At 50.3% G+C, this 144,179-nt stretch overlaps 1 protein-coding gene and 1 pseudogene across 1 annotated transcript; one reads left to right on the top strand and one right to left on the bottom strand.

Annotated features, from left to right (window-relative positions):
- Positions 1-30,736: 30,736 nt before the first annotated feature.
- On the bottom strand, positions 30,737-133,594 carry LOC149992462 (polypeptide N-acetylgalactosaminyltransferase 2-like). The gene is made up of 3 exons (XM_090263512.1): positions 133,409-133,594; positions 40,625-40,718; positions 30,737-30,808 (listed from the first exon to the last, which is right to left on the bottom strand). Exons 1-3 carry the CDS (start codon positions 133,532-133,534, stop codon positions 30,768-30,770), a joined length of 261 nt encoding a protein of 86 aa, XP_090119638.1. The 5' UTR covers positions 133,535-133,594; the 3' UTR covers positions 30,737-30,767.
- On the top strand, positions 53,505-69,253 carry LOC149992463 (large ribosomal subunit protein eL36-like; annotated as a pseudogene).
- Positions 133,595-144,179: the final 10,585 nt, after the last annotated feature.

Raw genomic sequence — 144,179 nt, 5'->3', positions numbered from 1 at the left:
CTTCGCCTTGTGGTACTTCACGTAGTCGTGGTGCAGCTCCTTGAAGACGTCTCTCACTCCCAGCGGCAGCGAGGCCCGCAGGAACTGCACGTCCGACTCGGTGCAGAGGTCCAGGAGGAGGTAGATGCCCTCCTGCAGGGGCTCTTTCACAGCCGGGGACAGGGTGACCTGGGGAAGGACACACCGTCCGTCAGAGCAAACAGGCTGAGGCCGGGCCCACAGGAGACCTGACGGAATTCCAACAACCGCCTCCAACTTGAGAAAAGATGCTTCTTTTAAAATATCATGTTGCATACAACTTACATGACTGAATATTCATACCTTAAAAGTTTATATTTTGGGGAAATAGAAGCCAACTCAAGTGAACAGAGACCTGGAATAAAACACCCCAGGGGCAGCTTTGAAAAGACGAACATGATATCTATGTGTTTAACGGGGGCATTTAAAAATTGGACTCTACATTTAAAAATCATAGGAAGAGCCGCCTGCACATGGTGTTAAACTCTTCCACATGGTCAGTCCCATTGGAAGCTCCATTAACCAGAAGCAATGTTTACTACTGTGACTGGCCCCTCCCCCCAGGGCAGGGCAGGCAGGTGAACAGACAGGTGAACAGGCAGCTCTGACCCTCTCCAAGTAGATCACTGACAGGTGATTAGCAACTAGATCACCTTACTCCACCCTGCATCAGAAGTGATTTGATTACCACTTAATGGATAACTTTATTTCCATCAATAATAGCACAATGGGCCCGAAGTTGCTAACTGCCCCAGAATGGTTGGATTGGTCCCTGTGCCTAAAGGGACCAATTTCTTTCCTGAAATTCTGGGTTAACTAAAATCTGGAGCACAGCAGGGGGGGTGGGCAGTCCAGCCCCAATGCAGCCGTATTAGATATCATGCACGAAGTTTCAGATCAGAGATTCAAACTAGTATCTAGACGACAGGCCCAGAGACAGGCCCCACTCAGGTTTCAGCTGAACCTGGCGCTGAGCAGAGTCTGAATGGCCCAGAAGCTGAAAGCAAAAAGCAATCGAGAGGTCCCAGCTGAGAGGCCTGGCTTGTGGCTGATTCTTGACTCATGTCATGATGACCTACAAGAGGTCATCTACAAATCACAGCTTCCAGTGGGGCAGAGCTTATTAACTGGGAGGAGTCTGCGTCACCTAGGCAACCACTGGGCAGCAGATTCCTAAAGAGGCCATTTGTGTTGGCCACTAAAAAGGTACTATTCTTCAAAGTCATGACCATTTTCATCTGACAGTTCAAAAACTGTGTGGCAGACCACCACCTTAAATTGGACTGTTTGATAAGTAAAAACACTCAAGGATGGAAGGTGCACTGCCATATCTGTGACTTCACAGTAAGGCATTGGGGAGGGAAAGAAAAAATAAAACAAAAAGGACAAATGAAAAACAAAAGAAGTCCTTAATCTCACCAGTGGCAGGGTGAGCACATTTTAAGGTGACCATTCATTCGTTCATTCAATCATCACACACTAAACAAATAACTCCACTTCCAAAGGCAAAAAGGCGTGAAACGACTTCCCCAGCGGGAACACTGAGGCCGGGACCCAAGCCCACAACAGTTCCTTTACACGGGTGGGACCTCACTAGTGCAGCGCAGAGCAGAGCGCTCTGGTGGGCGACAGGAGGCCAGTGGCACCAAAACCACACGACCATCACATCTTGAAGTTTCAGACAACTTATTGTAAAGTAAGAGAAAAAAGTCAAGTCCTACAACATGAAGATCACTGGCCAATAAATGAAACATCTCTGAGCAGCTTTTAATACTCACTCTAAGCCATCATACAGGGACAGCTGTAAATCTGATCTATGGGTACAAGAGAAAAGTGACCATAATTCCTTGACTCATCTCCACTGTGACACATTACTGCATGGAGGGGGCAAGATCTGCAGAGTCGCTGCCTCTGCTGAAAGACACGGTCCTATCAGGTCATCTGCTTGAACTGAACGAGCACCCCACTCCACAGAAACACAGGGGACAGGGGCAAAGGGGCTTCCTCAGCTGTACTTGCTCTCCAGCCATAACGAATGTCAGCAATGTCTTTCTGGTTTAGAAAGATGTGTGGCTCTCTCATTAGGAGCCTCTAATGCATACGGAATACTTTGTTTTTTACTAAACTGAAAAACAAATGAAAGATAAAACAGACTCTTGTTCTTGAACCTGGGGACCACTCAAGAAACTAACCAGAACAGGCCCCAAGATTCGCACTAGAGCAAGAAGGAGACCTAACAGTTACTGAGTGTCTTCCATGTACAGCACCACAGCCCCCTGAACGTCACTTTGTCCCATCCCCGACAGCTCTACGCCACACCTGGGGACGGGCAGGACACCCTGCCACAACAGAGGAGCAGCAGGCCCAAAACGGCCCCTGCCATTTCGGTTGAGAAGCCCTGCTACAGGGACCCCACACGGAAGCCCTTGGTGGGAGGCCGTCGGCCCAGCTTACCTTCTGCACCTCCGTCACTACTGGGCCTCCAGGAAGGGGGCGACCACTGTGAAGCCCTCGGCCTGAGCTGCGACGTGGCTGCACATCCTCTCCACCAGGCGGGCACACTCCAGGGCCACCGGCAGGCCATCTGTGCTCCCTACAGAAGCAGTGTTTCCAAACCGTTAGTTCCAGACCATGTGCTTTAATTCTCCCAACGTGATACCCTTCCTGTGGCCCCAAATTACTCAGAGCCTCCACTCTTCCCGCCCTTGAATTAGCTTATGTTGCGCACAGAACGAGGGAGCGAGGACGTGTCCAAATATTTATCTCCGTAACAAAGGGAAGAACACTTACACTAATCAAGAGTACATGGTTTGTATTAAGAGTTTATTGAGACTAATCAAGATTTTTTAGGATGAAATCAAGAATAGCTATTGTATTTAAAGGCAAGATGGATTTCTACAAGGCAGGCTTAAAATGGGAGGAAAAAAATGGAAAATTCTCTCTGAAATGGTTTCTAACATATGATTTTAAATAAAATGGCCTAATTATGTCGCTGCCTCCTTACACTTCAGAAAGTGTAGAATTTTTCTTTTTTACGCAAATACGTATGTAAGACTCAATCATCATTACTATCTTCCCAGAGTTATTTCTGATCCCTACTTCTTTCCACCTTAAGGCACCAGGGCCATCCAGACCCTTAAGAAACCCCACTCAAGAATTTAAACCAAGCAAGGGAGCTAAATCGAGAATTCGGAAATGGCACCCCCGGCCCAGGTTACAGCTGCCCCCCAGGCCTTCACAACAGAGCCTGCGTGGGGAGCCCCTACACAGACCAGAGAACCCGCCCTGGCTTTCACCATTCACCAGAGCGATATGCTCACTTGTATAAAATTCTAGAAAATGCAAACAGACTACAGTGACAGAAAACAGATCAGGGGCCGCCTAGGGCTGGCGCCAGGCTCAGGGAATGGACTGCAAAGGGACTCTTCTGGGGATGATGCACATGTTCTGTATTTTGATTGTGGTGGTGGTTTCCTGCATGTAGTTACCTATGAAATTGCATTAAGTTGTATACTTTAAATGCATGCTCTTTGTTCCTCGTATATTATGCCTTAGTAAATCTGATTTTTAGAACGTACGGTGTCTTTCTTAAGACCTTGATCATGCATACAAACATCTATGTGCAATTGCAATTTTTCTAGTTCAATGAAATTTCATGAAATCCTGTAAACTGTTAACATTCACTTGGCTCTCTCAACAGGCAATGTACTCTAGTGGGGCACTTGAACGTGTAATATACAGCATTCCTGCCTTCTCTCTTTTGAGATTGCTCCACATACGCAGGCAATTCACAATGCGAATGCCAGATTTAATGTGTGGTCAGTAAAGAGGGCATCAGGTGCCAACCAAAAGGGAGTCAGTAATTAAAATTCCACTCGGTGAGGCCACGGATACGGCAGAGAGCAGAGTCCTGGCCGACTGGAGGCGCCTGGGCTCGCACCCACGCGGAGGCCGCAGGGCCACGCAGCACACAGCCGAGCAGGAGCACTGTACGCCTGTGCTCACTGGGAACAAAGGACACACATTCAAGGGCACTCAGGCCACCCCCGTGGCAGTGCGTGACGAGGGCTCCGCTCCACAGCCCGGTGAGGCTGGCCCCAGGACCTCCCCTGCACTGCCATGTCCCACCTCCTGCCCAGACGGCCCTCACGAGCCGCAGAGCTCAGACATGGCCTTAGAGGCCGCGACACGGCCCTGTGGTCAGCTGCCACCAGCTGCCCAAGGCCAGAGTGGGCCCAGGAGCCTGCTTCCCATCCTGCTCCTAAACATGTTCACAATATCACAGTGAGGCTTATTCTGCACCAGGCATGAGAGAGACCCAAATACCTGCCCGTGTAATCCCAGACTGACCCCCCAGGTAGGCAGATTAATTTGGGAATTACAGTGCAGTGTTAACTACATCTTTTCCCTTCCCACAGAAGTTAGCTGGTTTAAGGAGTTACAGCTTAAATCTACACGTCTGACTCTATTAGACTGAGTCCCACTGGCAGGGGGAGGAGCTGAGCGCCACTCCTGGATCCCTAGTCAGTCCCGAACCCCAGCCCACGGTCTTCCCTGACACCCTCCGAGGTGACTTATAAGCCCCTCCTTTGAGGCCAGGGCTCCCCTCACACCCTATCCTCATGCTTAGCACATCGGACAGCGTGAGGCTGGTCCACACTATGCCAATTAGAAATAGTGCCACAGTCTCACTTTGTAAGCAAATGTTTAATTAATGAGACTCTTCCACGAATTAGAAATTTAGCATGAAATCAACAAACTCCAAGGCTGGAAAACAAGCCATGTATGTAATTTATGCTACTGTCAATGGCAGCTTGCATCACTGGTAAACAAACAAGACTTGGCTATGACGGGGCTGGAATGGGGGGAAGGGAGCAGGAGGAACTCACCCCGTTTATAGAGTGAGATGGCTCCACAACTGCCCGTTCCTTTGTAAGGTCCCCATTAAAATATGAAGCCCTGCCCTGGCTGGCGTGGCTCAGTGGATTGAGTGCTGGCCTGTGAACCAAAGGGTTGCCAGTTTGATTTCCAGTCAGGGCACATGCCTGGGTTGTGGGCCAGGTCCCCGGTTGTGGGTGCGCAACCACACATTGATGTTTCTCTCCCTTTCATTCTCCCTCCCTTCCCCTCTAATAGAATAAATAAATATTTAAAAAAAAAATATATATATATATGTATATATATATACATATGAAGTCCTTAAGACCGAGAATGGGATTGTAGTCACTTTTACATCCCCCTTTTATGAGAATAAGTATTTCTTGACTCTAGATCTTTTTTCCCCCAGGAAAAATAACTATTTGAATTAGAAAATATCAAATGCGTTCACTGTTCTAGATACAGTAAAAAATTGTGACAGTTCAAAATTTTTCAAAAAATTGTTTTGAGTATTCATTTGATGATCTGAATATTTCTCTTGCTTAAACTCAACTGGGTGGTTTTACTCTCAGTAATATATGTGGTCAGAGACACTGCAAGACAAACACATCTGAAATCGTGTCGCTGACACCGTGACTCCCATTACCTTTATCTTTCTGCCGTCCTTCACGGATAACTGAAAACACCAACCTATTAAAACAGTTCAAGAAAGAAGGGACGGCTTTCAGCATTACCTGCAACAATAACAGACAAGAGATATAAAAATACGTAGGTAACTGTTTGTTTCAATTTCTCTTTAAAGACGCTCATCTTTATTTCCCTCTTAATCTCATCTATCAGGATGCTCAAAACAGTTGCGGCAACCTCCTTTTCCCTGGACTTTCTGGGGAAATCGCTCACCCACCTTACCTGACTCTTTCACATTTAAGGTCGGAGGTAGGGCTTCCATGCTGTATAACGTTAAGAATGTAACGTGGGAATCCTGCTTTAGAATTTGCTAAATCTGTGTCTTCGACTGTAAGCTATTACTAGTGTATTCTGGAAATGGGTAGAGATAAATAATATAAGAAACAACAGCCAATGTATTTAAATATAACTGGTACTAGAAAAAAAGATTACATAAAGCAAACCCATTTAAAGTAAGGATCAAAACATCTCATGTTTTAGTAATGAAAAGGGCTGGCTGGGGCTTTATCTTGGAAAATGATACAAAAATTATAAAACATGCTTCTTTTATACTCAACCATCCTTAGATCATGATCAAAACAGCATACTGCCCAGTGAAGCAGCCACAAACAAGCCACATACATGTAGCTACTTATGAGTTAAAATTAAAATTCACTTCCTAGTCATCTAGCTCCTAGAGCACATTTCAACTGGTCAAGACACGTGTGGCCAGCGGTTACCAGCTGGACAGTGCAAATCCAGAGCGTTCCTCCCAGCACTGAAACGTCTCCCGGACAGCACTGCTCTAATTCTTAGAACGAACGAACAGTAAAGCCAGTGCCGGAATTCTTCTCTTTCATATACTTTATCCAACCTAATTCTTGGTAACATAACATCACATTCTTTTCGTCAAATGATCGGCTTCTGCAATGTGTTCAGAAAAAGGTCATTTTTGCAAAAGTATTCCAGACATTCATCAGATCTTCCAAGAAATCTGTTAATCCTCTGCTATCATATAATTAAAAGTGCACAAATCCAGGGCCAGACTATCTGAGTTCAAGCCTGGCTTAACATGAGATCTTGGACAGATGACCCAACCCTTCTCTGCCTGCTTCCACATCTGCAAAGTGAGAAAAACCAGTCGTGAGAATGAAATAGTTGTAACGTGTGACATGCTGAGAACCGGCTGCTGATCGTTCAGCTGAGCGCTCCACCCGGGCTCGCTGCCCGGTGCCTGACGCCTTCGGACCCACCTCAGCAGGTCCTGGCCTGGTGCTTTTATCGACTCAGACCCACTATGCGCACTGCCGATCCTGACCATGCACCACATGGGGCCCCTCATCCTGCTCTCTACCTGACGGGCTAGATGCGGGTGAGCAGTTGTGACTGGTCACATCATCCCCTATTGCAATACCACATCAATATCCTCGTCAATTCTCTCATTCAACAGCCCACTTCTGCTCAACGGTCGTTTGTTACTGGTCTTGCAGATTTACACAGTCAACATTACTTTCATCAGTTGCATAAAATCCTGAATCTTCTGCAAGGCCTGCAGTTTCAGTCTGTAATTGATTGCTACTGCATTTTTATTGTGCAGTCACATAGAACTCTAACAGTCTGCAGAGAGATGTAATAACAAAGATGTGGACAAGACAGACAGGGCCAAAAGCAACTGTTACATGAGGAAGGCATTGGAGTGAGGCCCAGTATCGTGAGTGCTTACTTTGCCAGAGAATAAATGTTTTCAAAACTGCTCTGCTGGCAGGTCTCTAATCTCAGAACATTAAAAGACTCAAAACTATGTGAATGTGCCTGTGGATACGGGTCTCTCTTCCATATCCCATGCACCCCACGTACAGAGATGGCGCAGTGAAAAGAACACTGGCCAGAGAAATCCAGTCTTGAATCTTCGCTGATGACATCGGTCAAGTTATTTAGCGACTCTGAGACTCTGTTTCTTTATCAATAAAATGGGATTACCACCTACTTAAATTTGCTATAGTGGTGAAGTGAGACACATAGCAAATATTCAATAAATGTTCACTGGCCCTGGCTGGTGTGGCTCAGTGGATTGAGCACCAGCCTGAGAAACAAAGGGCCACCAGTTCGATTCCCAGTCAGGGCACAAGCCTCGGTTGCGGGCCAGGTCCCCAGCTGGGGGCGCACGAGAGGCAATCACACATTGATGTTTTCTCTCCCTCTCTTTCTCCCTCACTTCCCCTCTCTCTAAAGATAAAAAATAAAATCTTTAAAAAACAAAAACATAAATATTGGCCGAACTAAAATCTGTTCTATAAGGCACTTGTTTCCAGTGTCAGTTTAATTTAAAAGGCAGCATGCTAAACACTGGAACTTAGGATACCTCGCTCTCTAGATCCTTCTGAATTACTCCCCGCTCCCAACAGGTGCATATGGTCTCGCCACATCTTGCACTTCTCCTGCACCTCCCACAGAGACTGGCACAATCTCTTCATAAACACCGGATGGTTTCGGACAAATCCTGATGAATGGTCTGCCAATCAAAAGCACATCCCTAACCGGGAAGAGCTATCTTTTGGTAAGTAGGGTCTGTTTGCATTTCTATCATTAACCATTTAGTGTGAAACCTGAGCAGCTTCCGCCTGCCCACTTCAACAATGTCTCTCAGGAGTCAGTACGTCTACACGGTACAGATGTTGGAAGTTCACAGTGGTGCAGCCAGGGCCTTGGCCCGAATGGTAATCAAGCCATTAGAAATAAATAAAATCTTTAAAAGGCTTCCTTGACAATTAGAAAAAGAAAGAAAAATAAAACATAAAAATATATCAAGAATAAGCAAAATAAAGTAGGAGATTAACATTATGGCAAAAAGGAAAAACATTAGATGCAATTCCAGACTGTAATTTTATGTTAATAAAGGTATAATCTGTAATGGATATATAATTCCTGCTTCCCAAATCACAGTATTCAAACATACCAAGCAGAAACTTAGAAAAAGCAAAAACTCATAAAATTGGAGCAGAAGCTTCAAATTCTCCTATCAAGTGGACGTTAATCAGGATCAGGAGGTTTTGAATGCAATTAATCAGGTTGCTTAACATGTAAATTTTGAGCTTTGAAACAATTATAGACACTACTAGCTTTTCAAAAAGCCCCACCAATTATTTACAGAAATGAGAAGTCAATACTGTGGCCTCAGGGTTGGGCTGCAGCTATTTAACCTCTGCCAATGCCTAGTGATGCACCTCATGGAGTCTCAGTTTCTTCATCTATAAACAACAGAGGCAACAGTAGGGGAACCTACTTTGCCGGGCTGTTGTGGGAATTATGTAAGTAATGCACTTGAAGTACAGCGTCTGGCACAAAAACTTTATTGTAGGTAGCATGCCACAAATAAAACCCTACATATATTCCAAGGAAAATCATCAAGCTGTAAAGTCTGCCTACGTCACACCAAAGTGAAAGAAAAAAAAAATTTAAATAAAAAGGAAAAAAAATCTATCTAGAGTTAAAAATACCTGAATTCCCCAAGAGTTTAAGTGAGGGACAGGGGAAGGGTATGACAGAGACAGTCTCTGTCCCCAAGAAGCTCATTAAATGCCTGGATAGAGTGTGTGCACCCAGGAAGGCTGGAGGAGAGAGGAGAAGATGGTGAATGAAGACAGAGAAACCAAACGCCGCATGTTTGGAGCCTGCCAGCCCCGCCCGATGCACCCCTGTTCAAAGTCAGGAGGGAGATGAGCGAGTGGGTGGAAGAGGCGGGGCCTTCACTGCAGCAGGTGGGTGAGGCGGGGCGGGGCCTTTGCTGCAGCGTGTGGTGCCAGCAGGGAAAACGTGAGTCTGGGGAGATGCACATGACCTTCGGCCTTCTGAGGGGCGATGCCCAGGACAAGCCCCAGAGTGGCAATGAAGACGGTGCTATCTGGGGGATGCCAGAAGGACCGACAGGCAGCCCAGGCCTGCCCTTACTGATGACCAGATCAGACCACAGGGCACTGCTTCCCTCCGGCCCTGGCAACACACCGCTGGCCTGTGTGTGCCAAGAACAACAAGCACCGTGGCCTTTGCGTTTAACGTAAGAGAATTTCTATAAAAGAGTCACCAGCGGGAAGATGATGTTGGTTTTAGGGGTCACAGCATAGCAGCCAAAAGGAAATCAATGGTCATAAATAAGAAAAACTCTACAGATAGCAAACCTATTATCACTGAAGCCTATCCTGGTGTTCAGAAATACCATGTTTAATAAGATGCATTCAGGGAGAGATAAAAAGTGGTTTTAAATATCATTCCTAAGTGTTATACAGTCCCAAATGTGTAGCTTCTACCCAGGCGTGCCCCCTGAAGTCTGGATTTTTATATATCTCCACTGGCCCTCTTGACATTTCCTCTTGGACCACAGGCTCCCTCCTCCTCTTTCCGTTGCCCTAACAACGGCTGATATTCATGGACTGCCTACTATGCGCCAGCTGCATGCTCAGTAACTGACAAGTAGGCCCTGTAACCTGAAAATGCTGCTTTTTTCAAGTTCTTCAGAGAAGTCCCAAATAATCTCAAACTATACTCATTCAGAAAAAGTAAAATACACAGCCTGAGAAGCTGAAGCAAATTTTATACTGTTTGATTATTTCCTAAAACATACAAAACCCTTCCATTCATTAAAAGAGAATTTTTTAAAACGGTTACGTGGCCCCTGGCAGCAAAGAAGCAATGGTTAAGGGCTAAAACAGGATGGTTTGGTCAGCCCAAAGATCAGTCTTGTTTACCAAGTAACCCTCTGATGATCCCGTTTTTCTTGCGCTGATTTCTCTCTGAGATAGATGGGGTCACTGTTTCAAAGTTATTTCCTCAACTGCTTTTGGTCAAGGACAACACCCTTCAGTGCTGTGCAGCAGTGGGCAGACCCACCTAACCCTCAAAGTAACAGAGGCCTTCACAAGGGAGGTGTATGTAAGGCCAGCCCTCAAAGTCACACATGTATCAAGAGCGAGGCTTAATACTGGGTTGGCCAAATAGTTTGTTTGGTTTTTTTCCATATGATGGCTCCAGTAGAGCTTAGTTGTCTTTAACTTCATTCAAAATAACTTTGTTAAGAGTGTATTGTGACAGCTGTCATATAGGTGTTCAGTTAAAAATAAAATTATCAAAATTGGTGAATATTTTTGTGTAGCCATTTTAATACTGAAGATGGAAGAAATAAACATTTTTGGCATATTATGCTTTATTACATATTTCAAAAAAAGGTAAAAACACAACTGAAATGCAAAGAAAAGATCTGTGCAGTTTGGAGAAGGTCTGTGACTGATTAAATGTGTGGAAAGTGGTTTGCAAAGTTTTATGCTGGAGATTTCTCACTGGATGATGCTCCACGGTCAGGTAGACCAGCTGAAATTGATAGCAATCAAATTGAGACAATAATTGAGAACAATCATTATACCATGTGAAAGACAGCTGACATACTCGAAACATCCAACTCAATAAAGTTATTGGTGAAAGTGAAAAATGTGTCATTTATTTTATGGGAAAAACTAAATGGACTTTTTGGCCAACCCAAGAGAATAATAGTTGCTTCTTCAAAGCTGATGTCACATTATACAGCTGCTGGTCACATATGAGGGGGGACTCCAAAAAACCCAGGGATTTATTTATGAAAAGTTGTGCATTTATTCTTACACGTTTAAACTTCAGTCACTTTCAAAGTACTCTCCATTTGATGCAATATACCTATTGAGATGTTTTTTCCACTGCTCAAAACAGTTGTCGATTTTGATGTCTTCTAGTGCTTCTGCCATTTTTTGTTTCACCTTGTTCTCACTGGCAAAATATTTGCCTCCGAGTACTTTTTTTCATCCAGGGAAACAAACAAAAAAAAATTGCTCAGGGCTAGATCAGGTGAGCAGGTAGGTGGGGCATGGGAGTCATGCTCTTTATGGTCAAAAACTGCTGAACACCTTGAAGAGTCTTCAAAAAACACTCACTGAAGCCAAACACAGCCTCTCACAATAACACCAGCTGGCATACTGATACAGATGGGTTCCTGGAACACTCGCCTATTGGAGGAAGCCTATACTCCAAGGGGCCTGCCCTCATACAATACCATTAATAGCATAATAAACTGTATTTGTGTTGTTGGCTGCAGTTTATGAAGTCCTTTCATAGATTATCTGAGCCCAATAACAATGTGTAAGATGGGCAGGGCAGGCATTGTGACTGTTTTGCAGGGTGCAGGGAAATTATTTTGACCTCAGTCTGGGAGTAAGTGGTAGAGTCATTCACAAAAGCTATGCCTCCCAACTTCAAGTGCACTGATACTTCTATTTAATTTCATTTGGGACCAACATCACTGTGCAGAGCAAAATTTATAAACTGTGAACTTCACCCTGGATTTGAATTCCAAATAAAACACTCAGGTTTTTTCTTACTCTCAGTGACAATAAAGTTCCTTGTTGCAGACCAGCTGACCCACTGAGAGTAACTAGAAATTTTGGCTAAAACACACCGAAGAATTTATTTGCAGGAAATGGAGAGTTAAGAAAGCAGCCAGGTGTTGCAGGGCGAGGTTCCAGGAAAGAAGAGAAGGCCCTGGGAGTAAGGCCGACACTCTTGGATCCTCTCCCCACCAGCAGAGCGAGGCAGAAAGGCAGAAGGAGCTGGGCACAAGTCATGGGAAGCCACACGAAGCTTCTTCAGGCGCCCTGCGGCTGGGGGACCAGAACTGGAGTTCAGGGCTTGCCGAGGAAGAAGGGACTCTAACAGACACCTAAGGCTTCCAGGCAGAATCCCAAAGGAATACTTCCTAGTAGCAAAAGAGAATGGGAAACTCATCAGCTCTCTACAAAAGACCAAAACCCAGCTTTATATCAGCTCATTTCTGGACTTGATCAAGGTGACCTGCCCTATTTTAACTGCATGCCAGAGGGCAAAACAAAATCCTCTTTGGAGGATGAAAACATCAGCTAGAGTCTTTAAACATCTCTATATTTGTTCATACACAATGAGATACAATAACTGAAATTATGAACTCAATCGATTCATTTAAATGCAGAACAGATATTCCAAGCAGAGGAACACCAGGGAACAGAAGGAAGGCCAACAGAATTGTATCTGGATTGCAGCACAGGGAATAAAACAATAAGTTAAAAATACAGAAATGAGCACAAGAGGAACAGAGGCCGTGTGGAAATACCTAACAAAGATGTAATTAGGGAGCCAAAAGGAATGAGGAGAGAAAATGGGGTTCAAGCAAAACTGATAAAATACATGAATCTACAGATCCAGAAAACCCTATGACCCTCAAACAGGTTTAATACCAAAAAAAAAAAAAAAAAAAATCTAGGTACATTGTAGTGAGGTTGCTGAAAACCAAAGAGAAAGAGCTGTCTTTAAGGCAGCTGGAGGGAAAAGTCAAAATGCCTTCCCAAAGCAACAATGAGACTCGAGTTAGTATTTAACCAAAAACAATGGAAGGCCAGAAGACAACTGAGTGGCAACAGAAGAGAGTGACAGTAACTGTCAGCTTGGAACTCTATATTCGGTGAAAATACTCTTCAAAAATGAAAGTGAAATAGAGATGTTTTCATAACGACCAAGGGGTCAGTCCGCCAAGAAGACAATGGCAACTCACCAGCAGGCCTAAAACATAAAGGGCAGAGTTCAGAGTCGAACAGCCTGGAGGTGGTCAGTTACCCTTCCTAGGCTATGTAGGTGCCCCTGCACAGCAAGACCCTGAAAGACAAAGATGTTCATGTTCATCACTGTGTTCCCAGAGGACGGTGGGAAGCCAGGACCAAAGAACAGAGAAACACAATTACATTACGCATTTAGAACTATAACCCAGAGTTACAGCCAGCGAAACGGAGCCACACGGGGATTAAGCTCTGAAAATACATTTGCTAACACTTTTCAGAGGAGACCAGGCCCTTCAGAGATGTTAATAGACACAGACTGAATCTTTGCTCTCTAAGGCTATATTCTCTCCCAAGCTAGTACATTCTTTATTTTGAATGCAATTAAAGTCTGAAATGATCCAAAAGGGGAACATATAAAGGGAAAAAAAAATGAGTGGTCTGTTGCTGAGAACCCGGAGTTGGTTTTATAAACGCTAAAAACACGCAAAACAAACAAAACAGAAGAACACACTGATGGAAACTGGATGGCTCTGGCCTACACTGTACACCTGAGGTGTAGTTGGTCCTGGGGGTGAGCTGGTAGGGGCCCTGATAAAGTGAGGAAGAGTCAGCTGCTATAGCAAAGGGCCACCTTCGCCTGTCCAGGTTGCATGCAGATGCCGCACCTGCCAGCATTTCCTGCAGAGCGGGCAGAGGCCACATGGACTGGCACACAAGCGGCTGCCAAGGGAACGGAACCAGAGTGCACTCTTCCAGGACATTTCCTTGGTGCTCATGACACAAGAGAGAGAGAAACCGAACCTTGTCGCTTCTCAGTTTCCCAGGATTCTGCCAGCCTGGGGCCGGCAGGGATGCAATTTCTCTCAGAAGTCTGGCTCCAAGTTAGCAATACCCAGCACCTCTGCTTTTTCGCTGCATCCAGGCCTCATGCCAGACTCATGCTGGACAACCGGGTGTTATGAGACACTTCTGCAGAGTGGATGGTGAGGACGGAACTCTGAGCCATCAAGGTACTTAGCGCTCCAGTTCCTCCACGAACCGCCTTGTCCAACCTCGGGCCAGCATCTGAGCTCAGCTGCCCTGTCTGCCTCCCAGGCACGCGATACAACTTCACGGCTTAGCAACAGTAACATCCCCTGACTCCCCTGGGGTAAGGGCTCTAGATACAAGGTGGGACCTTAAGCATCCTGTGGGAAGAGAGACCAAATGCCTGCCACCCCTCAACATACTCCCAGTGCGATGCAAGAGAGAAGAAAAGCAGCCTTCGCCCAGCAAACCGGGGCCACGTCTCAGAGAGTGCGACTCTGGGGGAAGCTCCCGCACGTGCTGTGAATTCAGGGGCTTCTGGTAACTGGCGCAGAATGTCACCAGGATAATCTCCCTACTTCCTTTGCAGGAGTGCTATGCAGATTAAATAAAAGTCACGCTTGTAAAAGACTCAGCGCACGGCCTGACACTGATAAAGTGTCCTATAGATGTCTTGGTACTATTATCATGGAACGAACTTTTAAGGTTTCCTATTAGGCCCCAGTCAAACCCTCTGCCCCACTGGCCACACACAAGGCCATTTAAAGCTAGAGCAGACACGTGGGCCCCTGCTTCGTGGTCCCTCGTGGATGCCTCGGTGTGGCACCTGTCTCCTACCCCAGGGCCCTGCACAGGGACATACGAGGTCGGTGCTGGGTCTGCTGGGCACGGAGGCCGGGCCTCCACATGCCTGAGCCCCGCTGAGCGGTGGACAGACAAGAAAGGCAGTTGTGTGTGTTTATAACACATCACATTCATAAGAAAAATGGAAAGTGAAAACAAAGCCAAGGGCCCCCGGAAATGAGAACCCCCCTCACTGCACCCACTAACTGTGGAGCAGAGAGACTCCCCTCCGAACAGAGTTTCTGGTTTCCCCAGGTTCTGCTCCCCTAAAAACAAGACTTGGAGTCCCATAATAACCGCCTTCAGCCCAGCTTCACTCCAAGGGGCTGCGTTTATGCTGAAAACTTTGTCTTGGCTTCAACAATGTTTACGCTTCCCCAGGAACAATGAGCAGTTTGGGTTCTGTTTTTCCCTGCAACCCTTAATCCTGACCGGCCGCTCTTCTACAACCACTGACATCAACGCTGACACTCAGCGAGACTAAACAGCACAGCCCATGGCTTCCATGCCCGGCCTCTTGCTGAAATGTTGTAAAAAAATGACAGAATTAAGTAAATAATGGCCCCTCAAGAGCTCTGATCTCTGTTTGGGCTACGTGAGAGCCAGACATTTTTAAAAAGTGGTCCAACAGAGTCCTTCAGTGATTCTTCTGAACGAAACAAAACCTTACAACTATAATTTATAAACGGAGCAAAAACGGCATGTCCTTGATTTAGAGCTCGCCAGATAAACCCATTAGGTGTGTGATTTGAACAAACCTCTCCTAGAGGCTCTCTCGTGGAGACGCGATCGAAGCAGCCCTGTTGTCAGGAGCAATATTTCAGCTTCAGACACAAAAATGTTCCAGAGCCCTTCATTTTTAATTTAGTGATGAAAGGGAAGGTAGCAACGCAGGGAGAAACTTTCTAATAATTTAACTGTTGAAACCTGAATAAAATCTGTTCTTTTACCAGGCAGCTCTCATTTTGAAGGCGATAAATAAATAAATGAAAAGGAATGGTACTTGGCTGATGGGGGAAAGAAGAAAACAAGATCATGTTTTTCCTGCAAAGGTTTATTTGATTTTACTTACACAAACAATTTGAAAGTAAACCATCTCAAGCTCTCCCCAGCTGACAGAATAATATTCCATAAACTTCCCAGGTTCCACTCAATCTTTTTACTTCGCTTTCCTGTCAAAGACACTTCCAGGCAAAACAAAACAAAACAGAACAAAACAAAACCCAACCCACCAAGCCTTCTGAATTGGATTCTGCAGGTGTTTCTCCCCTGGGGTCTGGGACCCACATGAAATCGTGGGTGACCACCGGTGCGAGGATGGGTCCCACACGCTGGCCTTGGCTTTAAAGTCCCGGCTGAAGACCCCAGGGCTGCATCACCCAGAGCTCAGTCCTCGGGCCTCTTGTCATTCTGTCTCCTGCCTTGGGGGCGATGTCCAAACTCATGGGGTTAAATACCACCTGTATACTGGCCATTCCCAAATTTATATCTCTACCAAGGTCTTTCTCCTCAACACCAGACCCATACCAATCACCTATTAAACAGGTGCGCCTACCTTAGGTGCTTAAGGCATCCTGGGCTTAGCGTGTCCGAATTTTAACTCCTGATGTGCCCCCTACACCTGCTCCACTCCCAGCCTGCCCGTCTCACACACAGTGACGCCATCGCCTCCCGTGTTCCAGACACAGACCCCGGAGCCACCAGCATATCCTGCTGGCCCCACCTTCAGAGTGGCTCCAGACCTGCCCACTACCTCCTGCCAGGTCAACAACAACAGCTTCCCAAGGTGGAAGGGAGAAGAAATGGAGTCTGAAAAGCACCTTCAAAATTCCCGTGGGCTTATCTGCTTTCAGCCTTGATAATTTTTTTGAAACTTCAAATAACATTAAAGGAGGTAGAAAAGCATTTCTTTTCCATTGAGAAGCTGTCCTTTCAAGAATGGGACGGGCCACCATCTTTTTCATTTCTAAGGGACTCAAGCATTTTATGCATGTCACACCCACTGTGACATGGCAGGCGTTTCTGTGCTTCCTGCTTCATGTAAATATTTTTTCTTGGCAAAATTTTTTTATACACTTAAAAAGGTAAATAAAACATAGCCCCCAAATGTACTATCTGTTCTGCTTTGCTCTCTCAAGGCTCAGAAGCCCGGCTCCTTGCATGTGTCCCGGACTGACGGCAAGGGTTGACTGTCACTGCATTGCCTTCCAGTCCTGGGAGGACACACACGCCATGTGTGACCTGTGGTTCACCTTGGAGTTCATAGGCTCCCTACTGCTTGAACGTCACCTCTCATTCTCCTTTACTCTTTTATCACTCTCAGTGTTGTTAATGATTGCTGGGCACTGTGCTTTAAAGTGACTCACTCCCTCAGCAAAGGGTTATTGACTGTGCCGAGTGCCACGAGTTACCCTGGATGTCACGACTCACCACTCCAATGAGTAAAGGAGGATGAACATGTAAGTAAGGAAAACACACGGTGTGTAGATGGCGATAAGACTTGTGGAGAAAAACCAATCAAGGAAGAGAGAGAGGGAATGCTGGGAGGGGCCGGGGGCCTGCCCTCCACGCAGTCAAGGGGGGCTTCGCAAGGTGGCTGCTGAACCAGGTCTTGGGGGAGGGACCAGCCCTTGGGAACATCGTGCTCAACCCTCACAGTGACCTGTGGAGTCACGATCACCACCTCACGAACGATAAAGGCCATCGGATTAAGAACTGCAGAGTTTGGGATTCCTTCACAAGTGAAGACTGGGTTCTGCTGGGCAAGTATTTCCACGGGTCTACACGAAGGGGAACACTGCAGAGACCAAAAAACAGGGTATCCACATAGGAAGGTCAATGGCTTTAAAAGCTCTTCAGTAGAGAGCTGGGGGGCAGGGGAAGTTCAAAACAGGCAACCTGATCTCTTGATCTAAAACTTACACCCTGAGGAAAGTACATTGGTTCCGTTCCAGGCATCCAACTGACTCTGGGAACTTTAATTTAGCCCAAATCCTTCAACCGTGGAAGGCATCCCAGCTGCTCCTTTAACACATGCAAATGAATGTGACAGTAGCTGGCACTAAAATTAAACCCACCTAAAACGCATCCCACCATGGGATGAATATTCAAACATCTGTTTGGACAAACTTCTATTTCAAAAACTGGTAAAAATATCTACACAGTTTTGGGAAGTTTTAAGGGACTTGCAACGGAGGCAGAGCCCCAGCCCCCACGCTGATGAGCCACAGATAGGACAGTTTCTCTCAGGTCTCAGGAAAAGTCTGGAGAGGACAAGCCATACAGGGAAACCAGCCCTTTCCACCAACCGAACAGTGAAATGAAACTCATACCATCTCATGAACGTATAACTCCAAGCAGGCGAGTCCCCTCACCGAGGAAGATTTCTGAGCTAGATTCTGCTAGAACTTCCGCCACTCTCCTGAGTTTTGGCCAAGCCCCTCTTCAAAGCCACACTAACCCTTTCTGGTCTTAGAGCAGTTGTTCCTAATCACCGGGCAAGTTACTGGCAACTGCAGGAGCCTCAGCTCCCTCTCTGTGCAGTGAGGACAACCTTGGTGTCCAGCAGCACACGAGGACAGTGTGAGCCGCCCCGAGGAGCACTTGGCATACATCAGGTGCAAAGTGCCCTGGGGAGGAACGGTGGTGGGGATGCCGTGCCTGGGACCCTGTCCCCAGATATGCAGGCATGTACGAACCTGCAATCGCTCACACAGCTAAAGGGCTTTCAGAGAGTCCCAAGGGCCCCGCCTTGGCTCCCTGGGGTCTGTGGATTCCAGGTCAGCAGCCTCCACTTTAGATGAACATTCAACTGTGCTGACTGTAACCAGGAGTGCAAGATGGAGTTAAGCCGCCTTTAAGAAAAATGAATGGGTTACAGGAAACTTTAAACAAACGCAATCTTCTGAACCAGACTTAGAAAAATAATGAGTTCCTAATAGTATGTATGATATATGTTCACATTTCCATCTTATGTTTCTTACATTAAAGATATCACACACACACGCTCACTCACTCTTACTTCCCTGTTCTGAAAGAACTGTAAGTCTACATGCTTGTGAGCTGCTATGGGGAAACGGCTGGCCAGGACCCGAAGGAAGCTGTTACGGAAGGAACCTGGCAGTTAACTGGCACCTACAGTGTTAGGGAAGGGCCATGAAAGTAAGCTATTAACTTATAAACCAAAGCCCATCTTTAACATGTGTTCACAGAGGCAGCTGACCCTTGAAGGACACTGGTTTGAACTGTGCGGATCCACTTCTATGCGGGTTTTTTTTCCTTTTCAATAAATACCTGTGCTGCTTTTGAGTCCGTGGATGCAGAGGGCTGACTGTGTACACTGACCTATGACATTTCCTACAGGGGACTTGAGCATTGGCGGATGCTGGTATCCACGGGGGTTCTGGAACCAATCTCTGTTGGAGACTGGGGGGCGATTTTAAGGTTTGGGGGAATCGAAAAGTTGTATGTAGATTTTTGCCTGGGCATGGTTCAAGGGTCAACTGTAATTTAGTTGGCTTTTTGTCTCTCTTCATCTTATCTACCTGTCAAACCCTGGACCACGCACCCAGAGAAACAGACCCCTGGCTGGTGCTCTGAAGCCTCGGCTGCCGGTCAGGGACGCGTCGCTGTCCTTCTCCCTGGGTGCCTCCAGTGCAGGCCTCCCCACTGCCGGGGGCCTCCCCTGACCCTCTCACTCCTAATTTGGAGCAGACTGCCCAGGACCCAGGGTGCTGTATGCCTTCGCTTTCTGTCACCCCCCACCAGCTGCAGCAGATGATATTTTTGTGACTGAAAATGCAGGACCCAAGCACAGCGTCTGAGTCAGAGCCGATGTGACCCGTGCTCCGTTACGTGATGGATGGGTGTCTCTAACAGTGACCTGTGAGCAGGAAGGCCTGCTGAGCACCCAGGGCCACGACTGCCCTCCACATGTGGCTCCTCGTCTGAAACAAAACTAACCCACTAAGGGCCCCAGGTGAACTGCCTCCCAGTCCAAGATCCTGAGCAGCAAGACTTAAAGGGACCGGGGAGACCCTACCAGGACAGAATGACTGGAGACCCGAGCTGAGCCGGAGAGACCCCGGTGCCCTCCACCCGCAGGTCCCTGGAGAATCCAAAGACGGATGCGGACAAGAGCCTTTGCCCGAGCACACAGGCTGGTGAGCCGTCAGCGTCCCTCCTGCCCCGGCCACCTGCTCAACCCCGCACCTGCCCTGCCGGACTGCTCCTCCTCCTGCTCGTCCCTACGCACTTTTCCGACTTGAGCTGTCCCGATAAGCAAGAATACACATTTTCTCCCTTCCAATAAGGCCGTGAAGAATGGAAAATTAGGCTTTTTTGGTGAGTGGGCTTTAAAAATAACAAGCTATTGATCAGTGAACATGCTGGTTCTCATGCTCCGGCCAGCAACCCAGTCTTTGGCTACGCACGGGCATCTGAAAGACCAGAACCCGGTGCCACGGGGCTCTTTACTCCTGTGTGTGAAGTCCCATCACCATGCTCCTCAGAGATTTCCCTGGTTTTCCCCCCGGAAAGATACGACACATGTTCAGTTCCAGAGTAACAGACCAACGTTAGTGTCACAGTGAACGCTACTTCCTGGGCTGAGGGCGAGCAGCCCCAGGTCGACACCCAGCTGAGCACTTACTGGTCGTGTCTGGTGTCAGGTATGGCTCTGTCCATCCGCAGCTTATCACTTTCCACTTGGTTGAATTTGTTGCGGGCGTAGGGGTCCTGCCCGGAGCGGACCATGGTCCCTCCAACGTAAGCTTCCTGGTTGAAGTCCCGCCATCGCACTTTACCTGCAAGGAGCAGAGCAGAGGGTGTGGGACACAGGAGAGAGACCAGAGTGCCGGACACACACACTCCAGTAACAGTGTCACGTCGTGAGCTGGCACCCAGGGCTGCCGGCTTGGACGAGTTTAACCAACACATTAGCTGAAAATAGCCCGAGCAGGCAGTGTCGTGCCTACAAACTGGAAGATCGAATGCTCAGTTTGTAACATGAAAGATAAAGACGTGGACCACAAGTGTTTGTCCAGTAAACAAAGTCCTCCACCTATCAAAGTACCCAGGAGTCTGGTACCGCTTATACTTTGTATAAAAGGAGATTATTATCTACTTCTGCCACCTTTTCAGGAAACATGGTAATGCCAAAAGCATTTCAGATGTGATGAAAAAGATAATGTACAAATTAAATAGCAGGTATCCTGTCACATAACACCAGGTAGCACAAAATAATGTTTAAGCAAAAAATTACACTCTCAAACAACAGGATATCCAAACGCCCCTTGGTGAGACCTGCCCCGGGGGTACACTTCTTGCAGCTGTTACCATGTCTGTCCCCATGAGGAGGTGAGTGAAGCCATTCCTGGCACACATACATCTGAGCACACACATTCTGGCACATACACATCCTGGCACAGACGTCTGAACACACACACATCCAAGCAGACACACATCCTGGCACATGCATCAGAGGATACACGCATCCTGGCACACACACGTTCTGGCACAGACATCCGAGAACACACACATCTAACCACACACACATCCTGGCACACATACATCCTGGCACATATGCATGCAAGCACATATGCATCTGAGCACACACGGATCAAGCACACACACATCCGAGCACACATGCATCTGAGCACGCTCGTCATGTTCTCTTCCGGAGTCTGGAGTCAAGGGGGCCTGGCCCATTCATGCCTACATTGGTCATGACTCAGTTGATCAGATTAGCTATTGCGGCTCCAGAATGCCACACACAAGGTTCTCTGAGACCCCAACACTGGACGAGGAAGTTTTTGCTAGGATCTGGGGTGGGAGCAGTATTGGCGGTCGGCTGGGACCTACAGGAGAGGGCTGCTGGTGGGGTGAGGCTGGACAAACCCGGTGTTGTAAAGACAGAGCCAGAGAAACGAGGGAAGGCGCCGAGGCCCAAACAGAAGGGAAGAGCGGGAGGGAAGACAGACTAAGCCAAAGGGGAAAGCCAGGGCTTGGTGTCCGCCCAGGGTTTAAATCCTTGTTTACCAGTTGCTGCCTATGTGACCTTGGGCAAGTTACGCAGTCTTTGAAATTACATGTCCTAAAAATAAGTAAATAAGTAAATAAAGCAAGCAAGCAAGCAAAGAAAGGGTTTTTGTGAGGATTTAATGGCCTACTATGTATTGGTTCTATAGCTACAGCAAACTCAAACCAAACTGAAAGAAAGGGCAGTAGGGGGAGGAAAAGCAATAACCACAGCCTTGTCCCCAAGTGGTCTTAGGTGCTGTGAAGACCATAAGGCGTTAAGGGGTATGCAGTCCTGGGGTTGCTGCTTTGTATGGGGTGGTCTGGTAGGGCTTGTCTCATAGGGGGACTTTGAGCAAACACCTGAATAAGGAGAGGGAGCGGCCAGGTAGCCGGCTGGGAAGAGCACACGGCATTACATGGGAACTGCAGTGCAAAGGCCCTGGGGCAGCAGGGAGCTCACTGTTCAGGAACCAGCCCAAAAGCCTTTTAACTCAGAAGAGTGTGTGATGTGCTGGTCAGAGATGCGAAGGCAGGGCCCCCGACAGCGGCTGGGAATAGGCAAATGTGGGGCAGTAGCTCGTGTGCAGCACGTCAAGTGTTGGGTGCACGGCCCTAGCATGTGCACCTACATACGTGCTTCCCCAGAGTGGTCCTTCTGCACACAAGCAAAAGAACATCATGCTCCCTTCTCCAGGGCAGAGGTGAGGAAACAGATTCAGTTACACGTGACCTGCTCAAGACTGCAGCGGAGATTTTCTATCCAGAAGCCCATCTGCTTCTTGTTACAACTGTCCCACCAGGTCACCGCCCCCATCTCATCACAGCTGGTCACCGTGGAAATGACGCTTGGGCCACAGAGGTCTAGCCACTTAAATGAAACAGTGGTTCCAAACCCCACGAGCTCCGTGGCCAGAGGACGAGCCTATGCCCTCGACAAATGTCTGGCTATAGGAGCCAGTGGAGCATCAGCATTTTCTTCCACCTCAAATAAAATGTTTCCAAAAACAGTTTTTGGAAACATGTTTTTCCTGCTAAGGCAACAGTAGAAATACTTCTTGATCCTGCACTCACCCCACCTTTCTGCCTTCACCCCCATACCATGTCAGGGACAGAGAAGGAAAAACCACCCACCCGTGCTCCAGCGCACGCGGCCCCTCCTCCTCGCCAGGGGAGCTGGGCCTCTCAGCCCCTCGCGGACTAACACAAAGCAGGAGCTTCAGCAAAAAGCTGTACCAGCCGCGCCGACCACAGAATCCGAGTGAGCTGCTTCCAACTAACTTGTTTAAGGGCCTAAGCACTCTTCACTGCAACCAGGGAAAAACCCAGGACTATGGAACCCCTTCCACAGCCAGAGGAAAGACTGCCACTCAAGAGACATTTCGCCTGCATTCTGCATACGCCCAGCTTGCCTCTCCCTGGAGAACCAGGGCAGGAAGAAGAGGGTTCCGTCTCAGCTGGTGGGTCTGCGTGCGGGAGGCCCGGGAGGAAGAGTAACCACAGGGCCTCTGCTGAGCTCGGGGAGCCTTAAAGCCCCTCCCACCTGCCTACGCCTGGTGCTCCCTCTCCCCAACCCCTTCCTGGACTCAGACATGAGAACAGCAGAGCGTTCCACGGATGCCCCGTGTCAATCAGCTGTGGGGCGGGGAGTGTCCCTGACCTGGCCCCAAGCCACAGGTGCAGACAGGTGTAGACTACAGGCTAGGCATCGCGTTGGCTCCTGCAGGTACAATAAGCAAAGCGGACCAGATGCGCGCCCTGTGGAGGTCCTGTGCTAGAATGGCGGGGGCGGGGGTGGGGACAGGCAATAACATAATGACCACAGTAATAAACGTATCATTAAAAAGTGAGCTGAATGCTCTGATGGTGAGAAGTGTGGAACCACGGAAGCATCTGACACGTGAACCCAATCTCGATGGGGGCAGGGGAATCGAGGAGGGCTTCCTGGGGGAAGGCATATTTGAGCTGAGTTCTGAACAAGGAGCAGGAGAAGCCCTTTGTGACTTTGCAGGAATGCCATCTTTCTTCACCCTGTAAAGACCGACTGAGAGGTGCCCCCCACCCAGTGATCCTTCCCTCTGACACAGGACTGTCTTCAACAGGATTCTTGTGGGCCCTGCTTCGCCTTGTGAATATTTTCCCAAGGCACAAAACCATTTACTGGAGACAGGTTATAAATGGTTTTTCTTCATAAAAGCTTAGCAGTATGTTAGAGAACAGCAGGGACTTTCACACACATTTGACTATGACATACATTTTCTATCACAATCCCAGATGTTACAATGCAAACATACACGCACAGCTAAAACGAAGGTTTCACCGTTACTATGTGTGAACAAATATATTCTATTTTTTTTACACGAGTCTGACTCATGACACTGGCTTCACACACTAATAATGGGTCACAAGCCATAATTTGAAAAACACTGGGATAAAGAGCCATTATTGAAATCAGTTGCGTGCGTATTAGATAGACTTGCTGGGGTTGGAGCTCCACGCACTGCCCCACCCCCAGCTCCCCGCCAAGAGGCAGGGAAAGCAGAGAGCAGGGTCCTCACAGGGAACAGATGCCCCAATCCGATCGCAGGCAGAAAGGGAAGCCGCCGACATACATGCAACTGAAAACTGGACAGACGTAAGTAAGCGTGTGGAGAGGACCAGTCAAAACATTAGCTACAACGTGTGAATACACTGACTTAAAAAAATAACACTCACAAGTCATCCCGTATTTCTATCACCTCTTTTAAATTTTTAGAAAGCACAAGAGAAATTAAGAGCATTAGAAAACAAAAGGGCATGAAAATCCAGTGCAAAGGGACGTGGCCACGCAGAGGCAGTGGGTGGACAATCCCGCAAAGATCGGAGACTTCACACGAGAGGGCAGGAATAAGCTCCATCATCCGGCGGCAGGAGAACAGAAACGTGTTTCAACAACACAGGAGCAGACAGTGACATTACTTCCCTAAGAGGGGCTGCACAAACGGCGCGCTTCTTAAATGAGGTTATGAAAATACTGTTGGTGAAGTTCATTTTCAGGAGACAGACTCCTCTGAGGAGGAGGAGTCATGTGACCTCCTGAGTGTGGAAACCCAATTCTGTAAAAAATGAGGTGCCTACTGCGCAGGCAGGACAAGCCACCTGCCTGTGACCTCGTGCCAACCTACTGGGGTGGGACTGAGCACCCGGCCCCATGCCAGCCAGCTCCGCTGAGGTCCCCTGTCCCTTTCCACGAACACATGTGGCAGGGCCAAGTCTCCCTGCCCTCTGGGGTCACACCTCCATCCTGCGGAGCAGGAGGGGCCGGACTTCCTGTTTCGTGGCTAATTCTCACCCTGAGGACCCAGCACCTTCGGTGCACAGTGCACAAACACTTGGGACCCACCAACTACCAATGGCCTCGTCCGGGGCCTAAGGCACCCAAGGCTGGTCGTTGCAAAGCACCCCACACCCTGAGAGCACAGCTTAGCACCGGCTCTGGAAGACAGCCTCTCTGCTGCTGATACCGTGTCCGGGAAACGCTCCTGGCCCTCCTTCCCTTCATCTGCAGACAGGTTCTCTCGGGTCCTTCTCCCCACTGACAAGTCAACTTGCCAGTCGGAACACAGGGAAATGGCGGCGTGGGGTTCTAACAGTGGGCCCAAGCCAGTGCCCGAGTCACAGCTGGGACTCAGAGGACCAGACGGGCCCCTGGCAGCTGGCCGTCACAGGACACAGGTGGAGGGGCAGCTGACACAGCTCTCCCAGGAAGACACAGGGCTGCAGGCCCCCGGCTTTCTAGTCTGTATGGAATCAGAGTAACGTGCCACCTTCTGAGTCATTGAGACAGCAAAAGTCAGTCCTAAGCCACTACCACAGGAAATTAAGGGACCTTAGCAGGCAGAACTGGCCACCTGCAAACACAATCATCCCCACCTGGCTGACGTGAGCCTCTACACCTCTTACTCTGAAGGGTCGCTGGGAGCTGCTGAGCCCACCAGGACCCTCCAAGGCCTCCAGTCGGGGGTCACACCTCTGAACCTAATCCTGGGAAATGAGTGGCAGGCACTGGAGTGGATTCTCACCACCTTCCGGAGGGTCCTGTGAGCATCTGTCCAGGTGAGCAGGAAACCTGCCCAGGTGAGCACAGGCAGGAGCATGCAGGTGCATTGAATTTACACCCCATTTGTTGCCCACAAGCCCCTCCCCTTCTCACGCTAAGTGCCTGAGGAAGAGAGGGGAGCAGCAGAAAAGTTAGTCTGCACCTGTCAATCCATTCCCATCTGCTGTTGCCAGGGAAAACCTGGAAAAAATAACACTTAGCCTGCTTCAGGCAGGGGACACGTCAGGCAGGGCACACTTCAAAGCGGGCAGGGAAGGGGGGTCCTTGGTGCGGTATCAGGGATGGCGAGAAGAGCAGACCGCCTGGGCCCAATGGGAGAAATGGAAGTTCTAGAGGCTGATTCTGAGACCAAATCCATTTTCCTACCAGCCGTCTCAAGAATGCCGAGGCCCCTCAGTTTCTTGTTTGAGCTGCTTTTGGAATTTCTTAGGAAAGAAAGGTGCCTTAGCAGTCCTGGGGCTGAGACACCCCAGGAGTGTCCAGAGGCAGGAAGACCCCACTCCGCATGCCCTGGGCGCCTCCCTTCACCCTTTGCTCCTGGCCACACACCACCCTGGGGGCCAGCAGGGCCGCAGGACCTTCCGAGGCTCCGGACATAGATGGCATCCTGCTCTGAAGGGGCCGCCCTGGGAAGGCAGGTGTGCGCTGCACACGGCGGGGACTCTACCTGCTCATGTCCAGTGGGCTCCGGACCCCATCCTCGCACAGCCTTCGGCATCTGTTCCTGCTGACACTCACATCACCTCGGGGAACTCCTGACTTCACAGCACAGCTGTTCCATTTCGGACGTGCACAGACGTGTGGACTGCTGTTTGGGGCTTCACTTCAGTTCTACCCACTTACAAGTGAGTTGTCAGCCACAGGGTCTGCATGGAGGCTGCAGGCAGGCAGCCCAGGTGTGAGGGCCCGGAGGCCCAGCTGCTGACCTGCAGGGTCAGGTGCTGGCTCAGGCGGGGGTCCTCAGTGCCCCTGGGGACAGTTTCCAAGGGAAAGCCCATTCTAGGCTCCTTACAACTGATCCTCAAATGCTCTTTTGGAAAAGATGCTTTGATAATCAGGGAACTGTTTACATTTGAAAGACTGGTTCCATTACATTTAATTGAAATAATGCTCCATTTCCAAACAATGTCATCTCTTCCTTATTTTTGTTTTTACTAAACCTCATGTTTAAAAAAGCAATAATGCATATCTATGGAGATGAACCTTCAGAGGATTAACACCACAAACATATGGGAACCCAAGTGCTCAGAGACACTCACGTGGTTCTCAGATGAGAGATCACTCGGGTGCTGACATCTGCGCCTTAGGAGACCTTGTACCACACCTGCCACCACCCGCAGGTGCACGGGGGAGGGAAGGCGCCTTTGCTGCTGCAGGTCCCCCGGGGCTGGGCAGCAGGAGAGGCAGGATTCTGCTCTGGTCTCACTCAGACACCCCCCCTCCCCGACACACACCCTGCCTGGCCCCAGGGAGGAGGCGTAAGCAAATTGAAAGCTAGCCAGTGTAAGACAGAGCAGTCTCTTCTGGGAAAGTAGCCAAGAAGGGAAACAGAATATATTTTAAATCAAAGGACAAAGCTCTCAGATTTATTTCAGCCTCTTGGTTGATGTCCAATTGAGTGCAACTTTACTATGCTTAAAAAAAAATTCCTAATATTCTTCCTCTAAAAGGTCACAATGCTATACAGCATGACAGAGAAACTAGGATTACCAACAAATATATCCATTTAAGTGACAAAGACATGTAAATACTCCTTTATTATTTGTCACTGGATCTGGTGAGACAGGAAACTTTGTTCACCTGTGAGAAACTGTCTCCTGAAATAAGGACTCCTCCATAAGTCATTTTTCAGGATGAAAAAAGAGGAAATTCATAAAGTAGTTAAAAGCTGTTTAAAAGAAAATATAAGAAAAAATCAGATATTACAGGGTAAATACTCTTAATTTATGTAAAATTATTTGTGCCATAAAAATAACTTAAAAATACCCCAAACCAGCCTGGTTTGCATTATGAGCTCTACATCTGGCTTGAAATCAAGGAATCATATATTTCTTTTATGAAATTTAAATGGAAACTCTTCATTTTTCCTCTATGTGTGATAGTGTCTAAGTTTGGTGGTTGTACATGGTCTCTACCAATTTCCTATTTCGTAATGAACGCCAGTCAAAGCTTCGCAGGGAACCTGCTACCCACAAATGAAGCTGATACAGGAAGGTGGAGAGAGACAGAGCATCTATTAACCAGCGGCCACGAGACAGCCGCCTCGGACAGGCCCCACCTGCACCGCACACTAAGGCTGTAAAAAACGCATTATTACTACTCCTTCCACTTCACAAACTGGGAAACTGAGACTTGGGAGTTAAACTATAAAGTGAGGGCAACACAGGCCAAACCCGGGCCTCTCTCCCCGCAGGTCCGCGTCCTTCCGTTGTGGTGGTCAGCTCAGTGGGTAGCATTAGAGCGAAGCACCAAACAGCAACCCGCACGTCTGGGCGGGTCCCCTTCCCCTGCAAGCACCTCTCAAAGGGCGCCGGCTGAGGCCCGGCCATCCCCAGCCCCGACTGTCGCCGGGGAATGCAGTCTCTGAGTTGAGGCCACGTGTCCCCCTCTTGAATGCTGACATCGTATGCTGGTGGAGTCAGAAGCAGCCAAGGATGTCATGTCTGTTACATATGTGTGAAAATCTCATTAAAACTGCCAACGTCCAGCCACTGCTTACAAGTTTCCAGTGCTGGGGGCTCATCCTTTCCAGAAGGGCCGTCTCCCCAGACAGCCGAGAGTCGGCACAGGGTTCCTCACACAGCAACAGCCGCCTTCCCTGTGACTTCCGCTCCGCAGTCTCCAACGGGAAGGAAACGATTCCACTTCTTCGGTATGGCCGCCTTTCAAGGAGCTGGGCATCGCCGTGCCATTTCCCCCGTCCAAGTCTGCAGATGCTGCTGCCAGCCCCTGCCCCGGCTGAGTCACATCACCCGGAACTCCTTAAGTGCACAGCATCCCTGAAAACCCTGTGCCCAGGTCAGGGGTGAGGCGACAGCAGAGAGCGCTGCCTGCTCCCTGAACTGCTCTGGCCACTGGATTTCTACCAGTAAAGCTCCAGACGATTCCCCCGTAACGGCCCCGTCACACTTCTGGCCCGTGACCTGCTCCAGTCCGTGATTTTGCTTTCTTGCTTGTTGGATCGGGGGAGGGACAAAGGAGTATTTGTTTTTTAATGCTGGCTAGGGTGCAAGGAAACAGACCCCCTCTGGAAGAAAATTTGGCAATTACTATTAAAAAAATCTGTAAACGTGTGCCTTGCCACCGATCCTCCTGTGATTTCACTTTTAGGAAGTTACTTCAAGGAAATAATTAAAGGACCTACAAAGTTTCACTTCTAAGGAGCCTGGTGGAAACCCTCGACATGTCATACAATACGAGGTAAGTACGTGAGCTCGTGGTTATGGGTAAGTTGCTGTCATTAACAATGCGGTCAGAGATATTGACATGAGAAGGGGTTTATGATATATGACCCTCAGAACAGGTAGGAACAGCGTGGTACCGCATCTGTAAAGATGTCGGCGTAAGCAGCTGGTGGGGGTGGCCTGTCCTGAGGATCCTCGGGAGGAGGACGGAGCAGGGTGACCTCCTCCATGAGAGACATGGAAAGAATGTGGAGGGGCAGTCAGCAGAGGTGCGCGAGTGACTGCATTTCTCAGCTAACCCCCCAAATCCTCAGCAACGTTCCTCACGTAGTGAACTGCTTGGGTAGTTGCAAGATTAAATGTAGGATAAAATTCAGGACACGTGAACAGAGAGGCCAAAAGACTCAGGAGCTGTTAAAAAGAAAAGAAAAGAAAAGAAAAGAAAAGGCCCTGGCCAGGTGGCTCAGTTGGTTGGAACATTGTCCCAAATAGCAAGAGGGTGCAGGTTCAATCCCTGGTCGGGTGTGTATGGGGGGCAACTGATCAACGATTCTCTGTCACACTGATGTCTCCCCCCCTTCTCCCTGAGTCATGGGGGTGAGTGTACTGGACACACGCTCAGAAATAGTCCAGAGGAGCACACATGGAGAACCACAGTGGTTATATTCGGGTGGTACAGTTATGTGTAAATATAATTTTCTTATCTAAATTTCTTCCATTCTACAATAAACATATTGCTTGCTTTTAAAAAGATGCTTCCCTGAGGATGCTGAGAGCCCCTTATTTTTGTAATGGCAGCCCTTGTGCAGATGGGCCTCAGGCCTGGGTTACATCGAGCCACGTGGAATTAGCTGTCCCAAGTCTGTCACACAGGGCTCCCCAGACAATGTGGCTCGAAGAGGGCATGGTGCAGAGACACAGTGGCAGAGCGTTCTACCCTGAGAAGGAAGGAAACTCTAACACACGCCACCACATGTGTGAGCCTCGAGGACATCATGCTACGTAAGCCAGTCACAAGAGGACAAACACAGGACGGTTCTACTTACAGAAGATACCTAGGGGTCCAATTCAGACACAGGAACTAGCACGGTGGCTGCCAGGGGCTGGGCGAGGGGACTGGGGAGTCACGGTTGGATGGGGGCAGGGTTTCAGTCTGGCAGATGAAAGCGTTCTGGAGATGGATGGTGGGATGGCTGCACAACGTGAATGAACATACAGCCACGGAACTGGACACTTAACAAGTAGTTAAAATGGTAGATTTTATGTGATGTGTATTACAGCACAATGGAAAGAATAGCGCGCAATGCTGGGACCCATCAACTCCGCAGGAGGAGGAAAGGTCGGTTCGCAGCAATGCTGAACACACACAGTATGGCCCCTCGTCCTTCGGGCGGGGGGGTGGGGGTGGGGACAAACACCTGGGAGTTCAGTTCATTCCATTTCATTCATCTTTACGTGAACACCAGCAATTCCTGTTTTGAGAAATCAAGGGTCCTGGGTAAAGCAGCAGCAGCTGTTAGGGGAGGGCTGGGGTGCAGACACAGCAAAGGATGGGAGGGCCCTGCCAGGGGCTCAGAATTTAATTCCGACTCTGCTTTCTCAACTCTGGCTTACGCATGTCTCTCCGAGGCCTCGCCCCATTCACAAGGTTGCTCATGAATAAAAAATTGAGACTCAGGCTTCATGAAGCCAAAAGGCAGATCTGCTCTCACGGCCACGTGGTCCATCAAAGCCAGACTTGGTCTTTCAAGCCCAGCCTGGGCTCTGTCCCTCTCCTGGTCCCCCCGCACCGTCGGGGTCCCGCCCTCTGGTTTCACCATCAGTTCAGAGGTGAAGGACACGAGAGGACAGAGGTGGGAGAACTACTGAGAGAAGCTAATTTTTTCATAACTAGGAAAAAATAAAATAAATCTCCATCCAACAGATTTTCAAAAACATTTGACTGATAAATTCTCTATTTGAAACAATAGTTTGAAAACCAACATTGAAAAGATTTCAATGGTTCCAAGCCATGGAATCTCAGGGCAAACGTCTGTCCACTCTAGACCTGGAACTTGGTACCAGGGAGCAGAACACATAGACTTATTCTTATTTTTAAGACTTATTATAATAGAAGACCATTACATGGGGGATGCTGATCTGGGAAGAGAGATGAAAAGAAAACGAAATACGGAGAGTTAAACAACAGAATGAAGGGATCTCAGAGCTGGAAACGGTCCCTGCTTTACAGGTAAGGACGGTAAAAGTGCAGACACTGGCGGGCTTTGCTAATGACAAATAACTGGTGGCAGCGCTGAGCGCTGAGCCCTGTCCCAGGTCTCCCCTCCCAGGCCACTGTTTTGGTCCCCCCAAGCCCGGTGCTTCTCAAGGACTCGCTCAGGTTCCAGTTCCTCTGCTCCAGGATTTTGAAAACTGGGAAGAGGGTGTGGGAAGTGATATCCTAACATGTTCAGGGGCTCAAGAATCTCGCAGCTCCTCCTTGACTTCTACAAAGCAGCAGCCCTGGAAGAACATGCCCAGCTTGAGAAGGCTGAGCTGCTATGCCCCTGAAGTGGGCAGGCAGGGAACGGGGGGTGGGGGGCGGGGAGAGGGGGCATGGTTGAGGACTATATCTAAGAGCATGGCCACAGCCTTCCAGAAACCTGCCAGGTAAGAGAGAAATCAAACTGCTCCTTCCTTTCTTCAGTCAATTTGCTGAGAGCTATCTGACTGCCAAGCTGTGGCTTCGCTGAGGCCTGGTGCTATTAAGGGAAATGTAGGGTTCACTATGTGACCCCTGAACTTCGGGAGCTCTGACAGAACTCTCAGCCAACATGACCCGAGTGAGGACAAGAGCAAGTCACTACAGAGGCACGCCTGGTCTCTCCCAGCGACAAGGGGACCCAAATAAAGGGGGAGAAGGGAGCTGGCCAGACTTCTCACCCCCGCCGTGACACTTCCTTCACAGACTGGGTTTCGACTGAAGAACGTGGGGAAGAAATCCTGGATCTCCTAAAGGCAAACCCTGGCTCTGGGTTATTTATCAGTTAAGGGACCGTCGCCCACACCTGCAGTTCTGCTCCTGCGCTCTGCTCGCGATGTCATTAAGTGGAACGTGGCCTGGGCGCCTTGAGCCCAGGAACACACTGCCCAGCATGGAGGACTGACCTCCCAGTGCACCAGAAGGGCCCCAGACCCCGGCCACCGTGCATCAGCCACTAAGCTGGTGCCCTTTATCGACATTCCAAATTCTACCCAAAACGACGGTGGGCAGGGCAAGAAACCCAGTTAAAGCGGTAACGTGGGCTTTTGTGGCCACGGCCAACCCAAGGGCAGTGAACTGGATCCAAGGTGGGGCCACATAAAGGCCATCTTCTTGGGTGCAGGAGGAAGAGAGTAGAGATCTTCAAGTATCTTTCCTAATTCTTTATAATATCTTGTTTAAAACATGCTCTAGAATGTACCAACAGATTAGTATGGTAGTATGTGTATAATTTATGAGTATTTTAACCCATATGGGGTAGGGTGATCTCTACTCACAATACTTTTGCATACAGGGTGTATAGTCAAAAGGGCTGGAGGCCCGGGGCATCAGCGCTACCTTAGATCTGGCTCCTTCATCTGCCGGCGGGTTTCGTGGCCACGCTGAGAGATGCCAGCCTCCCGTGTTCAGCTTGGTGCTGCCTCCTCCCACCCATCTGGCTGCAACCACGAGAAACCCAACACCCAGAACACTGGAAGCTGCTGAGCTTCTGAACAACCCACTTACCCAGAAGAAATGTGACCAGTAGTTACTGGCAAACCACAACGTACTGTCTGTGCCCATCGTTTTGGGGGGAAAATACATTTCTTTCCCATAACAAAATAATTTCTAAAGGAAAAAAAATTATGTGCTTGCTGGGTTGGTAAGAAAGAAAGGTTTCAACTTACACACAAGAGAGAAAGTCCTTTGGAAAATAAAGGGATACAATTCATGCATCAAGAGTTATTAGTAATAACTCAAAAAAGAGAATAACCAGTACATTCCTAGCTCTTTGAAGGTAGGAAAACCAGCTGTACAACAGTGAAGAATATGAAAGCCAGGGTCAGTGCCATGCTCAATTGACTTTAACTAGCATGTGACTCTTCATGTCACATTTAGTGTAAGCCTTGAAGATGGCCTCTCCACACGTGCCTGAAAACCCACGAGCACACTTGGTTTTTAATAGGTGACAACCCACAGGCAGTCTCATTAATCCACACAGCAGAAGTAGATCCTATTATCTAAAGAAACACTTATTAGCTAACTGTCCCATTTGGGGGCTCCCTGCTGCGTGGGCAATGCCTGTTCTCCATAGGCGGGAGCTGTGGCTCAGGGCTTCACGCCTCACCTGGGAGTCAGGGAAGAAGAGTGGGACAGACCCCACAGAAGCATCTAATGCCCGCCCTCTCCTTCTCCCTGTCCCCCATGTCTAGTGCAGCCGGGACAATGGGGAGGACACAGGCAAAGAAAGGCCTGGACTCCCCGGGGCGATACTTGTCCAAGCCAGTAAGAAACACATACGTGTAAACTCTTTGTCACCAACAGCAAAAATTTCATGCACCAACTTCCAATTTCCAGTCCAGCACACAAGAAGCTTGGAAGTCATCATTCCATCCGAACAAGGAAAACACTGAAGAAGCTGAACAATCTATCCCTCTTCTTAGACCCCTCAGAGAAGCGAGGTCAGAGGGCTAACTGCTGCTCCCAAACCTGCAGAGACCAACAATGACCACAGAGAACCACGGGCACCCGAGTAGCAACCTCTGCAGGAACCGGTGTCCAGGTGATGAGACCTGAAATGTCACAGAGGAAGTGCTGGGGGTTCACTGTGGACAAGCCAGGGAGGTAAAAACTGCAGGGGCTCCACACTTGCCAGTTTTACCTCCAGGAGCTTAACCAGGTTTTGCACAGTGAAGACAGAACCGCTCTTGCTCCCACAGGGAGTGGGGAAAAGGAACCATTTTGAAATAGATTAGATGTCCTGTTCTCAACAAGGCCAGCCCTCATGAGAAATGATTCCACCAGAGCCTAACCTACTGGGCTCTATCAGAGCCTAACCGGCCTGGAGGGAGGTAAGCACCCAACTACAGCCTGTCCTAGCCTTCCACACGGGGGGGGAGGGAAATACCCAATTCCAGTTGCCTGGAGCCCTCCTGTCCCACCTGCGAGGGAGAAGCACTGAGCTGCATTTGGGAGGGTCACGGCCTGAGCGCAGAGCCTCACTAAAAGACAGAGACTATCCTATAACTATAGAATGCTTCCCTTCCCCCCACACCACACCCCCACACCACTCAAGGCCTGTTTACTAGAGTTCCTTTTACCCTGTACATTGTATCTGGCTCGTAAGAGAAAAATCACAAGACACACTAAAAGCAAAAAACCCAGTGCAAACAGACAAAGCAGGCATCCAAGCCAGACTCAGACACGTCAGGGTTGTCGGAGTTCCCACACTAGGGATTTAAAGCAACTCTGGTTGATACGTTAAAGGCTCTAATGGGGAAAGCAGATAAGATGGAAGAGTGACAGGCTAATGTAGGCAGAGAGATGAAAATTCTAAGAAAGACTCAGAAAGAAACGCTGGAGATCAAAACCTCTAATAGAAACAGAGGATGCCTTTGATGGGCTCATTGGTCGAGGGGCATGGCTGAAAAAAGGTCTCAGCTTAAGGATCTAAGAACAGAAATGTCTGAACTGAGAAGCCAAGATAAAAAAAGATGGGGAAAAAATAAACCCAAACAGATATCCAAGAACTACTGGACAACTACTAAGGTGTAACATGAGTGTGATGGGAACGCCAGAAGGAGAAGAAAGACAGAACGTAATAGAAGAATATTTGCAGTGATAACGGCTAAGATGACCTCGAAGGAATGTCAGACACCAAACCACAGATTCAGGAAGCTCAGGGGACACCAAGCAGGAGAAACACCAAACAGAAATCCCAAGAAACAGAACACTACACCTAGGCATAGAACAAACTGCAGACCGTTATCAATAAAGAAAAAAATCTTGAAAGAAGACAAAGGGAAAAACCAGCTTTAGAAAAACGAAGATAAGGATTACATCCAACTTCTCAGAAGCAAGAACAGAGTGCAATGAAATATCTAAAGTGTTGAGAGAAAAAAATTGCCAACCTGAATTCTGTAGCCTACGAAATTAATCTTCCAAAGCGAAGAAGAAATAAAGACTTTCTCTGACAACAAAAACTGAAGGAATCTGTTGCCAGTAGACCTGCTGCCTTGCAACAGATGTTAAAAGAAGCTCCTCAGAGAGAAGGAAAATGATATAGGTCGGAATCAGAGATCTCCACAAAGAAAGTAAGAACATCAAAGAGTAAGTGAAGGTAGAATAATAACTTTCATTTTTCTTATTCTTAATTGTTCTAACAGACAGCAGCTTGTTCAAAATAACAGCAAATCGTATTTTGTTACATGCCTATGTATGTTATTATGCTTATGTGTCTGTCAAGTGAACACAGCAATGCTACAGAAGACAGGAGGGAAAAATTTGTTGTACTTTGTAGTAAGATACTTGGGCTGTGAAGCAAGATATAGTGTTTGTTATTTTAAGTTAGATTTGGACTAGTTCTAAATGTATATTTTAAGTTCTAGGGCAACCACTAAAAAACAGTAAAGAAAGAAAAGAGAAAAATTAAATCATATAAAATATTCAATTAAAACTACAGAAAGCAGAAAAAAGTGGACAAAAATAAGGACAAGGAAGGAAGGCAAGGAATAGAAAAGAGTAACAAATACGTTAGCTATTACCACAACTAGATTAATAATCACTTTAAATGTCATGGCCTAAATACACTAATTAAAAGACAGGAGTTATCAGAGAGGATCAAAAATAAAAAAGACCCAACTAACTATAGGTTGTCTATAAGAAATCTACTTTAAATATAAAGACAAATATAGATTAAAAGTAAAGGAATGGAGAAAGAGATACCATTCTGATACTAATCTAAACAAGAGGACAGCTATATTAATTTCAGACAGAGCAGGCTTCAGACCAAGAAAAGTTATCAGGGATAAAGAAGGGCAATGCATAGTGATAAAAAGGTCAGTTCTCCAAGATAACATAATGATCTTTACTGTGCATGTGCTTAACAACAGAGCATCAAAATACATGAGACAAAAACGAAGAGAACTGCAAGGAAAAGCAGATGAAGCTACCATTATAGCTGGAGACGTCAACACTCCTCTATTAAAAATGGACAGATCCAGAATGCAAAAAATCAGTACAGCATAGTTGAACTCAACAACACCATCAGTCAACTGGATATAATTGACATCTATAGACTGCCTCATCCAACAACAGCAGAATATACATTCTTCTTACTCACCAAGAGACCACATTCTAAACCATAAAACAGGCCTTAATAAATTTAAAATAACAGAAATCATACAATGTCTGCTCTCAGACTACAATGAAACTGTAACAGAAAGATAGCTGGAAAATAAAAAATATCTGGAGATTAAGCAACATGCTTCTAAGTAACACATGGGTCAAAGAACAAATCTCATGCGAAGTAAGAACATATTTTGAACTAAATGAAAATAAAAACACAGCTTATCAAAATGTGTGTAATACAGAGAAAGCAGCACTTGGAGAAAAACTTACATACTTGAGAATGAGAAAAGAAGACAGACCTAAAATCAAACACCTAACAAGCTCCACTACAGGAGAGAAGAGCAGATTAAATTCTAAGTAAGCAGAAGAAAAGAAATAATAAAAACTATAGCAGATATCTAAGGAATATGTAAAGGGAAATAGAAAAAAAAGCTGACTCTTTGAAAAGATCAGTAAAATCAATAAGCCTCCAAGGAGACTAAGAAAAGAGAGAGGATATAAATTACGAAGATCAGAAATGAAATAAGGAATCACGACACAGCTCATGGATATTAAAAGGAGAATAAAGGAATACCATGGATATCTCTCTGCCTAAATCTGATATACGCAATATACCAAAACTCAGACAAAATCAAGTAGACTATTTCAACAGACCTGTATCTATTAAAGAAATTGAATCAATATTTATTAACTTTCCAAACAGAAAGCACGAGGCCTAGATGGGTTCATTGGTGACGTCTACCAAACATTTAAGGAAGAAATAATACTAATGCTCTACGATCTCTTCCAGAAGGCAGAAGCTGAGGGGATGCTTCCTGACTCACCGTATGAGGCCAGCATTCCCCTAATAACAGAACAAGACAAAGATATTACAAGAAAAGAAAACTGCAAACCAATAACTCTCATGAATATAGAGGCAAAAATCCTCAACTAAATATGGGCAAGTTAAATTCAACAATGTATAAAAACAAATATATACCATGACCACATAGGATTTCCCAGGTATGCAAGGCTGGTTCAACAAATGAAAATCAATTAATGGAATCCATCATATTAATAGACACAGATAAAACATTTGACAAAATCCAACATTCATTCATAATAAAAACTCAGCAAACTGGAAATAAGAGGGGAAACTCCTTCGACTTGATACGGGACATCTACAAGAAACCTATAGTTAACATCATACTCCATGGTGAGAAACGGGAGCTTCCATCAGGAACCAGGTAACAATGACCTCGCTCAGCACTCCTTTTGAACTTTGTACTAGAAGTCCTGGCTAATGCAGTAAGACAAGAAAAGCAAAGGTGTAAAACGGATTGAGAAGAAAGAAGTAAAACTGTCTTTGCTCATAGATGACATGACTGTCTATGTAGAAAATATGAAAGAATCAACAAAAACCCTTCTGGAACCAATAAGTAATTATTACAAGACTGGAGGATACAACGTTATTATACAAAAGTCCATTACTTTCCTGTATATGAACAATGAAACAGTGGGTTCTGAAATTAAAACAATACCATTTCCATTAGTACCACCCCCACCCACATGAAATACTTTAGCATAAATCTAACAAAATAGGCATAGAATTTGTATGAGCAAAACTATAAAACTCTGATGGAAAAAACAGTAGAAGAACAAAATAAGTGAAAATATTAAAGACTCAATATTGTCAAGATGTTAGTTCTTACCTACTTGATCTTTAGAGTCAACACAATTGAAATTAAAATCCCAGTAAGTGATTTTGTGGGTATCAGACCAGCTGATTCTAAAGTTTACACAGAAAGGCAAAAAACCTAGAACAGCCAACACAATACTGAAGGGGAAGAATGAAGTGCTAGGACTGACACTCCCCAACTTTAAGACTTAATGTAAAGCTAAAGTAATCGAAACAGTGCAATCCTGGGGAAAGAATGGAAAAAAATCAATCTATGGAATAGAACAGAGGGCCCAGACACAGACCCACATAAATACAATCTATTGCAATAAGGCAATACAAAGGGGCACAGACAGTCTTTTCCAGAAACAGCACTGAAACAACTGAACATCCACATGCAAAAACACACACACAAAAAACACACAAAACACAAAAAAACCACCACCACCACCACCACCAACAAACTAGACACAGACCTTACACTCTTCTCAAAATTTAACTCAAAAAGATCAAAGACCTAAAATTATGGAATGCAAAATTATAAAACTCCTAGAAGATAACAAAGGAAAAAATCTAGGTGATGTTGGTTATAGGGATGACTTTTTAAATACAATATCAAAGGCAAGATCCATGAAAGAACTGATAAACTGAACTTTCAAATTAAAAATTTAGCCCTGGCAGGTGTGGCTCAGTGGATTGAGCACTGGTCTGAGAACCAAAAGGTCACTGGTTCAATTCCTGTGAGGGCACATGCCTGGGTTGTGGGCCAGGTCCCCTGTTAGTGGCCTGTAACAGGCAACCAATCAATGTTTCTCTCCCTCTTTTTCTCTCTTTCTTCCCCTCTCTCTAAAAATAAAATCTTAAAAAAAAATTATGTCCTGGGGAATACAATGTCAAGAGAATGAGAAGACAAGCCACAGAGAAAATATCTGCAAACAACATACCTGATAAAGCACTGTTATCCAAAATATACAAAGACAGCTTAACCCTCAACAATGAGAAAGTGAACAACCCAAATATAAAATGGGCCAAAGACCTGAAAAGACACCTCTCCAAAGATGATACACGCATGGCAAATACACATGAAAAGATGCTGCACATCATCTGTCATCAGGGAAATGCAAATTAAAACAACAAGATCTCACCACTTTCAACCTATTAAAATGGCCAAAAACACTGACAACACCAAATGCTGCTTAGGATGTAGAGCAAAAGGAACACTCATTCATTGCTGGTGGGAATGAAAAGCAGCACGTCCACTTTTGAAAGCTAGTTTGGTGGTTTCTTACAAAAATAAACATATTCGTACCATATGACCCAGCCATTGCACTCCCTGGTATTTACCCAAGTGAACTGAAAACTCGTGTCCACACAAAAGCCTGCACACAGATGTTTATAGAAGCTTTATCCACAGTTGCCAAAACTAGGAAGAAACCAAGATGTCCTTTCGTTGGTGAATGGATAAATAAATTTTGGAACATGAGACAATACAACACTACTCAGTGATAAACCAAACACGCTATCTAGCCATTGAAAGACACTGAGGAACCTTCCATGGAGATCATTACTCAGTGAACGAAGGCAATCGGAAAAGGCTATATACTGTGTGATTCCAACTATACGGCATTCTGGAAAAGGAAAACCACGGAGACAGTAAAGGCATCAGTGGTCGCCGGGGACTGGGGGGAGGGGGGAGCAGGCAGATCACAGAGGATTTTTAGAGCAGTGAAACTAGTCTGAATGGCACTATAATGGTGGACCCATGTCACTGAATGTTCAACACCAAGGGTGACCCCTAATGTAAAGTATGGACTTTGGGTGACCATGATACGTCATGTTGGTTCACCGACTTGAACAAATGTATCCCTCTGGTGGGGAGTGATGGGGAGGATGTACATGTGTGGGGGCCGGGAATATGTGGAAAGCTCTGTACTTTCTGCTCAATTTTGCTATGAACCTAAAACTGCTCTAACAGAGTTAAAGTCTTTAAAAAATCTGTGAACCGATACATACCATCTTGTACTTTCTATTTAATTCTACTTTTTCTTTCAACAACTTTGGCCCCCTCCCAGTAAATGTACTTCACCACCCACTAATACTGGGCCCGAAGGACGTCAGCAACACTGCTCTCGAAGTGTCCCCATCTGCCCTAGGAGACCCATTCTCTCCCCGCTGGCCCCACGCTCCAACTGCCACACCCAGCTCCTTCAGTGAGCGGACACCACGGCTCCCTCCCGCCAGCCACCAGTTCAAGACCACGCCTGTGGGCCGCTGTCGTACCTGGAGGGAGGGTCTCCACGCTCTGCGCTTTCTCATCCCCGTGGCTGTGGTGAAGGTCTTTCTTTTTAATTGGGTCAATTTCATTCCAGTCCTCCTGGGGGAACAAAGACACCAGATGAGCTGATTGGTTCTTTAAGAACACGGTCATTTATCAGTTCAATAAACACCAAGTCTCAGGATGCTCATAAGCCCTGGGGATGCCAGGATGAGTGACAGAGAATTCCCATCTCTGGGAAGGGCACTGCCTCCGAGAACTTTCGAGAACTTCACAGTTGGTAGAGAGGCAAGGGGAGCAAACTGTGGGAGTGACTTTTTCTAAGGGAGGATGTGCATTTCTCTCTTCATTTTATAACTGCCTTGTACATTTACGGGAAAGCAATACTCTGGCAGCTCCCAGGGCTCTGAGGATCTGTGAGACTGGGGAAGGGAGATAGGGAAAGTGGGTTAAATAAAAGAATTTAATAGTGCTTAAATTAAAGCCATTAAAATCAGGGTCGCTCTCTAGGCAGCTTAGGTGGTTTAAGGGTGCCCTAGGACCAGACTGTCCCTAAGGGCCCTCCTCAGAGGTTGTTACGTGATTTGTTTGATTCCACTGCAGAACAGTGGAGAGAGGCGAAAAGACCCGCCGAGCTTACTCTAACAGGACTGTCAATGGAACAGAGCTGCAAATTAAGGGCTTAATGTGAAACCAGAATAAGACATAAGCTCTGGCAGAATTTACTCAACTCATCTGCACGAACAATTTACTCTAATCTATCAGCATTAAATCAAACTAAATAACGACATGACCACGCAGCTAAATGTATTTTTCAATCCCTTGGAATCTGATTCCTGTGGATAAAATAAGAAAGGTTTCTGTACATAACCCAAATCAGAGATACTCCATGGCTAGTAACTGACCCACACAGACTTCCGTGAGCCAAGTACTGTCAATGGGCCATTTTCCTGAGCAGATGCTTTCAGGAGGGCCTGCAGCATTCAGACCCCTCAGGGCATTCCTCCTGACCAGCAGGGAACTGTGTGCTGTCCATAAGTTGACCCCCGGAGACTTCTGGGCTCTTGAAAATGTAAAGTGAAAGCTGCAAGAAGGGAAATCCTTGGGGCTGGGCCAGATCATACGTTATCCCCACGTGCAGCTTACTCTGCCAATAATCTGCATTTTCACTCGAAAGGCACAGTAATGAAAGAAACTGTGCCCGGGCTTCCGCCCTCTGCAGGCAGCGTTTTCTGCAGCTGCTGCTGCAGTGAAGGGATCAGGCAGAGTTCATCCAGCAGGGCCACATGGAAATGTTGGGCGGGCACCCCCTGAGGATGACCCCACTGCACACCAGGGGCTGGGGTGAGGGACCACCCTGCACTCTAGTGGTCCTAGCCCCACCCCTGACACAAGGCCTCTCTTGGGCCTTTCAGTACCCCAAGTCCTGAGATTTTGGTGATCCTATCCCACATCATAATTGTATTAAAATTCATCTGTGTACCAATATAATTTTTTTGCTGCAAAAAATGTGAAAAATATTTACAATTTGACTTTTGAGATTACATGGTTATAAATAAACTTTCAATTTACTTTCACAATGATTTTGCAGCCATCTTGGCAAATGCATGGAGTGAGAGAATCTCACCTACTAACTGCCTTTACGGTATTAGGAAATGTGTGTGAATACTACACTCAGCAAGTAATGAAGATACCAGAGTCACACTGTGCAGGCTTTTAATTAAGCATTAATAATTTTTATCTTGTAACACTTTGTAGCTAATGACTTTTGTTTGCAGGCACTCGGCTTACTACATACATTGGCTAATGGATCAAACCATTTAACCTTGTGCTTGAAAAAATTCAAAAGCGCACCTTGCAGGTGGGGCCCATGACTTTGGTCTTATTTTCTACATGTGAGAATCAAGGCATTATCTGTAGTGTTCACCACTTCAGCAGCTGCATCAGCGTTTTCTCAGAAAAGAGATGTTTCCTCCTACAAACAAGACTGACCAGTTCGTATGTAACATTCCTTAACCCCTCCTCCCCCCAATCAACCACGCCCCCGCTCCCCGGAGACAGGACCTGCGTCTTACTAGGGCACCACATCTTTGCCCGCAGGTGGAATAATGCTGAGTGCCATTTATGAACGGCTGCCATGCGCCAGGCATTCCACATACACAGCTTCTCATCCCTGCAGCAAACCTGGACTCTCATACTTCCTACTTTACAACGGACACACATAATCAGAGTGGTTAAGCTGCAAAGAACCATGTGAACTACCTGTCCCTCGAGAAAATGATGCCCATGATGAAGAGGAGCAAGGAAAGCAAGGGCCACCTTGGTGGCTGTCTGACACTCACACAGCATTACGAGGGGCCAACTCCACTCTGGACACGGCGCGCACATCAGTCTCCCTGACAGTGTTGTCACCCCCGCACCTCACAGAGGAGGAAGTGGCGGCAATGCAGGATACATAATTAGCCTAGATCGGAGTCCCAGGGAATCAGTGCTGGAGTCGTGGCCTCAATCCTTCCCCTGCCGCCTTCAGATGCAACGGCTTCCCCTCCACCAGCTCGGCAGCCAAAATTAAACGACGCAGTGACCGCTCCTCTTAGAATGTCTGAGCCCGTACGTTCCTGAGAGCTCAGGATGGCTGGCCGGACTTGCTGGCCGGGACAGTGCCCACGCGCATACAACCCACCGCCCCTCCACAGCTCCAGACTTTGTCGTTTTCCACTCCCTTCCCGGCACCCACAGCCTTTGCTGGACAGTCAGGAAGTCCCTGGAGATAGAGTGGGACCAGGCAGCTTCCCCTTGGCACAGTGCCACATGTCCCACACTGGGAGAGGGCAGGGACACCAGCCAGAGCAATGGGAAGCCTGCACATGAGAAGTGACACCTCAGCAGACCCGAGGGCGCTAAGAACCAACCGGCGGTGGGGGGGGGGGGTGAGATGATGGCTGCAGATGGAGGGAAAGGAATGAAAGGCACACAGTGGGAAGCCGTGAGAGTGGCAAGACAGCCTGAGACTTGAGACTTGAGTTCTAGACACATCGCTTTGGCTGTGCTGCAGGGAGCAGACTGGAGGGGCCAAAGAGGAGCCAGGACGCCATGATGGTGGCGCAGGAAGGGAACATGTGGCTCAGTCAAAGCGCTAGAGACGCAGACAGGAGACAGGCAGAGCCTGAGGGGATGACAGAGGAAGACGGTCAGACAGACGGACAGAAGGCAGCAGAGATGGCAGGGTGATAACGTGACAGGAGTACCATTCGCCGATACAAACATGAGAACACGGTCTCAGTGGGGAAGGAGTGGCACTAGGGAGTAAAGCCAAATTTGTTCTGGAAATAGCGCGGCTGCTGTAGGACGCCAGCAGGAGGTACCGGAAGAGTTGGAGACACACGCCTGGAGCTCTGGAACGGCAATGACAGGCTCTGGTGAGCGTGAGAGAGACCAGCGAGGGTGTGAGCCGAGAGGACAGGGTCCAGGGGTGGGGGTGGGGGACACCAACAGTGAAAGGACAAGTAGAACACACAGCATGCTGGGAAGAGCCCGGGCCCAGGAGCCAGAGCCCTGGGTTCCAGCCATGGCTTTGCCAGTGACCGTTGGGGCCGGGCAAATCACCGAGCTTCCCCGACACGGGGGCGCTGGGCTACGTGCCTCAAGCTCCCTGCTTGCCCGCACACAGCCGGGTAGCACATACGCGGCACTTTATTATAGTTTCTGCCCATCGCACAAGTGTCAGGGAGCCAAATCCATTTCAGGTCCTCAGAGGGCAGGAGAAACGTCACATTTCTTCTGTCCCTACAGCACCATGAATGCTTACTACAGCTGCTCAATAATAAAGGCAGCTGAAAAAGAACCCCTCACTTCCCAGTCCTCCCTAGACTGATTTTCACAGCTTTGCCCACTCTGTAGTGGGCGCTTTTCATTAGGATAGCACCCCCCTCACCGGCTGCCCCCCCATATATTATGAGACTTCACAGCAGTGGAGGGTCAGCTTAAAATGGAAACGCGCTGAATGCAAATGCAGGGGGAAGGCTCCCGTGCCCACCAGCATCCAGGACATGCTCCCCACTGCTCTGTCTGTTTTCTCCCTGTGAAATGACATGAGGGACGGGCCCTCTTTTCAGTGACAAGTCTGAACTGCCGAGATTGAGGAGTCAGGATGAGGCTTGATGCCGGGTCAAAAGCGGCCAAGAAGTCAATGCCGGTGATCCGGCTGGTGGGTGCGCTGCAATTCCCCAGGATGCAGGCCCGTCTCTGCTTTGCGCCTCCTGCCCTCCAGGGAGGGATGCTGGCACCGAATCCCTAATGACTAACCCACAGATAGACAGGGCTCCAGACACCTACAGACAAGGCGGGATCCGTGTTCTGACTGCAAGCTGAGCTGTCAGGGCGATTTAACCAGGGGTCTAGGACTCTGTCCTGTGGAGCCCTGGCTGGGTGGCTCCATTGGTTGGAGTGTCGTCCCATACACCACAAGCCTGCGGGTTCAATCCCTGGTCGCAGTGCATATAGGAGGCAGCCAACCAATATTTCTCTTTTACATTGATGTGTGTGTGTGTGTGTGTGTGTGTGTGTGTGTGTGTGTGTGTGTCTCCCTCTCTCTCTCAAATCAATAAAAACATATCCTCAGGTGAGTATTAAAAAAAACAGACACGCGGAGCACAGGGTGCTGCTGTCACCCAGCTTCACCATCGGGACCTCAGTGTTGGCTCATCCACATGCAACCTCGGGAAGGACCCAGGGAGCCTTGCCCATGGTGCCGAGGCGCCTCTCCCCCGTTAACTGGCGTTTCAGAGAATGCCAACCCTAATTCCCGTCCTGTTTACCAACTTACCCAAGCTGGCGCTTACTACCAGATATGTGAATCCGGTTAGTTCTCACAGCCTAAGAGCTCACCGCGGGCCCTGCCCACGTGGTTCTCACAGCAGAGAGTCTGTTACCCGAGGCGCAAATGGAATTAAGTTGGGCTTGGAGCGAGGTCAGATGGACATAAATGACTGAGTGACGTCCACTTATTGACCATAATTAGGACAGCAGCCAAGTTCAGCCTATTTCAGAGCCGATAAAAAAAGCAATGACTTTTTAATACAGTGACATTATTTTCAGAAACAATAACTCCAATTGGTTGGTCTATTGGATAGTTATGAAAATTAAGTGTAAATATAGGTTTTAAAATGAAAAGAATATTCCCCATTAAGTTCGCAGTACAATCTGTCTCTGTTTCCGCGCAAGAAGAAATAAAGAAGGAGTGGGCTTGGCTTTGCCACAGACGAAGTGTCAGTCGCTGTGGAGGGCAGGCTGTGCTTCGAAGGACAGGTGGCCGTGAATGTTGCTGACCGGGTCAGAGGACATGAGGGGGGCGTGGCGGGGCAGACGAGGATCCACTGGCCAGGCAGCCCCAAGACTGCCACTGACTCATTAGCGGCGCTATTTAGTCCAGCCCTGCATTTCCCAGGCGAGGAAAGAAATCCAGAAGTGCCAGGCAACCTACTGTGTTCTCAGCTGACGCCAAACAAATTCCCTCAAAACTCAGTAGCTTAAAACAAGAAACACTACTATGTCACACAGCTTCTGAGGGTCAGGAGTCTGGAGGGCTCTGGCCCACGGCCTCCGTGAGGCTGCCGCCATCTGAAGGTCTGACCAGGGCTGAGGGCTGCAGCCGGCACCGCTCAGTCACATGGCCGTGGGCTGGAAGCCATGGTTCGGCACCGCGGACCTGTGTACAGGGAGGGCCCTTGTGGGTCCTCACAGCACAGAGTACGTGACCCCAGAGAGGGGGATTGCGAGGGACACAGGGGGACAGGGGGAGAAAGGAGGATGCTGGGACCCCTTTTGTGTCCTGGCCTTGGGACTCATACACTGTCAACCCCACACTGTAGTCATTAGGAGCAAGTCACTATGTCCGGCCCCATGCAAGGGGAAGGGGACTCGAGCCACACTCTGTGAGGACAGCCAGAGAACTGGCGTACGTATTCAGAAACCGCTGCACTCACCACAGCAGTAAGACGTGACAGTGGCAGGGATGAGCCGCGAACACTCCAAAGGCAGACAGAACACTGCAGTACCCAGACGTCTCTTAGCGTGAGGCTCTGAGGTGACGGGGGTACAAGAGTGAGTCACAACAGGGGCAAGTCCAAGTCGTCTATTTATACGGATGGTTTCTACATTATGAAACACCAACCAACATAAACATGCTTACACACATAAAACTAGGTAATAAAATAGACGTATATTGCTAAATCATCGTAGACCACTTTCAGAAATTCAAATGGCCAACGCTGTATTTGTTAACAAAGATAAAACTACCGCTGTGGGAGAAAAAGAGAAAATGAACAGGTCGTTTTTAACCTCCCCTTACTGAAATACACGTTGTCACTGTGAAATTATCTCAGCTGGCTTGGCCATGTGCTCAGAGGCAGGTTAAGTCACCAGAAATACCATCTGAACGACGGCTTGATTCCTGTCTCAACAACCACCTACTTCCCACTGCTACTCAGTGACGGCCCAGGGACCGCCGCCGCCGATCTGCGCGGCAACAGTCAGGTTCTGCAGCAGAGAAGCCAGGTTGAAAAGATGGCATGTATATTTCCACAGCTCATTTCTAGCGAGCTACTGCCAAGCTAAGACACAAAACTAAAATGTTTACTTGAAAGCCAAATGTGAAGAGCAGACCCACTGAAAGACCAAGACCTCCTACAAACCAGTACCTTCACTATGCACAGAGGAACTACAAGGACTATTTAATGTTTCTAATTCTTCAGGGGGGAGGTCCCGGCAGGGTGGTCCTGAGGAAAACCTCTAGGTCTTCCTGAGAGAGGATAAAGAAACCTGCTGAGAGATGTGTCACTATCCAAACTTCTATTGTCTAAATAGGGGGTGTGATATATTAACCAATTGATAAACATAATTTTAACTCACTGGGAAGGGGTCCTGAGAACATGCCAGAATGCCCAGGGGAGGCACCTGCAGAAAGGCTAGTAGGTCACTCTGAACCGCGGCAAAACTCCCCTTACAACCAGAAGCTTATACTCTGCAAACATGGGTGTCTGTCTAGGCATTTATGAAAGAAACTGGTTTCTCCTTTTAATGAAGAGCTGTCGCTGAGACCAGCAAGCTCCTTAAAGGAAGTGCTGCCTGCCCTTCTCGGTGGCACCAGAATAGAAGGGGACACGCGCACCTCAAAGGCCAGACGTGCACTTCGCTCCGTCCCTCAGCCATTTCTGAACACACACTGTGTGCGGGGGTGGCAGTGAGAACCCACCTGCCCGGGTTTCATCACCAGGGAGCTGGGCCAAAGGGCTGCAGGTGTGGGAAAAGCCCTGCGGAGCTTCCCAGGGCAACCTCACGACAGCGTCCAAACCCTCGCTCAGGTGAGACTGGAAAGACAGGCAGGCTCACAAATGAGGACCTCTGGGAGCCCCGAGTGAGGAGCAAGACAGAAAGCCTTTCTCCAAGGCCTGGCCCTGCCCCAGCCAACTGAGTCACGACCTCTGGGACTGGGCCCGGCCCGGGACGTCTTCTACAGCTCCCTGGGCAGCTCGAACGTGATCAGGGCGGAGAACTGCTGGCTTCATGGACGTCAGGTTGCACATTTCTTACTCCAGTTTGGCTCCTGAAACTCAACGTTGCCAAAAGGAGACGGGAGCAAATCTCCATTGTGGGCTCAAAGTCACGGCCTGCTTCCGCCATAGCCACTTCTTCTCAAATAAAAAATATATTGTGATAAAGGTCCCCACTTCATTTATTTTACTGGGAACCCTCAAGAAGAATGCAGGCTGGTGAGAAACACCATGAGGAAGCTTGATATTTGGGAGCTGTGACAGTCACTTACTTGTACTGAAGTCAGGAGCTGCCATGACACCGCTATTGAACTTTTCTCCCAGGCAGAGGGCCTGGCGCCTCGCCTGCACACGCACTCCGTATGTGGTCAGCCCACGGCTTTGATTCAGTCCAAATCTTCCCACTAAAACCCCGTGACCACATACAGATGAGACGCCCATCAGTTACCCAGCCCGCTCAACCTAGAAACTCAAGACACCCGCGACACCGCTAGGGCCAGCTTGGCAATGTGTGGTTATGTGGCAAGCCAGTGCTGACCTATCCCCATCACCTTGGGCAATGCAGGCTGCCTCTCTGGGCCCCAGTTTCCTGATGTGTAACAAGGGCATTTAAAATCACACGCATCCTGCCCCTGGAGTGATGCATCTGACAGGGTTCCGCTGACTTGTAAGGCTTTTCCCAGTTAGACATAATTCCCATTGCTGGGAACACTAAGCTCGCCTTCCCCCAATGTGAGGGTCCAGCCTTCACCCCACTTTTAGTTATTCTACTCAGGCCACTGAACTTTCTTTTTTGCCCATGATTAGCTCATGCACTGACTTTTTAAATTGCATGCCTGTTACCCCTGTAGTCTTCTTCCCTGATACCCATAACCACATGCTCACCATGAGAAAAACAGCAGACAAACCCCAAATGAGGGAGCTTCTGCAAAACTCCTGACCAGGACTCCTCAAGATCATCAAGGTCATCAAACACAAGGAGGGCTGAGAAAGAGTCACGGCCAAGGGAGCCTGAACAGGTATGATGGCTAAAATGTAATGTGGCATCTGGATAAGATGTCAGAAGAGAAAATGGACATGAAGGGAAAACTCAGGACCTGAGTCCCAGCATATCAACACTGGTTCTTTAAATATAACACATGTGTCATACTAATTCGAGATGTTCACAATAGGGGACACAGGGTGCCAGATATACAGGAACTCCGTACTATGTGTCCATTCTTTTCTGGAAATCTAAAACTGATATCTAAAAGACTAAAGTTTTTTAAAAAGTAAAAAATAAAACGTATGTATAGATCTTATTTACATAAAAGGAAAATAACTACATAAAACACTCCCAGACCCAACACCTGTCAACTATGTATTTCTAGGGTGTCTGTCCATTTTCAACGGCAATCGTAAGCCGCCTACTCTCCCTCTCCCTCCAGGAACTAAGGTGACTCTCTTGATAAACGCTGACCTCAAAGCCAAGTTTGCAATGAGATGCAGGCCCAGGAGCAATCTATTTCATGTCACAATCTTCTTTTCCAGAGCAATCAGTCCTTCCCAAGCTCCTGTGCTGTCAGTAAATGCCCAAAGCAGTAGGTGGCCCGCAGCAGCGGGAGCACAAGGCAAGCTATTCACATGCAGCTTTCCCTTATTTCTGCTTTTAAATAAGATCTATGAAGCCCAATGGCTCCTGCATCAGGTCAAAAGCATTCCTGGAGATAGGAGCGGCAGACACCGGGGAGACACCGTTAAGAGCCCACACATTAGCTGAGCACCTGCCCTTGTAAGGAGCCTCCTGCAGCCTCAGTCTCTGACACCTGCTCTGATTCCACCTCCTTCTTCTTCTAAGCAGAGGACGGCCCTCCCGTGTGAGGGGCTCTCAGACGAAGCCCCTCCTCAGCTGCTGCCCCACTTCTTGTTAAAAGGGATTCCCCACGTTAGCTGAAGCAGGTCCTCTTACTTCAGAGGAATGATTAATTTCAGCAAACTTGACTAGAAAATGTCTTTCTGACAAAAAAGCATTTTTAGAATATTCTTTCTTCCTGACTTATGTAGAAGTTAATTGTATTTCAAAATTTTAAAAAATAACAATTCCCAAGAGATGAGAAAATTAAGCTGGCAGGAGAGAGGCCGAGCAGCATCAGCCCAGAGCAGCAGCAGGGAGGCAGATGCATTCTGTCTACCTGGCACTGCCATGCTATGCTCTCCCTCCATCCCCTGGATTCCACGCCCACGCCGCCCCATCCCACCCCGCCCCAGTCCCCACCAGGATTCCTCAATGCCTGGCAGCCCCCCGACGGCACTGCCAGTACTCGGCAGAGCAACTCCCTCATGTCGCTTCGGCTCGCAGGTCAATCAGGTCTCACAGAACCACGCTGCAATGCTGCCCTGTCACCGGTAGGCGCCACCGTCTCATATACAGGTAGGATGTGTCCTGATGAAACCCCTCCCACTGGGGCCTACAGTCAATGCTGGCTACAGGAAAGAGTGGGTGGAGGTGGACATCAGATCTTGAGTTCATTTTGAAGAGCATCTCCAGGAGAAAACTGAGAATGATATGTTCAGAGAGCCATGGGGGCCTGGGATTAGAAATTAAAGGGAAAAATGTGTAATTAGGCCCCTCCTCCCCCGTCTACTCACAAAGCCTCACAGTCAGAAATTCCTAGCCTTCTGGCCCAGGCACGACCGACCGGCGTGAGTGGCACGCTGGGCCGGTGCTGATGTTCTCTCTCTCTCTCTCCCCACAGGCAGACCAGCGGTTCTCCCCCAGCGTTGAGCTCCCCTTAGGTAAATCACCCCTGCTTCTCAAGGGGAGACTCTCGGTTCAAGTACGTTAGACTTCAATCCACTACTCTTTGTGGGCAATTAAAATCAAGAGAGACCTGGATGCTGAGAAAAGGGAAGAAGCAGAGAAGCGGGGGGAGAGAAAGAGGCTTCCCGCAGAGCCCAGCACATCACGGCCAAGGCCGTGGCTGGGCAACCTGAAGCGAGGAGGTACCCAGAAATATAAGATGATTCATGCCGAGGTTAGCAGGTAAGGTGATGGTGACCCGCACGGTTGTTTTTAGAAAACCAGTGGCTGTGGCTGGGAGACCAGAAACACAACACGTGAGCCACACCTCGAAAGATGTGTGCCCTCTGCCACCAGGGACAACAGACCCGTGACCATTTCCTGAAGCTTCTAACAAATGACCAACAGTAAATGCCAACTATACAGCATTTATTTTTCTTAATTTAAGGTTTTCACCTGATCTCATTAGCACCCTCTTTTCTTAGGGTTCTTGGGCTACCTGCCATATGAGTATTGCCCAAAAGCCTAGGTTGTCTTAAATCTGTTTTTCTCAAAAGGTTTTTATTTTATTAATTACAAATTCATCGTTCACAAAGGAGTTGTTGTGTGTCGTTAGCCCATTTCACAGGTAAGTAAACACCTAGGGAAAGGTGGTGGCTACAGGGCAATCAGGGCCTAGATTCCACAGCCACCTGTCCCAAAGCAGCGTTTTTCCACAGCTCCCGGCTGCGATCAGAGCACTGAAGCGGAGTGGAGCGTTCACACCCACCCCTCACATGAGCAACATGGAGCAAGAACCTGCCCAGGGACCTGCACCCGAGAGGAGGGAAGAGCCACCCCAGTGGGGCCCCGTCCGCTGGTGCGTTCCAGGGGTGCTGGATGCCACAGGAACCTGCCTCCCTTTTGGGCTGTGCCCTGGCACAGGATGGACAGCCCCAGTCAGGGACAAGCAGTCTGACCCCTTATTCCCAGCACACTTACTTATTTACACATCCATTCTCTGCCTCCAACAGCGGGGACATTTTCCACACTCTTACCAGCACGTGGTATGACAACATGGGCAGCAGAAGACCCACTATGTGATTTAAAAGCAAAAAGATGGAGTGTAAATTAGTTCAGCCCAACTGGGAGGCGATTTGGTACTTCGAATCAAGGACCAGAAAGAAAAACACACAACCTTTAAGAGGAGACATCTCATTTCCAATCTATCCTAATGAACTAACCCAAAACAAGGAACGCATTTTGTGCATGAATGTTGCAACAGTGTTTATAAGTGAAAAAGAAACAAAGTATTCTCCAGTAAGAGGCTGGTTAATTTATGTTACAAACCCTCAAAAGAGTATTGTGCAACCATTAAGAATTATAATTATAGCTCTGGCCAGGTAGATCAATTGATTAGAGCATCATCCTGATATGCCAAGGTTGTGGGTTTGATCTCCAGTCAGGGCACATACAAGAAAAAAAGACCAATGAATGTGTAAATAAATGCAAAAACAAACCCCTGTCTCTCAAAAAAAGGGGGATTATAATTATATAGATCACACAGAATTTGCAAAATGCTTATAATGGTAAATGAAAAAGCAGAAGACAAAATTTCCTGTATACAATGGAACAACTACACAAAAATGCGTATCCATATGGATTAGCCTGGAATAAATGTACTAAAATATGGATTAGCCTGGAATAAATGCACTAAAATAAAGATGCTTGTGTTAGAGTGGAGAATGATGAGGCTTGTCTCTACTTCTCAAACTCCGTCATGTTTTTAAATTACCTTCATGAATAATAAATCCTAACATAGACACGTTTAGGTTGAAACTTCAAACCTGTGCAATATTTCATGTCATTAAGGCATCACGGCAGCTGGGCCACCATCAAGCCTGAGGCTGTTAAAGCGGCTGGGAACCCACGTGGCGGCACAGGGGCTGTTTCCAAAAACAGGTGTGAGCCTGGCCTCTGCTTTTAAGGTGTGAGGTCAAGGCATTATTCTAGAACCTAGGGAGGTCTCCCCACTCCCCAGGAATTGGAGAGAGGGCCAGAAGGGTCTCTGCTGTCCTGGGCGGGGTTCAGCCCTGCCAGGTTCGGCTCCGGCAGGCCTGTTGAGGAGCCTGGCTCTTCTGTGTCCCCCTCTTTCCCTACTGAGTGGAGAATGGTCAACATTTGGGTCAACAAAGGACCAGACTGATCTTGTGTGCTTGCGGCCACTGTTAGCACTGAACTTTTATACTAAGCGGCACACCTACGCTGTGTCCACAGGCAACCACATGCACAAAGGGAGGGGTCACAGTGCACGCTTCTGCCAGCCGCCAGCTCTGGCTCGGCTGCCCCGTTCCTCCAACAAGGAACGTGGAGGGGATGTCAGCAGCAAGGACAGTGACCTCACTACCTGCCACTGACTGAGAAGCCAGGAGCTGCAGAGCAGCTGCGTGTATGTGTTTCCATCATTCTCAGCATCCTGGAGGTGCAACATCAACGTCCCCATTTCAAAGATGAGATAACTGAGACCGAAGAGAGGACCAAGAGCACATGGCAGGCAGTCGGGGAGGAGCAGCGGCCATGGCTCTGTGCTACTCCCTGGCCATGGGCCTCAACAAGGGCCACGAGGTGACCAAGAATGTGAGCAAGCCCAGGCACAGCTGCTGCCGTGGGCACCTCACCAAGCACCCCAACTTCGTGCAGGACGGGATCCAAGAGGTGAGTGGTGAACCATGGAGCTACTCAAGGTCTCTGAGGACCAAAGGGCCCTGAAGTCCATCAGGAAAACAGTGGGGACACACACCTGTGCCAAGAGGGAGAGAGGGGAGACAAGCACTGTCCTTGCAGCCACAAGGAAGGCAGCAGCCAAGAAGGATGGAGCCCCATCCCCTCCGTGTGTATTAAAACCTGTTCAGGAAAAAAAAAAAAAAAGAGCACATGGCAAATAGGCAGTATGTCTGGTGTCACCCCAGTGGGACTGGCCCAGAGTCCATGCTCTGTCCGCATGCCAGGCCAGCTCTGGGATAGACTGACTGACCCATGGCCCGCCTGGGTAGTCAGAATAACTAAAACCCAGGCATCCCTGGAAAATGCCTGGCCCTCACTGAGTTAAACAGTAACTGGGGAATGCCAGTTAAAATTTATCCTTTCTCCTTATCTTCCCTTATTCAACTCCAGAAAACCACGACCTTACGCTAGTATCTGTTTTCAGAGGTTGCTTTTCCTGCCCCCACACTTGATCTCATTTTTAGCCATAACGGAGGAGCTGGGGGCCAGGTGACATGCTGCAAGGTGCTCGGGTATTGCAGGCCACTTCAAATGCCTTCCTTGGAGTTCACGGCCGTAGGAACCATGTTTGCCACCCACGGTGACATTGCACGAATGAAACGAGGTAACATGCTAAGACAATAAGGCTAGGTGGGGCTGACATACAGCAGGTTCTCAATACAACAGCCTTAGAAGTTAGAAGACATCCATTTCACAGCAGAGAAAACTAAGGCCCCAGAAATCACCTGAGTTTCCCAAGGTCCCACAGTCACTGATAAGCACTCACGCATCTTCTATCTATGGCAGACCCAGGGAGTCTGGCATTCACAAACCACCACCAAGGAGTGTAGACTCCAGAGAGTTTGTTCCAGCTGGTGCTTGTAGCTCATCTCTACTGCACATTAAGCTCGGAGACTCTGACAGTTTATTCTTTTTTTAATGATGAGTTCTAAAGAGCCTGTTTAACTGTTCATTTCTCTCTGTAGGCCAAAGACTTACGTGTTCACTGGCTTTGAAACTAGAAAGGGCTAGATTCAAATCCAGGTTCCAAAACTTTACAAATTATCAATTTAATTCTCAGTAGCATTAACCAGAATGCTAAACAAGAGAGGATTAGAGAAAGCGTACGTGAAATGCTTGGAATGTAGTTCAGTTCAGATAGAGGAGCCTCAATGTTAACACCTGGAGGATGTATTAACCAGATTAACTAAGTGCAGGAAGGAACTCACTAGAAAGTTGGTTGGCCTTACACGGTTGTGAAAGAGAGCAAAGTTCATTTGAGTCAAATCAAGCACAGCATCCAAACTCACTTTCATTCATGTCTACACACGCTTATGCAATAGCACTATAGTCCCGAGTCTTAGCAGCAAAACCAATGAATCAGGAGTGCCAGAAGTTTTTCTATTTACAAAAAAAAAATTCTGCTAGTGAGTCATACCAAAGGTTTAAACCCCATAGTCTTCCTAAAGGGATTAAGTAGCTTAAAACAAAATAGAAATACAAAAGAAATGGAACATTATGACTGAGGAAATGAAGAAGCAAAAATGCTTTGGTTGACTTGAATTTTAACTCTGAGCTTCCGGGAGACAGAAGTAAAAGGAATAACAGGTACAAGAATTAAGATGTAATGAGACCTAGTGACGGGCCAGCAGAAATGGAGGCAAGTCACGTGCCAAAAGGAAACCGGGGCGTGACCCAGTTAGGGTCCCAGTTCAGCCAGATGCCAAAGGCCGTGACCCAGTTAGGGTCCCCGTTCAGACTAGACGCCAAAGGCCGTGACCCAGTTAGGGTCCCCGTTCAGACCAGACGCCAAAGGCTGTGCCTCACTAACTGCGTTCTCATCACCCAGATCAAGTCACAAGTACCTTAAAAGAGGCTGCATTTCTGGTGGAAAATCTCACTATTTGTTATGGAAGTAACAGATCTGAAGTAATGGACTGTGGTAGGTTAAAATGTCCCCATTTCTTGGCTGCTCCTCCCACAGAGAGCTGGAGTGAAAGGCCCCTCGCTCCCAGGGCTGGCCACGTGACTGGCTTTGGCTGGTTGGATGTCAGCAACCATGAGGCAAGGGGGGGCTTGTGCGCTGGACTTGCCCTCCTGGAACGTGGCCCTGGGGCCACCGTGCTCGGCCGGACCCCGGACAACAGCCAGCAACGCTGTGGCACATGTGAGTGAGGCCACCGCGAACCAGCCAACAACTCGCTGTCACCCGACTGCAGGGACCCACGTGAGCCCCGCTGAGAGCCCACAGGGTGGAGAGGAGTCATTTATCACTCTTGCTTCAGGGGCTTTGCGAGGCAGATCCCTGAGACAAGGATGGCAATGAAATGACGCCAGAAGTCAACAGCAGCTTCCCCGTGAATGGAAAGCTGGTTTCATGTGGTGTCGCCCACAAAGGCCTCTGGGTATGACACGAAAGGGCAACCCCGTCCAAGGACTCTGCGTGGAGCAGAGCAAAACCAGTGCCACCTGCACAGTGTGGGCCAGCACCCCACTTTGGGTATCAGGTCCCTGGGAGTGCGTGTACATCAGCAGTGCTAACGGAGCTTTTGAGCTGCAGAAGCTGTCTCTCAGATAACCAAGGAACCAGCTAACAAATACTGCTTTGATATTTACTAGTGCCAGGTCCTTTGCTAGGAGGCAGAGATGCAGACATGCTTGTATATGGTCAGGCCCTGCCCTAAAGGGTCTCAGAGATGTGAGTACACGGCATGGCGTGTGATCTTGGGCCCGTCTCTACCCTCCCTAAGGCTCAGGCCCTTGTCTATAGGGTGGGGACGGTAGTTAATGGTCACCACATAGAGTCTGATGCATACTATATGTTCAACAACATTAGTATTGTTATTAACACTAAAATCTTGACACTAATAGTATCATTTTGCTATGATAAGGAAGATGGACTGGAGAAGTAGTCAGCGGGAGGAAGCGAGGAGGGAGCATTTGGAGATGACCGTGGCCGTTCTGGAGAAAAGAAATGAAGGTCTGACCAGTGAGCAGAGACTCAGGGCTCTGGCCTGGGGCCAGGAGGACACACCTGGGTGGGGTGGCTGCTGGACTGTGAACACACCCCAAAGGGCTGTGACTTTGGCCTCCCACCAACCCCTCCAGTCATTCGGGGCCAAAAGGCAGTAATGGAAGGCACGTTGGCCAACTCCTCCAGATCCCAGAGCAAACTGGCCAACATGGCTGGGCCAAGCGCCCAGGAAAGCCGCCATCTCCCCAGGATTCCAGTTCCCCAGAGGCATGGTCCCTGGGGGCAAGGGGGTTAAAGGAAGAGGAGGGCCACCGTGGCCAGAGCCAGCCAGGCTGCAGGTGCTGGGGCAGATGCCACAGCTCCTTCCAGAACTGACCAACACCCACCTGGCCCTGCTCCGTGGGTCACATCCAGCTCACACCTGCACTCACACACTGTTCTCAGTGGGGCAGCCTGGCCACTCAGAACCACGATGGCCCGGTGCCAGCCGGCTCCCTGAGGCCACAGCACACCCTTCTCATAGACTCAAGGGGGCCCTAGACATTTTGAGAGAAAAGCAACAGAAGGATTTGGTATCATGCACATATATGGGAAGTCATGTGCATTGCATGTTCTGTGGCGCAAGGAAGGAACATCTGATAAGAGAAAGAAGACAGTTCCTGCGGTAAATAAAATATCACATCAACAGCAGCTCCAAGTGCAGGTGGGTGGTGCTTGTCCCGGGGCAACATCAAAGCCAGGTCTCCAGACTGCAGGTTAAAGAGTGCTTTCTGTAAAGCCCTGTTTCAGCCACTACTCTGTCTCACCTCAAAGCGGTGTCGGCAACGTGGCCAGACACGCAGAACCTGCCTCTCCCCCACCTTTGAACAGTTGACGGAAGAAGGAAATTGCTGAACAGGCCGCGGAAACCTGGTGTGGGGCTAGGTGTGCTCAGAAACACCACCTCCGGGCTCAGTCCTCTTGGTGGCCACGTACCACTGTGTACACAACCGAAGCTTCCAGACAGCACTCATCCAATGAACTTGGAGGCTGTGGGTGCAAGACCTGTAACCGCAATGGCACCAGGGGTCACGGGGAGAATGGGCCCTGGCAGGCTGCTGGCTCACAGCCTGACTTGGCTTATACGAAGGGCGATGCATGAGAACCCGCACGGCAGGCCGGGCCGCCTGTCTGATGGACTGGGACAAGCTCTGCAGGCCAGGCTGGCTGCTTCTGCTCTCCAGGGAAGAGGGGACCCTGTGGCTACAATATTTTGCTGTCCATTCCCAGGGCTGGTGCGTCAAGTCTGGCAGAATGTCCCAGGTGGCTGACTTTCACTCCTACCTTTGGCATTTTCCAAAGCAAAAGTTGCTGATTTCAGGTCTCGGCTTCCTCATCTCTAAGAAAGGCAATGTTCGCTAGAAAAAGCCTGATGTGTCTGTCTACAATCCCTCGACGGACCCACGTGTTCAGGCCTCATCCACATGCTGGAGAAATGCGCTGGCCCCTGGCTGGGCCCTGATCTGTCCCTGGCACAACACCAAATGCCATTCTCACCCTGCCCCCCGCTGCCCAGGGAGTCCGGGGGCTCCCACCCGCTGCAAGCACTCACTTCGCTCCACAGCAGCCAGCCCTCCCTGCCCACTCAGGCCTCTTCCTTACCAACCGATCCCCCTCGCTGCTCAACTCAGGCCTGTTCCAGCCGGTTCTCCACAAGCAACATGATCACTCTCACTTCCTTGGCTCATGCCTGCTTTTCCATTTCTTAAAGTATAGTTCACGTACAGCGTAATTCACTGCAATGTACAGCTGTGAGCTTGGACAACTGTTCACAATCATGCAACCCTCACCAGAAGCAAGATACAGAGTAGCTCCATCATCTCCCTAACAAAATTCCCCTGTGGACCTTCACCCCTCCCCCAGCCTGACCACCCTTCCCCAGAATGCCACAGAAATTGGACTCAGTCTTCCCTCACTCCTGCGATGCACTGAGCCACCCACATTGTCTGTAGAGGGCAGAGGTCACACACACAACCGCATTCCATTGTGTGCACACACACCCCACAGCCCGCTCACCCATCCCCCACAAGGGGGATGGCTAAGTAGTTTCCATTGGGGGACAAATATGAATGAAGTCCTTAAGGATGCTGTGAGCACATACATGTCCATTTCCCTTGGGTAAACAACGAAGAGCAGGACTGCTCAGTGTGCGAGAACACGTTCAACTTTTTAAGAAACTGTCAACTGTTCTCAAACGGGTCAGGTCACCTCATATTCCCACCAGCGACGTGCGAGTTCCAGGTCTCTCCATCCTTACCAGCACTTGGTGTTACCATTTTTTAATTAAGTCATTCTAGCAGGTGTCTAGTGACATGATGTGGCTATAATTATGTTTACTGCATATGTGCCAGTACGTGCTCAACGGCTCCCACACACCTCAATTAATGCTCATTTCAACTCTACACAGTAAGTTCCAGTACTTTCTCTGCTGTTAGATGAGGAAGCCGAAGTGGCGCTTAAACCAGGGTCCAATGACTACAAAATTCACGGTGTTGAGCCATGGTCTCTCCTAGGAGTACCGCATTTACCCTTCATGGATTCTCCATATTTTCTCAGGCCCTGGCTCCCATTTTACCCACTCAGTACTATTTTTCTAAATCATAAAGTGACAATGAGGCATCTGACCTTGCCTTATATTGTTTGATCAATTCCCTAATTATTTCATTTATTTCCAATTACAGAGTCAAAGCCTTCTAGAAATCACTCACATTTCTTGTTTCCCAAACAAGATGTTCAGTGTCTCGGATCCACAGTACCCGTCTCTCCAACACTGCTTTTTCTTCTTCCACATTTCAGGCATGGACTCAAATGAACCAGAGTACGTGGAAAGTGTTCGGATGTCAAGGGGGAAGATTTGCGATAAAAAAACAGAACACGCCAACCTGCGTGTTGTGGCCCAGCGCGCCATCCGGCTTTGTGAAGTCACAACCTGCAGGTCATATCCCGCCCTACCTGGGCTATCACAAAGTTAAGGCAGTTTAGTTGCAGAAAATATGGCTGGTTAAGGGTCAAGGTAAAGGCCCCTCCTCCACCAGAAACGATTACCATAAACTGATCCATGACAAAAGATAAGAAAATGTCCAGGGTCTAGAAAGCAGGGTGAAAATGGCTGGTGGCATCGTGAAGAACCGGTTTTAGGAGACACACATGGGCGGCCAAGGAAACGCAAGGAGGAGCCTCCTGGGTCCACTAACCCAGGACAGGAGACACCCCTGGGAGGACGATGCAAACCGGTGCTAGAGCCAGAAACGGGTCCTAAGCAACCCGGCAGACCTCCGCCAGGGAACTGGGAGCTGCAGAGGCGGCCACACGCGGGGCCCCGGTGCCACCTGCGTCCTCGTGCGCTTGTGTTCAGTTTTCTTTCTTTCTACCTGTCATCCATCTATCGCCTATCTGTGCTCCCTCACCCTCTCCTAACCCCAGCGCCATGCTGTCACCACCCACAAGTGGCAGACACTTCCAATCAATGCCTCTACCCTGCACACAACCCCCACAGTGTAAGGAGACAAAAGCCTTACCCTGTTTCTACGCCTTCCCCACAGAGGGCTCTGGTCCCCTCCCCTCACTGCCCCGTCACACCTCTCTGGCCTCCACAGAGCCATGGGCCAAGTCCACAGCATGGATTCATGGTTTTTTCCTCTGACCTGACTTGTGGTTCCCTCCCTCTCCAGCTGGCAAGTCACTCCAGAATCTGCCTTTTTAAAGCAAAGCTTTTACCCTGTGTTCAAACTCTAGAAGGAACTGGACATTGATACTTCATTTCTTAGCAACCTCAGGCCCTTCTCGGGACCTGGCCCCATATCTAATCTCTCTCTTTCATCCTCAGCTCTGCCTTGCCTCCAGCCAAGCTGGGTCATTCCTGATTTTATCTGCACTGTTCACTTGGGAATTCAGTTTGGGGTTTATAAGGATTTTCCCTTAGAAATGGTCTTCAGATTACACAACCTTCAGTCTCCACAAAGTCTGGCTCTGCTGTGGCATTTTTGTGTTGGGAGGGTCCTGCCCTGCCCCTGCCAGTCCCAGGGGTGAGACCCTGTCTCACCACGAACCCCTACAACTGTGCTCACCAGCACACGGTCTGGGAGGCAGCCCTGGTGTCCGTCCTCAACATAGTTCAGTTCGTGACCGGTGGTTTTTTAACCTTTACCCGAGGACGTGCTTATTGATTTGAGAGAGAGAGTGAGGGGAAGGGAGGGAGGGAGGGGAGAGAGGGTGGGGGGAGAGAGAGAGAGAGACTGTGATGTGAGAAGGAAACATCTATCAGTTGGCTCCTGTACGCACCATGACCGGGGGGATCAAACCCACAACCTTTCTGTGTATGAGATGATGCTCCAACCACTGAGCACCCGGCCAGGGCCTGATCTGTTTTTGAAGGTCCATGAATAGGCTAAACTTTTTACATGTTAAACTTCTAAATGAACAGCCCTTCCTCCAAAGAGCTCCTGGTTGAGTTGTATCCCAGTATCACTTCCCAGACGGCTCAGCCAAGCAAGGACTGGGAGGAGGAGGGAGCTGTGTTTGAGAGGGCACAGGCAGTGGTGGTGGGGACGGCAGGGGTGTGGGGGATGGTGGTGACACTCCAGAGACCACGGGGACATGCGGGCAGAGAGCCTGAGGCAGTTGGAGAGGCAGAGGCCTGGAGCTCGCCAGGGGGTGGGGGCTTCGAGAACCCTCAGGCGGAGACAGTGGGGAACTGCCCTCTGACATCAGCTCTCACCTTGCAGGGGAGAGTGACCCTCTTACACAGGAGGGGACTGTGGAACCTGGGGGAGCCCCTGGTAGAAAACTATGGAGGACAGTCAGAGACGGCCGTGCTGGCGATCAGGTAGGCTGGCTGGGCACACGGGCTGGATGGGCCAGGGGCTGGGCCAAGCCTTCTAGCCAGAACTGCCAGCAGGCACGTCCTCAGCAGCTGAAGTTCAAGTCCAGGGTCCTGATCTTGGCACCAGAGGAGAGCCACAGCTGGCAGCAAGGCCTGAGGGGCGCTGCCAGGAGCACCTCCACTTGGATCCCCAGTTTGGGGCTCCATACACAAAGGAGCCCCCTCCCAGGCAAGAAAATGGAAGAAGCAGGTAAGCGGGGTGTGTTAGGTTGTGGCAACTTAATAACATCTTTTTTTTTTTTTTTTGTATTAGAAAAAAAAGTAAAACTAGAGTGGAGGGCCAGTCCTACCCGAGAGGCCCTGATGTTTAAAGCCCCAAACCAAGGTCCCACCACAAAGACCCCACAAAATGACAGAAAGTCTTTAAAGGCTAGAACTGCCAATGGCCCTGGACAAGTGTGCCAAATGGTAAGGCTTTTTAGAAGGTCAATTCATAATAAACTGACAAATGCCACCTGACTGAGCTTCCTGCGGTGGCCATAACCAAGTACCGCAGACTGGGTGGCTTCAACGACAGAAGTTTATCTCACAATTCTGAGCCTGGAAGTCCAAGGTCATGGTGTTGGCAGTACCGCACTCTCTTTAAAGGCGTAACGCGAGGGTCTGCGCCAGGCCTCTCCCCCTGGCTTGTGGATGGCCGTCTCCTCCTTGCATCCCTGGGGGTGCGCATCTCTGTGCCCAAATGTCCCCTTTTCATATGAACCACAGTCACCCTGGCTTGGGGCCCACCCAAACAATCTCCTTTTAACTTGCTATCTCTGTAAAGACCCTGTCTTCAAATAAGGTCCCATTCTGAGCTACTGGGAGTTAGGACTCCACACTGAATCTCCCCAGAGATCTCCCAGAAGGGGCAGTCCACAAACCGAAGGCCCGACACTCCTCACTCAGCCCCTGGCTTCCCCATCCATCTGCGGCTGTTCGTTCACACGGTCCCTCTGACCCGAGGCTGTCGTGAGAAAGGCGGATGGCGGCTCTCTGCCACTGTCGGGAGGCTAGAGTGGCGGTCCTTCTCTGAAGAAGCGTCCACCTGGGGAAGCTTGTGCCCACCGTGTGAGGAAGGGCTCACACCCATCCTAAGCCCAGCGTGTACGGCACTTGATCTTGGAAAGGACTGAACAGTGAAATATTTAATCGTACAAAATACACATTCCTGTTGCCCAGCGGGGTAAATTCTTGGCCTCACAGCCTGACAGACGCTCAGATTATGCAAGCTCTTTTCCACAAAGCTCCCGCCTCCTGGAGGCTAATCTGACAGAGACTTATTCTTCTCTCCAAATAATGGGTGAAAAAGGACTCCCTTTCTGAGTCTTTGTTAAGACAGACAGCCAAGCAGACAGGCCCACACAATAAATCTGCATAAATGTTGGGATGGGGGCTGGGCACCAGAGGCTTTTATTAACGTATCAATTCCGCCAGACTCTGATGCAGGAAAGAGAGTGAATGATAAGGGCCACCGGCTGGAGGTCCCAAGGCCCGTGGCCTCCTGCCCACCTCGGTGCAGGGAGGGGGCCGGGCAAGAACAATGGCTGTATGCATCTCCCAGGCCTGGGCAGCAGGCCCAAGGCCAGACGCTGAGCTCACTGTCTGACGAGGGAGACCTCTGGGTGGGAACCTGACAAAGAAGAAGGGTGGGGCTGGCAGGGCCCTCAGGAGACCCGTGACTGGTGAACTCAGAGGGCGTCCTCAGACAAAACTGGACGTTCTCTATGGATCATTTCTCAAAAAGACTGGGTAAATTAACACCGAGGTCATTGTAATGCTTGTTTCTAAGCAGAAAGTATTATGGGTATTTTTTTGTTTCCCTAATACACTAAAATGTGCTTACTGTGATGTTAAATAAAAAAGAAGAAAATCTTTAAAATGTTAAAGAATGAGCCCTCGTAGGTTACTGTTTCAGGGTACTTGCCAAACGTGACTATGGAAATGCGCTCCTAAGTAACAGACACGGAGCTGACAGTCAGGGAGTCCCTACTGAGTCCCAGGTGTGGCACTGGGCTTATGCTTTCACGACCCCCTCTAGTTTTATCTTATTTAAATGTATTTAGAAGGACTGAGAGCATTTTAGCCAAGTCACCAAGGATTAATTTTACTCTCAGTGGTGGACAAAAAAACCCTATGGCGCAGGAAGGTGGGAGTGATTTTCCCAAAACCAGAGCCATGGGGAAGACGCCCCAACAGGTAACAGGGTCGGAGGCCGAAGCCTGGAAGGTATCTATATGGAAAATCAGACCCTCACCTGAGAATGCAGACAGGTGGGCAAGTTACCCTCTTCTTAGTGCACCTGGGTCTGGGGACAAAGACAAAGGAACTGAAGGGGACCCAGCTGTGGAGGGGACCAGGCTGGCAAGGAGTATGACTCTCGTCTCATCAGACATGAAAAGTGCGTGTGTGTCATGAAGCAGATCAGCCAGTTCCCTGAGAGCCTCTCCTTTCATTCCTCCCCTCGCTGACTCTGCACTAAGCCCACCTTAAGAAACGAATTTAAGAGACCCAGTACATAATTCATAGATTTAAATATATATATATATATAATACAGATATGCACACATACGCGCACACACCCACACGCAGTGACGTGATATAAACTACTACCTATTTATAGTGTGTGCGCTCTGCTCTAGTATTTTCTCACTTCTCTTCTGTTTAATTTTTCTTTTAAACACAGATGCCACCCTCCTAAATCAGTTTCATGATCTACTTAGCAGGTTGTGACTTACAATTTGAAAACCGTGCCCTAGTCTTTGGAAGAGTCCTGTTCAAGGTCCCAGCCAGGTGTCAGATGCATGTACAGCCAGGCCACGAGTCCAAGCCGGAGTCACAGAGGTCAAGGGAGGCTCGTTGGTCTGGTCCTCCTGCGGGCTGTTCACCTACAGCTGGGGACCGGGACGGACCCCAGGGGCTGTGCTATCCTTCCGTAGGCCTGTGCGATTAGAGCAGGGCCCTGTAGAGAAGATGCCCCAGGGCAAGCAATTCGGAGCCTGTGAGAGGCCTGGAACTCCTCCTCTCAGGGCCATGTTTGGGGGACGGGTGATTGGGGTCTACCACTTCATTAAGGACACACAGACCATGCATCACCTCTTGGCCCACTGTGCTCTGAAGGCAGTTTACATTTCTGGCTAGGCCATCATCCTTGGCTTTCTGGGGGCACCCACACAGACAGTCAGACCCTCACCTTAATCATCACCCTGGTCTGGGCCTAAATGTGCAACACTGTATTTGAATGGAAACAGCAACCAGAGCAAGAGGGGCCAAAGTGAGGTTCTACTGGGACACCTTCCAATGCCCTTCCCTCCGGGAAGATGTCCTGGGGGCCCCACAGCGTGCAGAGGACAGGAGGACAGAGGAAGAAGACAAAGAAGGCCACAGTTTCACCAACTGCTCCATAATCATCATGCTGGCAAAGCTATGAAATCCAGTCCGGGAGGCCACACAAAATCCTGAACATCTTTTCCCAAGAGAAAGAATACTATGTTCCAGGAAGCAACTCGGGTAATGTACTTTAAATAGAAGAGAGCTGAATGGAAGTCACACAAAGGCACAAAACACATCTGCATGCCTGCTGCAGTCAGCCAAGTCCTGAGACTTGTGACAAGTGACCTGAACTGGGGTTCTGTGAGTCGCTTTGAGACAGACTCCTCCGGGAAGGAAAGGCAGAAATAAAGTCACTTGTGCTCAGGAGACAGTCAGGAGACGAGGCACAAAGGCCCTGTTTGGAAGGCCGGAGGGCAGCCCTGGATGGCGGAGGGCTGTCCTTGTGCCTCCTGCCACCACGACAGGGTGGGGAGAGGGTCACTGTCCCAGCACACCCCTCAGTGGAAGGCCAAACACAGCCGCAGCGCTGCAGACGCGTCTGGGACCGAATTATAAGGAAAGCTTCAAGTCCCAAAACAAGACAGAACAGAACAAACAAAAGCCAAGAAACAAAAATCCCCAGGACGCTGAAGCTCCTGTAAAGGGGAAGAGAGGCCTCCATAAGGACAGCTGATACAATCAGAGGCTTCACTGTCTGGCTAATATACGGTAAGAAAGACACCCCCTCCAAGTCCCAGCTTGATCGCCGACAGAAAGAGTCCCCGTGCTGGGAAGGCTGCTGACCAAAACAAAGTGCACGGAAAGTAACGCCTGAAGCTGTTTAGCACATCTTCTTAAAACTGCTTTTGGAAGTAGCTTCAAAGTTGAACGCAACATCCAAACACGAGTTTCTGGGAGCACATGGGCCACCCTGAGACATGTATGGAGTGTTGCCTTTTTACCTCCAACCTGTGAAGTCTCTTCTGGGTGTCGCAGTTCAGGCTTTCTCGGCGAGCTGAAGGAGAAGCGTGTCTTCCGTACGCGGAAACGAGGGCACGCAGAGGTGGGCAGCTGCCCAGTCGCCCCAGCTTCAGAGCCCAGGAAAGGAGGGCAGCCTGGCAGATCTGACTTGTGGCTCCAGGGCCTGAGCAGCCATCCTCATCCTGGGCTGTCTCCCTGTGTGGCTGTCACACTACATTATGGCATAATCAGGTGAGACAGCAGCGTGATGTCAGGTGTCTCTAAGGATTAAACGAGGAGTGGGAAGCCTGCAGAGGCACTGCACACGTCAGGATCCATTGCTCTGACGGCCACCCGGCAGCCCTGCTGAGCTGACTCAGCGATCTGCCCTGAGGTGGCTCTGCCAGTCTCCGGAGACAAATGCTAATGAGGCAGGAGACCCGGCGGTTTCACAGGTGTTTGTCACGCACGCTATTCTACAAGTGAAGAGCGCCTGGCAGCTCTTTCCCACTCTGGACATTGAATTATTCAACGTACCTGTCTGTTTATATTTACACAGCTGAGATATAAAACAACAAACCAAAACAGGCCTCCTGCCGATCTCATTAAGCTGACCTAGGCGGCACATCATAGCAGTATGCACACATGCGCGCACACACAATGCAGCATATGCATGTGTGCACACGTGTGCATACAAGCACACACATGGACACTCATACATCAGCCTTCTAGCTACAAGGGTCCAGAACCTTCTGCCGTACTCCAGTGCACCACCCAGTCACAACAGCGGTCCACACCAGGATCACTAGGAAGGTGAGGGAATCCTTTAGCTCCGAAACCCCCCTCCTCACAAGACCAGACCCAGGAATCGCCACAATGGCCCACTGCTCACACAGCTAACCCTGTGCACACACTATGGGCAATCTGCAGAAGAGAGACCCCATACATCCACGGCGAGGCAGCAACCAGGCCCGATGCTCCTGCATGGTGCCCTCTGGGAGAGACAGGATCTAGGCTGTAAAATGACCCCAGGAGCCAAATCGCAGCAACAGCAGCAGCAGCAGCAGCTTTTGCCATCAGGCAACCAAGACTCAGACAAGGAAAACCCTTTAAAAGGTTGACCCACCCAGAAACTGCCTTTGAGAGTGAGGTGTGCCTTTCCCGAGAGACACTGAGGGACTGGAGGCTGGGCAGCAGGGAGGGAGGGTGGGGAGGGGAGCAACCTGTGCTAAACAAGTGCTTTGCCAGTCCTGTGGGGCCTCAGGGAAGGGTCACTCTGGACCACAGATTTAGAAGAGGACTCCCGGGTCACAGAGGCTGTGGAAAGGGTCCAGATCGATGGAAGGCCCCCACTGCACATCAGGTTTCCCGACTCCAGGGCTGGGAGCAAAGTGCCTCATCACCGTGGGACTCTCTCCGTGAGCATCCAGAGTAAGGAAAGACTCAGAAAAACGATTTACGTACTAACAACAAATAACAGAGATGGACGGGTGGCCACACACCTCCAGGAAACGGCATGAGCCACTGCTCAGGCCTGGGGCCTGGATCCACCCGTGGTCCCCTAACCAACTACATGAAAGGGGGGAGCATCCAGTCTGCCGTTAGTCAATTTCTCATGTCCAACTCCAAACAACAGACAGACAATGACCGTCTTTGTACTCCCTACCCAGGAGGAGTGCTTATTTTCAGCCTGGCCAATAAACATAAGCACACACAGATCAGGGGGGAGCAAGGAGAAGACAGCACCCTCTCAAGAGATGAGAACCACAGGAAAAGCCCACAAGTAGCCTCAGAAACGTGTCCACTGACTGCCCGAAGCAGCCCGGACAAGGGTGGACCATGTGCTCTCTTCTCAATCTCGGGATAATAAAAATGCAGGCGCAGCTTCTGGAAGACAAGTCCTTCCCAGAGGAGCTGGGTCAGTGGGAAAGGAAGCAGCTTTGCTGATCCTGTTTTCTCTGCAATTTAGTTCTTCACAGGGACCCTGTTTCCCACGTGCTTTTTCCAAGTCCAGATGGAACCCCACCCGACCCCAGGAAGATGGCTGCCACTTCCTCTTGACCTCACTGCTCCAAGGCAGCACCCAGTACCCTCAGCAAAGTCCCACATGGCACCATGCCAGCCAGGATGGCGTTCAACATCAGCTGTGAGTCAGGTTCTTTAAAACCATGGAAGTGCCTAGGCCCAGCCTCAGCAATGGAAGAATCGCGGGTCCAGGGATCCCCAAGTGATGGGGACGAGGTGAGAACTACGAACAAGGCTACGTTTTCTCACCAAAGTGTTTTAAAAATCAAAATATAACGGACACTGGAGATGAGCTTCAAACACCAGGTACCTGGGGACCCAAAGGATGCAGAGGACAAGACCTGATTTCCAAGACAAACCATCTGGGAAGGCCTGGGCCTCACCCTGACTCCCAAGCTTTGGGGTCCCGGGGGGAGCTTAACATGCAGATTTCTGAGCCGCACCCCCCAGAATCTGATTCCTAGGGTCTGGACTAGAAATGGTGGTCTGAGGGTTAACCTTGTTTCAAGACAGAGGACAATGAGTGAGTCTCAGGTGTCACAGTGTAACAGACACCCTGGCTCAGGAGGAGCTGCCCTGGAGCCGCTGGGGGCTCAGCCCCTCTCTCCTGGGTTTTGGAGGTTTCCAAGGAGGAGGAGCCAACACCTCTCAGAGATCTTTCCAGAAGGCCTGAGGGGAGGTATCAGAAGGAAGCCACTATTTCAGACACGCTCACCGTAACCTGTGCACTGAGCCAACCCGCTCCTGCCGGGCTTTCTTAGACTTCTTATAAATGCAGCTGCCCCCCAGGTCCTGCAGCCCCTAACTAGCTCTCTACTCTGTCATCCCACATGAGAATACTGACACTGGTTAATGACGCTTACTTTGAAGGAAGCATCACAGGAAGAAAAACAACGCCTAGATTTGCTTGAAAATACATGGACAGAAAAAAAGCATAAACGTATAGGAAAAGACCGAACAAGAACAGCAAAACACGAATGGTTGTTGGGGGGGTGCGGGGGACTAGTGCACAGGAGCTCGCAGTGTCTACTGCTGTAGATTTTTTATAATAGAAACTTTAAAAAAAATTCTGAAAGTCCATGTATTTATTAGAATCATGATCATAATTCTAGTATCAAAGAACAGAGCCTACCCCCCTTCACTTGGAGGCCCTTGGCTCTCTGGTCATTGGTTACAGACAAGTGACCCCAATTGTCCTGGCCTGCAGCGCCTGTCCCTGTTTAAGTATTAATGCCTCCGCGCTCACCCTCAAAGGCGCCCGGTCTGCATACTCAACTGCAGAGCCACCCTGGACACAGGCACAGTGAGCCGTACAACAGCAGGGTCGTCTCTGAAATGGGGCCTGAACGCAGCAGTGACATCTCGCCCAGCCCACCCGACGTCATGATCTAGGTCAGAACGCGCCTGCCCCAGATCGGCTTCCGCACAGCGCTCGCTCCGGCGGCGGCAGAGCTGCTTCTGTAAGCCGAGTATGTGCCGGCGGATTCTGGAAACATGGTTCTGAGTGTTTTAGGAAGCACCACCCTGTTTGCAAGGGTGATGGAGAGCGGATGGCAGCCAGCCAGGGCGGGGGGACCAAGCAAAATGGGAAACAGACTCCTGGACAAGGACCCCAGTGTGGTGATTGCTGGAGGAGGCGGTTATAAGGGGACTTAATGGGAAAACATACGATAAAGACGAAATTAAAAAATAATAAAATGAAATTTCTTTAAAAAAAGAAAGGGTGCTATTTTTAAACTGTTTAAGATTTCAAGGTCAGCCCCCAGAATCGTTAAAAACAAACTCCTGGTATTTGACAAAGGCCCTCCCAAACAGGAGGGACATCACCTGGGAGAAACCAAACAAGCTTTTCACCACTAAACACGGAGACAGTCAAATGCCGACTGAAAGAAAGGTCAATAAACAGCTGTCGCAGCTGGGAAGTCTGGCCACCCTGTAGATGTCACTCCTGGGATGTCACAGATAGACAGGCACAACACCCTTTGAATTATCAGAGTGACGACAGAGACCTGGGAAAACCAGGAGCTTCGGTAAGGACGTGGGACTGAAACTTTCCCGGGTGAACAACAACTCGCAGAAAGCCAGGAGAAAGCAGGGTGTGTTCGGGGCCTGATGGGTGATCTTTCTATGTGGCTGTCACATCTCTTTAGAGAGCAGCAGCAGCACCCACTGCAACGTCAGCCAGCCTCCGGGGCGGGCTCCTCTGGGACCTCAGGGTCACCTGAAGTGCGGCAGCCAGAGAGGTGCGCTGGAAGCCCCGACGTGCCCGCTGCACCCCTGCCCTTCGCTGCCACTTCCCCTGGGGCCGGCGACCCGGTTTCTATGTTTCATTCCTGCGGCTGCTGGATGGAGCACCCGGCGTGTCTCGAACCAGAACTACCTGGGCCCCCGAGCCTGTCAGGTGGTCTCTTCCCCTGAGTTTTCAGATGTGGAAACTGAAAGCCAGAGGGAGTGGGGACCCTTCCCAGGGCATGGCTCTCATCAGCGACGAGGCAGAGAGCCTGGTGCCCACTGCTGACAGAGGACCCGAAGGGTCTGCCCCTGGATTCAGGCTCCAGGAGGAGCAGAAGCCAGGCTCAGCCAGCACCTTCTCTGTACACAGCCTGCTGTCCTGGGACGAGGGGCTGGCCCTGGCTGCAGGCAGGGGTTCAGAGAGGCCTCAGCACCTTCTCCCAGTGATACAGGCTGATCCCCGCTTTGGTTTTAAAAAGAACATTTAAAGGGATACTTTATAAGTGAGTCTTCAGGAAAATAAAAAGAGCCATGAAAACCTGCTTACCAAGGCCCCCATGTAAGCTGGGGAATAAGTAGCTGATCAATAAGAACCCAGAAAGCATTTAACCAATAACAAATGCATTTTATTAAGGAAGTGAATAGAATAGGCAAGACCCTCCTTATGAAAGTTAAACTCTAGGCTTCCAGACTCCCCTGAAGCCTGGCTGATCTTTACCCACATGGCATACCCACGCAAAAGGTGCTTACGAGGTGCTGTAACCATATTAACTTGGGTAATCCTCAACAGCCCTGAGGCAGGTGCAATCGGACTCCCATTTTACACAGGGGGAAACAAACGCACAAAGATGTTGTTATCTGCACAAGAGGGATCAACCCGCAGAGCTGGAACGTAAATTCCAGTCTCTGGCTCCAGCCTCCAGGTCCTTAACCGCCAAGCACCCTGCCTCCAGCTGTGGGAGGCCCAGGTGCCACGCCCCTGTGGATGGCTGGGTAAGTCTCAGTGTGAGTGCTGCTTTTAGAAACATCTGGGGTTTCCCAGGCCCCTGGGTGATGGGATGCAGAAGGACCCACAGGTGTGGAAAGGAGACAGGGCCTGGAGAGGCCCCCTCTCCACAGTCCCTGGCAGACGGACAGGGAAGGTCTCCTGCCCACAGCGTCCCAGCCGCTGGCTCCCACTAGCGCCGGCCTCCGCCTGCTCCGCCTTCTCTCCTTCCCCTGCCCCCTCGCAGGAGCCCCAGAGCCTGACTGAATCAGCCCCACCTCTTGTTAGGCACTGGCTGCCTTTCCTGGACAGACGGACTGACATAAGCACCAAGGACAATGATTTTCCAAGTTCCAGACAATCAACTCATCACCCAGCCTGACAGTAACTCCCAGTGCCCTCACTGACCTTCGGTGATTTGTCACCAGCAGCCAGGGTCTGGCCTCAGCTTCCTTGTCCACGGATTTAAACTTGACGCAAGTCACTCAGCAAGGTTTGTGGACCGTTTACTAGGCCGAGTCCTTTTTTTTTTTTAACATGTGTTAACTCCACTTAATTCTCTCAACAACCACCCAAGGTCACAAAGCAAGGTAAGTCTGTCCAACAAACAAACAAAAACCCCAGAAAATAACAGGGGCTGATGAGGACGCAGAGAAACTGGAACCCTCGTGCACTGCTGGGCAGAACGTAAAATGCTGCAGCCGCTACGGAAAGCGGAGCGGGCGGTTCCTCAAAAAGTTAAAAGTGGAACCACCTTCTGACCCAGCAGTTTCACGTCTGAGTGCAGACCCGAGGCCTGAACAGACACTTGCACACCCGCGCTCACGATGTAGCCGAGGAGAAGCTACGTCTGCACAGACAGACGAATGGATGCTCCAAGGGAAGGAAATCCTGACACCCACCACAACACGGGGGAGCCTGGAGGCCATTATGCAGAGGGAAAGAGTCCAGTCACTTACACGAGGTACCCAGACGAGTCAAATTCACAGGGACAGAGAGCAGAATGGTGGCTGCCAGGGGCTGGGGGCAGGGGGCGATGAGGAGATAGTGTTTAACGAGGACAAAGCTATAGTGCGGGAAAATAAATCCAGTTCTGGAGGGGCGCGGTGGCGATGGCTGTACAACCCTGCGGGTTCTTCTTAATGCCATTCCATTTACCGCCTTGTCTTCACCACCTAAAGATAAGACGGTAAATTGTACTATATATTATACATTCACCACAATTAAAATAATTTTTTGAAAGCAAAGTGAGGGGCACAGCTGGGGTCTGAACCTGAGCCGGTGGCTGTCTTAAGTGATGGGGAAGGCCTCCTCTTTCGGTTGTGACATTAAGACCCCAGGATACATGGCTGACGTTTCCACAATAAACCAGCTCCTCCCACTCCCCTGTAGGGTAACCTCATTCACCTTTACTCACAGTGCCCTTGAAAAAGCAGATCACCTAGAAGAATTGTAAGACTCCTTATTTACATGGCTACGCATTCTTGTTTAGTCTGAGGTTTGTTCCAAAATATACACATGGGCAAGGAATGCAGAACTGGAGATGTTAAGGACAGAGCTCCTTCTGGACCACAAAGGACCCAGGAGAGCAGAGCCTCTTTTTCCTTCCCGTGAGGGCCAGCCTTTGGTGGTCAGAACGGAAATCCTCTGAGTGAACTGGAAAGCTGGGTGAGCGGGCCGTCTGAAGGCACACACTAGAGGCAGTCACCTTCTGCTGTGTGACACTAAGTGCCTTAGACAATTCCCTCACCACTGAGGTGACGCAGCCCTCTCCCAGAGGAGAAGGGGAGGGGCTTCATAAACAAGGTGACAGCTGAACACTGACAGAATTAGGCCTGGGCGGGGGAGGAAGGGAGTGCCCCGGGAAACCCCGCTGGAGGAAAGATGGCTTTGCTGAGCACGCCCACATCCTTCCCAGGTGTGACTCGAATCTCCATAACGACAGGCAGCAGGCTTCCAAGGGAGTCGCGGGCCACAGTGTGTCCACCCTCCTGGCACTCCTGGCACTGGAGGGGGCGGGGCAGTGAGAGGAGCAGGGACTCGGCCCAGGGAGGCGGCAGCAGGCAGAGAAATCGAACACAAGTTCTGGGCCAAGACTCCCGGCTACACTACTGTTTATTTACACGCCACCTGGCAGGGACTGTCTTTCAATGAACTCTTGGCTGTCCCCAAGGCTGTCCCCAAATGTGACGCAGCGGGATGGCAAGGACAAACCATCCTCACACCCAGACCTGCCCCACTGCCACCTTCAGCGGACGTGCTGACCTGCTTGAACCCAGGCCCGCAGCTTTGGCATGCACTCCGCCCCCGCCCCCACCCAGCATCCAACTGGGTAAGGATGAGCTGGTAGTTAACAAGCAGATGCCAGGGCAGAGGAGAGGGGAGGCTGGAGGCAGAGGAGCCCGTGGCGTGGCGTGGCGTGGCGTGGCGTGGCGGAGGGTGCAGTGGCCGCCGGCTCTGGTCTGGCTGCAGCAGGAACACAGCAGCCTGGGCACCCACATCCTCTCAGGGCCTGGGCTGTCTCCCAAGAGTCTAAAGGAGTGGAACCAATTCCTCTCTATGGTCCCTCCTGGGGTTGTGCAGCTCTGTCAGTCTGAGAACCTGCAGCCTGAACGACCAGCCCACAGGACAGGGACCGCTGCCCGGAACGTAAAAGTCAGGCAGATTATTTTCATTACAACCCAAAGCAAAATGACGTTCCAGAAATGTGAGCAATCATCATAAAAAGTAACAAAATGGAATTTCCTTTAAGACACCATGGAATCCAGGCTCAGCACGGTGATTTCTCTTCCTTATAAATTGTACTAAGAAAACAAAAAACAGAACTCCTTCCTGTTTCTCTGCTCTTTCCTTCGGTGCCATTTTGTCAGAACTCTACCAGCTCCTGGCTCACTGGGAGGCTTAGAAACTTTCCAGCTGAACAGGAAGAAAAGGACAGTGTTCAGCAAGAATGCAGCCCACTGGGGTGGCAAGGCCCTGCCCCATTCGGAAGCAATGACAAAGGTCACAAGGAGCCTGGCACACCCCGTCACAGCCTGGATGGCGGGCAGGTGCTCAGCACACTCCCATCACAGCCCTGACTGCGGCCAGGAACTTGGCACACCCTGTCACAGTCCCAACGGCAGCCAGGTGCTCAGCGCACCGCCATCACAGCCCTGATGGTGGCCTGGCACTCAGCACATCCCTGTCACAGCCCTGACAATAACTTCACTCAAAGGAAACGCAGGAAAGCGCAGCCCATCCGCCCAGCAACAATGCTATTAACTGTCTTTCCAGTGGAGGCTGCAGAGGAGTCCCACTATGTTACCCAGTGAGGCCTCCATCAGCGATTCAGAGGCGGAGGACCAGACAGCCAAATGCTTCACAGAGCCCCCCAAAGCACGTCGCAAATCCTCTTACTGGAGGACAAGGGAAGCTCCCCTGCAGAGGGCTCTGGGCCTCCATTTAATCTTCAAATGCATTTGTCCCATTTTCCCTTCACGCTAGTGGCTTTCCCACACCTGCTCCTGGCCGGCCTGCAGTTCGGGGGTCCTAAATGAAGCTCTTCCGCCTGCAGAGTAAACCGTCCTCACCTCACGGGGCAGATGGAGGCTGCGACCCAGCGTCCTCTCAGCCCTGGCCAGGGTCTCCCCACGGCCCAGACAGACGGCAGGTGGGCACAGTGGACACAGACCAATGCACTTCTCATCAGAAAGACCACACACGGAGAACAAAAGCACGTGGACTTCAACGCAAATCATGATTCTTCGGGTTTAGCAGTAACACCTGAAGTGTTCTCACCTACATCCCTTTGTTTACATTAAAAACTCGGGGACGGGGATGAATCCACCCATTTTACACAGTAATGAAAGGGACGCTCACGGAAGTGACGTGACTGTCACTGTCAGCTAGAAAAGGCTGGATGCTTCTAGTTGGTCTCATCAGACTAGAAATCCCTTGAGAGCAGATGCTGGGCACTGTCCCCATCAGGTGCTGGGACCCAGTGGGCAGGAGAGGGGAGGGGCTCCCATCGCAGGACTCTGGGAAGATGCTATCGGCGACAAGTGAGGGTGTCTTCCATGAAGCCTTTGTCACTGAACAAAATCCAAGGAGAACACGGTGGAAGGGGCGGGGGAAGATTAGAATGATGCACAGCTTGCTTGTAAAACAAACCCAAACTAAAAATACTGGGAAGCCTTTATTTCCAACGCAAAGTCAACAGACGTCAAAGGAGAACGTGTTTTCACTTTCATTAATTAAAGAAAAGCGGAACCATATACAGCTGCCCCTTAAACGCCGCGGCGGCGGGGGCAGGGGTGCCTACAACCAAAAATCTACATATAATTTTGACTCCCCTAAAACTTAACTATAAATAGCCTACTGCTGACCAGAAGGCTTACCAATAATATAAACAGTTGACTAACATACATCTGTATATGTACTTATCCCATATCTTACGATAAAGTGAGAAGAAAATGTTAGTAAATCAAATCGTAAGAGAAAATATACTTACAGTATTTCTTAAAAGATTTTATTTAGTTTTAGAGAGAAAGGAAGGGAAGGAACAAAGAGAGGGAAAGGAACATCCATCGGCTGCCTCTTGAACACGCCCCAACGGGGGACCGAATCCACAACTAGGTTTGTGCCCTGACCAGGATTCGAACAGGCAGCCTTTCGCTTTGTGGGATGACAACCAACCGAGCCACACTGGTCAGGGCTGCATTTCCAGTATTGAAGAAATCTTCACGAGTGCACCCATGCAGTTCAAACCCTTGTTGTTCAAGGGTCTGCTGTACATCATTCCTGAGCCAGACCCTATTTTATCTCTTTTCTCCATTTTCAGTGCTTTAGTGCACCGGGTTGCAACCTAGCTCTGGGCACATCCAGACGCCCACAGTACCCACAGCAGTGGCAGGATGCTGGCGTCCGCAGCATGGGCTCCTGATGCTCTACTGAGAGGACCCTGGGACCAGGAGAATTTAATAAAGAGCAGCTGCCCATCCACCCCTCGGCTCTGGAAGCGAAAGCCATGCTGCCTGGGTTGCTGGACAGCCTCGGCGGGCTGCCCAGCTAAGGGTCACCAGCCAGTACACACTCCCCGGCTCAGCACCTGACCAGGCACACCTCTGGGTGGCATCTGCCTGAGCAAGTCTGAGCCAGGATCAGACTCAGTCTGCCACCTGGAAGCAGCACAGACCCAGCCTCCACTCTGCCCCGAGGCTCGAGTCCTCCCCACAGAGCGGCATGCTTCCCAGCACCCCTCCTGCCTGGGAGTGAGACCAGCTGGCTGCAGCCAGGAAGCCCGTGGGGAAGCCCACGTGGGGGAGGCAGGGTGTAGAACAGAAGCCTCTGGAGGGGCAGGATCCCTTTGTCTCAAGGAAATAACCTCATACCTCGGGAACAACCCGCTGACCCTAGAAGCTGCTCTGGCCCCCAAACCCCCTAGCTTCCCTAGGCCCACCCAGAAAGAAGCCTGCAAAGAAAAGGAGCAGAGAGGAGTCAGGCTGAGCTGTGGGAAAAGCAAGCTGCGTAGACAGCAGGCTTTATTTCAACGTGTTCCCGCTGAGTGACCTTGGACCAGAATAAATGGCATTTTATTTGCCAGTAAAATGGCCCTGCTGGGTACCTCCTCCGGTGCGCCTCTCCAAGTCCTGTGAGACCCCAAACAAGCCATGTTCTGAAGGTCCTAATAACAGCATCCATGCAGGGTGCTGCCCCGGGACTTCTGACGCTACCCTTACACCCAGGTCTCCAGAAGTGGCGCCTCAGAAGCGACTCCCTGGAGTCTGTGATCTGAAGACGCAGACGAGGGGGCGAGTCCCACTGTGTAACCCTCTTTAGAGAAGGACGGATACCGATGGGAAGATGGTGCCTCTGCGTCAGGAGTCATCATCAGGCCACACAGTGTGCCAGGAGCTGCGTGAGGAAGAGAACATGGGACAGACAGGCGTGTTCTGGAATGCTAGGTTACATGGAAAAAGAGTACAACTCGGGCAGCCAGGTCTTGGAGGCCCCGCAGGGCCATCTGTAGACAGCTGGCAGCCAGGCACACCTGCTGAAGGGGACCCTGACAGTAACACCAAAAGCAAACGTTTCAGTCTTAAAAGAGTATGTACAGCTGAGGGACAACTCCCAGCTCCTGCAGCCTGCAATGTCGCGCTTCAACTGCTAAGAGTGACAAGCGGGAGCCTGATGCTTACGGAGCACTTGCTGCCTGCCCAGGAAACGCTGCTGGGGCTACACACACATCAGCTCACTGGATTCTCCTGGCAAGGCTCCAGAAAAAAATCCTTTATCCTCTTTTACGGAAATGAAAACTGAGGATCATAAAGATGGCACTTGTCTCAGACACTCCAGCAATAAATGGCGGAGTCAGAATTGAAATGCAAAGCCAAGCCTGGCAGACTGCCAAGGGTCCCCTGCCCCCGGCTCTGGAAGGGGCCAGGAGGAAGGGCGCGTCCCATCGCTGAGGTCAGTGGGCGAGCCCATGGGGGCTTCCACACGGAAAGCAGATTCTGACTGCTTCGTGGCTCGTGCCTGCTGATCCAGAGAGAGCGACGTGGAAGGCACCTGGGCTGCGTTTAGAGCCCCTGCAGCACCAGGGGGGAGATGAAGTCTGAAGAGCAGAGTCTTCTCTAAGACAAGCATCACAAGGTGGAATTACTAAGAGAAAATAAATGAGTCTCAGGAATTGGTGTGTAAGAGAATAAAATAGGGGTGCATCAATGACTGTTTCCCCCACAGTCCCTAAGTGAGCAAAGGACATGGTCTGGACCATTTCTCACCCTGCAGGTGAGGCAGGTCCACACCCCAAATGTCATCTGTTCCAAGATGCCTGATCTTTCCCTTCTCCACAGCTCAGAAACGGAGATGAGTCATAGTTTTTTCTTAGAGACAATAAAATGATGCTGCTTCTTATACTCTTCAGCACCTAAGGTTAAATTCAATGTGACAATGCTTTAAATTATATAACACCACATTATTTAACATTTAAATGATTCAAACCACTCTCAAATACTCTGTCTCATCTGAGCTTCACAAGAGGTGAGCCCAATAGGTTTTTGGGAGAAGCTGAGACAGGCTGTTCGATTATTTGTTTGTTCAAGCAAGTGGCAACGTCCCGAGAATGGACGTGAATTTGCCCAGAGCTGGGTGGAGCTTGGAACTGGAGTGCAGACCTAGAGAAAAGGTGCTGGCAGACTCCCGGAGGATGGCCTGTCTTCTCAAAGTCCCAGCCCTCACCCAGCGCCTGTCTGCCACAGAGCAGTTGTACTTCCTGTGAGCTGATACAGAGGGTCGCTGGCCTCCAAAGGGGCCCAGTCAGGGAAGCTGGCCCTCCCCACCAAGTCTGGAACGCCTCTTACCTGGCCCAACCCAGGCGGGGAGGGCGAGAGGAGAAATGGCTCAGAAATGCTCCCCTGAAAACCAAGAAACAGCAAATGGCTGTCACACCTAGAAAACTCGTTAGCTACGGGGAGAGGGCCAGGGGGATCAGCTTAGGATGTCCCCTCTCAAAACTACTGAACAAAGTCAGCTGGATGAAGAGTTTAACGTGGAAATCAAGCAAGCAAACCAAACACCAGAAAAATATGTAAGTAAAGATTATTTATCTGGTTTCTAGATAAGAAAGATATACTAAACTTAAAAGCAATGATTCAAGAAACCACAAAGGGAAAAAGTGAGAATTTACATAAATTCGGTCTCTCTGTTAAAAAAAAAAAAAAAAGAAGAAAATCAGGGGGAACTATTAGCCCCCAGAAATAGACAAAGGGGTGTCCTTTGTAACATTTACCGCACTGCACACCCGAAGTGATGAGGTGAACAGACCTCACATGGGAAGCTGCTCAATGCAACGGAGCTAAGGAATCGAAAAGGGCAACACCGAGAGGCACCTGCGCAGTGAACGGAGATGCTATTTGCAGATGTTCACGTTTAATGTGGCAACGGTACAAGAGAGTCTTCTGGCCCATGTATAAATTGGCACGACCTTCCTGGAAAGGAGCTGACAACATCTATCAAAAGCCTTAGAAACGTTCAAACTCTCTGACTCTGTAATTCCACTCCCAAGAATTTTTTCTAAAGGCATAGTGGAAAATGCTGGTTTGTGTTAAAAGGCGGTTGCTCTACGTTAAATGACCAAGAGGGAATTAGCTAGGTAGACTGGGGCATAGCCATGCAATGTTATAACAAAAAAAGCTCCTCAGATCATGTAAAAATACTTACAATGTACTGAAATTCTCAAGGCAGGAAAAAGACACTGTAACAGATCATTATCTCAAGCATATTAAGAAAGCCTAGAAGGAACCATGGTGGTGTTGCTTATGCGGCATGGATCACATATGCCTTCTTTCTGCTCCCTGTGCTCTTCTGTAGTTTTACAATTACTATGCACCGTCCTATGAAGGGGGGAGGGGCAGCAGACGACGAATCATACCCCCTTCTCTTCATGCTCAAGAAATGCAATTTCAAAGCGAAGGGAGACTATTACAACAGATACGAGACTATTTCAGAGGTGTTCAGAAAAAAGAGAAGCATCTAATATAGCAGTCCTTTGTTTTGCAACAAAATGCTCACAACATTTGTTTCACCACTGGTTTAATTCTTTCAACTGCTGACTTGTACGTGCTTCAAGAAGCATGTGCATTACTCTTTTTCATTTAAGTATGGCCATCCTCTACTTCTCCCCCGTGGTGTGCAAGTCACCATGGCTCACTACAGTCCTTTCCTTATACCTCCCGATTTCACACTTATCAGCCAGACCCAGCCCTGCAGCAAAACCAGAGGACGGGGCAGGGCAAACTGGCAGGGGACTCTCCAGTGCCATGGCCACACTGAGGGTCCAGCGGGGTGTGTGTGTGACCCAGCCTCCTTGGGGCTTTCCTGGGGTTTCAGGAGCTTTGATGCACAACCAGGGACCCCCCATCATGGAGCTCCCAGTAGCAGCCAGACAGGTGGCCAGGAAGCCCCTCCAAGGAAAGGAGCTGGCCTGTGTTCCTTCCCCGGAAGTCTGAGTGGTGTTACGGTTGGGGGTGCAGGTCCCGGCCGATCCCCATCTCTCCCTTCTGGGGCTATGAAAACCTTATCAGAAGAGAGTTGTTGCAGAGACCATACACCTGGACGAGCCAAGTCCCCACCTTCTTCTGTCTCCAGTTTCCCCTCCCATGAGAAGCAGAGGACTGCTGGCTGTGGGAGGAGGTGTGGGGTCCCCATCCACTCAGAGCTCCTCCTCCTCCCAACCTCGGTCCCTCCAGTGACCCCAGGGTGCAGCCTGACCTGGTCTGCTGCTTTGCTGGTGGCTCGCAAACTCATTAAAGAGATTTAGCCATCGTCAGCCAAATTCCACTCCGAATGCGGGAGCGGGAGCTGTCGCTGAGCCTTCCAAACCTAAGTGGGAACTGCAGACGTTCAGTCTACAGAGTCCCTCCCCCCTCCATGGGGTACAGCAAGCAGGAGCTCCCTACCCGGGGCACAGACAGGGGACTTGGGCTGGCTGCCTCCCCAGTGCACCCCAAAGTGCCTGTGTCAGGCTTGAGGCACCCACCCAAGAATGGAGGTCGACATACAACTTCCAGACCCTCACAGTCGGACTCTTAGCACAGCACATCTTTTACAGAAGCCAATGCATAGTTGTGTCCAGAAAGCAGCACTTTTAATGAGGGCTTTCTGACTGCCAGGCCCCGTGCTAAGTAAGTGGTTTTCCAAAGCCATTTAATTTCCGTAACGAGGAAAGCAGTCGTGGTCCTATGCTCTGTGCTGACAATGGCTGTGACGGTCGGATACAAAGGGGCGCAGCTTTGGCCAAGGAGCTGCTCTGAGCACATGGGTAGCCGGGAAAGGGCAGTGTGCCGGTCAAAGGAATTTCTCAAAACCCTAACAGGTAAAGGCATTGGAAAGGTTTGGCTTTCAGAAGAAAGAGTTAGGTGGTAGCAGAAGGTGGTGTGAGAACAGTTTTCAAATATCTGGGAGATTTTCATGAGCCAGAGGTATTAGGACCGCAAAGTTCCACGGGGGTGGCTATCAGCTCACTAGAAGCTTCAGAGACAAAGAGGACTGGGGGGCTGTCTACCCTAACGTTGCCTTTTACAAAGAACACCTGCATGGCCCAGCGACATCCTGAGGCTGCAGCCCTGCCTGCTCAGAGGCGACGGCTGGGCTGGGGGCCATCTGTGGCCCCGTTCAGCTCTAACACTCAGATGCTGAGTGACAGGAAAAAGGAACCTCCTCAGTACCTGGGCATCCAGCCACTCCCGAAGGACAGTTCGGGGCACTGTCTCCTCTCAGAAGATTTAGATTTGTGAATTTTCTCCCGAAATAGCACACAGGCTAGAGGAGAGGAAAGATAAAAGTATTAAGAAATAGAAAAATTCACAGCATATCTGCAGTCGGAACTTGGCTTTAAATTGTGGCAACATAATCTATTTTAAGCATGAGACAAGATTGTTAATTCCTAATGAGCCAGATTAGAAACAGCCTACAAACCGACAGCAAACTCATTATGCACCACATTCGCTGTGTGTGGCTGACAGGGGCATGTGGCTACCGAGTAAGACCCGTGCCACAGAGGCTTCAGCCAGCACTGCCGATCACCTAGACGATCCTCCGCCGACTCTCCCAGGACAGGCCAGGCGGAGCTGCTCTGGAACAAGCTGAGGGGTGACACGTCCCAACAGGAAAAGCACATGCGCGCTGGGACAGGGCACAGGGGTGCTGACCCAGGTCTGGGAAGATGCAGACTGGAGCAGCTGTCCTGAGCGAGGCTCTCTGGGGTACATGGAGGAGTGCTCTGGCCGAGGGAAGAGGGTGTTCTGAAAGAAGGGGACACGAGAGTGGAAGGGTCTGGAAGAAAGATGGCACCCAGTCACAGCAAAGGTGCGTGGACCATTCAGGCCAGATTCACCCAGACAGAGAGATGTTCTTACCAAGTTCCCTTCTCTCCTCTCCGTTTTGCTCTCTTTCTCCTTTACCTCCCCACCAAAGAAGGAGCCCACTCTCCAGGGACAAACCCAGAAAGCAGTGATGCCAACCCCAGTGCACAAGAGCCACCTGGGAACTGTATTTAAAGAAGGGGACGCAGCCGCCTGGGCTCCCTGCCCGCAACGGAAGGTGCGCCTTGGGCCAGAGGCAGAGCCTGCCGGGTCCCAGTGACGGAGCGGCCAGTGCTGACAGCCACTGCAGCCCAGAGCACTGTCCCACCCGTCAGCACCCAACAGCCACAGGCGCTGCGGAAAGCGCTGTGCTCTGGAGCCCCGTGCACACAAGGTCAAGTATAGTTGCATAGAGAACTGCGTGCACGTGGGCAGCGGGGTGGGAGGGAGCTGTGACGGAGAGCAGAACGCAGGGCCTCCGGTTGGCGGGGAGGGTGCTGCGCCATAGCTGAGCCTGCACAGTGGCCTTCCTGGGGCCCTTCATGCTCCCCACGCCCACGGGCACCTGCAAGAACTTAGAGCCCACTCCTGCCAGGCCAAGCTTGCCATGCGAAACAAGAAAAAAGGAAGAACTGCACCTGAGGCACGCAGTCAGGGTCTATTTGTTCTTCACCCCACTGCGGCCCCCAGAGGCCACTGGCGTTAATGACTCTCAGAGAACCCCAAGGTCCACGGTGCCCGCCTGCAGCGCAGGCAGTCCATGGGGACATTGTCTCTGCCTGCACGGATACTCTGCCACGCGCCGTGGAGGCATGGCTGGGTAACAAGGCACGAGTTACGGCACAGCAGTTCACACCTGGAGAGCGCACGGGGCGGGAGACCGGCGCACGAGGGGTGTATGACGTCGGCATGTCCTGGGGACAGCTGAGGGACACAGCAGGTGCTCCAACACATGCGATTCTTTTTAAAAGCAACTTTTCACCATGAACTTGAAATCAAGCCATACAGACAGTCCTCCTACGCAGGCGAGCAGGGCAGCCAAGAAGGTGAGCAGGGAGGGGTCGGCAGGGCAGGCTCCCACCACATTTCCGAGGACCTCTGACCTTTCCCCTTTCCTAATGAGGTGCCACCCGACTCCCAGGGGAGGGAGCGTTGGATTTATGCTCTTTCTCAGGCTCCAGGGCTGAGCGAGCAAGACGTGCACATCCATCAGGAGGGGCAGGGGCGGCTCCCCGCCCTCCCATCACCATCGCCAGGTCCAGGAAGCCCCAGAGCGAGCGGTCAGGATGTGGGCTCACGGGAAAGGCTTTAGGCTGGAAACAGAAGCCAGCCACGTCCCTCCCGGCTCCTCACTCCACTTCCGAGGCAGTCACGTCACACTGTGCAGTCCTCGGCACTGCTCGTCACCCCTCAGTGCGCCCCAGAGGCCCTGTGACACACAGCCTGTGGCTGGCAGCAGCAGATGCTCACACAGCTCAAGACACGGGGCTGGTCTGAGCCTGCCCGGGACTGTGGACGGTGAGGTGCTATTCTCATTCCTGCTCTTTGCTCCCATGGCAGTGACATACTTGTACCCACTGTGGGGACCGGGCCGGGGAGGGGTCCTCTCCTCCTCACCCCAGACTTCTGAAAGCACTGGCATCCATTAGTCCTCAACGGCAGCCCCCACGCAACCTAAGTCAGAGAGGGACACTCACTGTTCCCTGGTCCACAGGCTCCATGCCCGTCACACCCACTTCCTCGCAGCACCCCAGGGAGACCCCAGCCATGGCTGACCACCCTCCTGGCTCCACTCTTCACCAGACCCCAGTCTGCACCCTGCAGAGGGGTGCCCACCCCCCCACCGTCAGGCCGTGCCCCACCCCAGGCTTCGGGCAGTAAGATCCCACAACCCACTCACGGCGCCATCCCTGCGCGCACGCCACCCATGCGCCCCACTCTGTGAAGCTCCCCATCTCAGGGGTCTCTGCTCAGGCTGGCCTGTCCTCCCCCACCAGCAAATACACTCTCATCGGGATCGTGCCCCTCCCCCTTGAGGTACTGCTCCGGGATCCCCGCTCCAAGAGGCCTTCCCGAATCCTCCCTCCCCCCAGTGCATTAGAGGCCCCTCCTCTACCCTGTAACACCCTGTGCACCCATCCTCCACACCCCAAGTGACCACGCCACAGGGCCGTCACCTACTCACACATGACCCCTGAGCACGTGGGGAAGCTACCACCCTACACGACCTGGCATATTTTGGTCACTGAGACGTGGAATTAAGGGAAGGAAAGCTGAACAGGAAAGGGAAGTAAGAACTCGACTGAAAATCCTTTTTGGAGGATGGGCACACGTGTTCCAATTCTGAAGAAACGCAACATGAAGCATGACGCGAGGGTTTAAAGAGAGCCTAACTTTTCACTTAAAAGGAAAACCGGAGCTCCCCGTTGGAAAAGCTTTCAGAACCTGATCATCTAACGCGGAGCGGCCTGTGATCCTTCACACCCCGATGTAATTTTCTCCTTGCCTGAAGCAGCTACCCCCCCATCCCCAATGCACGACAAAACCCGCGGCCTCTGGTGAAAAATTCCCACCATCCCTCTCCACACGTGTGCGTTTTTCAACATCAGTGACACCTCCGTAGGTGAGATATTACAAGATGCAAAAACCTAAGACACGCGTTTCTTGGCTGAATGTCTCATAATCCAAACGCAGTAAGTAGACTTTCATCTTTCATTATTCAACCTGCCTTTAATTTAAGACGATGCTATGAAGCCCCAGCCGCACGTGACACGCCTCAGGGCGGGGGGCCTGGCGAACCGCACAATCTGAAGAACAGAGGCACCTTCTACCAGCCGCTGTCTTTCTCCATTGGCTCCTCCCACGTCCCCCCACAGCTTCCTCAGCCCCATCTCTGCGCACAGGTCGGGGAAAGAGAGAGGTCCCGCACTGTAATCACGGTCAGGGGCTGTCATGCCTTCACTCGCAAACGCCCCAGTCTGGCACTGACTTCCTACATCTTTCCAGTCAACAAAGCAGAACCAGGCTTGGGAAGCCTTCGCAGTTAATTAGAATAGAGAACAATGCTTGGTTAAGGGCTCTTCAAGTCTCTTCAACTTTATCATCAACTAACGGGAAAAGAGAAGGCAGGGCTGTGGTCCCTTTGGTAGAGGAGAAAAACGCCCATGAGAACAGAGGGCGGGTGCAGACGACAGGTGTGCTCCTCCCACGTTCGGACGGCTGATCAGGGCAGGGAACCTGGATTTAGTGACAGCACAGCTGGGTCCTCGGAGGGAAAGACCATATTTCTGGACCCAGTGGACCCTAACCAGCTATAGGGGAACCCAGGCTGGGGCTGATTTGAGTAGGTCCTGCCCACCCCGTCACTCCCATGTTGACTGCTGAATTCATGGGAAGGACTCACGCCAAAAATAAGCAAGAGGTTCCAAGACACTGGCCTTTATTCTCCAAGGACCTGAATGAATTCAGTGTATTCAGGAACACGGGGCAAGTGCCTACCAATCTCTCCAATGAGAACAGGCACCTGCCGCCCAGACGTACCCAGAGCCGTGACATTAACTCCCGTTGTGCTACACTCCCCAGCTACTTCCAGATGTGGCGCAGCTGGGGAGATTTTCCATTCCATGGGCCGATTTGGCAAAAACTCCTAATTATATTTCCTGTGCTTTTTATATAACATTTAATAACACTGGTGGCAAGGGGACATTCCAGCTTGTCACAAGCCCAGTTCAGCCACAGCCTGGCTCACGGGGCTTTTCTGGGTGAGGGACAGCATTTCAGTGTGTTTCCCAACAAACCAACACATCGCTTTCTAAAGAGTTGGTGTCTCTGCCTCTCCCTATTTGCAGCAAAATTAGAGAGAAGAAAATAATCGATAACAAAATTAACTCCAAGAAAGTACCTATCGATACCTGCACTTAACTGAACTCCGCCTCAATCTATGCTGGGTTATATTTTTCACACTGTACAGATCTGATGACAACAACTTTTTCTCTTTAAATCTGAGCTGGGCGTGTGATTAGTTTAAGTGCCCCTGGAAGTCCCAAGCCCAGGGAACACCTTCAGCTCATCTGCATGCCTCTATTCACATGTTTCAAGTTCATGGTGACTGCTGGCCTTGGCCTACAAAGTTCACCAGGTGAACAGAATGACTAAGAACCGGTAACATGTTCCCACACTTTTGGAGGCTCACACGGGGCAGCTTTGGGGTTTTTGGTTTCTATAACACATCTGCTAAGAGGACAGGTCGTTTTCAAAACTGCAGATGCTGAGAACTAACAAATAAGAGTTACACTCGCAGAGCTAAAGTAGGCAATTAAAACACTCTGTTTCCCGTGATACAGAAACAGGGCGTAAGTACACCTGCAGCCTTGTAAGTGACATATACATTTCCCATCCCATATCAGCAGGAACCCAGGGAGCAAAAGAGATCTTCCAGAAACGAAGTGAAGTTCGATGGCAACATGGACTCCGGCAGGACGATATGGACAAAGTGAAAGACAAGGTGGGCAGCGCTCAGAGACCTGAAAGGAGTGCCCGTCACTCTGGGGGCAGCACCCACGCGGGGCCTGCTTGGAACAGGGCAGATGTCTGCAGACCCTGGCCCTCAGGCACCTAGGATGGGTACCGCCCTTCAAAACCGTCCCCTTGGCGGACCTCTGGCATGCTCACAGTGGTGCCATCACTCAACACACTGTGGAACCCCTCAATGAGCTGGCCCCCCCAGAGCCGACTGCAGACTTTTCACTCATTAAGGCATGTTTGTTTTTGGAAATTACTCAGAGCGAAGAGCCATGAAAAGGGCGGATGATTAAGCCTGGTAATTTCATTCTTAGTCACAAACTCAGAGCAGGTCCCCAGCAGCAACCGCTGTTTTCCCGTACGGCTCATAAACTAGCTGTGACAGCGATGCCAGAGCACGGCCCCAGCCAGTGCCGAGCAGCGGCGGCACCAGCGGAGTAAGTGGGTGGCCTCCTCCCCGAACAGCATCTTTTAAGACCGCACACGTTCAGATGAGTCCATTAAATCCAGTCTGTGACTTTACAGCCGCCCCCGAGGCATTACTGCGCACCCCCAACCTAATGTAACCCCGAATGAGTTGTTATTAATGAGGGGACGTGGGGCAATTCCACAGCTAATCAGGGAGCTCATGAGCCACAACCCTGCAGGGACGTGAGCATCCGTGGGTACGTGCCAATGCCCAGAAGTGCGCAGACATACCACGTGTGCAGACATGTATGTACACGCTCAGGATTTACAGCTCACCCCCAAGTCATGTTTTGTGGGTTTATCCCAAATACAGACAATGAACTCAATGTTAATAATAGCTGAGACCTTTAAGATTCTCTGGAGGCAATGCTCACACAGCGCTGCCCTCCGCAGCCCTCCACACTGACTGGTTGGCTGCCTGTGGTTTTCGGGGTTTTCTGCCCCTGGAAGAAAACAGCTGCATCACAAAGGTACAAGTAAGGGACATGAGACGTACAAACACGAACCCAGACTCCCCAAACACTTGCTTCCCGACATGACGTCTTGCAAAGGGCTAGGCTTCACTGGGAAGCCCGTGCTTCCGGTCCAAGGGTGGTCCAGGGATCCCGCACATCCTCACAGCCTCTGCCAGCGCACGCAGGCACATGGAGGACCAACGCTCTAGCAGAAAGGAGCGGAGAGCCAGAAGCAGATGTCCAGATCGGGGCGGGTGCACAGCTTGCCAGCGTGGGGCGCACAAGTGAAGGCCCTGTGGCCACCACACTGCAGTGCCGTGGGGACACACGTGGAGCATGCCCAGCCTAGGGGAGCCTAGCGATAAACCTGGAGGAACACAAGAGGTCCTGACCAAGGTTAACCAAGTTCTAGCCTGCTGTCCACATCAAAGCTCACTATGAGCCGCTCAGCCTATCAAAAACATAAGAAAATCAGTGGAAATTTTATTTTAACCACAGGGGAAGCTGTGCCAGTGAGCCCTAAGACGCAGGCACGCTGACCACCATGTGCGATGAGCTGGGGCCACGGCCACTGGGAAGGAATTTACTGGTGTGTGTGTGTGTGTGTGTGTGTGTGTGTAAGAGAGAGGGGGAGAAAGAGACAGAGAGAAGCCTTCTCTCCCAGGCAGCCTGGGGACAGAGAGGAACGTGTCCAGGGAGGGCAGAGGGAAGCTGAAGGACCGTTTCCATGTCTGGCTCTGAGCCATGAAGCCATAAACAGGGGTGCCCAGCTGGCACGGTGACACCAGCAGGAAGAGGCACATGTGCTGTATGTGAACACGGAACAGAACATTGCCTGTCACGGGGCAGACGCCCGCTGAGGCTCCAGGAGACACGCCCTTGGCAGGACCCTCATTCTTCTCAGGGAAAGTGCCGGTCAGGGCCCACGTGGCACCGGTGACGTCCGCCAGGTGGACCGGGGCCTAACAACACCCAAGGGCTGCTCCTGAGCGGCAGCCCCGGGCCCGCCCAGCAGGCCCGCCCATCTCTTCTTTTTCGGCTTCTGCCTCCACTCTGGTTCCACTCCCTGGACCTCTCCTCCCTTTGGCTCACTGGTTTTCTGGCTGGGGACACTGTTGGAAAGAGAGGCCTGGGGCTGCTTCCGAGCAGTCGAGGTGAGGCTGGAGGAGAGTGCGCATCAAGGCAGAGCCGTGGGCCCTGGCCGGGTGGCTCAGGTGGCTGCAACATTGTCCTGCACATCAAAGGGATGCGGGTTTGATTCCTGGTCAGGGCACATGCCTAGACTGCAGGTTCAATCCCTGCCCAGGGTGCCTACAGGGGGAAACCAATCGGTGTTTCTCTCTCACATCGATTTCTCTCCCTCTCTCCCTCTTTAAAATTAATAAACATATTTTCAGGTATAGATTAAAAAAATAAGACAGGACTTTGGGAGGAGACGGGGATACCATTACTGTGTGTATAACCTCATTAAAACACAGGCTGGGGGCTGGAGAAACTCAGGCGCTGCCTTTGGAAACTCCTCACACACAGGATGGAGTTTAGTCAACAGGTGTCTGCACCACTGCTGGGGGCCAAGAATCCAAAGGTAGCTCAGCGGACACTGACCCAGGGACACGTACATCTCAGGTAATGGACAGGACCAGGGGGTCACAAACAACTGCAAATCAAGTATCAGCCAGGGGAAAAGCCAGCCGCCCCAGGACCCAGAGAGCTGTTGCAAACACCGCTGCTATAAAAGGAACCGAGGCTTCCTGGGACGATGGCTGGTCCCAGGTCTGGGGCAGGAAGTATACAACGCGACCCTGGCCACCTCGTCATGCCAGATTGCAAGACTGGGATCGAAGGCTCCTAGCATTACACTGAGCTAAGCTGGGAGGATGTAAGAAAACTGAAGTGTGAGTGTTTGAACCCACGAGCTCATAATGATATAAAACCACAAACGCAACCCCCTGTCTGGTCACCACCACTAAAAACTGACAAATAAAAGAGGAAGAACAGAGATGCGTGCCAATTTCCATGTGGCAGCGCCGCAGGTGAAGCAGACGGTAGACGCAGGAGCATCTTCCTTTATACAGTGTCCCAGTGAGACAATTAAACATGGTGACGGAATGAAAATGCCACAATGCTGGGACCCTGGTTACGTGGGTACAGGCCCAGAAGAGCCACAGCTGCTGACATCACAGACAGACAGGCAGTACGTCTGCGGACCCCTGACCTCCGCATATATGACCCCAGGTTTGAAGTCATCTTGCCCACCCTCCAAAGACAAGATTTAAAAAATAAGATAAAAGAACAATAAAACCCAAACCTGATCATACTTCTAGACCCCACTTCCAATTTTGCAGAAAATAAACAGCACAGAGGAACTTTCCAACCTCCGCCGTGGGCATTCGGTCCGCAAAACCCAGCCTGGGCAACTGCAGGGCACACCCCCCTAAGAAATAAGCTGCACAAGCAAGACAGAAACTCTGAACCAAACCACACAAGAGAGACAGAAGAGGAAACTGTGATTTAAAAAAACTTAAAAAGTAAACTTATCATAAAGGGTGACTTTGTCTGAATCTTGAATTAACAAAGACTCTACAGCCCTGGCCAGTGTGGCTCAGCTGGTTGGAGCCTCATTCTGTGAACCAAAAGGTCACAGGTTCAGTTCCTGGTCAGGGCAAGTGCCTGGGCTGCAGGTTTGGTCCCCGACTGGGGCGTGTACGAGAGGCAACCGATTGACGTTTCTCTCGCTTCCGTTTTTCATGTCCTTGGGTGAGGATAATTTAAAAAAAAAACTTTATAAACTTAGGACATTTATAAACCAACTGGAAATTTGAACAGTAATTGAATATTTGATGGTATTAAGAAATCTGTTCATCTTTTTAGGTATAATTTATGGCATTATGAGGTTTTTTAAAAAAGAATCCTTATATTTTAAAGAAACAAACTAAAATATATACAGAGGACAAAATGATTTCCCAGGTCAGCTGAGGGGGCACGTGGAGGGGGCCAGACTTACCACAGGTTGGTGGTGACGGGAGCAGAGTGGTCAGTGTGTGGGTTCACAAGACTCTTCTGTCCGTTAGTATAATTCAACTTCAGCATAGATTTTTAACAAGTCAGGCTGGACTGAGAGCAAGGGCGTTCAGATGGGAAATCTGATCCAAGTCTTGCAAGATAAGAAATGCAAGGTAGCCCTGGCCAAATAGCTCAATCGGTTAGAGCATCGAACCAATATGCCAAGGTTGTGTGTTCAATCCCCAATCAGGGCGCATACAAGAATGAACTACTGAATGCATAAATAAGTGGAATAGCAAATCGATGTTTCCTTCTCTCTTTCTCTCTCTCAAAATCAATCAATAAAAATTAAAAAATTAAAAAAAAAAAGAAATGCAAGGTAGAAGTGGCGTCCCCAGACAGAAGGCCGAGCCCAGGTGCCGGGGCGAGGAGCTACACAAGCCGAGGCCTGCCAGCGATCTGCCCTCGTTGGAATGTGTGCACCTCCCCAAACTCAAACGCTGAAACCCTAACACCCAATGCCATGGTGTTAGGAGGTGGGGCCTCTGGGAGGTGATTAGGTCATGAGGGTGGGGCTGCCAGGGCTGGGATCAGTGCCCTCACAGGAGAGAGACCCCTCGTCCCTTCCACCAGGGAGGACTCAGTGCGAGGTCAGCGACAGGGACGAGGGCCCTCCCCAGAACCCAACCACACTGGCACCCTGATCTCAGTTCCCAGCCTCCAGAACTGTGAGACATTAATTTCTGTTGTTTCATCTGGTTACAGCAGCCTGAACAAACTAAGACACAGCCCTTACAGGGGAAAAAGGGAGAAAAGCTGAGGCTGGAGGCCGGGGGACAGGCCTGGTCACAAAGGGCCTTTCCTCCAAAGCCATCAAACTGGGACTTGGCGATGGGGACACTGGCTGTATTCGTGATTCAAGCACCGCAGGTCCCTCTGGTGACCCTGCCGATGGTGGCGCTGAAGGAGACAACCCTGGAAGGTGCTCCCAGAGCCCTGGTCAGTACATATGATGAAGCTCCTTCATAAGCAGAAGGCCTGCATGTTCGAAATGCTGAAATAACACACAACGGTCCTTCCTCACAGCTACTGTTAAGCCACATGCTCACCGCAGAGATCTAGAGCTCAGCCCAACGTTCTGGATGAGACCACAAGGTGGGTGGAGGGCACGTCTCCCGGCTCAGGCGCATCTTTTCTGCCCCACAGGCTGCTCACGGGTCAAGTCCAGGACTGGCAGGTCAGTGGGTTCCCAACCCTATTTCCAGTGGCACGTTGTCACGGAGCCTCGTCACGCCCCATCGCCCGCTCTTGCTAAGAGATCCCTCCTACCTCACTGCTACTTAAAATAATTCTCCCAAAGATAGAGAGGTAATAACATGGAAAATGTCTGTCAATTTATTCATCTGAAATGCTCCCTGAATTTCATGGAGGAAGATTCACTTGGGAGAATTAATTCCCTCCCAAGTAACAGTCTGAAGCAGAGAAAGGCGGGCTGACTAAGCCTCTCCCTAGAACGAGGACTGGGAACCTGATACTCAGTGTGGTCAAAGAGGAATCACTGCGGCCCATTTCCCGAGACCTCAGATAACCAGGGACACAACAGAGTGAGTGAGAACTTCCAATTCCCACCGACGCCAGCTCTGAACTTGGAGGAAATTTACATCATAACAGGATTCCCGTAAAATGAGAGCCTGCCACCCGAGGCTTGTAAGGCCTTTCATTCCGTCACGTCAAGTGCTGCACAGACAGTAAGTCCTTCATCCACCGCCTCACCCTGGGCGTCAGACACACAGCACATGGCGACGTTTTTCTGAAGAAAAAAGAAACTCAGTGACCTGCCCTGAGCCACAGTGATGAGCCCAGCAGCGCCGGGAAAGGCGGTCTCGCAACTCCCAAACAGCGCTCCCTCCACCCACAAACCCAGGGGCACTAGGGTCCTCCTTCCCTCAAAGCCCTACCCCTACCCCTACCCGTACCCCTAACCTCAGAGAACATGGACTCATGTCCTCAGACCCAGATAAGCTCCCATCACCCAGCGGGCTCTGAAGGCAATGAGGGGAGAACCTGAAATCCCACAGGCCGTCTGCGTGGGGAAGGTTGCCCTGGGCTCCATTAGCCAGAAGGCACTTTGCGCTCCTAACCCCCACTCCACAGTGGTCGGTCCCGGCCACTTCCTCCGCAGCGCTCCGTATGGGACACTGCACCGTAACTCACCGTAGCCCAGCGCCGGCCCTGAGCGGGTCCTTAACTGTGCTATGGGGTCTGCTGGTGCCCCGGCCCCGAGTGTGGACTCGACGCAAAGGCCAGGCAACCTGGACACCGAATGGAGAAGAGAGAGGCTGGTGCAAAGGACTGAGGTCCACAGAAGACAGCTAAGCCTACCCTTGCTCAATGCCTGCCCCTCCCCCCAGCCCCCCTGGCTGGACTGTCACAACCCCGACAGGACAGGACAGGACGAGACCAGGTCCTTTCCATATCTCGGCTCCGGGGCTCTCCCCTCCCACCACATGCACGGGGCCTCCTTGTGTGCAGATTTTGTGAGAAGAGTCAAAGCCTGCACAGGCAAGCGCTATGTGGTCCTATGTCCACTGCCACCCAAGCAACGTGGGTACGAAGCCCCTTGTCAGGCCAGAGCACTGGAAGAAAGCCCCACACAGGCTCACAAACACGTGTGTGGAAGGGCGGGTGGCAGGTCCCGGGATACCCCTGCAGTCGCCCTGCCCTGTGCCCACGTGATCAGGGAAGGCCTTGGTGGCAGAGCCCAGAACAAAACCCGAACAGAATGCAGTGAGTTATCCTGAGCATTTCGTAAGTGCATGAAGATGTCCGTTTCACTGGGAGGATGCTTGCCCGCTGTGAGCTGACAAGCCCAAAAGCGGACCGCAGCCACCCCTGGACCTCCGCGTGCCACCTGCCCTCTGGGCAAGTCCACGGAAGACAGTGTGCAGCCAGAGGCCCCACAGCACAGCCGCGCTGAGGGAAGGCTGACACTGAAGCCACTGGGAAAAGGACACGCACGGGCCAGCACGGGGACAGCGGCTGGCAGCGGGCCCTCCGAGCAGACCGGGTGCTCCCGGGCCACCTGTGCTGCCAGTGCCCTCCCTCCTCACCACCTGCATCCCACCAACCTGGGCGAAGAGCATGGCTCTGCCACAGGTGGGAACAAAATGTTTTCTGATCCTTAGACTCCGGGACAACAGAAGTAACCCACGTGCTTTAGACACGCGCTTTAAACACAGGTACTCCCAGCACCTCCCGAGGCAGTGTCTCCTGTAAGCGGTACCCGCCCCAGGTGCCCAGGCTGTCCCCTCTGGGTGTGCCAGGAGCCAACACCAGCCCTGTGCCAAGCCAGTCAGCTCCTCCGAGGAGGTGCAGGCCCAGTGTGGGCCGGGAAGCGGAACCCAGGGTGAGCGGACACAGCAGTCTCGAGGCAGAAGGGCCCTATGCAGAGGAGAGCAGCTGCCAGGCCTGGGGTGCAGAGCTGGGACCTGGTGTGACTGCCATGGTCAGGACTGGGGCCCGGTCCCTCGTCCGGGCTGCTTCTCGGCCCTGGCCCTTACCTGGCCACACAGCCTTGATGCCCGCAGTAACATGCGATATCCCCACATTCCATACCAAATTCCCATTTCTGCTTAGGCTGCTGGGCAGTAGGCTGCTCTTATTTGAAACCAAGAGGATCTTTTACGTCTTATTAACAAAGAACAGCAAGAAGAGGCTACTGGTGTGTGAGCCCCGCGGCTCCCCTAAGGTAACCCAGGCACAGATTCTGCCCCGGTTTGAGGTCCTGAGCTCCGGAGTCCACACTCAGGCTGCTTTCCTCTTTCCTTAATAAAACCATCTCCCATTTCTGACCTTGAATAAATTTCCTGAGTGAAACGGTTTTCATTTGAAGGAGCCTAGGTTCCAGGAAACAATTAATTTAATGCAGCAAGCTAATCAAAGTGAGAGGCATAACAGGAAACGCGTTTCCATTCAAGTGCTGGCTCTGGGACTTGGAAGAGTGAAAATCATGAGCTAAACGCTGAAACAATTCTGATGATTTCGGCTGCCAAGAGTAAGTCACCTGGGCTCCTGCCCCGGAGGCACCACGCTTGTCAGGACACCGCCTTGGACTGTCACTGTCAGAGCTCAGCAGCAAGACTCATCTGGGAATATGCATACAAAGACACATACACAGAGGTGCGCGTGCATACACACAGCCACAAATGTGTGCACACGGGTGAACACATGCACAACTGTACACATGCATAATGCGCACGTGGGTGTGCATATACACAGAGGTGGACACATTCAAATGTGTGTGCAGGCATGTGTGTACATGTAAGTACACAAGGCACTCGCGCACACAACAACACCTTCAACTCATCCTTTCTGACAGTGGTGCTTCTTGTATTTAGAGAAGAACAGGCACTCCCCACCAAGGTCCTCTGCTGTGCCCAAAGCTGCCAAGCGAAAATGACGCCAGCAGCCCATCAGTTCTCTGAGGTCACACGGACCCCCAACCCCCTCACTCACACTCTATGCACCTGTCCCCTCCACCTCACCTTCAGCAGAAAAGTCCCTGAAAAAGCTGTTAAGAAACAAACAACCCCCCCCCCCCCAACACACACACACAGCGAAGCACAACTGAGAGGCCCCGGGTCTCGGGCAGAGAAAGTCCAGAAGCCAAAAAGGTAACGCAACAGCAGCAGTGAGCAGCTCCCTGCGACGGCCGGCACCGCATGCCGTTCATAGCGCTTCCATTACACTCACTGGGCCGGCCCCACACCGGCCTCTGGTTGTCCCCCTGCGTCAGTGAGAAATGAGGGCAGAGCACGAGCACGCCCGTGTGACAGGGCCAGGGACCGGCCCCGTGGAGCATGCTGCCAACCTGGGCGTCCTGCTCCTGCGTGGTGCTGGCGGGGCACCCTGGCCCTCACAGTTCCTGAAGGCTCAGGGACTCAGGTAAGAACAGCCCAGAATATGCTGCTGCATCCTCTAGCACGCACAGAGCAGAGACAGAGATCCTTCGCTTTCCCCCCTAAAGCATCCTGGCTGCAGAGGAAAAACACAGACGAGGAGGGGACGCAGGCAGTCACAGAACCCCAGAACCACCAGAGCGTTCTAACAACGACCGGGACCGCTCCACGGACACGGCGCTCAGGACCCCGCCCTCTCGAACCCGACGCCGGGTTCTCAGGCTCTTCGGAGCCCCTCCACACTGCACTGCACGCGGGGAGGGCCTCGGCCTGTGCACTGGGCTCTGCCCCGAGCACCCACCCTCCCTGGTGCCTCAGGCCACCCCGGAAGGCACATGCTGCCTGCCTGGTTCTGCAACGAGTCTCTGATCCCGTTGCAGAAACAGAAACAAACCCGGAACGACAGAGACCTGTGTCCAAAAGGGAGCCAGAGGAGCACACGCATGCAATGCACGTGTGGCCCTCTGACTTGGGGACACGCCTACCCCTCACGCTGCACCCCCGTCTGCCAGCTTGTGTCAGGCCGTGCACCATGAAATGACTCCACTCCACGACCTCCCTCTAGACCTCCTGTGCTACCAACTCCAGATCCCCTGTGGCCTGGGACACGCCCCCCCCCCCCCCGGGCCCCTGGCTTCTCCGGGGCCACTCCCCAAAGCATACCCTCCGCCTGCTTCCATCCCAACATCACCCAACCTCTGCAGTCCCTCCCGACCGCTGCTGACTTCTGTGGCCAGCACCGGCGGCCACATCAGAAGGCCACCACCACACCGCCCACAGAGGTTTCTCGATCACCCTCCTGGCTCACGATTAAGCAGGGAAATGGTCTGTGTGGCCCAACCAGACAGGCGCTGGGAGCCAAGCAGCAAAGTTTCAAGGTATAACCCTCGCTGTGATCCCTAAGACAATGTCCTCACATCAAGTGCCACCCAGGGGCAGACAATGGGTAAAGGAGCCTAGGAGACACGGGCCAGTTCTCAGCATCCCCTCAGGGCACTCACGGCCCCTGAAATCTCCGTCACCACCTCTCTGAAACCAACTCCCAGAGGCGTTCCTGCTGTTTCCGGGCAGTCTCCCGCCTCCAGCCACCACCTCTTGCCACATCCGGTGGGGAGGCACCCAGAGGCTCCCTGTCATGGGTGTGGGTTACTATTCCAGAGACCCCACCTTCACATCTATGAGGCAGTAAATTCCCCAGCATGTTGTGCCAGTCAAAATACACTTGGCCAGGCAACTGGTGCGGCCAGATGCACTGTGCTGGGCATATGGGCTCGGTGCGGGGTAGAAGGGCCCCCCAACGCCTGGCACTGCTGCAGAGCTCCTCCCGTCCCCTGGACAGGTGGGGAGGGGTCAGCGCACGATGCTCGCCCAGCGGGGCGAGGACGCACTCAGCACAGGCTGAATCAATCGGTTAATTACACTTCATACGTGGCTCTCTGCGGTGCTACAAGAATTTGAAGCATGGCCCTGGCCTGCTAGCTCAGCTGGCAGAGTGTTATCCCCGTTCACCAAGTTGGTGGGTCCGATATCCGATGAGAGCACATACAACAATCAACCAACAAATGCATACGTAAGTGGAACAACAAATCCGTGTATGTCTGTCTGTCGCTCTCCTTTATTCTTTCTAAAATCAATTCTTAAAAAATTTGAGGCAAGTGATGTGTGCTCCTATCTGGGCAGGAGAACTCACTGGGAACTCTCCCCCCACAGGCTGGTGTGACAATAGCAATGACTAGGGGGCCACAAGGGGTGTGACCCTCGGAGATCACTTGGGGCTTCCCACCCTGCTTGTCCATAGGGCAGCCGCTGTTCCACCTGCCAGCACTCACCTGCCAGGGTCTAAATTGATTTAGAGAGACAAAGTGGTCCTTGCCTTGCAACTTCCCAGGGTGGAGAATAAACAGGTAAACACTACGTCAGGGAGAAAGTAACCAAGCGCCAGAAGAGACACAGAAAGCAGCTCTGGCAGCAGCAGAGGGTGATTCATTTCAGAACAATGGTTCTTAACCTCGGCTGCTGAGGCCCGCCCACCTGCCCCAGGAGATCTGAGCCCGAAGGAGGGAAGGCTGACGAGTGACTCCCTGCTCCTGAGAACTGGGTGACTCCCCGCTCCCAACAGGTGCATATGGTCTCGCCACATCTTGCACTTCTCCTGCACCTCCCACAGAGACTGGCACAATCTCTTCATAAACACCGGATGGTTTCGGACAAATCCTGATGAATGATCTGCCAATCAAAAGCACATCCCTAACCGGGAAGAGCTATCTTTTGGTAAGTAGGGTCTGTTTGCATTTCTATCATTAACCATTTAGTGTGAAACCTGAGCAGCTTCCGCCTGCCCACTTCAACAATGTCTCTCAGAGTCAGTACGTCTACACTGTACAGATGTTGGAAGTTCACAGTGGTGCAGCCAGGGCCTTGGCCCGAATGGTAATCAAGCCACAGCGCATCCATACTGCCAGCCGAGACACAGACACGGCCCAGACACAACCATGCAAACCTGAGCGCCAGGCAGGGCTGCCACCCACGCTGCTGGGAGCCCTGTCCCAGCTCTCCACTGACTGTCCCTGCCGCACCCCCGTGGGGAGCCCGTGTGGCCCTGAGCACGGCTGCTGCAGCTGCCCACTCGCTCTGCCTACCTGCCCGCTTCACAGAGATAAGTGGCAAGAGTCCCGCGTGCCCTGGCTCCGACCGCACACCTGCTACTCTCGAACAATCGGGCCCGAACTCACCCCTTCGAAGCAAACCTCCCTAAGCAACTAGAGCCCATTCACAGGACTCCTGAGCCCCATCTCTTAGGGGAGCACTTTCAACTGCTTGGAAAGACCCACGAGTGGCGTGAAATCAGTGCAGTGCGTGGAACCCGCCCATCTGTGCATAAGATCAAAACACAACAGGATAGAAAATCCATCCAGAGAGGATAGGGATCGATGGATTTACAGAGGGATATTTTTTTCAAAAAAATTAGAAAAACTCTTCCTAGAATATCTTCATTTATGTTTGATTAGAAATGCTCATTTGGGACTGTGGCCACTGCTCCAGACACACAATGTCACATGGCTCAGAGTGAGAGCCCCTGGTGGCCATGAACTTGCCCTCTGCTGCTTGCTGTGCAGGACACAGCGTCCTGTCCTTTGCAAGTGGGTGAACCCCACAAATGAGGCTGTCCAGACCTTGGAGACATGCTCATTGCACAGCACTTTACAGTTCACAAGGGCGCACCCACCTGTCCGAACGGGGCCGAGGCCGCAAACGCAGCAGGGCAGCCAAGCGCAGGGCTCACCATAACAACACCACCCCCAAGAGGCAGCCGCCCCCCAGCACGCACCCTGCCCCCCGCCCCGGGGCTGCTTGGGCTCTGCTTCTCTCTTCCCCGACCTCTGATTCTGCTTTTTAACGTCCCAAGTTTAACAAACATCTTCTGAAAGATTTGTTTTAATTATTCACATAAACCTTCCAAAAGTCCTGCTCCAGCAGCAATACGTAAACCACTTTTAATCACAGGAAACCTATTTGGAAGTTGAAAGAGCCCGATAATTCCCTTTTCTTTAATCAACAGCTTAAACCGCACACATACACAGGCGGGGGCCCCTCTCAGTGTGTGGGAGCAGTGATCCCCCTAGGAGGACGGAACCACCTGCACTTCTCGGGCCCTCCCGGTGCCCCCGCCAGCCCTTGCCCTCCCTCAGCAGTCACCGCTCGGTGGGACTCAGGGGTTTGTATCCCTGGGGCACCCGTTCTGATGAGGGGATGCTCCCTTCCTGGCACTGCAGCCTAGCTTCTGGAACCAGCTTCCGTTTCGGATCGGTGTGAGCAGGGGGCTGCGGGGACCCTCGGTGACTCCTGCACTGCTGCGGTGTGCCCACCGCGAGTCTCAAGAGCCCCGAGCCTCTGCTTTATCGTGAAAATAGGGGTCTCCCAACATGGCCCTTTTCATGGTGTGTTTTAAGGGAGAGGCTGCACATAAACAGATGGACTCGCACGGAACCATCCGGCCGAAACACTGGAGAGTGAAAGGGAGCGTGTCCGCCACCACTGGGGCAGCAGAGCAGCCCCGGGTCGTCCTGGGACACCAGGGTGTGCGTCCACCTCCCGACTGAGGACTCAGCACACTGCTTGGCCACAGGACTGTTTAAACAGGGGCTGAGGACAGGAGGAACCAACAAAGACGCTCTCCCAAACGCCTAGCATATAGTAAACGCTCAGCAATTATTCCTTCTTGTGACATCATCCCATTCCCATCCCTGCTCCCCAAAAGCCTTTGACATGAAACAAAAGAGCAGGGACTAAAGCTAAACACAGACGTCATGACCTCAAGCACTGGGCCGAATCACCAATGGTTCCGGCAATAAGCCGCAGGGACACCAGGGACAAGGGGCTTCAGGGGCCCCCTGGGCCACAAGGATGCACCGCCTCCCTGCAGGCTGAAAGCACTCCACCGTTACCTGGAGTCATGCTGACCTCTCTGGGTGGTGGCCCGCCCTCCTCCACACGCACGGCCACGGTCAGCCTCGCAGAGGAGCAGACCTGCTGCCTGGGGTCCGTGGCTCATCCACACGGGGAACACAGTCTGCTCTCACTCGGGAGCCCAGGACACAGAGCAGGGGAGGCCTGGGGATCCCGCAGCGCGCAGCCCTGCGCAGCCTCGTTCATGCGTCTCCGAGCAGCTGGCGGGCAACTGCTGCCCAGACGGGCCTCCACAAAGTCAGGTTCAAACACCTGACTGAAGAAGTGACTCCTCATCACCGCTTTTGCTCGGACCGCTCCTGGGTTGCGGGGAGGGCTGGGGGCAGTGGTGGGTGTGTGGACGGGAGACAGAGCTAGGTCTCTGTCACTCACTACCTGTCCACCTTGAACAAGTCCTTCAGCCTCTCAGGATCCTCGTGCCCCAGTGTAAATACAAATACAGTATCAGTCTTCTGTAAAGCCACATTGTGGTGACCCTGAAGCCACACAGCAGCAACAGCCTCTCTTTATGTAACTCCTACACCTCATCCATGCCGACCACGCCCAGGTATGAGGTGGCCCAGAAAGGATATGTTCCCATAGGGACTCAAGCAAAAGCAGCACAGGGCACTAAATCCCCAACACCGTCGATGGAGGAAGGGCCGTCCACTCCGCATCCCACTCAGGAGAAACCACGTTCCCATGAAACCACGAAACACCATCCACTGTAAGAGGCACACCCTGATTTCAGAGACCTTAAAACGTGAGGGAAAAGTGTGCATTTTAGAATCAATGAGACATTGTGATGAGGACCCTGGGGGAAACGGAGGCTGGAGCTCAGGGTTTGCTCTGAGCTGGACAATGTCCGAGGCCAGTCTGAGCCCACGGAGCAGCGGCCCGCGGTAGACCCTGTTCTTCAGCCACCCCGGAAACTTATGTGCTTCCAGACTCTGCACCTTCAGGGAGAATCCGGTTCAGTGGATCGGCACCCATTTGTCAGAGCTCCCGCAGGGCCTCCACTCTGGAAGGAACAGAGCACAGAGGGTCCCTGCCCCCCACTGGCCCTTGAGTGCCCCACCCCACGGGCGTGCCCTGGGCTGAGGAAGTGAAGGACATGTCCATGCCTCACACGCCCTGTCCAGTCGGGGGGAAAAGCAGGGTGAGCTAACAGACAGAGCTGCCCACACCATGGCCACCTTCTACCCCTTGTCCCCCTAACCTCTGGCGTCAGAACTCAGCTTTGGTGACAAAGGACTGAACAGAACCAAATGTGTGGACCCAAACACAGGGCACCCTCAGGGCTCCCCTCACTTCCATTCCCCTTGAGTTTCTCCTGCTCACTTTCCCCGACTCTGATGCGTGTCCTGAGTGTGCAGCTGCCAGCCTCCAGTTAGAACAAGAGGGGACTGAAAGCACCATGGGTGGCATTTCCCCAAGTCAGCCGTGACTCAGCCTGGCAAAGCCCCGAGCGCTCTGGCGGCCTCCTTCTGACCCTTCATCAGCTCGGCCAGCAGGGGAGACCAGCAACAACGGGCCAATGGCTGCTCAGGGTGCGCTTGCCAGCCCCTCCTGGGACGCAGGGAAAGAGCCGGCATGCGGCCCTTCCTCCCAGCTCTGCAACTTCAATTACATTGTGAAGCGACAGGGGGCATGGGTGGAACTCCACAGCTGCAAATTACACACTCCAGGATTTCTGAAGCCTGTTAAGAGAGGAGACCCTAAGTGGGTGGTGAGCCCGCAGCAGCTCCCACCCCCTGGCCTGCTCCCAAACTCAGCGCATCCCATTTATTTCATGACTCAAGGAAGGGGCTTTGAAGCTTCTCATTTCTGGTGCCGCAGAGCCAGGGGGGCTGAGAAAAGATCATCAGGCTAAAATGACAGCCCCCACTCTCTGAGGCCCACCAGCTGGTTCTGATAACAGATTCCACCACCAGAGAAAAGGGATTTCCAGCCGTCTATGCCCCGACCCCCCAGAGGACAGAATTTTAGCTTTTTCAGACAGCGATTCCAAGCAGTTCTGGGGAAAGGAGGAGGGGAGACACTGGGTGGGAGGGAGAGCCTCGTGCAAATATGGTCAGAGCCCAGCCCCCGCCTCCCGCCGCAGCACTGCCCAGCCGGGGCCCAGGGCGGCGAAGGTGCAGCAGCCTCCCCCAGGGCCCGGCAGCGCACAGGGGCAGAAGTGGAAGGATGCTCAGGAGTCAGCGCACGATGCTCGCCCAGCGGGGCGAGGACGCACTCAGCACCGGCTGAATCAATCGGTTAATTACACTTCATATGTGGCTCTCTGCGGGAGGCTCCCACGCCCTGAGACAGGGACCCGCTGGAGGAGGAAACTGGCGCTCTGGGAGGCGCTGAGCAAACATCAGCAGGGGGCCGGGCAGGGGAACTCTCGCTGAGTGAACGACTAGGGAAAGGGAGGACTAAATCACAAGCCATTACCTAATAAGGGGTTTCTCTAAACCAGCCAACTTGTTCCAAGATCAAGGCCATAATCAGGGTTAGCTGCAATAGTGCCTATGTGACGGTTACGTGGTTTCGGTTTTTTGAGGGTTTTTTAAAAAAAATCATCATCACTACTAAGATCTTTGGAGAGCTTAGTATATGGAAATTATCATTATTGATTCATCACAACTTGGGTTGTAGGAATTATTATCCCCCCACCCGTCACTAAAAATGAGAAAGCATAGTATCAGTGTTTCCTAGCTAAGCTAGTAATTAATTACCTGAGCTAAAATTCAAACCTATAAATTGCTTTTATTTTAAAATTGATGTTCATTTTTTATGGTGCCTTTTATTTTATTGTTTAATTTTTTATTGTTGACACTATGACAGACATCCCCACTGCCTGCCCCTCTCCCTAGAGCCACACATGAAATCCGGCAAGACACTCTTTCCTGGAAGCAGATGGGCATCTCGCAGAGCCTCACTGGTGTAGACAGCCCTGCCACCCACCCCTGGCCGGGACCAAGCAGGGGAACCACTGGCCTGCACTCTTCCCACCCGGGGGCTGAGCCTGAGCCCTGCTCCCGGCCGCGGCTCGTCCAGCAGCACGGGCAACTGGGGAAAGCGTCTCAACGCTCAGCCCCGTCGCCAATTCTTGTGAAGAAAGGATCATGACCATGGCACAAGAGCAGCATAGTGGCCCATGGACACAAACTAAACCACGGGGAAGTGACTAACAGCCACACCAAAGGTCTTACGATGAGCTAGTTGAGCAAATTGAGATCCCACGAGTGTTATTAAAATCTATGAAGGGGATTGTGGACTCCTGGAAATCTAAAGAACAATTAATAAAACATACAGGACCACAGCTCTCTGACTCCGTTTCTCTGGACCGCCTCACCTGGGAGGAAGCAGAGGCTGAGCCATTTTCCCCAAAAGCCAACTCTGTCAAGTGTGTGTTCTCAACATCACCTCAGAATGACAGAAAGCAGGGACACTTCTCCTGGCCCCACAGAGGGTGACCTCAAACGGCACCTTTCTCCCCGTGACTGCTGAGCCTCCACTGCCCCCCAGGCAGGAAGAGCCCCTCAGCACACCCACTACCAGGGTTTCAGCATCTCTATTGCCCAAGACAGTTATTTCCCCCATGGAACCCGTGTTTCCATTATACCCGTGAAAAGACTAGGAATAGCTTAGTTCGCTCTCCCTCACTTGAAAGCAGAAAGCCACAAGCTGTCCTGAGAGGTGACACTAGGGGCATGTGGTCCCAACCAGACGCAGAGGCGTATGTTACAATAACCCCGTGCAGCCTCACGGCAGACCAGTACACAGTCCCCACCTAGCTTTGGCAAGCATTGATACTTCAATGACCATGACTTGGGGACCTCTCAGTTAGAAATGTCCCCCACAGAAGCACGGCTGTAGCAAGCTCTATCAGAGAATGACCCAGGAATTCTACACCAGATTACCCACGACTTACAATCTCAGGGAGTCACAACTTATTGTGTTTACTTTGAAGCTGCAGCTCCACTCATACATAGACAACAGGGGAATCCATGTGCAGTCAGGCTCCCGGTGCCCAGCATGCAACCAAATCCAAGTACAGACAGGGTCCCGGTGCCCAGTGTTCAACCAAATCCATGTGCAGTCAGGCTCCCGGTGCCCAGCGTGCAACCAAACCCAAGTGCAGCCGGGGTCGCGGTGCCCAGCATGCAACCAAATCCATGTGCAATCAGGCTCCTGGTGCCTAGTGTGCGACCAAACCCAAGTGCAGCCAGCCAGGGTCCCGGTGCCCAGGTGTGGACAGGCAGCAGGCAGGTTCTGGGGGCTCGCCCTGGACACAACGTACCTGCCTTAGGGCTTCATCTAGTCTCCCCTTTCCTGACTTCAAAAGGATGAGTCAAGCTTGCTTTTCAGGAGGAAAAGGAGCTTCTCCAAAGACAAAAGAAAATGGTTTGAGCCTCATAAGCCCTTCAAACTTACTGGCACCTCAAACTATGCTCTGATGGACGATCTGTCCCTGCAGGCTTGCACAATGCAGCTGCCACCGGGGAGGGCGCCTGTGCCGACCAGTCTGAGTGCTCAGGAAACCAAGAGGAGAGCTAATTTTAGGAGGAAGCATTTTCACTCCAACCGTTTTGTGGGCTTCTGTCTGACAAGAGGACAGAGCAGAAGATAAGGAAACTGTCCCCTAAATCCCTCCCATGGACTTCTCACTATGCGCCAATCCTCTACCCCAGGCCAGCCCGCCCCACAGAACCAGGAAAGGAGTCCATGTTAGTTTCACGGGGAGAAAGAGGAAAATTCTCAGGAGGAGTATGAATCATTATACACAAAAGCAGGAACAGTGTTACAGCCCCACAGCCCCGCTCATGAGACATTTTTCCCCTGCATCACCCTTACGTTGTTTATTAAACATTTATTCCTGGCCCAGAGCGTGGCTGACCGGGATCTGAAAATCTGCTGAGGCACCATCAGGATCATATCAAGAATTTTTTAAGTAGTCAAAAGAAGGCATCTGTTTTATGTCTTGTCAAATGGAAATATACCCTGCGGGCTTAAAAATGCCAGTTCAGCAAACACACCCTGGCATCTGACATGCGGAGGAGTGGGGAACAGGAGGGAGAAGATGGGTGTACAAGTGACCAGGACCCAGGGAGCAACTGACAGGAGCCAACCACAAGATCCAAGGGTCCCAGTCACTCAGAAAGGAAAGGACTGGGCATAAACCCCAGTGTAGAATGCACTTAGGAAGTATAAGGGGAGGGAAACACACACACACATACACACACACACACATGTTTCCCACACACACTTCCTAGATGTGTCCTACATGAGTCTGTATGTGCATGAATGAATATGTATGCATATAAGGTATATTACCCCCAATTTCTACATGTGTAAATATACTCATATGTAATGTATGTACACACACACACTCAGATTCTGAAGCAAGGCAGCCCTGAATGTTAATTATACTTCTCTAACTTTGCGCTCTAACTTCGAGCTTTGTGACCTTGAGAATGTCACTCAGCTCTCGGTGCCTGCTTGCTTGCAGAATCACGGCTGTAATACCTCCACCTGTTACTGATTTTCAGAAACACTGGATGGGCCCACCCTGCACAGTAGCAAAAACTGAGGCACAATGTGATGCTGCCTGGAATTGTAGAAAATTAAAACTCCTGCCAGGACTTGGCCCTTCATTTTTTCATCATTTCCTGAACAAACCAGAACTCCCAATCTCTGCCAGACTGTGAGGGAAGCTGGGACACATCAACCTCAAGGGTCTAGATCCTGGGGGAGAGGAAATAAATGCTATTAACTAAATATTCACCCATGCAGTGTCTGCGACACCAGGCCCCATTCAAGCGGTTCCTTAGAGCTGGGCTTCTCATAGTCCAGAATGGAGGGAAGGTCAGAGCTATGAAAGCATCAGGCCCAGAAGAAGGACTGAGTCCTCTTTCCAGAAACAAAGGACAAAACCTTGTTCAAGTGCCCAGAGTGAACCTGAAGGTGGGGCCTGCTACTGGCCTCAATGCGGCCGCAGCAAGGCAGCACATGCTTCCCCTAAACCAGTTTCCTGCTGGCTTCTCTCAGCATCTCGGCCTGAGACATGCAGAGCTTGGATGGGGGAGAACTGTCACTCGTCAGAGCTCCCACACTGGGTGGATTTGCTGGAAGGTCATAAAGCACTTGCAGCTGAGACTGTATTCAACTGTTTGCTGACCCAGAAACACGTGGCCTGACTTGCTCCTGCCACGCACCCTGCCCTGGGGCTTGGGAACCTGGACTCACCACTGCAGATCGGTGGACTGGCCTGGGCACACCGTGGTAATTAGCCAAACAGACAAAAGGTGCCATAAAGGAAATGAACCTGGGCCAGGGGCACTGAGATGCTTCAGGTCCACAGCAGGCCCAGAGCACATGGTGATCCTTGCCCTTCGTAGCAATGCCCACGGAGACAATATGATACAGGAAGCTCAGGAAGGCCCACCCTTCCAGAAAGAAATTCAGGGTCTACAGTGCGATGCCCCTGCTCCAGCCCAGAGTCTTGTCCCCACGTGTGTGATGGCATGATGGGAAACACCCACAAGCAGGTATGTGACTGGCTGGTTCAGTGAATGAGAGAGCCCACAAGCTATGCCAGTCAATCTCCCAGATTCATCTGGGGCTGAAACCTCATGCCTCATGCCACACCTTGGGCATCCCAGCACACAGTCAGCAAATGCATCCTATAAATGGATGAGAGCAAACCCACACACTGCTTGGGGGTGGCGGCCTCAGTACGCACCGACCTGGGCTGATTTTGGTGGTCTACAAAGGGTGCTTTGGTGAGGGCCAGCCCCTAGGGATCCCAGGAGCTCCAGCCCCCGGAGCCCACGCAACGGCTAAAACACGGGATGCTATGAAAACCAGTCACTGTGGATCTGGCTGGGTCACTAACAGGGCCTGGTGGTCCAACCTGGTTAATCACCGGGGAAAGGAAACTGAGGCAGCTACCTGAGTTTGGAGAGGGATGGGTTTAGCCCAGTCCCCTAATACCCTGGCCTTGAGCTGCCGAGGTGGGCAAACGCCCCGTGGCCTGGGGTGGGACACAGCCATGTCCCTTCTGAGGTACTGCTCCCTTGCCCCATGTTGTGAGGAGCCCCCCTGCCTGGGAGCTTGTCCTCTGGAGTGTGCTGGGCCCAAAGTGGCCATAGTCAAGCCAAGTGCTCCCGCCCCACTGGCCTGGCCGCAGGGCTCTCCCTTAGGGGAGGGAGCCATGCCCTCCACCTCCTTTTCCATCCTCTGGATCTGTTACTATTTCATGCTCTTAATGCCTGCTGATAAAGACCGTTCATGCTGAACCTTAGAAAGTCATGTGCATGCAGTCTAAAAAGAATGCTACCCCCAGGACGGCCCTCACAGCGGTAGGGACAGACACAGACCACGAGGAGGAGAGGAGGGAGCAGAGGCAGCACAGGGGGCCGGGGGAGGGCGGCACCTCCTGCCACGCTGACCCCAGAGAAGCTCCAGAACACAAGGATGTTCTCATACTCCTGCCAAGAACCCCATACAGTTCAAGGCTGTGCCCAAAAGAGTATAAAGAGTCTGAGGTTTCCGGAAGAACTAAGTTACCCCAAATCGCTATAAATGTTCCCTTACCCAGAATGTAGACAAGAAAAATAAAAATTTGTTCTGGTTATTAACTACTAACATTTATATACACCTTTTTACAGGGTACATTCATACATAGTAATTCATTTTAAGTCCCTGAAACCAAAGTAGAATTAGTATTATTATCTATTTTACAGATGATCAAACCTAAAGGCTCAGAAACATATGTTGCACTAAATTGCCAACCAGTTAAATAGAAATGATACAATGTATATTTATTTGATATGCTGCCATATGTTACCATAATTCTCTACTACTAGACAATGTTTCAAAACTTCCTAGTATGTCAAAGATACATTAAATTGTTTCATTTTAATGTTACAATGTAAGAAACAGCATTGTTCACAATAGCCAAAAGGTTAAAATAACCCAGTGCCCACTGATAGATGAATGTATAAATAAAATGTAGTATATATGTACAGTAGAATATTATGCAGCCTTAAAAAGGAAATTCTGGCATGTGCTACAACATGGATGGCCTTGAAGACATTATTAAGTGAAATAAGCCAGTCACAAAAGGACAAATAGTCTTTGATCTAATTATATGATTAGTCAACTTCCTAAAGACAGAAAGTAGAATGGTAGTTTCCAGGGCCCAGGAGGAAGGGGATTGGGGAGTTAATGTTTAATGGGAACACAATTTCAGTTTTACAACATGAAAGAGTTCTGTATGTGGATGTGGTGATGGTCACAATAATGTGAATGTACTTAACACCACTGAACTTCACTTAAAAATAGTTAAGATGGTAAATTTTGTTATATTTTACTACAATTTTTAAAAACAACTTTAGATAAGAAAATAAAAACAAGGTAAAAAAGGCACTGGTCAGGTAGCTCAGTTGGTTAGAGCATCATCCCTATATGCCAAGGTTGTGGGTTCAATACCTGGTCAGGGCACATACAAGAAGCAACCAGTGAATGCACAAATAAATGGATTGAATAGCAAAGTGATATTTCTCCCCCCAACCGTCTTCTCTTTCTAAAATCAATAAAGTTTAAAATGGAAACAGGGTAAAAAGACAGATAATACTTAGTTCACTGAAAATTGGTAATCTGGATGTGATAAAAATTGTATCTCCTGAGTGAAGTAGTGTTCTGACAATCTGGATTAATAGTTCATTAAGAGTTTGACACATAACGTAACTAAGGTCTCTCGTGATCCTGCGTCTGAATTTTGAAGTGTCCATAAACCATCTCTTACTGTTGACTGCTCTTCCCAGACATAGCTTTGGACAGAACTAAGTACAATCCTAATGCTCTCACAACAGATTTAATAGGAAGAGGATATCATTTTGTTTGCTTCTAAACAAACCACTCAGACAGAAATGCAGAAATTACTCATTCTGCAGAATTGATTTACCATCTGTTGCTGAAGGGCGGGAAGTCTTCATGAAATGAGAGACTAACTTGGAGGACCTCTGAGTGAATTAAATCAAAAGGAAACATGCCTTCTAGCTTTCAGGTCTCTTTGATCCTATGATCGTACATAATTCGGACAAACTGATTTGATTCTGGAGAAGAAATAACTGAAGGGATAGTAAGAAGATTCCACATGGCCAGAAGTCCCCAGCCTGGTCCAATAGGAAGAGGGAGGGAGAAAGGAGGGACGGAGGTGGGAGGGACTGGCGTGGGACCCAGAGGCATCCTCTCACCCTCAGCAATAAGCACTAAGCAGGCAGCCTTTCTCTTAATCCCCTCCGGGTTCTCTATGATTAAGAAATGCATTTTAACAAATATCACATTGAAATCACTGAAGCAAATGACTGCGCTGCATTGATAAGGAATGCTTTAGTCATAATTATCACAGGTAAGTACTTATTTAATATGTTTGGTTCAGTAATTAAAATGCTTTTAAAGGGGGAAATTTTCTTGCACAGCTCCACCTAAACTGGCCGGTCCTGGAATGAAAAGACACCACAAATGCAGGTTGGTTTCTCGTTCTTCTTAAAACTGAAAGCAAATCCAGCAGCAGCAGCTGGCGTGGCTCTGCGAGGACAGTGACTAAGACAAACACCTTCTGACACGGGGCTGAGCAGACGGCCCCGAGGCCCAGCTGCGCCAGGCACACTCCTGCACAAACACAGTGGCTTCCAGAACAAAGACTTGTGTCTCAGGACCTTCGGGTGGGGGTGGGGGCTGCAGGGGCCAGTTCTTATACTCTAGGTGGTGTCTGCGGGGTGAGGCTGCAAGTACCTGGCAGCGAGTGGGGCCCCTCACCAGTGTGAGACCTTGACCTTGGCCCCCTCCACGTGGCCTCTGGCCCATTCTCATCCTCTGGGGCCGCTCCACACACCTGCTTCTCTAGCAGAGCTACCTGGATGTCCCACAGTGTGGCTGCTGGGCCCACACTAGCCCAAGGTCACACCAAGGCAGTCCATTGGTCAACGAGGGCGCCAGACCCGCCCCGATTCAGACACCCCAGTGTTCGATGGGGAAGTGGCTTACAGAGTATACAGGAAAGAGACACTGCTGGGGACGTCGTTGGAGACCCTGTATCACAACAGGACATGGGAGTCCCCATCTCCCCTGAAACCATTTCACAACGGAACTCTTCAACCCTGGCCTAAGGTGTGCACACTGGAACTTGTCACATGGAGAGTGGGAGAAGGAGATGGTGGAGGGCAGGCTAGGCCACGAAGCCAGTAGGAGTGGTGTCAACTCCAGCTCTGCCACTTCCACGTCTGTCACCGAGGCAACTCACTTCATCTCTGTACCTGACAGTCTCTATCCCAAACGGAGGATGATAGAAATGTGTCACAGGGTTTATATAAGGCTTAAACAGGTTAATACACACAAAGTTCCTGAAAGAGTGCATGGCGCAGGGTCCATTCCTCGGGTTACTATTTTATTCTCTGCTGGAGGGTCACATCCAAGCCGCGGAAAGGACCGTCGCAGGCCCAAGGGTCTGCTGGCCCTGTGCGTTCTGCACTGTTCTCTGCTGGCTGCATGGGAAGCGATGGCGGGCTCTGGTGGCCGCTCCCTGATCACGCTCCCTCCGTCTCGGCCTGTGCGAGAAAGAGGTGGGTACGAACAACCTGGGAACCAAAACACACCCAGGAGAAGGGCCGGTCTGTAATCACCACGAAAGCCCAGAGACCATGAGCTACATGTGACTCAAGCGGTGCTGAGGGCTCTACCTACATCCCTTTATTTGCTCCTTGCCTGTCCCCACCATGGGAGTTGGGGGCACACCTCACCCACGTTGGGTTCCCCACCTCAGTCTGCTCCCTGGTCCCTAAGGGGGACATCACCAGCCCCCTCGCAGACCTGTGAGGAAGATTACAGTATGGTGCCTGGAGGCATCTGACAGGCTCCAGCGGAGCCCCCATCCCCCTTGCTGTGCAAGTCCCTTCCCCAAACTGTCTGGCTCTGTTTACTCTCTTTCATGTATATTGTTCTGACCATAAGCCCTTCAGGTGTTTGGCAGAAAGCTTGTGAATTTAAATCGAGACAACGTGATGCTGTTATTACCCCACTTAGTAAGTGACGGCGCCAAGGCTAACAGGTTTCATGGCTGACCCAGGCCTACTTGGCAAATAAATGGTACGGGGTGAGTTCCAACCCACTTATCAGAAGCTGAGCCTCTTAGCAAGCGCCTCGTGCTGCCTGTGCGGGGTGCAGTGGCACCGGATGAGGGACGCGGCCACGGCCTCTTCAGTGTCACCTGATGGGGTCAGAGCCATCTGCCTGGCTGCAGACGGGCTTCGCTGTCTCCCACAGAACTGCCTTTCCCCCGGGAGGCTCCAATGTCCCTGCTTCTGTCTCAGGTACGGGTTTAAATCAATGACTACGTGGGCTTCTCTGCACGTGGTTTCTGATACTTTTTCCCTCAACTGACACTATCCGTTATGATGTCTAATGACCTTTAAATTAAAACGCTCTCGATTCTCATCAAGTGCAAGGTAAGAAGGAAGCGCTGCATTTTACGAGCAGATGAGAGCTGTGTAACCCAACACGTCTCCTTGTTTGCTTCGGCTACCGGGACACAATGCTGCGACCACCTGCAGGTGCTCCCCTGGGTCTGGAGTCAGCACTCCTGCCAAGACGCACATGGGCACCGGGCACCACTGGCCATTCTTTGGGTCTCAGGCCCCCACTCCGCAAGCGGGGGCAATGATGCCCACTGTGCAGCACTAGGTGGAGGAGTCACCTGAACACAGATGGGCAACACCTACCCCAGATCTGGCCCAAGGAAGACTCAGTGTTCGCTCCCTTCAGCCTTTAGTTCGCCATCCCCTTCTGTTTCTTCTTTATTCTTCTCCTTTTTCTCCCTACACTCTCCCTCCACCCCCAAAATAATATTTGGCCCTAGATTTTCAAACTCTTGTTTTAATGAATCTGTGTTTACACATAATATACCTGCTTTTTCTTGTAAGCTGCTTCCAATCTTTTGAGAACTACATGTAGCTTAAATACACCCCAGCCACCATCTAGAAGGGGAAGAAAAGCTGTTGCATAAGGAACACAGAATTTGGAAGTAAGGTTGGGAAATGTCACCCTCCAAAAATAAAGCCCAGAAGAACCGACAGAATGAATGGCACCAGGCATCTGTGGCGATCTTTCCAGGAAACGCAAGCTCAAGCTGACGAGGATCTACGAACGGAGCTGATGGAGAAGAGGGCCCGTCTCCAGTCTCAGAGGTGTCTGAGCCAAGTCTCGTCAGGAAGACCTGAGCAAAAAAATCTAACAGTCATAGGTAAACCGTGATCTAATTGAGTATAACATGTGCCAGGAAATCTTTTTGCTGAATGATTCCTAAGGAATGTTGAAAAGACAGTCAGATGTATCAGTCAGGATCCAGTTTCTAGAATTCAGACATTACACAGCTTTGGGACCCAGAGGCTTTAATGGAACTGTTCACTGGGTACAAAGCTGTTAACTAGGCGACTGAAAGGACACAAAGGAAACTCTCAGGACTCAGGGGTAGTAGCCATGGCAGGAAGCAGTCACCTTCCCGAGGATGGAGGGGCACAAGGAAGGTGCTTTGAGTTACTGAACCTTACAAACTCAGAGGACCGGCCCCAGGCCCACACCTCGGAGGAGGGGTTGCTGCCCAGCCGGGGTGGGGGCAAGAGGCTGTTTCTGCCCCTGCTTCAAGCTGGATTTCTCCGCTGCAGCTGAGGGGGAGAAGTGTTCATGGGGGCCACTCCCGGGAACAGGAAGCCAAGAGCAAGGCCCAAGTCCTTCCTCAGTCCCCATCTTGCTGGTCCCTTCACTGCTCCCCGCAGCACAGCCTGCCAGGGGGCCAGGGGCAGAGCAGAAGGGGGTGAGCAGCAGCCTAGCCCGGGCATCACAGAGTCTAGAAGGTTGGCACTGAGATGATAGTTTAATAAATCGCACGCTGGGTTTTCTGAAAGATGAACCTCCACCACTCCCCTAGGGGAAGGGTATCGATTCTACACACAGAAATATCCCTAGAATGGTGGAGGCCAAGTCATTAGCTTCCACAGACTGAGGAGCTTCTAGAACAGGCAGCTGCCAGCCCAGCAGAGCTGTGGGCACCCAGGGGCCTGCTGACCCAGGCACCTGCTGGTCGCCACCTGATGAACCTGTGCGCCTGTGCACCAACGGCTTGCCATTCCGCGTCACGTGAACCCTGGTCTCTTGACTGTCACTTCCTGGGCAAACTAATGAAATTGAGTTTCCAAACCCCTAAAACCCAAGGGAAAGCCTAGCCCCGTGGCCACACTCTCTCTAGGAGCTCAGTCTGAAACAGCTTGGTGGCTGCTCGTTTCAACCACAAATGTGCCTACGTGAGATTTACACACTGGGAAATGTGCCGGGTCTTTTAAAGAAAACCATTTTAGCCTTAACTGTTTCTACCAATGTTTTACACACAAACACAGTCCAGGACCCTAAGAAGCACCGTCCACCCCTTCATGCCCCACTCAGCCTCTCTACAAGCATGCCCTGACCCCACCCCCAGCCCCCCAGAGGCTCACGCCTGCAGGGAGAGGAGGAGCAAGCTCGGCTGGAGGGTCTGCTCCCTGCAACGCGCACACCCGCCATGAGAGCCACTCAGCATCACCACGGGCACTGGGTCAGACTGCAGGAGACAGTCATTTATTTCTCGCCAGAAGACAAGTGGCTCACAGGCAGCTGGACAGCAAAGTCAGTGTCCTCTAGCCGTGAAAAAGCTCCCATCATGTCCAATCAGCAGGCGCATGACCCACAACAGGCCACGCAAGGAATGATTTTTTTCCTGGAGAATTACGTTCTCCTGGTCACTGATGCTCACATATGTGGTCAGAACAACAGCAAACAAACCCTGGATTGAAATAACAGAGAAAAAGAAAGCCCGTGATTGCTCAACTGCTGAAGACCCCAGTCCGCACTCTATATTCATTCAGTCCAGAGCCTGTAAGAAGAGTTGTGTGTTCTTTCAGCTCTAAACTGTCATTTTTGAACCTGCCGTTCATTATTCTTATAGAAAAGAGCCAGCTTCTTGGGGCTTCCAGAATAACGGCTCATGACGGAGAGCATCATTTAGTAAGTCAGCCAATGGCTCTCCATTAGAGGCCACCGACGTTCACCTCTGAATGTAAAAGCAAGCGCCAAGTCTCCCGAAAGAGAAGGCCAGCCATGCTCAGGGCCATGGGACAGACCGGGGCACCTCCACCGTGGTTTTTAGCAGTGACTGCGAAAAGATGGCAACTCTCAGTAATGCCTTCCTGACCCCTCTGTTCCCAACCCCAGCTGCATGAGAGTATCCTGGAAACCTTTTCTAAAGTGTATGTTTTGATTTAACGGGAACAGGGTAGGTCCTGGGCATCCGCATTTTTAAAATCTCCCCACACGTTCCTTAAAAATGGCCTGATTGAAACCCACTGGGCTACAGTGGGGGTGGGAGTGGGGGCCGAGAGGAGGAAAGGGAAGACAAGCTGGGTGGAAAACCAATTAAGACACAGGGGAGAAGGAAAGGGGGCAGAGGGGAGCGGAGTCTGCGGCTGCTGCAGTCCTCGAAATCTCACCCTCCTGCAGTCATTCGAGGGCATCGACAGGCAGGTTCCTTCACCCTGCCTTTCACTCGTGAATTCAGCAATTAGTACTAGTCATCAGATGTGGCAGCTCTTAAAGTATGCAGACCTGGCAGGCCCCAGCAGGCCGGGCCTTCTCTCCGGGACAGTGCTTGCAGGTGGGAAGGGGCTGGGCCAGACGCTGCTTGGCACCTGCCACAGGAGGGAGGCCACCTCTCCAGGCACTTTCCCAGGTGAAATATGTTTCTGTCTGGGATGGGTAAAAAGCATGCTGACCTCCAAGACTACGTTTGCAGTTCTAACAAAACGACTTACACGCACCTTTCTGGCCAGGAAAAAGGAAAGGTGTGTGTGCCCAGGTGCACAAGTGTATGTGCCTGCAGTTGCAGACAGAAATGACTTGCCAGATGAGGACACACACACACACACACACACACATACACGCTCTCTTTACTGAGCACAGGGTGATAAGTCCTTGACAGGCAACATCCCCTGTGATCCTTGTACCAGAGCTCCAGGGAGTAGGCCTGTCATGATCTCCACCTACGAGGAAGTGACAGAGACTTAGAAAGCTACTTGTCCAAGGACACACAGTAGGAAGCAGGGCTGAGCCCGGGGCCGCCCACGCCACCTCTGCACCACACACTCTCGGCGTCCCCCACAGTGCTCCCCAAAGCACAGCAGACACACGGCTAGCTGGATAGGAAGTGCTGTGTTCTGAACACGTTTCTTAATATTGAGTTATTCACAGCTCCAAGCCAGAGAGCCAAGCCAGGAAATTCAGTCCTCAACTGAACCCCTGTTTCTGCAGAACTTATGTCTTGTGTTGGGTAAAATGGAGGAGGAGGAACAAAGAGTGAAAAGGGAAATAAATCCTTTAGCACACAAAGAAAACAGCTCATTTTAAGGTTGTCTTCCTCCTTGGCCCGTAAGAACACTCCAAAAAAATGTCAAAAGAGAAAGCTCCAGTCTCCAAAGGGTAAGTCTCAGGGAAGTCTCCCAAGGTTGCCCCCTTCCTGGGCTGCCTACCTTCCCTTGCCTTAGGCACTGCCCCCTGCAACCCACACAAGGAGCTGGTGGCATTAGGAGGAGGGGCTCTGCTGGGTCCTGAAGGCTGGACTAACCACTTCCCAGCCCAGGGCAGAGTGACACATGTATCACTAACCACTGTCAGCCACTTACAAGCTCTTGCTCCTATGACTTCAGATGCCATCCCCCGGGGTCTCATATTATTCTGTACCTCCAAACTCAAAGTAATTGAGGACATAATGTCCTCAGTTCCTCCTCTTGCACCCTAAGAATACCAAGTCCTTCTCTGCGTTCCATGGAGTGGCAGATCTCTCCCGTGGCTCAGTGCATTTCTGGTGGCACCTGCATTCCTCTTTGATGGGGGACTCAAATGAGGGACAAATGTTAGTTTCGGGTAATAGCTAATAAACTTAGTGATCAGTGTACGTAAAAAGCTCTTGTTTCAGGAACTGGAGATACGACCCACCCTGACTCCAGGAGACCATAAGCAGATCCACCTGTGTGCCTCAGGGGGCCTGCAAGCTATCAGAGGACTTTATCTGAGCCACTGTGCTCCAGGGTGAGACAGCCACCGCCCAGGGCTCAGATGAAAGAATGCTGCAGCTTTTATCTGATTCACTTTTTCCCTCAATTCCAAACCCCTTACCTACACTTTTCTTCTCCTTATAAAAAGGGCCTGTTTATAGTGGAATTTAAGACAGCCTGTCAGGGTACAAACCCGCTGTCTTCTCAGATTGTCGACCATCTGAATAAAGCGTCCATCAAGATTCAATCCCTGTCTCTGCTTCTTGGGTCTCGTAGGTGACAGGGAGCATGAATGCTGACTTTTCCAGTTTCACCTTCACTTGGAAGGTGGGCTTCAACCCCTTCGCAGTCTGCTTGAGGTGTTCCAACAGAAGCTACTGGAGAGCGTGCTCCCTTTAGGGACAGAGTATCCAGCTACCTCAGGGCACGGACTCAGGTGTGAACAAACTGTATGCCCACCGCATGGGCTGCAAGTACTGCCAGTGATGCCCCCAACATCGCACAGAGTAACCCACCCCCAACCCCCTACACCAGAAATCTGTGGCGTATTGACACAGTTCCATCCCGTAAGTGGCCATCCAAGGCAGCGCATTAAAATAACCCGTCAGGGTGGGCGGTCCCCAAACTCCGGAATGTAATGAGTCAAAGAGCATCTGGCAGTGAGTCCCGTGAACAGGCAGGCTTCCCGGGAGCCTCTCTCCCCAGGTGGCTGGTAAGATACCCTCCAGGACCGTTTGGGGACGCTGAACTGGTGGGAGGAGGATGAAGAAGGAAAACCACTTCCCTAAATGCTGGCAGAAGGGCCTGGGCTACTTAAAAACAAGGTGTAATTCCATCGCTCGTTACCTGTGCCCTGTACCTCAGCATCCCGGCAGCCTCCCTCCGCCCCTCAGACGAGGCGGAGCAGCACAGCACCCCCACCCATTAGCGTGCCGTGATGTAACAGCTCAGCTTGCACAGACAGCTGGGGCCCGCTGGGCTGCAACGGCAATGCAGCATTTCTGGAGGAAAAGGTAGACAGACGCTTTAGTCCCCTCTAAGTCCACATTCACGTGGCATGATGGGAAAAGCCACATCTGCACCTGGGAAGGATGGCGGCTCCCCACCGTGACCTCCTCCGGGAGACCGCGGCTGTTACAGACTGGAGACTCCGTGCGAAAAGGGTAAGGTAAGGGCAACATGACTGGCTAGCCCAAGCCTAGGTCACCCGGCAGAGCAGCCTAGGGACAGGGACGGCAGGGGCCAGGATCTGTTATAACTGTGGCAAGGCTCCCCAGGAGCAGACCCTCCGCTGAGCCCAGGCTCGAGGCCATGCCCACCAGGGTGACCCCGCCAGCGTGAGCCTCCTCTCACTCACCAGCATGAACAGAGCAGCCACCACGTGCTGGGTGCTGAGCCACATCCAAGGAACACGATGACACACACAGATTCCTAAATGCTTACATGTCCCGACCACCCACTGACACGTCTTACTCACTGACCATGCTTCCATTCGTGGGCCTGCTTTCGGCTTTGGCTGCCTGAACATGCCAAGTTCATTCTGGCTCCAGGACCTCTGCACATGACTTCCGTGCCTGGACAGTCTTCCACCGCATGTGCAGGGCTGGATCCTTGCAATCAACAGTTCTCCCTGAAATGTCCCTTCCTCAGCGCTTCCTGATAATTATCTGAGTCCCCCACCCCCGGAGCTCCATTAGCACTTTCAGGTAGGGACTGGAGGGTCCTCACCTCACACCCCTCCCAGACTGCGAATGCATGTCCCCAGGCCCACATCCGCCTTGCTCTCCATGGCCTCCCTTGGGCCCGGAACAGCATGGATGCTAATAAATCTCTGAGAGGAAGCAGAGCAGAAATGGGTCTGCTCTTGGTCTAGCAGAATGCAGGCGATCAAATAAAAACTGCATCGAGATGCTCCGCAGGTTAGGGAAGTCTGAGGTGTTGACAGGGGCACATGGTGGGGACCAGGAACAACAGGAGACTGTGAGCCCTGCCCTTGAATAAATCAGCAGGGTCCCAGAGATGCAGCGCCCCAACCCCCCACCCAGGGGCGCACAGCCCAACATCTGGGGGCTGGTGGAGAAGAGGTCAGGCCTGCGCGTGGCCGGGTTCCTCTCTTGGTTTGTCCCAGGCTCTACTCCCCTCAGTACGCGCACACAGATGAGAGGACAGGCAGTCGCCCCCCTCCCCTTGCCATTCAGAGCCACCGAATAAACTCGTTGAGTCCCCACTGCTATCATCTTGAAGACACTAAATGCCAAAAGCTAACTATCTCCTTCTACACTCTCTGGGCACCATTTACCAGCCAGCCAGACTTCTGAGAGCAGAGACCAGTGCCTTAAAATGGGGATTCTAAATCTTAAAACATTTCAACATGCTGCCACTTTTTAAGGTCATCTCTTGGCCTGTTTCCACCGCCCCAGCTCCCTGTTCCATCATCTGGGCTCCCTGGCCCATCATCCGGGCTCCCCGCTCCATCATCCCAGCTCCTCACTCCATCATCCCAGCTCCCCGCTCCGTCATCCTAGTTCTCCGCTCCGTCATCCTAGTTCCCCGCTCCGTCATCCCAGCTCGCTGCTTCATCACCCTGGCTGTCTTGTTAGCACTAAAATGTGGATGTTCTGTGCTTCCTGTCAGCTTGGACGGCTAGGTTTCTCGGCTTTGTCCACTATTTCTACGTGTGCAGACCTCTGAAAAAGAATTCTCCTTCTCACAGCTGCAGCACTCCTTCCCTGGAACAAATAAATGCCCCAGAAACTAGGGAAGGTACCTAAGTCAGACTGTCCCCTAGCTCTGCGCTGAGGGGAGGGACAAGGAGAGCTACCTGTGGGGAGAGGGGAGCAGCAGAGGACCTCACGGCGGCGGGCTGGCTGCCCAGGCCCTGCCAAGGCAAAGCAGGACTTGAAGCCAGACACCCGTGAAATAACTGCCCACTCTGTCACTCCAGTAATCCACTGGCTCAGCCTTGCTCACAGTGTCCCGGGCACGTACACTGCACTTTGACCAATCACTATCTCTTAAAAAGGTAACCCAAATATGACACTTCTGACCTCGGTGCCACAGTTTCACCTCGAAGAAATGAGGACCTTCCCGGGACCGCCACGGTCCCATAGGGCCCAGAGAGAGAGGGACACAGACCGCGAGGGCAGGGAAGGCTTCCCCCACAGGGGCTCCTGCGCCTGATTTGCATCCCTGGTGCAACGAGTCACGCCTTCATGTCACCATGGAGCTGGTGTCTGCCTCCAGCGAGCCCCCTTTGTCCAGGTCACCCCAGAAGCACCTGCAGGAGAGGAGAGTGCTCACGTGCAGCAGAACAAAAGTGGGCCCCCGCTAACCCGCATCAGTGTCCCCCCCATCATCCCCGATGCCCATCAACCCTCTTCTCACAGCTGAGGGAACGGAGGCGGGCGAGCAGGACGTGAGCCTGGGGCTGACGTCGCGGCCAGGCTCGCTGAGTTATTGTGACCCGGTGTCCGGGCTTCTGTATGGCTTACTCCTCCTGAAACCATTGCACAGTTTATCTGTTAATCTGCAATCTAGTCCTGAGCTGCCTTAATTAGAGGCATCAGAGAGGCCCTGCGAGCACCGTGCTGATGGACAGAGCTGGTCCGCGGCCCTTGCACGGGCTCTGCTGTGTGGCCACAGTTATGAGTTTGTCCTCCACTCGTCACTCACCATGGTTTCAAAAGCAAGCCAGACACTGAGCTAAGGAAACCGAAAGAATGTTTACTAATTAAAACCTCATGGAAAAGTTTTCAAAGAACATGCTATATTCAGATAACAGCTCAAGATATTGAAAGAGCCAATAACCAATTGAAGTTAAAAATTAATTATATAGTCACATAGTTAAAAACCACACCCCGGTATAATTTCCAAAGACAAGTTATGAAAGATAAAGAGTATAAAATTGGGAAATAATCCCTTGGCACCACACACCAGGGAGGGGTTCTGGTCCCCAGCTTCCTGCCTCCTCCTCCAGCTGGACCAGGCGTCCGCTTGGCACCCACACCGCTGCCCCTGGGCCCTGACCAGCTCACCACCCTCTCCGGGGCTCAGCTTCCTCACCAAGGAAGGAGCAAGGCCTTCAGGAGTCCCGCCCGTCCTCACACTCCTTCCCAGATGAAGGTCCCAGGCCAGGTCATGCAGTAGGGAGAGCTGCTTTCTGGGCAGCAGACTCGTCTGCTTCAACACGGCAGAGCAAGACTGGCTCTTGTGGGCACAGGAGCCGCTGGGCTCATGAATGCCAACCACGCAGGAGAGCCCCCACTCAGCTCGGGGAGCAGAACCTCCTGCTCAAACAACACGAGAGTTCACGTCAACATCAGCTGTTGGCACTAACATGTGCACCAAGCTCTGCTCTGATTTATTCTTCATTGAACATCCCGATGGTAGGTAAATGAGGAAACGGAGGCCCGGAGGGGTTAAGTCGCCTGCCTGCGTTTACAGAGCTAACTGGAGAAGCCAGAATTCAAACACAGGCCCACGGCCCCTCTGTTACACACCCCCTTGGCCCGGTCGCCCCAGACCCAAGTGCCCCGCCAAGAGCTGTCCTGCACCAGTGCCAGGGTCTGCCGGGCTGACCCACAAGGCCAGGCCCAGGCCCAGGCAAGGTGCTTTCCAAATGCCCCAACGAGGCTCCACTGAGCTGGCCCGGCACTCGCCAGCCAACACCAGCACCTCGGTGGCTCAGTGGGCAGAGCTACTGTTGCCTGGAAATCAGGGGAGACTCAGCCCTGCAGGCAGCTCAGGCCCTGGGCACAGACCAGCCCTCCACAGAAGCTTCCTCCTTCCTCCCCCGTGCAAAACCCTGCAGCACTGAGGAAAGCTTCGCTTTCAAACGACCGTGGTGCCGTGGGTACAGATGCCCAGTGCTCTCCACTGCCGGAATGACAAATCAGGCTGATTAGATCATGAGAAATACCCTCTGGGCCAGCTCAAGCAAAACACCACCACGTGCTCTCCACAGGGTAGGGAAAAAAACACTCTTTAAACTACAAAACCATGTATGAAGTACAAACACTACTATAAAAATGACATCTGACAGATTTATCCCCAGGGATGGGCAAACTTGATCTCCCTTCCTTTCCTTTTGAAAACAAAAGAGCCCCAACTCACATCTTCCGAGGTAAATGTTTAGTGACCCACGTTATTTCTTCCTGCCGACCAGTGTGCAGCCTAGAAGCTACCCACGTACAGGTGGAGGAAGAGCCCGGACACCCTCCACACCGGAGGTCCCACGTGAGGCCCCGCTGCCTCTGTAAGCCCGTTGATGAGGCCCGGATGGCCAATCTGTGGCCCTCAATGCTGCCCAGCCTCAGGCCTGGAGCTCAGAACACCCGAGAACCCAGACCAGGCCCCGCCGGCTCCCCACCAGCAGTTTGCCATAACAAAGGCCACGGGGCAGATCACTGGCCCCAGTAATAGGCACTTTGCAGGCCAGAAGTTACCAATCAGCATCGACCACAGAGAAACCTGCCATTTGTGACTTGCTGATGACTCGGGAACTGAGCTCAAACACCAGGACCCGCTCCAAAGCCAGTTTTTAGCAAGTGGGGCAGCGTTACAGTTCCAGCCCCAGCTGTGCTCCTGCGTGACCTGGGGGCATGTCCGCAACACCGGGGCCACTGAAAACCGGGACTGTGGCCAGTTCTTGCCCATCTCCCAGGCGTGCTGAAATCAAGACCCATCGGCAACAGCTCCATGAGGTTTCAGTCATTCGGTGTCAAGGCTGATAGAAATTCAAGTACCAGGAATTACCTCTCCCACAGAAAATATGCCGTACCATATATCTGTTGAAAATCTCTCACTGACCAATACAAGGCAAAATGTGAGGCTTTAGCAGTGATATCCTGTTGCAGAGACAAAAAGAAATAATATGTTTATTGGAGGTCTCCCACCTACCTTCCCAAATCACCCACAGCTCCTAATCGACTGTTCCTGAGAACAAGCAAAACTGCCCAGGGCAGTGGAAGCAAAGCTGGCAGAAAGACTGGACAGAGACAGGCTTTCTGCTGCCCTCCAGGCGCTATATGAGAACGGGGTACTCAACATAAAGCACCTACAGCAAACCGTGGTGGGCGACAGGGTCTCTGGGCCACTGAGCAGTCTGGCTGAGGGCCAGCGGTCTCACAAACCACCTACACCGACACCCCAGCGCCAAAACGTTCACCCGAATCAGCCACTTCCAAGGAACTGGCACAATCCTTATAGAGCAATGGTACCAAACGTAAGAACCTCTTCCTGGTGACATGGGGGACAACTCAGGATCTTAGGCAACTCCGAAGCATCCTTGGGAAAGCATCGCCACGGGGTGTTCCTAAATCACGTGAGACGGAGGGTGTGGGTGCGTGTATTTACTGGCTGCGGTATTGTGATTTGTAAGAATTATGTATTTGGACATCATCCACGGCTCCTGGCTCACTGCTCCCGAACACTTGGAATTTCCTGAATGAGAAGGGCCATGGCAGCTTCTTTTGTCATATTTGGTGTCTCGTCCTCAGTTCCTGAAATCACTCAGGCGGAGAAGGTGAGAGGGTGTCCTGTTATTCACAACAAGCCCCTTTCTACCACAGCTGGGTTCATGTGGAGGAAGTGACTTCTGAAAACCACCTAAGGATGGGGGACTAGTTGCCAGGGGAACCAACCATGAATAGAGGGCTGGAACTTTCAATCCCACCCACTGAATTCTGGGGAGGGGGAGGGGCTGGAGGTCAAATCAATGGCCAATGGCCAATGACTTAATCACTTGTGCCTCTGGAATGAAGCCTCCATCAAAACCCCAAAGGAGAAGGTTCAGAGAGTGTCTACATGCCATCACGCCAGGCTCCATGAGAACAGAAGCTTCTTTATTTGGGACCTCACCCATTGTATCGCTTCCTGAGTCCTGTGAGCAGCTCTAGCAAAGTAATGGAGCCAAAAGAGGGATCCTGGAAACTTCTGGTTTATAGCCAGAGTGACAGAAGCACAGGGGACCACCTGGACTTGTGATTGGCATCTAAAACAGAGGCAGGCTTGGAGGACTGGGCCCTTCACCTGTGGGATCTGATGCCATCTCTGGGTAGATGGTCAGAACAGGGTGGAACTGTAGGGCACCCAGGCTGGCGGTGTAGGGGGAATTCCTGCAGGGAGCTCCCAATCACTGAACAAACCAACTAGAGAAAGTCTTTTAAAAAATCACTAACAGTAAGTTGAGTAGGAACTGGACAGCAGATGAAATTTAAGGCACTATCGTTAACTTTATTAGTGGCAATAATGACACTGGGGTTATGTTTTTTGAAAATTCTTATCTTTTGTAGATACAAACTGAAGTATTTTTGGATGTGTCCTGTTCACCACTGCAGATCCCAGAACTCAGCAGGGGAACTCACTGATAGAAAATGCTCATAAACGTTTCTGATGGGCTCATGCTCCTTGGCTGCTGATCTCTCAAAGAGAAAAAGCAGGAAGTACTTCTGTTTCCGTGGATTCTGGGGCGTGGGAGCAAACAGATGCAGATGAACGTGTCTCAGTAAGGGCCCCCACTCTCCTTAGCCAGGGACAGGAGGCCTGGGGCTGAGTTCTCAGAGAGATGAGTAATCTGATGCATGAGAAAAAGAAACACTGTAACTCAATTCTAACACATACTTTTCCCCCCAACAGTTTAACATGAAATTGGGAAGCATGCCATGGTAGAAGACGCTATACCATGCGGTGGGCCAGGCATGGGCCACGACGCACCTGCCACAGACACGGCACATAAGCAGTCAAGTCTGCAGGATGCATGTCAGTGGCCTGGAAGAAAATCTCAGAAACAGTAAAGTACCTGTCATCCCTACAAACCAAACCAAGTGGGACAGCAGTGGATGGTGAACTAGGGAGTCAGGCAACATTCACAGGAAAATCAAAAGTTGGCTAACTCTACATACCAGCCAAGCTCTGTTAAAGAGCCAAGACCCAAGGTCACTTAGCCCATTTATGAATTTTTAGGAAATGCTGCATCACCAAAGATCTTGGCGGCAGAGAGCATGACTTAGAATAAGTTTTAGGAACACCTACCCCATGTGTTTCAGGTACAGTTACCTTTTGTCTTCGCACAAGACTGATATATGGAAAAATCAATGTTTAATTAAGCCTATAGGAGTTTTTTTAATTTGTAGAAAATAAAACATTAGCTGATAAAGAAACCACTGTGACACAGTTCAATGAACAGTGGTTTTTCCTCTCTATTGGTACGTAAAATAATGGCCTTACAAATAATGGCATCTTAGATTTGATGAAAGAAAGGTGTATTCCAGACACGAGAAGAATCAGTGATCATCAAGTGAGACAGGAAGTAAAACAAGTAAGTGAGCTTTGCGACTCAGGGGACCAGGAAGGGGCGAAAGTGGAAAATGGAAAGACAGGAAAAGGGGGTAAGCCTTCTGAAAGTCACAGAGCAAAAGCTCAACATCTAGGTCAATGGGAAAGCCCTGGAGGCAGGAAGGACCAAACAGTGAGACTGGAAGGCATCCCTCGCTGGGCCAACCAGCTCATCATCCAGGACTGCCATACAAATCCTCCCGACACAAGAGTAGAGTCACCCACTCACCAAATCCTGATAACAGAGTGCTTAATTCACGGGCATCTGCAACATGCAGGCCTTTAATCCACACCAGCTCCTCAGGCTCTCCCACGGCGAGGCAGCTCAGACAGACCCTTCATTTGAAGGGTGTCGTCTTTCCTAAGCAGCAACTTTCAGGGAAAAGAGAGCTCACCCCCCGGCTGGCCGCTGAAGCTCACACGAAAAACTTCAGCAGCTGCTTTGGAATCTGACGGTCTTTAAAATCGCCTTTTCTTTGCATCCGTCCATATAATGTTCCAGCTGTTCTGTCCAGAAACCTGCCAGAGGCATGGCACATAACCCCATAAAGCTTCTAATGACCCTCATAAATGCCAACAGCTTCTGTGGAAAGCAGCTGGATGCTGTCTCTTGAGAACCAGGAGGACCTGTATTTCCCACCATCCCACCTCCCTAAAGTGGCTGTGGGCTGTAAAGTCACATGCCCGTTTTATTCTCCACAAATACGATAGATCACAGCGCCTCGATGTCGTCCACACTGCCAAGAACAGCCTCTCCAAAGCCGAGGGACCAGGCAGGCTTCTGACCTCCGGTTTCCTGCAGAAATCAGCATCCCTGCGCCCATGGTAACACGCAGGGATAACATGACGAGGACATTCTGTGCCTAGCGGGGGCATGAGGACGAGTGAGGAGTTCTCATTAAGTGATAATGTGTGTGGAAAGCCCTACAAATGTGCAGTGCGATGAGATTTAATGGCATGCCTATTGACGGACAATGGATGCTCCCCCAGCCTAACTTAGCACATCGTGGAGATCAGCTCAGAAGTCACGCAACAAGATTGCTCCCAAGCACCTTCTACTACATCAATGAGCAAATTAACCCGCAGGTACCTCAGTCCGCCCCAGGCTGCAGTGGGAGAAGGAGCTTCGGGAGGACGGGACCCACCTTCGCTAAAATGAATACGCACTTTGCCCAGGACACCCTGTGGGCAAGAATACAAGACCCAAGAGCCCCACATGATGGGGAAGACAAACCAAAGGCAACAGCCCTCGGGAAAGAAAACTGGCTCAAGTGTTTACAGAAGAACCCGAGGAGGGCAGAGCTCGCCAAAAGGCAGGGCACGGCCGGCCCCGGGGGCTGCGCTGGAGCGGAGCCAGCTCCCCTGCGCATCTGTCAGACCTGCTCCCGCTCCCCTGCCCAGGAAGCCTGCAGGACCAGCAATCCCCCTGCAACCACCCCTCCACCCAGTCCCTAACTTCTTCGCTGCTCTGATTTTTCTCCACGGCATTTAGCACCTTTTGTCACACTTTACAATTCCCTCATCAGTCGTGTTTTTGTCTTACCCCCCACAGAAGGGAAGTCCTGCGAATGCAGGTGCATTTGTTACATTCACTGCTGTATCCCAAATAGTGCCTGGCACATAGGAGGAGCCCAAGAAATACTCCTTGAAAGAAGGCATGAAAGGGACCGGCCTGCTTCCTTTCTGCTCCCGACGGGGCAGCTGAGGCCTGCCGCCTTCCGGACAGGCAGAGGCGGGAAGGACCAGAGCACAGGAAACATTTCACAGAGCAGAAGGTAAAAAAGAAAAGAGCAGAACAGACTGCCAGAGCATCGCCTGGGCCACCTGCTCCCGGTGTTTTCCCAGAAGGCGCCAGCACGGAGCGCAGGACGCAGGCACTGCCGAAGGAGCGGGCGCGGGCAGCCCGGGCGTCGAGAGCAAGCCACGGCCACACCAGCGGCTGGCACAAACCCACAAGCTGCAAATAAGGCCACTGTCTCTGAAGACCCAGGGGAGAGATCTCCCCTCTAGAAAACCCCTGCTCTGCCATCCGCTACTAGCTCTGGAGCCTTGGGAAAGTTACTTAATCTCTCTGTGCTTCAGTCTTCATCGGTGAAAGGGCAGTGAGTTCATATCTGTAAAGCACTAGGACTGTGACTGCACACAGTGGGGGCTAACAGTATGCTTACTCAGTTAAAACTCTTTCCCAGGCCCCGGAGAGCCCAGCCTTCTCTGTGAAGGTCTAACCATAAAGGTGCCAGGGAGGAAAAAAGAAATCTGAGTTAACACACTGACCGACTGCAGCAGTGGTTCTTAATCAGGGGTGAGTCTGCCTCCCAGGGGTCACTTGGCAATGCCGGGGACACTGTCAGTTGTCACAGCTGATGTGGGGGGGACTCCAGCATCTAGCCGGAGGTCAGGGAAGCTGCTACTGTCCTATAACACAGGGCAGCCCCACATGATTATCCAGCTCAAAGTGTCAACTGGGTCAAGGTGGCGAACCCAGAACTAGAGCCACCACTGCCCCCAAGTACCCGTCCCTGCCAAAATGTGAGTCCTGATTTGAGCTCTGGAAATTTGGCAGCTCTATCCCCAGCTGTCCTGGCCTATCCACCTCCCAAAGGGTCGGTTCCCCAGCAAGAAACCACGAACACTGGCAGGACACATGGCAGGCAGGACAGAACTGAGAGAGACCACAGAAGGGCAGAGGTGAAGGGATAGTCCCTGGGGCAGGTGGCCCAACAAGGCAGGCTGGGCCACGAATGACCAGGCCACTTTACATCTGGACAGTCACCCCTCCGCAGTGGCTTCGTGACAGGGGCATGGTGCACATAACTCCCAATGTCAAGAAAAGCTTTCCCAGTGCAAGCCCAAGAACTAGATTATGTGACCACTTGGGGTTTCTTTCAAATCCAAACACAATGAATCACTGCCATCCATGTTGCAAATGCTAAGAAACCCACGTAAGATAACCCATTTCCCAGGCCCACATTACTGGCTATGACTAAATTAGAAAATGCCAAGTGTCTCCCCGGTCCTGGGGAGGCAGTGTGGAGCAGGGGCAGAGAGCCACCTGCCTGGGGCAGGGCATCACAGGAGAGAAGGGGACTTGTTAGCTCCTGAAGCAGGCTTTAGTTTCCCAGAAATGGGCACATGGTCAGAAAGGAGAAAGACACAAGTTCCCTAGACTGGCCAGGTGAGCTGGACAGAAATTTCCTGGTACCTCCGCCCCTGCATTAATCGGTCAGGTCAAACACATGGCCAAAGATCAGACTCCTCACATCAGCCAGGAGAGCAAGATCAAGTTCTACTCTGTGGGCATGCGATGGCTGGAGAGCAAGGGCCAGCATATTCAGTATCATTCTCGCTGGAGGAGGACTCCTCGCCAGCCCAGCCTATGCTGGAAGGCACCAGGTGGTTCTTCATGGAAGTGCCCCGAGTTCCCCCCTAAGAAACCTCGCTATCAGGCAGCCTGGATGCAAGACTCCAAGACCACAATGGTGGACCAAGGATCACCAGGAGCAACACAGAATCAAAGACTCCCTCCAGGAGAAAGGGGACCTTTCAGGTCATGGAAATGAGACCCGGGTGACATCTCCCTCAATCCCCTGGCAGTCACTGGACTGACCCTCAATGAGCATGGGTATGAGGCAGGGTCTGAGAGGCCCCTGAGGTGACAGGCTTCAGCTCCTTAGTTCCTGATCACAGAGAAGGAATCCCAAGGGAAGACCAGGGCAGCTGGGGGCGCAGGGCACTATGATGTCTAGAGAGAGTGGAATTTATTTACAGCCAGTATCAAAGTTCCACCCTGTTCTAATCTGTGTGGCTGCACGAGTGTTTCTCCTCCGGATATCCACAGGCTTGTAGGTCTCAGCAGCATCCATGCAAACACACTTTCCAGAAGAGGGTTCACGGGAGAAAAATGGGGTGGGGGCGTGTTCAGCCAGGTTCACCCATGAATTCCACTGGGCCAGCTGGGGGACATCACAGATGTTTTCTGGGGATACCTAGCCTGCTTCCCTGGACCTCGGCCAGGACCCCAGGGTCAGCTCCTGCATGTGCCTGCGCCTCTGCCCCAGCAGCCCCGGCCCCTCCTTCCGTAGGCCAACCACCCGGATCTGCTACACGTCAGGCAGCACCGCACTGCCTGCTTTGATATTGATGTCTTCTCAGACTGACCTCCTTCTCCCACAGGATCTAAGAACATGAACGGTAGCGGTGAGAAACTACATACACATATAAGTGTATGTCTCCCCAGCCCTAGCCATTTTTCTGACCACTTCCTCTGATCCAGACAGGACACCCACCACTCTCTGGGAGCAGAGAGATTTGTAGAGGGCCTGAGCCTCCACACAACCTTCAACAGCTTCCTGGGCCTCTCCCAGCCACCCCAAGATCCGCCAGAGGCCGAGCAAGCTGACCCCACTGCTTGCTGGGTACAGCAGCCTCTCTCTCGTATCTGCTGGAGGGTTAAGCAGAGAGCTTGTTACTGCTGCACTGTTTATCAGTTACAATCAGTTTCCATTATGTCTGAGCACCCAGCACCCGGAGGAAGCCACGGCATGACTCCAGAATGCAGAAAACCCGGTTTTCTTTAGAGAAAAGTTTGTATCACATCACAATGCCAGTTCGTCAGTCTCTGGCTATCCAGTGTCTTCCCTGTTCCTGCCCGCCTCACCTCAACCTCCAACTCTCATCTCAAATGGAATTTCTTTAAACTCCAAACTGATTGTTGCTGGTGTGTGGTGCAGCCCCCCACCACCACCACCTTCGCATCCACCCACAGGCACGCTCACTCATCTGCTGATGCCCATTAAAGCGCGTGGCAGCCGCGTGTTCAACCTCAAACCATGCACTCTTGAGTGATGACAGCCACCTCCCCTGCCAGCAGAAGCAAGGCCGTAGGGACAGGAGAACCCAGTCTCACCATGGGAGACTGCCACTTAGGGACACGTCCACAGTGACACCCAGGGTCTACACACCCAACGCAGAGAGAGAGATGAGTCCTCAGCCCACTGTCCTGCTGGCTGCCCACTGACGGGAACCCCACTCTGTCACCACAGTGGGTACAAGAACTGGCATGGTGTCTGGACCACTTCACAGAACGGCAGTCCTAGTATCATTCAAGGCCCTGACGAACCAACCAAATCTTGGAGGAATAGATGAGGGATTGAAAAAAAGAAACACATGAACAGTTCTCCAGAAACCAGGAAGACACACATGATTCCTAGTTCACTGTATTTTCAAGGGCATATTTAGGCTTTCCTTTTCCTATTTCTCTCTCCCTCCCCACACAATTTATTCAGCATCTACTATTTGCCCCGGCCTGCTAATGGCAGTTAGTCTCTGCCACAAGGAAAACATAAGGAGGAAACTGAGGGGATCAGCAAATTAGTAAAGGTTGCCAAGCAGAAAGGAGTAGAACATCACCCTCACTCAATGCCAATAAACAGATTTGTGCCATTCCCCTTTATTTGAAAGTCCACTATCCAGTTCAAAAACCATTACTAGTTCCCTATGATGGACCAACTGAAACACCAGAAAGTTAGCTTGGCATTTGAAGTAAAGTGCAGTTTAGTCCCAAACTCCTTCCCCAATTTTATACCCTAATGCTCCCCTATACATACATGTACCATGCTCCAGCCAAGTGAGGCCCCTCACCAGTCCAAGGAGAGGGCCCCCCATCCTCAGTGCCTCCTACAAGTTCCTGCCCAGGGTCCTCCGCCCTGGGACCCCCTTGCTCCCATTGAGCAAGGCTGCTGGAACAGGAATGGGCTGCCTGGATCCTCCGCACACACTCCTGCTTTCACTTTCCCTCACCTCCCAAAGATGGGGGGAGCACAGTCAGGGGTCGGAGACCGGTCACACTCTCTTTCAGTAGAGATCACTCTTCACAGGCTGGAAAGCCCTCCCCTTTCCATCCTAAACAGCCACATTTTACCCAGAAGCAGGTTCATTTGACCAGAAATTCCTCTGCGTCCACCGCCAACATCCCAAGGCCCAGGGGAGGGGACTTAACATGATTAAAAATTTAAAGCATTTAGATGCTCAAAGGAAAGGCACTCTTGAAGTGCAAATCATCAATTTACAGGGAAAAAGCAAACTATGGGAAGTGGAGGGATCTATACATATGTGAATCAATAGAACTTTAAACAGCATGCTGCATGAATTGATTGAGCACACCTCCAGAAGCCCAGCCTTGGGTCCCAGGTAGGGCAGCAAATTCTGGGCTGGTTTTCAGCACGGGCTCCTGTTTAGTGTATTAAATCTGCAACCCGAGGTGAGTTGCTTTCTGGGTTTTGCCACATGGAGATGAGTTATTTACCAGGCAGGACACAGTGAGGAGCCTGGACAAGGGTGCTGAATCAGCAGAAATCCTAGACAGGCAACCCCCCACTAAGTCTAAGAGTGAAGCCTGGTGCCCTCTGAAAAACTCAGGGTACAGACAAACCAGCTAAATATGGAATCAGAGCCTCTACTTGAATAGTAAGAAACAAGAGAAGAAATATAAGTCCACTGACACCTAAAATACTATCGCTAGTAGTTAAATTCTGCCTGTACATGTGCGCCACATTACCCTTTTATGTCCATACCTCACAAGCTAAAATACTACCTATTTCCTTTTATCATGAGGAGGAACTAAATTTGAAGAGATTTTCTCGTCTTTAAATCCATGGAAACAATTCAGAAGGAAAGACTGCACAGTTTCAGACTCCAGATCATTAACTGCAGGCCAGCAGGGTTCTATTCACCCCTCCAGAAAGCCTCAGGACTTCCACTTTTACAGCAGCATAGCGTCCGCCACACTGAGTTCATGAGTCTTCTTCCTGCAATTTCAAAAGCTACTGCATTTATACACCTCTTCCTCAACCCACAAATCACGAAGCCATTCTAGGGCCTGAATTAAATCTTACGGTTGGTTGACATAAAGAAGAGAATCCCAAATCACCAATGCATATATAATCATTCATTTCCCACACTTTTTTCTGCATGGTCTTTGTACCTTCCTACTGCCAGTCCACAAGAAGTTCCTGGATTTTTTTTTTTTTTAATGAAAGATCACACTTCAGAGGTCAACATGGAAGAACCCCTCAAGCACCCCCCACAGCGGAAGCCCACCCAGGAGGGAATCCAGCCTCTGCAGAGGCTAAGGCCACACTTGCTGTTTCTAACCACGTGCGCTAATGGAAGTGGCAAACCAAGGGAAGGAGAAACGGCAAGCCCGGCTTATTTGTTTGGTTTTCTTATGCAGGAAACACAGAAAGGTCTGCCAGGTCTCACCAGCATACCGGGCTATGTGGCCCTGCCAGGGCACAGTTTACAGGCAAGCAGTTCTGAAATAATTCTGGTTTTATGTGACCGTAGTTTTCACTATGGCAGCTGCTGCTCTGCTTCTATGGGGAGCACCGACTTTAACATTCGAAAATAAATGGAGACTTCGTGTACATACACAACAGTTTTTGGCATGAAAAGAGAGAGAGAGCTCCAACTAGTGTGGCTCAGCTGGGTAGGTGTCACCCCACAAAGCAAGAGGTCGCTGGTTCGATTGCCAGTCAGGGCACATGCCTAACTTGTGGGCTTGGTCCAAGTCGGGGGATGTTTCTCTCTCACATCAATGTTTTTCTCCCCCTGTTTTTCCCTCTCTAGGAGAGAGAGAGAGACTGACAGAGAGACAGAGACAGAGACAGAGAGAGAGAATGGCTAGGAGTATTCTGTCAGCACAGAACCAAGCCAGGCCAATTCAGCACATGGAAAAACTATTTTCATTTCTGCCTCGCTAGATAAAGCAAATCCATGACATTTTCCAAGCATCAAGTAAGGCACTACTTCCATCTAATACCTTCAGCTAAGAATCAGTGAACGATCGAACGAACAAATGAATGGAGGGAGGAAGGAACCTCCGAGGCAGCCAACCTCAACGCTGACACTGACAGGTTGGCCTTGAAGGCTAAATAAAGTCTGTTCATCTGCAGTTACGCCGTTTGGCTTGTTTCCGGATACCATTCCCTGGTTCCAGCCCAACCCATGGTCCACCTCCATTAACTCAGGATTTCCTGGGTTGGTGATGACACTAAACGTCACAGGAACGGGGGTTACAGGATCTTGGAAAAGATAACGCTGCTTTCAAAACCTATTAACCACCCAACACCACAACCACCAACGGGCAGCATGTGCACAGCCCAGAACCCTGCTGGCCCCAGCCGGCGCACGGCCGCAGAACTGCGCCGTTCAGGCTTCTCTGGGCGCTCAGTTTCCCTCCCGAAACGCTGGGCCGTCCCGAGCGCCTTACACGGTCCCCACGGCCTAATAACTCGGCCCTTGGGGCCTGTCGAAAACACTCCTAAAAGAGGGGCTACGGCGTAACAGGGGAATGGGGCTAGTGCACGCAGCGCGGGAGGGCTGAGGCCAAGTGGAGCAGAGAGTGTAACGCGGGGCCCGGGAGGGGAAGGTCGGGGCATGGCGGTGGCCGGCCTCACTCGGAGCGCAGAGGCAAGGTGGCCTCCGCTTACTCCCGCCCAGAGGGGTCCGTTTTATACGACACCGGGCTGGCTGCGTCCCCCGCCGCCAGAGGAATGGGCAGAGAAACGGGCAGAGTCCAGAACTGCGCCCCCTCCTCAGGCGGGGTGACACGGGGGAAGGGGGTAGGATTTGCAGCGGCTTGTATCAAAGGGCTGAAAAGAAACTTGGACTGCTCTCTCCTACTGTACATGACACGCTGGAAAGGCAGCTGCCTCTCCCTCCCCTCCTCCCCACCCCCTTTTGTGTTTCCTAGCACCCGCACCCCTAAACTTCCCACCGCAGGGGATGGGGCTTCGGCTGCCGGACAAGACTCAACTTAAATTATGCGGAGCAGAGGGGACGTCTACAGAGGGGGAAGGGAGGCGACAAGAAAGGCATCCGCGGTCCCCAGCCCAGCAGGGCTGAGCCGGGTGGCCCTCTTCCGAGCCCGGCGAGCGCGGAGGGACCGGTGCGCCCGCTGCCCCGGGGACTCCGCGGGAGGCCCGGAACAAGGGGCCCAAGCCGAGGTCCGGATAGAAGAGATCAGGAGGAGCGGGGAGCCCCCACCCTCGGTACCCGGCGGCCACGTCCGAGCGGGGGCTCCGGGCAGCGCCGGCGTCGGGAAGGCCAGGCGCGGGGGTGGCAGGGAGTCCGGGTTCGGGGGGGCCGGGCCGCGAGCGGGCGCCCACTCACCTTCCTGCCGGCACCGCCGCCCGCGCCCGCAGCCAGCGCGGAGCTGCCCCCGGAGTACATGTAGTAGGCGATGCCCAGCACCCACAGGAAGGCGAAGCAGAGCAGCATCCGCGAGCGCCGCCGCATTCTCCCCACTCGGCCGCCGGCCGCGGCGCCGCTGCTAGCGAGTGCTGCCTGGGGCCGGCGGGCGGGCGGGCGCGGCGCGCCGGGGCGGAGCGGAGGAAGGGGAAGGGCGCGGCGCGGCTCCTCCTCCGAGCGCGCTCCCGCTCCCGCAACGGCGGCGCGCTGGGCGCAGAGCTCCGCCCCGGGCCGGGACAGTCGCCCGGTCCCTGAGCAGGAAGCGGTGGCTCCGGAGGCGGCCAGGGGGTCAGGGAGCAAAGGGCGACCAATCAGCGGGCGGCGGCGGCGGGGCGAGGGCGGAGGAGAGGGGATTAGCGCGTCTCCAAGGCTGCGGCGAGCCAGCCTCCCCGCCTCCTCTGCGTCCTCCCGCGAACCCCTCCACCCCCCCATGAGTGACAGGTGGCTGCGTGGACCACCGAGGAGCGCGCGCACCCACGCTCGTACGCACGTGCACGCGCAGGAGGGACGCTCGGTCACTGCTGCCTCGTGCTACCCTGCAAACATTATCGACTCGTTCTTCGGAACCACCTGAGACCCTTAAAAGGGTCCCTTTTAGTGGCCCAACAATCTGACTCTTGCTGCAATCCCCTCCTGGACCCGACCTCGCTACTGCTCGCTGCAGTTTTCTGACTGATCTTATAGCGAAACGTCCATGATCCCCAGGTGTCATTTATTTATTTAGGCAGAGGTGGGGTCTTAGAGGTAGAAACTGAGAGGTCTCCAAGGGAACATTTTTCTGGAAATGAACACAGCGCTTAATAGCAGGGTTTTGTTTCGTTTTGCTTTGTTTGACGTAAACATGAAATGAGAAGAAGGGAAACAATATATATATTTTAGAATCTTTTAAATTGATTACCTTCTTAAAAGAAGAAAGAAGAGTTAGCCCACGCAACATCTTTAAAGATGCAAGGAGACAGATCTGTCTTGTAACAGAATCTACGGACCCCTGATGATGCGCTTCTAACCACAAAGTTTCCAGTGTTCCTAGAAACGAAAAAAGAAAATGTTACTTAGCACTTGATATTTTAAAAGTGATTTCAGGAGCTCCCAGGTCTAAAGGATAATGACAGCTGCCTGAATCTAAATCTCCTCACATCCTCAACAGAACACAAGCAAACAAGCTTCAGCGCTACTAGGAGAGGAAATGCCATAAACTGAACTTCAAATTACTTCTTAAGAAGAAGAAAGGACACCAAATTCCAACGGAGCTCCCTTCCACTGTTGCCAAGGACTTAAGTGAAGCCCAGGCTTAAATCCCTCTATAAAGAGAAAGTCCACCAAGAACTAAAAACTGAACACAGGCCTGGTATTTGATTCAGAAAAGAGGTTTGAAAGAGAACAGGACAGGAGGTGGCAGCCTTGAAGAAGCCTTGATTCTGGGAAAAGTCAGAGAAATAGAGAAAGGGTGATGTCCTCTGGAGGCCTGGCAGAGAAGGAAAAGAAGGAAGTAAGGAGGGAAAATTAAAGATACTGCAGAAATAAAAGATGGTGCCTCCCTCCCCCAGCCACTGTTATCTACAAAAAAACTGTACTTGAGCATGCAGATAAGAACATTCGTGAACCAGGAACCCTGTGTCAAAATGCTTGATAACAAAAACATCAAATCAGCTGCATACAAAGCTATTGTAAAAAGAAAACGGGAAATTAACCACATTTCTTATGATGAAAAAAATGAATTGTAACATTTCAGCTGGTGATCTCTACCCGCCCCCCAATAAAACACAGAAGCAGAAGAAAACTGTGACACCACATATCAAACTATCAAACTGGACGAAGTATGTATTTGGACATACAAACATACATACACATACATGTATGCTACTAGAATCAAAAATACAGCAACTGAGGAAAGACTAGACAAAAATTCAGAAGAAATGCAACAGTGTTGATCAAATTCAGGAAATAAATTAAAAAATAAAGATAAAATTATCCCAGAAACAAAGAATGACTACAAGGTGCCCAAGGGAGTATATATTCAAACATATATATATAAAAGAACCTTAAAGAATGGCAATAAATTAAGAAAGTAAAAATAAGATAAATAAAGAAGTAAAAAGTTGCTTTTTAAAAAAGTGGTAGATGTGAAAGGAAAGAAGAACCAAAATACATATAATTGGCGTTTCCAAACAGTGACAGAGAATTATAATCCCAGATGTAATGTACAACATGATGATTATAGTTAACACTGCTGTATATGTAACACTATATGAAAATTAAGACAGTAGATCCTGAATTATCACCACAAGGGGAAAAAAAACATTTAAAAATATGTCTATATGAGATGATGGCTATTGTGGTAATCTTTTCACAATATATGATAGGTCATGATGCTGTACACCTCAAACTTACACAGTGTTGTATGTCAGTTACATCTCAATAAAACTGAAAAAAGCTATAATCCCATCAAATAACCCAGAAATAAGAGAAAGTTTAAATTACATATCTAAAGTAACTTCCACATACCTTGGGAAACTGACCTGGAACTATCAACTCCAAAATATATCTGAGTAAAAGTATTCGGTTTTAAAGACAAAAAGATCAAATTGCTTATGGGGGTAATTTAGGCTGCCATCAGACTTTGTAACAACAGAGAAAGCAAGGTAACGGTGGAGCATAATTTACAAGAAACTCAAAGAAAGAAAATACTAGCCAAGGATTTTTGTGTCCAAACTTCAGGGATCAAGGTTATAGACAGACAGATGTGAACAGAGGGAAAATTTTCAGAGAAAGTCATATTTCCTTCCTAGAGAATGAGCTTCCCCAACCAAGAGGTAAGCGAAGAAACCAGCAAAATGAATGAGAGCATTTATGCATTTAATTGGTGGAAGAACACTACTTCCACATTATACTTCCTGAGAATTTAGAACAGGTCCAACTACAAACAAGTGAAGGAGAGGGGGAGAGAAAAAGGAAAACAGAATTGTTAAATAGGCAGCATGTGGGAGTCCATGGAGACCACAGAAAAGGGACAGACCAGAAATTAAAAGTTAAGAGACAAAGAAGGGATTAAGGATAATATAAAAATATAAAAACTACACCAAAGCAAAATATAAATTTCTAAAGTATTGGAAACCCTATCCCAAAACCCTAAGAAAACTATTTTAAATTAGTGAAGAATAGTAACACAATAAGTAGAGCATAATACATTCATTAATTGTAACAGAATATAATATGACAGAGTTGAGACCAAACCAGTCAGTATATCAATTTACAGATGGACCTAATTTACTTATTAGGAGATTTTCAAATTTGGTCAGAAAAGAAAACCCAACTCTAAAAAGCAGGAGCTGTGTTCCTGATATCAAACTAAGTAGAACAAGCCGGAGCACTAACTAAGACGAAGAAGGACAATTGCTTGCCAAAGCTTCAACTCCTGGTGATGGTACATCACTTGTGTATCAAGAATGGTCTGAGGAATAAAATTTTATAAATTATATGGAATAAGGGAAGTGTCATGGGTTTAAATTTAGTACAACATTGGAGGTAGAAATACAGTCGATGGAAGTCTATTTCCATTGTGCCTGGCAGCAGATCTGAAGCCACTGTAGTCTGTAGATGTGATAGAGGGAGGATGTAACATCGGGAAATGTAAGGAAAAAAAAAATGCAAGGATAAAAAGTAGGCTTTATGACAGCCATTAAAATCTATGAAAGCAAACTAGAATTTACCTCTGACATTAATTATGGAAAGAAAAACAAACAAAGAATGAGCTATCACTTCACACCCATTAATATGCCTGTTTATTTAAAAAAAAAAAAAGAATATAACAAATGTTGAAAAGCAGGTTGAGAAATTGGAACCCTTTTGCAGTGCTGGCAGGAATGTAAAATGGTGCAGCCACGTAGCAAACAGGATAGCTGTTCCTCAGAAGATTAAACAGAGATTTGCAATATGGCCCAGTAATTCCACGCCTGGGTATGTACCTAAAAGTGCTGAAGGCAGAGACTCAGACAGATATTAGTACACCCATGTCCCTGGCACCATCAGTCACAGTAGTCAAAAGGCAGAAGTGACACAGTAGCTGGCAGTGGCTGAATGGTTGAATAAACTGTGATATATTCATTCAATACGGAATATTGTTCAGCCTTAAAAAGAAATTCTGCCTCATGTTACACAGAGATGAACCTTGAGGGCATGATGTTAAGTGAAAAAAACCAGTCACAAATGGACAAATATTGTTTGATTTCGCTGTTATGAGGCACCTGGAGTCGTCAGATTCATAGTGACAGAAAATACAGCAGTGGTTGTCGGGGAGGGAGAAATTGGGGGTTAGTGTTTCATTGGTACAGAGCTTCCGTTTGTGATGCAAAGTTCTGGAGGTGGGTGGTGGCGATGGTCGCAGAACAATGTGAATGTACTTAATGTCACTAAACTGTACACTTAAAATGGTTCAAATGGTAACTTTTATGTTACATATATTTTACCACAATTTTAAGAAGACATGACTAATAGGAAGAAATTATATCCACACGCATCATGCATGAAAGGGATAATATCCTTAACACATAAAGAACTTAAACACTGAGATAGGCAAACACGTAAACGGACAATTCACAGTAAAGATTCTAAGCGTCCATAAACACATGAGAAGACATTAAACTTCACTTATACTAGAGTCGCCAGTTAAAACTACAGAGATAACTGTTCACTCCCCCCATCCCCACCTTGCTGTTGCAACAAATTGGCAAAATTTCAAAAGCCTGACAGAACACTCTGTTGGCAAGACTACAAAGAGGAATAAGGAAGATTTCTGTGACGAGATATAGAGTGATTTCCAGGATATGTTATTAAATGAAAAAGGCGAAGTGCAATAGAGTATATACTGTATGCTAATTTTGTGTAAGAAAGAAAAATAAAACATACAATATCTCTTTATTTCGGCAAGCTACACACACTCACGTACACACATACACAATAATCATAAACCAGACAGCAATGAAATCAGTTACCTGTAAGGGGTGGGAAGAAAAGGTAGACGGGGTACAAAGAGCCCCACTTCCCTGAGTATACTCTTTTTCTAAGTTTGACTTTTGAAAACATGTTAATATTCAAAAAGTAACATAAAGTCCTCAGAAATGGTGAGGGGGTTGGGGACATAAAAATTGGAGCCAAGCCGAAATACTTGACCCCAACTATAGTGCAAACAAATAACACTGAAAGGGGGTAAAAGAACTAATTCATAATTTCCAAAGTGCTTGAGCTATATATACCTTCAGCCTAGAGAATAAAAGGACCACAAACAATTTCTAAACTCTTTTTTTAGTAGTGTTATGGGTGTACCAGTTAAATTATTTTATGCATATTGTGTGATTGAGCAAATTAGAAAATGTATCATTTGGGGATCTCAGGTTTTCACTGTGGAAGTACGGAGATACAATATGGAACAAGGGAAAGTAGGAAGATTCCTTTGGATTAGGATTTAGAGATAACAGTATAAACTCATTATTCCATATGTAGATATATATATATATACATACACATATCTATGCTCACCTATATGTGTACATATAAACTAATACTTAAACCACATGTTCCTTAGATCTGTCCACTGAAAGGGCCCAGAGTAATGATATCCTGGTATCAAGGAGCACATCTTACAACCAGGTCTTGGATTCTAAATACATTCTTTACTATCAGAAGTTTTCCTTGGAGAAACTATTGATTCTATGACTAGCCATAGAAGGTGCTAGTGGAGCCTAGAATATCTTGTAGTAGAAAGTTAGGAAGAGTAAAAATGGAGTGGGGCTGTTAAAAGATCACAGAAACCAGTCTGAAAGGCGCCCACTGGCTAAATCTATGACATACAGGTATCAAAACAAAGATAGAATAAGATAGGAACCTATGCACACATGCTGATAATACACAGGTAAATAAATGGTGGAGGTAAGCTCTTCCTTTTAGCAGAATGCCAAATCACAAATGTGAAAGGAAGAGTAAAGTTGAAAATCACCACTTGGCAACTGTGTCACGGTGCAGTCTGCTTCGAGGAGACTCATCCATGGATACTAAAGTGTAAGTGGCAGGGGGCTGATGAGAAAGAGGACATTTATCAGGTCTTCAAATATCTTTCAATACAATACCTATTAGTTGCAAAGGGAGCTTAGTAACTATATAGTGGAAACTGGACAACACTTTGGCCAGGTGATTGAAATTAGCATCACTCGTGGGGGGCAGACGGTTAGCCTGCATCTGCAGAGGTGCTCTGGGAAGAACCTAACATCACCATTTTAGTACTCTGGCCAAGGATACATATCTTGAATCTACTCATGAATAAATACTGGGAAACAAAATGAGGACCATTCTGTCAAACAACTGCTTTGTATTCTTCAGAAATGTTACTATTGGGAAAGACCATTGAAGGTGAGGAAGTGTTCCAGATTACCGGACCTAAGGAGACATGACAATTCAATGTGATACGTGAGCCTGTACTAGAGACAAAAGATTCTGTGAGCACATGAGTGGGGCGGTGAACACACTGACTGCGGCTGTAGATAATGCAATGGCACAGCATGACCTGTTCGGGTTTTGCGACAGACGGTACAGTGTTAGATGTTCTGATTTCGGTCACCGTGCTATGCTTACATAGGGGATTCGTATTCTTACGAAATAGGAATTGAAGTTCAAAGGTTAAAGGGACATGAGACACACAAACTACTCTCAAACGTTTGGAAAAAAAATAGAGGACAATAACACAAATATGGCAAAATAGGAGTCTGGGTAAGGAATATGAGGATTATTTTTGCAACTTTTTGGTAAATTTGATACGTCTTTTGGGAAATGAGATTTAACTGGCAGTGTGGTAGACCCTGAGGACTAATTTCATTTTGCAGATTACGAAGCCTGCAGAAACAGAAACTCCTCCGGCTCACGCTACACAGTCCCGGCCTCTAAACTCTACCCCTCGTTCCCCTAGGCAGCTGGTACATATATAACCCCTGCTTGCCGCTGCTCCTACCTTCATTTACTTTCCTTAGCCATGCCCATTTGCAGCTACGTGCGCATGCGCACGGGTCTGTGTTTTTATAGGTAATGGGGTGAGTGGCACTCTGTCCTCGGCCCTGGTTCTGTACAGCACCGTGGCTGTCATTTACGGGTGTAATGTTTTCGTGACAGACACCCTTAGGGCTTTTTCCTTGCCTATGTTGTACAGCGCGAACAGCTGCATATTTGCAGCAGCACGTGAATATGGCTTCGGTATCGCTACCGCCGGGTCGCTGTACCTGCCCCTGTTGTCAGACACACTGTCGATGAGACATTGGATCTTTACACAACAGACTCTTTTTAATAATCTAATTGTCCAATTTTCCTTTTGCTAAAATATTTTAATGGGGGTAAAAATACCCAATTAGGAGAGAAAAGAACAAAATAATAATGGCTTAAATAGAACCAACACATTAAACACTGAAATTGGATCATCAGAACTCTTTTTTTTCCCACTAATTGAAGTACATTCATAGAGAGGCTACAGTAAAAAGAAGACATTCAAGAGTGCTGCCGGTCCTGCTGTGGGCTGGCATTAATGGGAGGGGACAGTTGGACTTATAACAGTTCCATCTGTGGTGAGTTGCCTCTACTGAACCTCAGAAGTGCCCTTCATAGTGATATAACCTCAAAACTCCCATGCCCAGTGCTGACCACCTGCCACAATCTCCCCAGATACAGTGATCCCTCACTTATCGCAGGTGTTATGTTCTAGACACCCCACCACCACCACGATAAGTGAAAACCTGCAAAGTAGGAACCTTACATTTATTTTAGTATTTATATATATTTTAAGGCTTTATAAACCCTTCCCATACACTTATAAACCATTCCCAGTCCCTTATTAACCTTTCCCACTCCCTTATTAACCTTTTCCACACTTTTATAAACCCTGCTTTTGTTCTTAAACATATTCTACACTCTGAAACCTACATAACTTTAACAACATATGTATACAGTACTGCAAAATCCCTCGATATAGCAAAAAATCCGCGATAAATAATTAAATACAATATTTTAAAAAATCCCACGATACAGTGAGGCCACGATAAGTGAACCGTGATATAGAGAGGGACTACTGTATTCCTGATTTGAATTGTCCCTGAGATATAAATTCATCAATATTATTCAGGTTAAAGAACTCAAACCTGTATAATTTTATTAAGCAATGTTACCCCAATAAATTTACTTAAAATATTAAAATTAAAAATTAAAAAAAGGACTCAATCATCCTACAACTATAAACATTAATAGTATACTTACTATTTGCCAGCCACTGTTCCGAAAGCTAGTCACATATTTTTTACACAATTATTATTAATCTTCACAACAGCCTGAGGAAGGAAATGCTGCTATTATCCCAGTTCTATATCGAGGCACGGCATGGTTACAGTCCTTGTCCGAGGCAGTTCCAGGAACAGCAGAGCTAGGGAAGGTGCGTGACAAGTATCCACTTGGCCACAGGGCAGGCCAAACAGTGGTCACCTGAAGGAATAGGGTCAGGGACTGACTAAAGAGCCCAACAGGGACTTCAGGGAGGCTGGGAACTCTGGCTGGCTCTTGTTCTGGGTGCTGATTACGTGATGTGTAGTGTTTAGAAAGTTCAGTGGGTTGAACGAGGTGAGCGTCCGTGTAATAAACCAGAGAGGGTGCAGAGCGACTGAGCGCCTTCGAGGCTTCCAGGCTGCGTGAAGCTCGGCCCCAATCATCAGCCTCTGCCTGCAGCCACCGCAGCACAGCTACCTCCCTTCCCTGCCTGCCCTCCAAACCCACCCGTGGGAAGAAAGATCACTCCCAGAGACGCCCATAAGTCTCTGAGGTTTGTGGGTGTGGAGTTGATCACCCCACCTTGAGGGAGAGTGGAGCCATTAAGGATGATGAACATGGGGGGCTGCTGCCACCCCTGCTTCCTGCTCTTCCCTCTCTTGGATCTTTCGCCTGGGGCCTCACCCCAGCTTCTCCTGGTCCAGCGCAACAGTCCCTGTCACTCTGTCACTCTTTCCCCACTGAAGTCCCCTGGGTCACAGGCCACCTGGGCATGGGGACAAGAATCATATCACCACAACAGCCCTAAAAAGGAAGTCTCCTTGTTGATGGCTTAGAGGTGACTGCTGGCCCCTCCAAGTCCTCACAGTAATTCCTGTCCTCCCCAGGCAATGTCATGGTGTCAGCTGAGAGGTGCTCTTCCTGTGACCCCTCCCCACCCATGTAAATCCTCTCACCCGAGGCTCTCAGGAAACGTGTCCACCAGAGGCTGGGCCACCAGGGCTCTCAGCAGTAACACCTTTGGTCATGGCCAAGGAAGCAGGGTCCAGGGTCAGGAGCCCTGGAGGCTCCTCGGCAACCTGCCCTCTTCATATTCCTCACAGATGATACAGAATCAGTTCTTTTTATTTTATTATTTTAAAAAATCTTTAATTATAGTTGACATAAGTGTACAACATAGTGATTAGACATTTATATACCTTATGGAGAGATCACCCCAATAAGTCTAGTACACCCTCCCCGGCACATACACAGTTATTACAGTCAGACTGACTATATTTTCTATGCTGTACTTTACATCCCTGTGACTATTTTTAAAACTGCCAATTTGTACTTCTTAATCCCTTCCCCTTTTCACCCATCCCCCCTAACTCCTCTCCCATGTGGCAAGCAGCAGTTTATTCTCTGTATCTATGAGTTTGTTTCTGTTTTCTGGCTCTTTTTTTTTTTTTTTTAATTCCACATATAAGTGAAATCATATGGTATTTGTCTTTCTCTGACTTATTTCACTTAGCATAATATCCTTTAGGTCCATCTGTGTTGTTGCAAATGATAAATTTCATTCTTTTTTATGGCTAAGTAATATCCTCATTGTATGTATGTGCTACATTTTCTTAGGTTGGCTCCATAGCTTCGCTGTTGTAAATAATGCTGCAATGAACATGGGGTTGTATGTATCTTCCCCAGGAGTGGAACTGCTGGGTCATACAGTAGTTCCAGTTTTAATTTTTTGAGGACCCTCCATACTGTTGTCCACAGTGGCTGCACCAATTTACAGTCCCACCAACAGTGCATGACAGTCGATCCAGTCTGTTCGCTTTTGTATTGTACCCCTTCTCTCCCCGCATCCTGGAAGGGGGAAGAGAACCTGCCTGGTGACTGGCAGGCGCTTCCCTGACCTCACAAGTGCCTCTTCCTCTCTCTTCCCTTCCAGCCCGTGGTTGCTGCCCTCCTTTCAGAGAAGCTTCTTCCCAGGAGGCCTCTCCATTCATCCGGATGCACCTGCCCTGCTGCCTGCCAGCGAGAGCTGGGTGCCAGGGTGCACATATGTGTAACTCAGCCAGACCCCCACTGCGCTGCACCATCTGAATCCACATGAGATGGGTACCACTCTGCTCATCTTGAAGTACAACTGAGGCTCAGATAGTTCAGGGAAGGTATCTAAAACCATCCATGCAGGTAGTAAAGGAGAGCCCCAAGTGCAGACCCAGGTCACCTAACCTCATGTGCAGTCTCTCCCACTCCTCACCCCCACTTCAGCTGCACAGTCCCAGGATTGGTTCAAGTTTGCATGGATGTTCTCAGAAAGTCTCTCATGTATTTTATAGTTGATATTCACTCACATTCAAAGATAACTGGAATCATCTTACAAAACCCACAGACACATACATATGAAATATGCAGA

The sequence above is a fragment of the Furipterus horrens genome, unplaced genomic scaffold (assembly GCF_987537825.1).
Source record: "Furipterus horrens unplaced genomic scaffold, mFurHor1.1.pri manual_scaffold_15, whole genome shotgun sequence".
NCBI lineage: Eukaryota > Metazoa > Chordata > Mammalia > Chiroptera > Furipteridae > Furipterus > Furipterus horrens.
Note: the sequence above shows the minus strand (reverse complement) of the source record. Positions and strands in the feature narration are given on the sequence as shown.

What these genes read in the sequence shown, in the direction of transcription:
- LOC149992462 (XM_090263512.1), bottom strand. Translation starts at nt 133,534, where the DNA reads ATGCGGCGGCGCTCGCGGATGCTGCTCTGCTTCGCCTTCCTGTGGGTG. An exon ending in GCGGCGGTGCCGGCAGGAAG is followed by an intron (nt 40,719 to 133,408) that starts GTGAGTGGGCGC and finishes TTGTTCCCCCAG; the next exon opens with GAGGACTGGAATGAAATTGA. An exon ending in CGTGGAGACCCTCCCTCCAG is followed by an intron (nt 30,809 to 40,624) that starts GTACGACAGCGG and finishes TTCTCAAAACAG; the next exon opens with GAATTGCTGGTGTTCACGTA.